The sequence below is a fragment of the Emydura macquarii genome, unplaced genomic scaffold (assembly GCF_026122565.2).
Source record: "Emydura macquarii macquarii isolate MOO-44397 ecotype Brisbane River unplaced genomic scaffold, CSIRO-AGI_Emac_v2 contig_431, whole genome shotgun sequence".
NCBI classification, from domain to species: domain Eukaryota; kingdom Metazoa; phylum Chordata; order Testudines; family Chelidae; genus Emydura; species Emydura macquarii.
Genome location: NW_027130568.1, coordinates 1,525,178 through 1,669,356, shown reverse-complemented (window position 1 = coordinate 1,669,356; position 144,179 = coordinate 1,525,178). Strand labels below are relative to the sequence as shown.

At 38.4% G+C, this 144,179-nt stretch overlaps 1 protein-coding gene and 1 long non-coding RNA gene across 6 annotated transcripts; one reads left to right on the top strand and one right to left on the bottom strand.

The window, feature by feature from the left end:
* Positions 1-38,053: 38,053 nt before the first annotated feature.
* On the bottom strand, positions 38,054-123,809 carry CDH7 (cadherin 7). Of its 5 annotated transcripts, none has more exons than XM_067537476.1 (12): positions 123,543-123,809; positions 86,554-86,848; positions 79,772-79,891; positions 76,554-76,721; positions 75,045-75,232; positions 56,608-56,861; positions 51,994-52,134; positions 51,628-51,652; positions 50,916-51,023; positions 49,210-49,327; positions 46,041-46,292; positions 38,054-38,846 (listed from the first exon to the last, which is right to left on the bottom strand). In XM_067537476.1, exons 1-12 carry the CDS (start codon positions 123,750-123,752, stop codon positions 38,353-38,355), a joined length of 2,373 nt encoding a protein of 790 aa, XP_067393577.1. In that variant the 5' UTR covers positions 123,753-123,809; the 3' UTR covers positions 38,054-38,352. The 5 variants fall into 5 exon arrangements, with proteins under 5 accessions (XP_067393577.1, XP_067393579.1, XP_067393576.1 ...); XM_067537478.1 differs by lacking the exon at positions 51,628-51,652 and having other exon boundaries at positions 50,916-51,037; positions 51,998-52,134; positions 123,543-123,621; positions 123,661-123,809; XM_067537475.1 differs by lacking the exon at positions 51,628-51,652 and having other exon boundaries at positions 50,916-51,037; positions 51,998-52,134.
* On the top strand, positions 58,789-63,956 carry LOC137146291 (uncharacterized). Its single transcript, XR_010917901.1, has 2 exons — positions 58,789-58,853; positions 63,810-63,956. It is a non-coding gene; the product is annotated as an uncharacterized lncRNA (long non-coding RNA).
* Positions 123,810-144,179: the final 20,370 nt, after the last annotated feature.

The following is a 144,179-nucleotide window of genomic DNA, read 5'->3' as shown; positions in this document are numbered from 1 at the left end:
TATGAATCAAATCTCTTTATGGATACTGAAACATTCATACCCACATACTGTACTTCCATAACACAACCTAACCTCATGCCCATGTATGAAAGAGAACCCCAGTTGTCTTACAGAAAATATGTAAATGCTTTGCACTCATGCTGCAGGCATAATGCAAACATACCAATCTGCTTCCAGCAATTTTATTGGATGGATCTTTGTCTGCAGATTGGCAAATCTACTTTATTTTTTTGCATATGGTATTCACTCTTTTGCTGACAAAGTGGTAAAGAAAATGAAATCTTTCAATAGTTTCTCAGTAAGGATTTATTTTACTATAGATCTAATGAAAGTGTCTCATTTAAAAAAATGCTACTTCGTTGTCAAGGGTAACATTCTCTCTCTGTTTCCCGTACGTTATAATGGACTATCTTAAATGATTTTGCATGTTCTAAAATGTACCCAGGCTTTGTAATGGACATCAAGACCCCAATGGTAGTATTGTTGAAAAAAATCTTGGGATGAATATTACTCCAGATTCAGAGGCTTAGCATGGGGTTATTCAAAAATCCATTGTTGATCCACTACTCCTCACACTAACTCAATCATACGTAATGTAATTCACATTGTGGTTTGGAACTCAGTTGCATCATATGAGTATTATGCCACTTATAAGATGTTGTAGATGTGGGGAAAAGACACAGGACCTTATATTATCCTGACATGACTCTTTTGAAGTTACTATTGTGAGACTAAATTCTATCGGTTCACTATGTCTTAGAATAAAGACAAAGAATGCTAATAAATCAGATTTTCTTTATATTCTGTGTGTAGAGACACACCATTGGCAAACACAGTTTGTCCATTCTCTAAGCCAAAGTAAAAAGACATACTTCTTAAGAGATGCAATGGCTGTCAAAAGAATAATTTTGAAAAACTGGAAATCCAAGTCATCACTCTAAAGGGCCAGATCCTCAACCAGACCGAGACCATTTTATCCCAACTGGGGATATAACTTATGTTTTAGAAAGGATACATACTTCATTAAATATTGTTATATATGAGAAGCCAGAACAAAGAAGTTTTCTATAGTCTGGTCGTTCTAGAACACAGACCTTGTCTATGTATTTTTCTGTATAATACCTACCACACTTCTCACAGAAGAAATTAAAGTAACATTCCTGTGCAGTGGGCAAAGACAAGGTCTGTGCACCATAGAATCATAGAAGATGGAAGGGACCTAAGGAGGTCATCTAGTCCAACCCCCTGCTCAAAGTAGGACCAACCCCAACTAAATCATCCCAGCCAAGGCTTTGTCAAGCTGCACCTTAAAAACCTCTAAGGATGGAGATTCCACCACCTCTCTAAGTAACCCATTCCAATGCTTCACCACCCTCCTAGTGAAAAACTTTTTTCCTCATATCCAACCTAGACCTCCCTCACTGCAACTTGAAGCCATTGATCCTTGTTCTGTCATCTGCTACCACTGAGAACAGCCTAGCTCAATCCTCCCTGGAATCCCCCTTCAGGTAGTTCAAGGCCACTATCAAATCCCCCCTCACTCTACTCTTCTGCACACTAAACAAGCCTAGTTCCCTCAGCCTCTTCTCATAAGTCATGTGCTCCAGCCCCCTAATCATTTTTGTTGCCCTCCACTGGACTCTTTCCAATTTGTCCACATACTTTCTGTATTGGGGGACCCAAAACTGGACATGGTACTCCTTATGTAACCTCACCAGTGCCGAATAGAGGGGAATAATCACTTTCCTCAATCTGCAATGTTCCTGTTAATGCAGCCCAATATGCCATTAGACTTCTTGACAGTAAAGGCACACTCTTGACTCAAATCCAGCATCTTGTTCACTGTAACCCTCAGGTCCTTCTCTGCAGAACTGCTGGCTAGCCAGTCGGTCTCCAGTATGTAGCAATGCATTGGATTCTTCCGTCCTTAGTGCAGGACTCTGCACTTATCATTGTTGAACCTCATCAGATTTCAATCCTATAATTTGTCTAGGTCACGCTGTATCCTATCCCTGCCCTCCACTGTATCTACCACTCCCCCCAGTTTAGTGTCATCTACAGACTTGCTGAGGGTGCAATCCACTCCATCCTCCAGATCATTAATGAAGATGTTGAACAAAACTGGCTCCAGCACTGACCTCTGGGGCACTCTGCTTGTTACCAGCTGCCAACTAGACATCAAGCCGTTGACCATTACCTATTGAGCCCAATGATCTAACCAGCTTTTTATCCACCTTATAGTCCATTCATCCAACCCATACTTCTTTAATTTGCTGTAAGTCTGTGTCCTTGCTTACCTGGGTGGTGCATTAGTGTCTTTCTGGATCTCTAGTCCACTGTTAAATTTAATCTTACATAAGTAAAAATGATGAAGAAAGAAATAAAAATTAACTTTGGCCCTATTAATTAATTAAATTGATGAAGTTGCATCCTACTTATCCTCCATATACATGTGGGTGAGTTGTGTCAAAGTCTAAAGATGAAGATTTATACACACACACAAAATTTAACATACTTCTCTCTCTCTTTATCTTTTGAATGGCAAAGTCTGATGATAAAGTATTAGCTCGCTGACATTAAACAACTATGAAATATCTTCATTAGATGATCTATTGTTTGCATTTTATAGCTGCACTGAGTAAGAATATTCAATACAATATAAAAGTATTTTATTTAGCATATAATAAAATATTAATTATAAAAATAAATACAATGTCCTCTTTAGTGTGCTGATGCTTCTCAATCGAAAATACATTCTCTTTAATTGATTACTACTTCAAGGCTTGATTCCAGACTTCATCCTTTGCCTGTGTTCTGAACTACCTTTTTTATAGCTGGTGATGTTAAAGTTATTAGCATGACGCTGACAGAGATGTTGACGTGGTGTTTGAACCAAAAGTTTTTGAATTATTAACAAAATTATAAGGGCAGAATCAGATGATCCAATGGAAGCTGAGATCTTAAAAATACCAGTAACTGAAATTAAATTTTAATGAGGTCCAGAGTAACACTGAAATGCATCATTTCATTTGTCATTAACCTTCTTGGTATGCTGGTCTGATGTTTTTAACTTCTTAAAACAGGTACCTTTTAATGACAAAGGCAATGATTGTACCATTTAAAATGGTCATGCTTAACAGAAACATGGCAGGGGAATGAAAAATCAATGGGGGCTAAATATGAAGGAATATAGAAGGTTTACAGGAGATCACTGAGGACAGAAAGAGGGAGGAGGAGGAGTTTGGAGATACATGAGATTGGACTCCTTGGAAGAACTGTTTGTGGGGTAGAATAAACTACTAAAATTAATGATAATAAAAGAATTAATGATCTATTTCTGCGAGGGGCTGAGCATCCTCAGCTCCTGAAGTTCTATATAAAAGACCTGTCTAGTAGTAATGTAGGCATGAACATGATGTGGTAAAGTGAGCTCAAAGCTGGGCACTGAGATGTCCCGAATTTTAACCATGGTTTTCCTCCTGCTTGTCTGTGATCCTTGGGTGAGTTATTAAGTCTCCAATACATCAAGGTAATTTAAGCACGACTCACTTTAAAGCATGTGAGTAGACCTGTTTGTCACATTTCATTTCACTGGGTTTAGAGAGACTAAAGAGAGAAATGGTGGATGCTTCCTTCGTTGTAAGGGAGCCTCTGCTATTCCTTCACACAAGGGCCAGATGCACACTACCATGTGTGCCATCAATCCCAGAGGCAGCTCATTGCTTAATACTTGACATCAAAAGGCTGCCCTAACTTGATGTTGGTCTGTCTCCAAACTTTCACAGATTATCATCTTGTATTCATTCTGTCCTTTTGGATGGAGCCCCTTAGGATGGGCACTCCTTCCCTTATCCCCTCCCCTCCCACCATTTTCTGACACATTTGCCACCATCTGTCTTCTTTCTGTCCATTTGCACTCTTGAGTCTTCTTTTTTGTGTTTTCATTTTTTTATTCTTTCTTTCCCCTCCACCATTTTCCTTTATCACATATTATTATTTTGTGACAGTCTTCCCCCAATCCTCTTGGAAGATTATTTTACAGTCCATTACTAAGACAATTTTGTTCAACCTACACTTTTATTTTCTCAGTTTCATTCCATAATTCCAAGTTACATTCCTTTGGACCACCATAAACATTTGCTCTCTTTCCTTATCATTTACATACTTCACCATCTTTCAGATGGAGTTGGGGACCTTAATTACTCAAAAAGGATAGTTACATTAATTTGATATTTTTAGAACAGATGGGATTCAGAGGGGCTCTCAGTATTTACACATAGATTAGTTATCTGATGAAATGAGTGATCAAAAAGTAGCAATGGGAACAATTAGTAAAAAGAAACAAGTTTGCAATAGAGTTAGGTACAATATTTGGAAGAGAAATTTTTGTGTTGAATAACTGCTAACTCCAGGGAAGTAATCCAAAAAAGATGTGCTTTCTGCCTTTCTTATCTCCTAAAACCTCCTATACACCTATGTGATAATGATGGCTGACTTAATTGCTTGAAGTTTCAGTGTCTAACTGAGGTCAGAACTTCTGTGCCTTGCATTAGTTTATTTATATAATGATTTAAAAGGTCTTTGTAAAGGTGATTTTCCAGACTCATTAAATATTTTAAAATGAAGGGATTTAGAAAGTTAGCAACATTTGTATGAGCTCAGAATCAAACAATTTACTACTTGGGGATCAGAAGCCAATTAAAGTCATAGAAGAAGGAAAACTACTAAACAAAAAAAGGTTAAGAGATACTTATTTATTAGGGAAAAACTGGATAGATGACAATCATTAATGGCCATTGGTTCTGTTTGGTTAGTCATTATAAACCAAATCATACAAAATAAGCCCAACAAAAATACATGGCCTGTTGTCAACCAAGCTTCAGACTCTGAGGACACCCATTTTAGTGCTTACTGTTCGTGCTTTTCTTCAATGGATACTTAAATTAATATTATTTGCTGTAAATTTCTGGACACTGACCCCCTTCATGAATCTTCTCCATATACACTGAAAGCTGTTAATTGCTTGACAAGAACGTGTGTCTATTTTACGTTATTGTTGCAGGCTATTAATATTAAACAGGTTGTCTGAAATGTTTTGGAGGAGACTCAACAGTTTCAAAATGGTGAATGTTTATAAAGTATATATAAAATATACATATATGAAATGTCTAGTGTTGGATTAACATACAGGAACAAGAGACCCGTGCATTTGGCTCCAACTCCTGGAGTTATGTGTTTATATCAGACTAAGGTTTCTTTTAGAAAAATAAAGTTTCTAACATTCATGGCTGCAAAGAAAAGCTTTAGAAAGTGAACTGCCTTTGACATCTGTTTGAGACTTCAGACAGTCTCCAACTGAGGAAGGCACAACAGCCTTTATATCCAGGGAGGAATCCACACCCATGATCAAGAGCAAAACAGGGCCAGCTACAACTCTGGGGATACCACTTTGGTGTTATTTGTGGGCCCTGCTTTCTCTCCTTCCACGGAACCATGCTGTGCTCAGGTAATGATGGTGGGAACCCACACAATCCTCTGTTTGAGTGAGTGGGGACTGTGTCCTCCTTGAAAGGCAGGAAGCACCGGTGTGATAGGAAAGGAATCCCTAGCCTGCCCGAAAGAGGAGCACTGGTAAGCCACTTACAAATTTAGCATATAGATCTTGCCAAAATCCTCCCAACCATGGGAAAGGCAGGCTAGAGCATGGGCAGAGAGGCTGTGGGAGGGCGGATGCATCGGGCTCCATATTTCTTTCATCCATTTCTGATGATTTTCTTGCTTTGTATGAAAAGAACTTTTCAGTGATATTAGCTATCTAAGTGGCAATAAATCAGATGCCTTTAATGCCTGTTTAAAATTGAATATGTTTAGGTATGTCATTTTTTATAATAATCGAATATGCTTAATATACTTTATAGCTATCCAGAAAGGGTGACTTATTAAAAGGTGCACTCAAAATTAATACCTATCAATGGGTAAATTCAGGACCATATCTGATTATATACTGTACTTGTCCATGCAAGAGGCCAGGCAATGACAGCCATCCCTTCCCCGTATCCCCTTTGATGGGAACCCCTTTCATCTCATCTTCTACCTGGTCTCCAAATGTGGATACATTTATTGATGCTTACATGATGAAAGTGGAAATGCACCTATATACATGTTTCAAAGATTCTCATATTTGCATGCCACCTTGACACACATTAATATCTTGATTTGCCCAACTGTTAGAATTTGCCCCTGCTGATGTCAATATGAACAGTAGGTTTTCTTGTAGGGTTTACATTATTTACATTGTTTGTGCAGGTCTTTGCACCTGCCCACTGCAGGCACAAGTATGTGCATGGACATGTACAGTACATGGTCATGTAAAAGAAAGTGCCCTTGAAATGTACACTTGAGGAAACAGTCAGAGGAACTGGAACCTGAAGAGAAAGAGCAAAATCCAAGATTTTAATGTTAGGTTCCTAAATGGATATTTAGTTGACTAAATGAATGGCCTCATTTTCACCAGTGCTGAAAACCCATCAGCTCTCACTCACTTTATTGTTGGGTGTAGGGAGGGAAGTGTCATGATCCAGTCACTCTTTGCCTCTCAAAACCCCAATACTCTTCTTGAACCAAGGGCAGATGTTATTTCAGCATAGGCATCAGCTTTCTTAGCTCTACACCTGCTGGGGGAATTGTTCCTTGCTGGGGATATCCCATGCAGGGAAGTTAGAGGAGATTTCCATTTCCCTTGTATCTCATGAATGAAGTGGATCAGGACAGAGAGTCTGCTCCATAAAGTAATCTAGTTTATTTTGTTTATATATATTTCTCTTGAAAAACAAGTGGTATGTGGTGAGGTTTTGGGGATTTGTTTGTTTGCTTGCTTGTTTCTTCCCATTTACAATAATTTTTATCCACTTTTCAGAAGTGTCTCAAAAGACAGAGGATTCTCTGAAAAGTTGTAGGATAATTTAGAACTTAAAACCTGTGGTGGTTTATCCCATCCTTGGAGATAAACCTGAATGGTAGAGACAACATTAAAAGGTTAAGAAAACAGTAAGAGCAAGAGAAAGATAAACAAGAGTTAATAGGAGCTCAAAATATGGTGCACAATCTACTGTTTGAATTGCTTCCCTAGTTATAGCATCTTTAAAGCATGAAGTTCCCATCTCTGACATAGAGAGAAAACACTAGAAAATCAATAGCTCATTATGAAAATGGTTGGGATGTCAGTTAGCTTCCCAAAGGAAGATTCTTTACAACAAAAGATCTTGTAAAGGAAAGCTTCCCCTGTCCCCATTAACTGATGAAATGGAGGTAACTGTTAGCAAAGCAGTAACGAAAGCAGAAGGGTCAAAGGATGAAACAGCGAGAAAATAGATACTATCATTACTGGAGAAGTGGAGTGAAAAAAAAACACTAAATTTTATCTGTCTCCACTTTTCACAGTGAAACTTTTTTTTCTTCATTGTTTTGGGGAAAGGAACACTCACAATGCAGAGAAATATAGCAGATGTGAAAGTCTGTAAAACTGCCGGTGAACTTTGAAACTCTCAGAGTAGCCCTCCTTATTATGGGCCTGATCAAAAGCCCACTGAGCTCCATAGAAAGGATCTCGTTGACTTCATAGAATATTGAACCATGCTTTAGGGACTAAATTCAACACTGATATAAACAAGCACAATTGCAGTGCAGATGTGCTTGTGCCAGTGGTGAATCTGGCTCTAGCTCTCTGAAAGAAACATGGCAAGAAAATGCTCTTCAAATGTTTTTTATTATTATTTTATTATTATATTTATTATTATTTTATTATACTATTATTCTTATAATTCATTTCTATATTAAGTTTTGCAAAGGGCCATCTCTGTGTGCCCAAGAACCCCTAATGCTCACTGGTATGAGGGGTACTGGAATGTCCTGATTCTGGTTCACCAAAGAATGTCATGTGAAGTCTCAAATGAAAGCCAGGATCGTCCTGCTCATTAATATGATTGTGAAATGTTTGTACAGATAAAATATAAAATCTGCTATATAAATTAAGTATCTGTTTTTTCTATCAAATCCGGTACCTGGTAACTTTCACCTGAATTCTGATTTTATTATGAACCTGCTGTTCTCTGGAGTTCACCAAGTTTCAGTGAAACTCACTGAAATTTGGTGAATTTAGGGGTAACATTCCAACCAGGGAATTAGTATATAGTTTTGCCTCCTCATCACTATCCAGCTACCATTTTAAAGGATTATTCATAAGATGACATTAGATAGTAGGTCACTGAGCTACCTGAATGAGATGGGGAAAATCAAATGGGCAAGCTAATTCCCTTTGAAAAGTAGCCTCTAAACCTAAGATAAGGTCTTCATCATCCTTGTTGAACCCCAAATTCAAAGTAGATATTAGTGGGTGTAAAGCTGTGGGAACTGAAACAAAGATCCACTAAACCTGCACCAACCAAAAGATCTGGTATGATCTATCTTTTTATTAATGTAAATTATAATAACACAAAAATACAAAATCCTCACACTGAAGTTATAATTAGAGTGTTCAGGAGCTCAGATGCTACAGTGATGAGTGTGTTATAAAAACCTATATAGAATAGAACAGAAACTGTGCAAAAAAACACCCACTTTATTTCTTCCTATGAGCTCCAACATTATTTGGCGTTGGGTCTTAGTCGAAGCTGCTTCTACTGTGTTGGTCATGAGTCATAGGCACCACACTTGTGGCCTCACCTAAGAACCAGTTTAGGCAAGGATCCAACAATTGGGGTGAGAGAGAAAGGAAAGGAGGCAAATGAGCTAAGAAGAATCAAGGAAGGAAAGAAAGAGGAGAAAACAGGAGGACATGGGCAGGCTAAAATGTTGAGAGGGGCTGAAATACACCTGTAGAAAATCAGGCCATTGGTTTTCACATGGCTGGAAAACCCACGGGTAGAAAGGAGGGTGGACTTAATGTGGAGATGGTTTGATTATATAGGGAGAAGATTGAACCAGGAATAGTTACAGTGTACATGTGGCTGGTGGGTCCAAGAAACTGGTACCCAACTCCCTATATGATTCTTGTGTAATGGTTGCCATATTGACCAACACCAGGGATTCAACAGGGGACCTCCACAACTAATAGTGTTAATTCCTACAGTTTGAGCTAAAGATACAGTGCTCTTTAGCCACTGCTACAACAGACTCGTGTTATCTGTAGATCAGGTACAGAGTGTGACTGTAACACACACTCAACAGTGGGTTATACTTGCACTTTACCTAAAAATGTATAAGGCTAGCTCTGACCTTTATTGTACAATAAGAAGGCTTGTGTCATACATTGAGGTCTTGCAACATTGAAAACTATGCTGACTAAAAAAAAAGAAGCACCTGTTAATGTGACTGTAGCTAGCACTGTATATTTAAGAGGTAGGAGACTCCCAGTATATCAACAGGTGGAAAGAAAAGACACTGATTCAAAATGAAGTTCAGCAAATAAATAAACAGAAATAATAGGATTGGGGCAAAGTTTACATAAGGGAAGACCAGATGAGACAGAAATATCCAAGAGAGAAAATTATCTTGCTGCGATCTGAAAAATGAAGGCACACAGGCTAAGATGTTGTTAAAGAGCATTACATATTATTTGGCTAACACAAGTATAACATTAACGTTAGTGACTAAGGGAAATACTGACTATAGAAGAGCTTTGAGAAATGTGACATCACCCTCTTCTAGTAACATACTGGCCTAGACCCAGATTAGCTGGACACATAAAGAGAGGTTATAAATTACACCTGGTCAAAATTTTTCAATCAAAAGTACTCAATGGAAAACGTTTTTTGCATCAAATGTTGATTTTCATCTAAATTTTTCATATCTCCATTGAAAACCCCAAAACTTCAAAACAAAACAAAAAAAATAGATTTCAATTTTTCGCAACTGAGAAGTTTTGGTTTTTTGGTTGCTGAAAAGAGAAAATGCTGCAGGGAGCAGGTTAATGGGGTGAGCAGCTGACAGCAGCTTTTCACCAGGTGGAGCAGATAACAATAGCACTAACAATAGAGTTTCTGTGGGCATTTGGCCTAAGAGAAGAGTGGTTAGTTTGTGCTGTGGAGGTGTAGATGTCATTTTTGAGTGATTTTGTTCTAGCGGGTGGTCTTGTTTTAGTGTTTGCAGGGAATTCAGGCTCTGGTGCTGTCATGCTGGAAGACCAGGTACCAGCTCATGCCCAGACCCTCGGCCTCACTGAATACTGACAAATGCACAGCTGGAAACCAATCTGGCTCACCTGTGGGTTAGCAGAGTTGCATTAGATATTAGTATTATAAGAATGTGTTTAGTGTTTAGACTTTACAGAATGCTTGTAGAATGCTGCATGTATTAATGCTACATATAATATCTGTATCCAATGCTATGAGGTAATAGTTAATTTGATAACTGTAAAATGTCTGTTCTAAAACTCTGTAAGTCAGGAAAATATACTTCACCTAATGCAAAATTCTGGATTCCTACCCATCAAGAAGGACTAAGCAAGAGATTCCCATGCTGCTTGGCTTGGGTTAGCCCCAAAGGACATAAAAGCTTGCTTATTATAGCAGCTTCTATTACCTTTTGAATTTAAGTCTGTATCTCATTTGTGTGTGTGTGCTTACCTGCTTTAACCTTGTAAATAATTACCTTACTTCTGTATCCTAATTAATAAACCTTTAGTTAGTTTATTAGAGGATTGGCTACAAGTGTTGTCTTTGGTGTGAGATCTAAGGTGCAGATTGACTTGGGGGTAAGTCAGGGAGTAACCTGACTATTTTGTGATCTTTGGTGTAAGGTGACTATCTATCATAGAGTCAAGCTTGTCTGGTTGGCAAGATAGAGCAGAATGCCCAAGGGGACTGTCTGGGACTCCATATTAAGGCTGTATAGTGCCTGAGAAGTTTACATTTGTTACTTGCTCAGTGAAATCTAAGTATAAGTCTCACAACCAGTTTAGGGTTTGTGGTTTGCTTCTTAACAGTCTGCCCTGAGATCGCTATTCTCTCTTGTGAGACACTCCAAACAGCATGACATTAGGCATAGTCTTGGCAGGATTCACATGCCACAGGTCAATTGGATTTATAGATCATAACCCAGTGCTGTTAAAAGTTTAAATTTGATATTGAGAGTTTTTAAAGGTTAAAGAATAGACACGATGAGTGGATTACAGTCAGATGATGGTTTTGAGACAAAAGACCTTGAAAAGTTATATAAGGAGAGGGGACTGTCCCATAAAAAGCCCCAGATCAGGAATTGAAAGCTTTGCTCATAGGTTCTGACTAGGCCTCCAAGAATCCTCCAGCCCCAGATGCTGCAGCAGAACTGGCCTGATTGCTGTACTGGGCAGCCCAGGAAGAATGTGAGCATGAGAGAATGATGGGGGAGCTGTGGATCTGGGAGATCAGGCACCCAAGCAGCAGACAAAGCTAAGGGGGAGGGTAAAGAGGGGCCCACCAAAGACTCATGCAACAACTAGAAGCTGAGGAAAGGGCACAGCAGAAACAGATGGGAGCTCATGCATTGCAGCTAAAGCACTGGAGCAGCAAAAGAAGTTTCCTCGGACAGTGAGTACACCCCTACCCCACAGCACCAGGCAATGGAATAAAGTTCACCTAATTTATAAGGAGACTGACTGCATAGAGTTCCTGTCCACCTTTGAGACATTGTGTAAGACCCACAAAATCCCAGGGGATGAGTGGATGTCTATCCTTTTGAGCAGATTAATTGGGAAGGCAAGATACGTTTTTAATAATGGAGGAGGCTGACGCTATTGTGCAAAAGAAATTCAAAAAATGTGGTGAAAAGATTTAAGGTTACCCCTGAGTCCTATCAACTGAAGTCTAGAAATCTCAATATGTTTGACATTATCACTCATGTTGAATATGTGTAATTTCAAGAGAAAATAGATAATGGAGGAACAATTGTTATGGGTAGTTACAGATGAGGTAAAGGCAGCCATCTACGACAAAAAGCTTTCCATAGTTTTGGAGGCTGCAGAAATAGCTGATGAATGTTGAATCAAGGGTTCATGAGTGGATGCAAATCCCAGAGGAAGAGAAATGCCCCTGTTCCTCAGGTTAAGAGGGTTTTAAAACTCCCTATCTTAAGGGAAGGCAACTAGGTTGCCATCACTGTGAGGCTCCCAGTCATATAAAACTAAATTTCCCAAAACTTAAGGTAACCCCACAATCCCCACCCACAGCCCCCAATGTGAGTGCCACTATCATGGTCTTAGAGGCAGCAGTAGAGAAGGTGCAGGACTCAATCAACTATGTTAGGACTGAGTCTTGGGAAGGTAGTGAAGAATTTATTAAGAATTCTAAGTTAAAAGGCATAGATTGTAAGGGCTGGCAGGACAGAGCATCCTAAGTCACTTAGGTCAAGGAAAGTTTGGTAAGGGAAGAAGACAAACTCCCTGGTAAGAGTTTACATTTATTAGTTTGGCTGAATTCTCTGCAACTGTGACCCTGTCTACACTTACCTCCGAGATTCGGCAGCAGTCGACGGGAATTACGCAAGCTACGCAAAAAACTTGCGTAACTCTCATCGACTTCTCTGCTTCTCTTCTGTGAGCAGTCTTCACTGCACTGTGCCAACGGGAATCGCGTTCCTGTCGACGCAGCACTACGCCACTTGTGAAGGTGCTCTTAGTACGTCGATTTCTGGATCGACTGAGCAAGTCTTCACTGACCGCTCAGTTGATCCAGAGAAATCGATCTAATGGAGGCAACTTTGCAGCCGTCAGTGTAGCCATAGCCTGTGTCTCTAGCTAAGGTTGATCTCAAATGGCAGGATTGTTAAGGACATGTTATTGTGGGTATCAGAAACCTACTTCCTGCTGATATTTTAATAGGCAATAATATTTTAACCCTGTCTAAGCTGGTTAATGTCATTACCCGCAACCAGAAAGAGTATGGATCTAATTCACCTGCTTTGTCTGTAGAGAGCAAGGAGAGCTGCAAGGGAAAGGAAAATGCCCTCAGTCCTTTGTCAGCTGAGAGTAGCAATTTGTCTTCAGAGAAGGGATGGGAAAATTCCACTGTTTTGCCAGAGTCTGCTCTGAACTAAAATGAGATTCAAAAGGAGTTTATTGATTTTCAACAGGCTGATCCTTCCCTGGACCAAAAAAGGGTTGCATCTCAGAATAATACCCCAGTTGGGGAAGAATAGGATACATTTTTTCTTTAAGAAGGTTTGCTGTATAAAGAGGCTCCCATAGTGAAAAAGAGATGACCTGGTGAACTTTGCAGGCAATTGGGCCTAATAAATACAAAACAGAGTTACTGAAGTTAGCTCATGATTGCCCATTTGCTAGACACTTAGGAGTAGAGAAAAGCTGTGACAAGCTTAAACAGAATTTCTCTTGGCCTCACATGTTTGAGACAGTACAAAATTGTCATAAGAATTGTGAGTTACGTCAGAAATGTAAGAGATTAAAGGGACACGGCAAGGCACCTTTGCAGCCATTGCCCATCATCAAGGAGGTGTTTGACAGAGTGTCTATAGCTATTGTAGGGCCAATCACAAATCCTTACAGGAACGGAAAGAAATATATACCTTGTTGTGGTGGATTCTGCCACCAGGTATCCTGAAGCCACAGTTCTATCTAATATAGAAGCTGAGACTGTGGATACAGCTTTATTCATCATTTTTAGTAGAATAGATTATCCCAGGGAAATCTTGTCAGACGCGGTGCAAATTTCATGTCTGTAGTTATGGGAGTTGTGTGGAATGAGGTACCTAAAGGCCACCTCCTATCATGCAGAAACTAATGGTCTGATGGAAAGATTTCATGGGACTGTGAGGGGGTATACAAACCCCACGCTTGGCAACAAGGGCAGCCTTGCTCTGCCACACCTGTAGGAAATGTACCAACTGAAGGAGGAATTAAAAGGTAGGGGAACAGCTCACTTGGTGACAGACCATGGAAGAGAGCAGACTGAAACTTGCAGCTCCAGCTTAGCTGAATGAAAGGCAGAATCTCTTCCTAAAAAACTGCTCAAGGTCTCTCCTTGAAGAAAGGGAGGACCTGCTATAGAGACAGCCTGAGAGAGAAGCATTCTTGTCTCCATATTATATGAACTGCGGGGGGTTGTTTGTTTGTTTGGACTACTTAGGGCTGATCTGGCCAGGAGGGTGGGCCACACCACAGGAGGAATCTCCCACGCTACACACAACTGACAGAAAATGCCTTACCCAGATGGTGACCTTAGGTCAATTGCAGGCGAGTGATTGGAAGTGGCCCAGGGAGAGACAGATGTAAGTGGCCCCTTTCTGTCAAATCACTGATAACCCTCACAGGGCCCTGGGTTGGAACCTGGTGGAGTGGGGGGGCCTGGGCTCCCCTACCAACAAGCCCCCTGCATGTCATGGGTCTAAGATCCTGCCCACTGGATGACACTCCCCTACCAACCACCCCCTGAACAAGGACCATCACAGAGACATTCAAAACTATGTTGAAGATATGTTACCAGGACAGAGAATGGCTGGGATATGTTACTCCCTTATTTGTTATTCACATATAGCAATGATCCTCAAGAATCTATTAGCTTTGCCTCCTCTGATCTCCTCTATGGGAGACATGTGATTTTATAGAAGGCCCTTGGGAGGATAGTGCAGAGAAGACAGGACAATATGTAGGGGATTATGTCATTTGTTTTAAGGAGAATTTGCAGGCTATGATGGATTTAGCACAGCAAAACTTTGAAAGGAGTCAGGTGGTTCAAAAAGCTTGGTACAAGAGACGTTCTGGAGAAACATCTTTTGAACTGGTATTAGTGTTGATTCCCGTGAGAAGAACAAAATGCCAGATTGTTGGGAAGGACTTTTTGAGGTGATAGAAAGAATGAATGAGGTCACTCATGATGTAAGGAAGCCCCATGGCAGGGGAGCTGTGCAGACAGTACATGTTAATAATTGAAAGCTTACCATGAAAGGGAGATAGCAGTGAATATGATTTGTTGTGCTGATGAAGGACTATTTACTGTCAATTTAATTGATTTGTTCAGCGAGTGTAAGTAGGAAGTTTACACTTGTTACTTGGCTGGTGAAATCTAAGTATATAGCTCACAACCAGGTTGGGGTTTGTGCCCTGTTTCTTAACATTGCCCTGAGGCTGATATTCTTCCTTGTGAGCCACTCCAGACAATGGTGTACTTGGTTCCCTCCTGGTTTCTGTCTGTGATACACAATAGTTTAGTCTCCTGAAGGCTATAATACTTTGGCCTAATTCTGGTTGTTGGACATGGTGGGTGGTATTTAGTGGCCTGTGCTATGCAGGAAGTCAGACTGGATGATCTAGTGGTTCCTTCTGACCTTAAATTTTGTGACAATAGAAAGGATGACCTGCACTGGATGTGATTTTGCCAGATAGTTCCCAGATACGTTACTTAATAAAGTTGCAGTCTAGCTGAATCACGTGCCTGGTTTCTTTCTTTCTTCAGTTCTCAAGATAACATCACCTCACAGCGTCAGGGTTTTCTTTTTCCTGCTGGCCCAGACAAAGTTCCTACACCACTTAGTCTCTTTTAAAGGAGTACCTCCATGTGCACCCCTCCTTTCCAAGCTCTGGGATGACTGGTAGGTCACAAGGATTTTGGTTCCCATACAGAACGGAAGTGTTTATAAGCCCTTCCTCCAGCCCCAGGTGTGAGCTATCCCTCTCCCCTCCCTTGGGATAAGAGTAGTAGTGAGAAACTGCTCTGAAGATAGATTGAGAGTGGGAGAGGAAACAGAAGTAGAGAAAACTGAAGGGACTAATGAAAGGTCATAAGTAAGTGTCTGAGCCAGGAATAGAACACAGTTTTCCTAATTCATAGTTCAGTGCCCTATCCACTGGGCATACTTCCTCCTGGATTTATTACAACACAGTCATACCATTTTTACACTGGCGCACATGAGAGGAGATTCGGGCCTAATAATGTCATTTGCTCCAGGAACAACAAATATAATAAGAATGAAAAGTGGATCACTGACACTGTTAGCCCTGAATCCATAGCTTATTTTCAATCTGTACATGAGCTGACTGCAAATGTAATGTCAAAATTAAACAGACTCCAGTGGGAACAAGAAGGTGGGAGTGAGTTACTTAATGATTTTAAATTAATTTTAATTGCTGACATTTTCAATGGTAGTTTAGCATCCTGAATTCTCCCTTTCGCCCTTTCCTGATGACATTGGGACTTCTGCCAATTTTTTATTGCTTTGGGTTCCCCCAGTGCTTTTTTAAAATGAAGAGTTTTAACAGGTGAAAAGTTTAAAATCCATTTTAGTTGAGTGACTACACAGAAACAGGTGAATAGTTTAAACCTTAACCCTTTATTCAATGCGGGGAGCAGGGGGTGGGGGTGGGAATGGGATGTTACATCAGCAGGAAGCTGCAATCCATCTTGCAGGATTTTTGTAGGCATATTATATATAGTAGCTCCAGCTGCATGGAGAAAAGTATGCAAATGCTATATAAAAAGACTTCAGAACCATTAGGATTAACAAATCAGAAACAGTTTTTCTAACATAAAAAGTTTTTTGCTGGTCGTTGGGTTGGTGGATTTCGGGGTGGGTGGGTCAAAAAGAGCACAAATTTTAAAGTAAATCTTATTAGACAAGATGGGAAAATATCCAACACCGCAACAAGCAGCTGGCACTGATGATATAACAGCATGCAGCTTTTTAGATACTATAATCCATTTATAGGTAGATACATTTTCAGATGAGTGTTTCTTAAGCAGCTGCTTGAAAACATTTTTAAAACTCCCTAAAGTTGTCACTGGATTGCTCCCAGACGCTCTGTGTTGATGCTGACACTCTACTGACACTCTGCTTTTCCCTGAATCCACAATGCGTTAATTATTGACAACATTTTCTTGACAGGTGACCAGAAAAGCCAACACCCTTTCAAAGTTAACAATGGTATTTTATGACAAGGGTGGTGGTGTTTTTTAAAAAAATAATTGAAATGCCCCACCTACCTGTTCTTCATTGGTGTACGTGTTCTGTGCTAGATGTGCGGCTTCACATCACTGACGTGCTGCTTTATGCCAGCATTATCATGATTGGGCCCAATATGCTGATCAGTTATGTGACTATGTAAATTAGCCAGACTGGTCAGAAACTCTACAGGTCTGCTCATTTCCTATCAAGATAGCCCATACTACAACCAGAGCTCTATGTAGCTCTCAAAGTCAAAACCACAGAACGCTTCCATTGCTGGTTAGTGAAAATATGAGCGTCTTATACTGTTTCTGATGGGCTATATTCATAGGGATTAAAAAAAAACATTGGGATTCCTGTAACTTTGGTATTTTAACAGTTAACAAATATTTCTACAGAAGTTCTATATTTGTGGGAAATGGTCATATATCATCTGTAGATAAAAGCACAACTGGATAATTATGAGGCATCAGTTTTGTATAAATATAGAAATTTGGTGATTATCACTGTTGTGCCATAGTAATAAGCGTTGCTGGGGCATGCTGCTGCTGTTGCTTCTGTTTCTTTGACTGTTAACCTAAACTCAGACTTAAAAGTCCCTACCATCTCATCTGCATCTTTAAGAACATAAGAATGGCCATACTGGGTCAGCCCAAAGGTCCATCTAGCCCATTATCCTGTCTTCCACCCGTGGCCAATGCCATGTGCTTCAGAGGGAAACTTAGGGACACCACAGCTCCATTCCCCAACTAATGATCAGTGACATGATCAAATGCCCATTGAAGTCAATATAATAACTTTCACTGACTCTGAATCAGGCACCAGGCCTGCTGCTGAGTCATGTAATCAAGCCACCACAGGGGCTAAACAAAAAGCAGGAATTAAAAACAGCAAGATTCTCAGAGCTGGCCAATGAACAAAAAATTATGAATCACAGTTAAGATGTCACTAGAGAACTCAGCTTAGTAGCTGTTAGCTTATAGCAGTTACGTATTACTTTTATTTATTGTTTTAAAAAGAGAGAGGGGAAAAAAAGAAGGAAAAACAATCATTAATAGCAATTTTAAACTAATGTTCAGTATGGAAATGAACAGTGATATTAACTATATGGTGACCAGCCTCCCAATAGTGAGATGATCAAAATTATTTTGAAAATGAGACTTTAAATTTAAACAGCTTGTTGTTAATATTCCAAACTGCTGCCTACTCATTAATTTGTGCAGTTTTCACTCACACTCCACTTGCAGTTTATAAAATACACAGTGAAGAAGACTTATAATAAAGCTATTGGACACCATAGGGAATGTATTATACAGGCTTTTTGTTTTTTTAAATAAAACCGAACTGAATTAAATATTTCTTTGTATTTCACTTGTTGTGGACTTCCTACACTAACACCAGGACAATAATTCTTTGATTCATTTATTCAGCACATGTTGAACTATTTTATTAGGGGCTGATTTGCATTTGCCTGTTCTGCAGATGTACAAAGATAGGATGGCACAAAACACACCTCCCAGATACACCATTTGTAATCTGACAACTGCATAGCTAAAATCAGAGGCTGCTCTCTCTTTGCATCTCTTGGAACACACGATACCTCAAAAGTTGCCAGGAGGACTCCCCGACACTGCCTCTCTTCACTGGCCATGGGGCTATCTATGCGGGTGCAGCAGTGAGAGTATTCCACCCTGGGTAGAGTTCTGTCTCTTTGCAAACTACAAAAGCATAACTGAATTCTAGATTCATATTTTTAATTATTAAACAATTTATAGAGATCCACCAGACCTCTCCCTCATGTGCACTAGGAGGGCATAGACACATCACTTCCCATTCACTCCACATAATTCCCCAACCTGGAGCTCTGTAGGGAGCTGGCTCTGCAAGGTGTCAGAGACAGAACTCGACTGGGTGGTGGTGTATTGTCCTCCTTCTCCTTCTCCTCTCCCCCCGCCCCCACCCCCCAATACATCCTTTTGGGTGTTGATGCTTTTTAGAGAAATATTAATTCCTGCTAAATCCCATCTGTATTTTTACAGCATAGGTACAGGAGTTTTAGGGTGCAAAAGGGGCCACTGAGACTTAGCCGAAGCTCAAGGCCACAGCACAGCACCCCCCGTCCCTCCCTTCCCCCCGGCCTCTGTGGACTGAACAAAAAATTAAAGACAATCTCAGGAAGTGTGGTGCTGCTTTTTGTTTCAGTGTGTTCACAAATTACTTCAGAGTTGTAAGTATTTCAAATTGGTCAGATGGTGATGGCTGAACAAATACAAGGGAACTCTGAACCCTTTATGGTGCTATGATGAAAGTTGACCCTTGAGTGCAAAAAGCAACACAGCACTGGTCATCTCTGAAATGTGGCATGTTGATGATTGCAGTGACTGGAGAGTTAGGCCCAGATCTTCAGCTATGGCCAAGGCACACAAAGCTGGGATGGGTGGAGGAGAGACTTTTGGCAATATGAAGGCTCCTCTAAATTATGCCATCTACCAACTACCTCCAACAACTGATATAACTGGAGATCAACTGAGCATGGGGATAACCAAGCCATGCCCTCTTTTTCTTGAGCAATACTTCCTAGAAGGGCACCAGTTTAGTAGCAGCCACAGCAGCTTTGTGCTCTCTGAGAATTCCTTTACACCACAACTGTCCTCCTATGAGCCGCTACAGTGTCTTCAGGGCCATAGTCTGTCAGGGGTGAAATACACATTATGGATGATTGATTAGCTGCATTTGAATGCTATGGCTCAGAGCAAACAGCCTTTGGCTGAAGGTCCTATTTGAATTTACGAAAGAAGATTATGAGTAAGAATGAGAAACAAACAGTCAGTCATGTCCATAAAAGCCTTGTCTGGGAATATTTCACCATGTACAAGAATAATCCTACAAAGGCTGTTTAAATTACAAAACCGCAATCTCTCATGATAAAGCAGCCTCAGGGTATATGACAAATTAACTAAATTAGGTGCAGCAAGATATACAAAAAGACTATCTGAAAGATTAACAAGGAAATATTGCATATTCACTGCATATGTTGTTGGATTTTTTAAGTTCACCGGCACTTTGAAGGACATGCTAATAGGCACACTAGAGAATCCTGAAAGTAATAACATTATAGTTTTCTAAATTAGTGCATATTTAAAATCGATTTCCGCAGAGACAATTATATGACATTTGATAACGATACGTTATGCAATATATTTGCAAATAGCTTTTAATGCATTGGTAACCTAGTAGAAGATTTTACACAATTTGAATATTTATTATAATTATTCACTTTCATACATATTATTTGATGAATATTATTGCATTGAACAGAAAGTGGAGATCTATGGAAACAGCGTTTTTTCATCCTTGTCTTAGTTTTTGCCCCAAAACATCAATGTCTTCATGGGCCCGATTCGTCCATTATTTTATGTAATCATTTATACCTGTGCAAAGAGAAGTCAATGACTACAAAGTAGAATGGTAGAATTTTACACTTACTTTGCACAAATATAAATGACTGCACAAGGTAAAAGGCTGTGGTGAAGTCTACACTACAGGTGTGTTAGCAGCACAGCTATGGTGCCATAGTTATGCCACTGTAATCCCATCATGTGGATTTAGACTACAGAGACTGAAGGGGTTTTTCATTTCTGTAGGAACTCCATTTCCCCAAGTGATGGTAGCTAGGTCAGTAGAAGCATTTTCCATTGACCTAGCTGCATTTTTACACCTCTGAGAACTGTTGCTTTGTCAGCCTAAGTTTCAAGTATAGATCACATCTTAGACACACGGCCTCCTGAGGTTTGTTCACAACTAGAGTCCTGTTCCTAGGCTATTGCTCAGTTTTGCAAAAGCACAGGATTTACAAAATGGGTTTACAGACAAGCACTTCAGAATTGTTAGACAAAAGAGCTCCAGGCGAATCTCACCTGGCTTGCCTTTCTTCTCAGTCCCCCTTTTTTTTGTACTGGTTTCTGATGACTTATTGTAGCTTAGAACATACAGAAAGAAAAAAGAGATGAAGATGGTCAGAAGATGGATGGTTTACCATTCATTCTCTGGGCTTATATTGAGAGGGAAAAGTGCATGGTATTTATATAAATGTCTATATGACTAAAAAAAGATAAACTAAAATAGAAAAAGATGAACTAAAATAGAAATATTGTGGATATGACTGTCATTCTGCATTGAATCATCCCTTGAAAGTTACACCTCCTTTTGGGAATGACAGTTCAGAGCAGCACATTCTGTTACCTCGAAAACAGCAGTGGCAGCATATGCATATTTAGATAGAAGGTATTTCATTTCCTGCACATTTCTAACTAATACAGTATTTACTTTTGTTTAAGTTCTGAACATAGTCAGTCCTTCACTACCACAGCTGCTCCTTAATATGCTTCAGTCTACCCTCTGTTGCCATGTGAGCAATTTTTATTTTTTACTGATTCACATGCACAAGCCCAGCTGCATCTTTCTTAAATCCGAATGTTTCACAGGAGAAAGATTAAAATAAATTATTAACATGTTTAGACCCAGAAAGGTAAATACCATTCATCATTGCCATGACAAGTCAACTAAGGACAGGTCTGCAGAGTGGGGTAACGTGGTCTATGGGGGTGTGATTTCTAAAGAACACTAACATCCTGTGCGTTAATTGGTCCACATAGATGCTGCTGGCGTGCACTAAAGGTTCCCTGCTGTGCTTTAACATATTACTGTTTGAAAAAGTGCTATGTTAAAGCATATATTTAGTGCACACCAGCAAGGTCCACCCAGACCAATGGATATGCAGCACATTAGTGGCCTTTAGAAATCACATCCCTATAGAGTGCACTACCCCACCGTGTAGACAAGCTCTAATAAAATCATACAAGGCTAACTTCATTTCCTCTTATTTCATGTCAACACTAAGCAGTAGGGTATTTGTCTACAAGAAAAATGTTTGGCTGAAAAGAGGGGAAAAGGAGTGAGGAATCTTGGGTTCTAATTTATGGTTCTGCAATGAATTGCCCTGTGACCTTTGGCATGTCATTCAAACATTTAACATTCCCCAGGCTCTACTATGGGAATCAGGCACTAATATTTACCTTACTGGGTTTAGGGAAGCTTGCAAAATGCTTTGAAATGCTCAGAAATAAAGCTCACTATAAATGTATAATATTATGATTCTTATTATTCTCATACTTATATTAGCCTTTCCCTAATGAAGGGAAACAATTAAATTATGGATTTAAAAAACATCATGATCAGCTATCAGAGAAGTAGTTCTATTATTCTAAGGCATTATCTTTTCCCCTTTCCTTAGATGAATGGCTTCACTCACAATAAATTATTCTTTTTAAAAAAAATTATTATGTACAAATTACTGAACACTGGCTCAAAGTCGAAAATACAGAAATGAAGCAAATAAAGACAGAATAATTTCCCAGACTACCATTCCTGTCAGAATATATCAGGAAAAGACATAAAATAAAAAACCAAGGGTCTCTGGAGCAAAATGAATACACACCTATATAGACTTTCTTATACTGGCACATCAAAAAGCCATGGAGAAAAACAATACAAAAATTTAAAAAAAAAAACAATTTAAATGGATTCCAACTCCACATATCTCCTCTCCAACTCCATCAATACCAACATTCAGATCCACATTTCCTCTTTCCGCACTCTCAGTCCATCAATTTTTTTCCCCCTGTAGATCCTCTGCACTTGCTTTCACTGCTGCTTGCCTGCCCTCCTAGAGCACTGTTTCCCAGGGAGGAGGAGAGGTGCTGGAGTTATGCCCATCACTGCCGCATAATACTGCCTTCTCGATCTGAGCTCTGTCTCCCCATTTCTCTTCAACATCGCCAATTCCACAATGAGATATGGAGCAGGAGTAAGTATAGCTGAGAAGCAGAGAGCCCTATGCAAAGCTGTGAAAAGAAAAATTCTGCCAGGTGACTATCTTTTGCTTACCAGCTTCAGGCAGAAATTGAACAATAACAACAACAACAAAGTTTCTGACAGGCAGCCAGCCAGGAAAGCTGGAGGTAGTGAGAGGTGAGCCAAAGTGTGTGTGAAGACAGAGGAGAAATGCCAGCATCTCTGGCCAAAAGCCAGAAACTTGGCAGGTATGGTTACATGCAGCCCTCAACTAACTGTAACAGCCATAATATTGTTCTTTCCTGTCCTAAACTTTCACACATGTTTCATGGATATGCAAATGAATTTCCCTAGGCAACAAAATAGAATGCAAGGGCCTGATTCTGATCCTAGACCATATTTAAAACAATTTAACTCCATTAACTTCAGCAGAGTTATTCTTACTATACACTTCAGAATTACAAGTAAGACTGGAATCAGGCCCCCAAAGATTTATAGGGACCACATCTAACAGTTCCATGGATATTATCAATATGTTTATATATTATCAGATTATGAACAGCAGAGAAAAGCACTATCTAGCGTTTAAAGCACAAAAATGGGAGTCAGCAAATCCAAGTTCTTTTTTCTATTCTAACAGTGATTTAATGTCCTTGCACAAGTCAGTCAACTTATCTGGTGTTTCAACATCTGGAAAATAAACTCAAGAGCTTTGGAAGTGCTTGACATTTCTGGGATCATCTCTCTCAGTTGTTTAGTTGGCAAGTTGATCAACAAAGCTTATATGTAATGTACACTCATGGCTGAATACATATTGAACATGTGAAGTTGAGGTAAGAATATATTATAAAAACTAGAGAATGCTGGAATTTTATCCAACTGGCATAATATTGTATTTTTTTAAAAAAAAGTGAAATGGGTCCTTGGCATCAATGCTAGTGATGACTTGAGACCTGACTTTGAACATAGCTATCATCCTTAACTTTCAAAACCTCTGGCAGTTGATTAAATATCAGAAGAGGTTTTTATAAGTGACTATAACTTAGCATGAAGTGTCTTAGCCTACTCAGTAATTATCCTTTACTTGTTTTTGTGTAGCTCATGAAAGATGCTGAATTTATCATCCTGTAGCATCTTAAGTCTTATGTTGTTCTTCCTCATCAGGGGCTAGAACAAATTTCTGTCCACCAACACGACTCAAAAATGAGCTGGAGGGAATAGTTCTAGGGCCAAGAAGATAGTTTAGTGTCTGTCTCAATTCAATACTCTCCCTCTATGCTGAGACTGTCTACAAGGGTACTAGTTTCAGGGTCAAGTTGTAACGTGGACACTTGTCCTCTATGAACTGGACTCATATAACAAACTCATTTCACACAGGCCACACAATAACCACCAGAGAATAATGTAGTTCAGATACTACTGACCAGAGCTCCATTCAAACGAGCATTTTACTATCCCAGGGAAAGTGTTCTTAGTTTATTACTATTGTCCTGAGTCATAACCTCCCTTTTTGCCTATTAATCATTTTTTTACACAAAGCACAACAATTTTTCAAAAGCTTTTAGGACACAAAGATGGGAAGAAAGGCAAGAGTAGATTGGGGTGTATTTTTTAAAAATCTTGTCTCAATCTTCCACTTGGCTAAGGGCCAAATTTTTACCTCAGTTATACCACGTGCAACCCATGTGTGTAAATCTCTGAGGAATTTGGTTCTAAAGAACCTTAGGAGAATGCGGCACTTCCAGAGGCACTGATCAAAGGGCCTGGTACTGCAGTCTAATTTTGCAGCCCAAGGATTTTGTTCTTGTGTTAGTGAGTGCACCTGGTACAGTTTAACCTTTATAAGGCTGAGCGTCTGTACAATAAAATCAATTTATTAGGAAAAAAGTGAAGAGGAATGAAGAGATGGAAAAACAGAGGGAAGGGTGAAGGCGTGCAAGAGCAAAGTAAGTCTAAGAAATCATGTGACTAGCTATTTATTTTCAAACTGCCGAGGTGGCAACCCTATAAAATACTGATGGACTACTACAATGATTGACCTCTAAATTGTCGTCAACATTACACTGTATATTTATACCTATTTTAGAGTTGGAAGAAGGTTGGATTTATTTGCCTGTAGAGTACAGTTTATATTCTCTGTGTCCTGTGCTCAGTTTTACATTTTCTAAAGTGCACTAAATTTAATACCTCCTGGTTAACAGCTCTCTGATGAATACAGTCAGTTGTAAACAAGACATCCTGTTTCTGGGCTGGTTAGGGTTGCGGCCTCATATTCTAACATCATGTCACCCTGTATATTACTCATGGTTCTGCCTGTTGGCTGTAAATAACGTCACTCTGGCTACTAAAATAATATGTATAAAATACTTAATTTGCTTTGTATCTTTGCTTTGTATCTTTGTATCAATGTAAAATTGAGCAAGAATAAAAACACTCATGTATTACAACAACAGGGAAAAAAAAGAAACAAAAATAAACCCACACCACCACATGGGATGGTTGCCAAGAGATTATAACCAGACATCATACACTTCTAAACCTAGCCAGCTCATTATTCTTCTAAACCAGAAAGATAGTTTGATGCGAAAATTGGCTCCCGTTGAGTGTCAAAGCGAGTAGATTTATAAAAACTGCAAATAAGAAAGAGAGAAGCTGTGTTATTTGACCTACCATGTATCTCCTCATGCAGCAGCTGGAAAAGGGAAGCAAGGCAACTGAAAAATAATTAGAAATCATAAAAGCATCCTATGTAAGCAACCAAAGATTCCCAAGTAAGATCAAGGGAGGGTCTTCAAAAAAATTTTAGCTTATGTGGCTTTAGTGGGAATTGTTCAGCTGAAAACTCATGCAAAGCTTTGGACATATCAGGATAAAAGGCTGATATGATCTGTTTCACTATAATAACATAATATGAAAAGGTGAAGGTTGCATATGGCCTCCTTTCGTTCTACAGCCAGATCTCCTCAGACTGAGAATCTTGTCACGTTTAATAGACTAAGATTAAGAATTAGATTTAGTCAATATGTGATTGGGAGCGCTCTAGGGATTCTAGGAGATACAGGTGTTGGCTGTTCAGTGGGTGGTGACACTCTCCCTTCTGAGTCAGTTGAACAATTGCCCCAGCACAGAAATAAAGAATGGCATTGCAATATGGAGGATATGATCTGTTGGTTGAGATATAAAACAAGAATTTATCCACTTGCGGTCATTAAAAATCCTACTGGATTTTGTGAAAGAGAAGGGTTGTTAATTCCCTGTGTCCTAAACTCAATTCCCCTTGCATTTTCATTTGGGAAATTATTTTCTATAGATCAGAGCTCATAATAGGAAAATTCTTTTCAAATCTGAATGAATATCCATAAAGACAGGTTTTCTATCGACAGTATTTCCAATGCTTTTGAGTTCTCTTTCAACCAATATCTGAGTGCTTTGGCTTCACGAGCAGGAATCCTCATGAGAAGCAATTTTTTTAACTTGAATATTTCCCCAAAAGTGTATATTTGACTGTAAAATACAAAATTTGCAACATTTGCTTTATTGGCCAATTACATATATTGTCAAAGCAGGGAACAGAAAGAATAAAGCAGAAATGGTTTTATAACTGATCATTATGTGAACTTACCCTAGGTGTCTTAGCTGATTGAACTATTTTCCTTAGAATTATAACATTTAAATCAGTGTTTCCCAAAGTATGGGCCATGTTCTCTTTAAGAGTGAGATGTGAAGGAGTAGATAGGGTGGGGGCATGCAACAACAGCAGCATAAGTTTCCCCCATGCTGCCTGCTAACATGACTTGTCTGCAGAGGGTACAGTTCATTTTTCTGAAGAGGCTCAGCTTTCAAAATTTTGGGAATTGCTGATTTAAATGACTGCAAGAAGGATAAGATTATTTTTTTCTGATGCAGTTGCCCGTCCCGTATCTTTAATTTATTCCTCTCTAAGTTGAATTCAACCTTGGGCTTACAAAAATATTTCTGAAGTGCAAATATTTTGCTTTTGGAATGGTTTATAAAAAGTGTCAGATACTACCAACAAAACCATGAAACAAAACATACACACAAAAGAAGCGAAGGAGGATACACTCAAACCCTCCCCCAGTCATACAGGAAGATACATCTTCATTCATCAGTTTAGATCACCCCTCTCTCCCTGAATATTGGGCTCTATTTATCCATATACTCAACGTATTTTTTTTTTCAGCAACAAAGTATAAACTCTTCCTTCAAACTGCTTGTACCAGGAGGGATAGGACCAGCCAACTCTGTTCAATTATCAGGCCCCGCTGGGAAAGGATCAGATTGATCCCTAAAAAGGGCTGATAGAACTCGGTGAAAGCAAGAGCTGGGGGAAGGGGCTGGACTTGGCTTGACTTGGCTTGGCTTGGCGTGACTTGACTTCACTTCTGTAGTACGATTTGAAGCAGGGGTCTGGGCTGGCCTGGCCTTGTCTCCTTTCAACACAAAGAGGCAAGAGGTAAAAGCTCTGGGAGCTGTAGCCAGTGTGGATAGAGGAACTGCTTTGTTTTGATGTTTTCTCTAAATGTGATGTTTAAAGAATAAAACTGAACCCTGGGACAAGGACCTGAAAGACTGAATCCAACTGGGCTGGGTGGGCAGACAGGCTAGTGGCATATGGTGACCTTTATACTTCTGAGGGCCAAGTGGTGTTGATTTCTTGGTTCTGGACTTGAGAAAGCTCTTGAAAGGGAAAACAAATCAGTAGTTATCCCAGCCTCTCACCTTTCCCATCTGAAAGACTATGGGACATGGGCTATAACAAGGCTAAAGGGGAGCTGTTTTGCAGGAATTTGTTGAAATAGTGAAAGCATCTCCTTGCTTCCTGTTATTTGTTTTTCCTGCTACGCCCCTTTTAATGTAAGTTACATTAGTTTTGAATGTACCCTGAATACCAGATCAGTTCAAGCTATGCACCTTTGCCATTTACACACATTTGCTGCCCTCTACCCAACTTTTAAATTATACGTCAGCTGAATTTGACCCTGCAACTGCTTACTCCAGCCTTATACTAGTGCTGAATTTTACCCATTATTCTGTACAGTGGCTTCAGCTAAAAAATTGACAAACGTGTTAGTTGGAGGTATAAAGCCATGGTATTTGATATGTTCTAATTCTAAATAGAACAACACTAACTCTTATACATAACTTTCTATCTTTCTATCTGGATATATTTATATCTAGATCTGGACGTGGAAGGCACAGAAGGGGGGGTCTTGCCCAAGATCCCACAGCAGGTCAGTGGCAGTGCTGAGACTAGAGCTCAGCTTTCCTGACTCCAAGCCCAGTGTCTTGACCATGTTATTAATGACTATTTATTTATTTATTTGTATGGCTGTAGTGCCTAGAGGCCCCAGCCATGGACCAGGACTCTATTGTACTAGGCACCATACAAACACAGAACAAAAGAATGTTCCTTGCCCCAACGAACATACAATCTGAATATAAAACAAAATGCAATAGGTGGATACAGATAGATGGGGAGAGGTTGTGAAGGGCCTTCCAAGTGAAGACAAGCAGCTTATGTTTGATGCAATAGAGAAGGGGGAGCCAGTGGAGGGTTGCAAAATGAAAGGTCAAAGCGATGAACTAGGGAAATGATCTTTTCAGAAGTATTCTGAATGGGTATGAGAAGGGCAAGAATGCATTTGTCAAGGCCAGATAAAAAGATGTTGCAGTAACCGAGACATGAGATAATAAAAGCGTGGATAAGAGTTTTAGCTGTGTGGATGCAGAGGAAAGGCCTTATCTTACAACTGATATACAGAAAGAATTGACAAGATTTAGACAGAACCACACATTGCCTCAATGCATTAAAAATAACTACAGATACACATTTATGTGTGTATAGAAATCCTGGAACAGTCACAGTAGTCACCTTCACCTGCAAATGTTGGGCCAGGTACTCAGCTGCTGTAAATCTGTGTAGCTTGACTGAAATCAATGAAGTTTGCTGATATACACCCGTTGAGGACATGATCCATTCATTATGTTGTGAATCTTGGTGGGCTTAACGACCTTTATTGACGCACTGTATTAAACATTTCTTACCTACTACATTTTATTATTGTTTTCTAAAATGTCCATGACTGCAATTTCTTTGTCTATGTCCTTCTAATCCATCATCACAGTGCAGTGAACCATCCCCCTTTCATTGTGAGCCTGATAACTTTTCCCACTATAGCATCATTTAGTACTATAAAAGAACTCATCTTCCACCCTCAAAGGGTTCTTTACAATGCTGTTCAACTAATCATCCAATTGAAGCAATGCTCTTAGGGCCAGATTTTGCCCTGGGATATAGATGTGCACTGCTGCCATTAAAGTCAACCCCTTACCTCCAATTCCATATGAACCTATTTTCCACCATCAAGGAAAATGGAAATCTTAAGGCTTCTGCCTATATCAGGTTTTTGCCATGACATTGCAGCACTTTGATTTTGGATTCCTCACCAAGTCGAGTGCTAGTTATTGAATAAAAGTTTTTTCGAACAAGTGATACAGCATCTGGCTCAGAATGTCTAGTTTAAACTTTGGCTTCTAATGATTGGTATTGGTATTTGGTTCTAATCCCTTTGGTATTTGGGTTCTGGGTTGAAATATACATTTGTTAAATCCTTGTGAAAAACACTGATATGACATAAGAAATGGATTATGGTTTATTCATCTATTTTTCATGATTAATTATTCACCATTATTAATTTTAATTTTTATATTTTTGTTTTCTTGTAGGGTAATTGTCCCTATTGGAAATATGAGCATTTCTTTTCTGTTTAACCAGTTTGCCAAGGTCACACAATAGTGAGGAGGAAGAAACTGTTACGTCCCTTCCCTTATTCCCAAACTTTAACTGTGTTGCCTGCTTATTCTATATTCACCCTATACACATGTTCACTGCAAGGGAGAATGAATGAATAAGTACCCAAAGAAGTAAAATGATATCTAGGAAAAACTTCAGTCATATTATGTCTTAAGGGACAACAGGAATTAGACAAAAAGGAAACAGACACACACATCTTTCCACTAATCTATTTAGTTCACATGAGAGGAAGCAATTGTTAATCTCATACATTGCATGAATCCTTGAAATGTCCTTGGATGTACTGTATACCATCAGAAGAAGGACACCTTTTCATCCCTATAGGTCTTTGTTGTATGTCAGTCAAACACTGCTAGGAATTGAAGGGAAAAAAACAAAACAAAACATTGACAGACATGAAGCTATTCCCAAGTAAAAATATTTAAAAAAATGCATTTCTTCTGAGATCTTCATTCACAGATAAGGATCAGTGTGGGTAAATACCCACTGAGAAGACTTTGTTGCTTATGGGAATTTCATACTTCTTATTAGGTTTGCTATCTGGTATCTTTCCTATTATTATCCATTATTAAGACGAAGATTTTACTCCATAGGACAAATTTAATTTTCCCTTGGGAGAGTTTTACTCATGCAACACTGCTTCCTTTTTGTCACTGGCTCCATTTTAAAGCAATGAAAGCATCAAGACAAATCGGTCTCCGTCCTCCTCCCCTCCCCTCCTTTTATTTATTTCATTTAATTTTATCTCATTTATTTATTAGAATAAAAATGACAATTAAGTGAGCCCCAAACATAGAAAGGGGCAGATTGTGATGCTCTTGAAAAGTAGCTTACCCCACAGGAAGTCCCACTGAAGTCAATGGAATTGCCTTGTATTACTCAGTGCAAGCAAGGATATCAGAATATGTCCCTAAATGATCTCTTACAGTATCTCAAGGCATGTTTTCTTGATTTTAGAAAACACCTAACTGTTATTTTCCCAGGAGGTATTGTACATCATGCAAAAATATAAACCTCTTGCAACACAATTCATATTTAGTGTGCACAGAGATATCAATCTTCAGAAATGACCTGTGAGAGCAAGTGCATTGTCTGTAACAGCAAGGTTAAGTGCACTCTGTTGAAAGCAACTAGATTATGCCATTAAAAATATCCTCGTAAGATAGGTGTAGTACCATAAAATATGTGGATGGTGCTTGGTGGGTGGCAAGACAAGGAAAGGTGACTCCTAACAAAAGAGGAAAGGGAATAAAAGAGATGATTGAAAGCAAAGAGCATCAATCCTGACCAACTATCCTTTCTTCTGCCACTTTCAATGGTCATTTTATCACTCTCCTTTTACTGCCCTTCACTTAGGGTGATTTCACCCTGCATCTTTTGTGTGTCTTTATGAATATTTCGTTCTTCATACCACCACCTCATCAATGTGATATTATTTTTCGGGTAGTAATGTGGGTTTTTTTCTACTAAGGAAATAAAAAGACTTAAAAATTCAGACTGTCCAGTCTTGTCAGACTTGAATGCTCTAATGTGGCTTGACTGCCTAGTTTAACATCACACTTATGCCTAATTGATAAGTAGTTAGTCTCAGTAAGACCAAAAGCTCTCAGTGTATTGGGGAGTACTGAGGCAAAGCGTTAATTAAAGGAAAGAAATAAATGTCAGTATACATAGGGCATTATGCACTTGTGCTGGTTCAGTTTTATTTTACATCTTTTTTTCCCCTTCTTTCTGCACAAAGATAAAGTGATTGCCATAAATGATAGTGAAGAAACCATGTTACAGGTAATGAACCTCAAAAAATTCTAAGATTTAGTTTTGCTAAACCCCTAAAAGTTATTAATAAACTAGTAGAAAATGATTATCTGTTCTGAAGGTGAAATATCAGATTCAGAATTCCCTATGATTGGTGATGTTAATGACAGCTTAACTTTAGGGAATGATCAGTATAACACCTTGTTATCCAATGCTCATTTGTGTACAGTTCTTTTTCTCCACCCCCTGAGATCAGAGAGGAAGCGCTTTTCCTCTTATTTCAAGAAAAGGAAGGATGGTCCTTGTGGTTAAGGAACAAGACTAGGATTGAGAATTTCAATTTTGGTTCTGCCACAGAATTAGTATTCCACTTTAGGTACTCTGTGCCTCCCTTCTCCATCAATAAAATAGGATTAACACTTATGTCCCTAGTAGAGATATTGTAAGAATAAATTCATTAATGTTTATGAGGCAGATAAGTATACAGAGAAGCTATGCTGACTAATGATCTTCTCTGTTCAGGAACCTGCAGAGGAGAGGTAGGGGCTGGGTTGGTTTTTCTCTTTCCTTCATCCTTGAAGTTGGGAGAAGTGAGGGGTTCAGCACCTTACAAACTGTTGAGTCTTGTAACTAAGGAGAGCCAGGAGCTGTCTGGCAATTAGCACTGCACTTTTTGGAAGGATGATGGGTTCAAACCAAATCCCAGTTGCTTCTTCCTACTTAAAATTCTCTTGTAACTTAAATTGTGGGGCATTAATGTAATGTGTAATAGAATGTGTAATAGGGTGTGTAATAGAATGGCTAAATCATTCCATCTCAGAGGGACTTCACTGTCTTGGTGGGTAAAGTGAACTACTCCCTGTGTTCTTAGTTTGAGACTACAGCAAGCATGCAACAACAGAAATGGACTATAAATCTCATGGGAATAGGAGTTCTGGAAATATTTCCAACACTTCCTGAATTAATCTGTTTGAAAAATATTATAAACATACCTGATTTCCCTGTCAAAGCCACACTTAGCATTTTGGGATGGGCCTGAGAAACAATCACCAACAAATGTAAATGATTACTCTTCACTGCTATCACACCATTACACATACAGATGGCCTATGGATTTAGGAAAGATTCTTTGAGCTGATTCTTTAGGATATGACTCTCTAATGAGTCATCTTACATTAAAAAAAAAGTCTATGGAATGGTTCAATGCACATTTAATTGCATAGAGATGTGTTTTCCCCACTGGAATCTAAGGAGAATAAAGATAAGATGCATAATGATATGTTATTGACTTCCAGTTCTTATCTGTATATACAGATTAAGAAATATTTTCAATATAGTTTACTTGACAGCAAATGTTCCAATGATCTGAGAGTTTATAGACAGCAATGTCTATGTTTACAATGTTAAATTGGGGTATGGTATGGTATCTCCAACCTTCTCTTCAGTTCAGGAATTCAATTTACAAAGAGGAAGTGCAGAAGCACAAGCCCTCCATGTATCATTACTACTTGTTGTTAGGGCTGCTGGAGCAAACAGTCAAGATGTTAGTCAAATTGACAACAGGATTTCACTTGATAGAGGTACTTTGCACTTGTTCTTTCTTGTGATTTCCACATACTTCTTTTGTTGCAAATCTTCATCATAATTAGGTAACTTGATTTCTTCAGGCAATACTTGTCTATTTGTTTTTTGATAGTAACAATATGATCTAAGGGTTCACAGATTTGATATAACTCCTTAAAGGTATTTTTAAATGCCTCACTCATCTTGTAGAAAATTATTCTCTAGCCAGCCAAAACATAATTTAAATGATGACATTTGTACTTAGCCATCTTGCTTTATTACATACACTAGGTTGACAAACCTTTCTCAGACAGTAAGTTCAGCCCTTAGAGGATATTCTAGATAAGGTACATTCCTGTTTTGTGCTCTGATTCTTGGAGAACACAATGGCAATTAGCCATTTTTAAAACCATGTTTGTGAACAGTGTTCTATGTTTCCTCCTGTACGTGTGATGGATCTGAGTTGGACATAGTTGTTATGCTACACCAATCTATGTGTTGGCATGGACAATGTGGGAGGGAATGTGAGGTCATGGCCAGGGTTCTGGACTAAGACTCAGCAGACCTGCGTTCTGTACCTGGCTTTGCCACTGACTTTCCTCATCTGTAAAATGGGGATGATGATGTTTCACTCTATTGTAAAGCACTTTGAGTTTGATGGATGAAAAAGTGCTATATTACAGTTAGGTATCATTTATTTGTGCTACGTATGTCAGCTACCTGTGCTGATGTGAATGTGAAGCTGTTTAACATTCCTTAGGTCAGTATAACTATGTACAGATTTTTGAAATGAACATAGGCCTTCATGGGGAATTGTTCTATAAAAAATCAGCCATGTGATCAGCTACAACAATGAATTTGCTGATAGATTTGCTGGAAACCAGAGTCAACAGCATTCTGTGTTCTCATTTCAGCTCTGAAATGTTCTTTCAAGTCCATACAACTGTATGGTTTGAAGAGTATTTGCTTTTCATGATGACCCTGTCAGAAAATACCACTTGACTTTGTGTCATCCAGTGGTGGGTACTCTGGAAAAATAGGTGATTGATATTTAGTATTGCACAACATGGTTTTACTCAGAGTATCTACATGAAAAGATTATGGGAAACATTTTTATATCGACAAGTATGCATACACAGAAAATCAATACGGAAAAGTAATTTAGAAGAGAAAGATTGATTCATGAGAGAAATTCTTAAAGAAAAAGACTTAAACATTGAAAAGTACAAAAAACAGAAGCAATAATATCTTTGATCCTTTATAATCTGTTTTTTTGTCACCGCCTCATGTCTCGATATCTGGTATGAGTACTGGAGTGATCACATCAGTCCATCTAACAGGATCACTTATTTCAAGAAGGACTGAGATCTATATTCAATATTAATGCTGTGCAGCAGGTGAGGTCACTTCATCCCCTTATAAATGTAAGCAGGGAAAACAGAAAGATTCCTAGATGGCTTTGCAAGTATGTCTGGTGCAAATCCTATTTTGTGTCATCCAAAATCGGCTTCAACAATGACTTTATACTGTTTCACTTCACCATAATTGGAAGCCAGTTCCAGCTATTAATTTTATTCTTCTGGCATTAAGAAATATAGGGTCAAGTTACTCACTCCATTACATCAGTTTTACACCAGAGTAACTCCTTTGATGACAGTGGATGTACACATTCGTACCAGAATGAAGAGTCCGGCCCATAATCTCACCTGAGTGTGATAGTTTTACCTAGACTTTGTCAGTCATCCTGCTGTAAAGGCCTCAGGGAATCTCAGCTAGACTTGTCACTCCATTGTAACTTGATGGGAAAAGGAAGGAGTAAATTTTAATTATGGGTGGCAGATAGTGTAGTTGTTTGCTATTCTGCCAAAAGAGGACATCAGCGGACAGCTAGTTGGAAATTTTCAATTTTTTAAGAAAACTTTGTAAAAAATTGTGAAGGAAGGTCTGTTCAAAAGAGCTCTTTAGGAGTGTTCTGTTGTCCTTCTGGGATACACAAAAAAAGAAGATACACTGTTTACTTTTGCCCCATTTCAAAAAAGCTCTATTGGAATTGGAAAAGGTACAGGGAGGGGCAGCAAAAATGATTAGGGGTATGGAATATCTTTGGTACGAGGAGAGACTAAAAAGACTGGGACTGTTCAGATTTAAAAAGATATGACTAAGCCGGGGATATGACAGAGGTCTATAAAATTACAAATGGTATGGAGAAAATGAATAAGGAAGTGTTATTTGTCCCTTCACATAACACAAGAATCAGGATTTACACAATTAATTTAATAGGCAGCTGGTTAAAAAAAAAAAGTAAATACTTCTTCACACAATGCACAGTCAACCTATGGAATTCATTGCCATGGGCTGTTGTGAAGGCCAGAAGTATAATTGAGCTCCAAAATAATTAGATAACTTTATGGAAGATAGGTTCATCAATGGCTAGTTAACCAAGATGGTTAGGGATGAAACCCCATGTTCCGGGTGCCTTCAACTTCCAACTGCCAGAAGTTGGGACTGGATGTCAGGGGTGGATCACTCAAAATTGCCCTGTTGTTTTCATTCCCTCTGAAGCATCTGGCTCTGGCCACTGTCAGATGATGGAATACTGGGCTAGATGGACCACTAGTCTGACTCAATTTAGCCATTCTTAGGTTCTAATATTTAATCAGCCACTTAATCTCGAATAAATCTTTCAACATCAGGTCCCATAACAAATCCCCACACCCCCAACTAAAGAATTTTAATCCAGTGAAAATCTATGAAACACTGTAATTATGATAAACTGTGAAGAGTCCTTTTAAAAATTGCATTATATGTACTATAGCAACATCTGTCAGCAAATATGAGGGTTTTTCTTAATATAATGTTTTTATACCCAGCAGACAAATGTATAAGGTGTAACAACAGAGTTGTAGGATCATCTTCAAATTGTGTAATGGAAAATGTATACCTGCAAGAATTTTCAATGCATTAAATAAAGTGGAACAGATTTCTTCCCATAGCAAACACAAGTCAAAGCTGACACATTTTTATGAGAAAGACGATACACTTTGTTTTTATAAATATAAAACAGGTAAAAAGCAAGGCAGTTGTGCTGTTCACTTAAATCATACAGAAATCTCCTTTGAGTGATACGTGCTAAAATCAGCACTTTTGACTTCATAATCCAAATGCATGAATTATTTTATCTTCCTACCAACAAGGAGATTATTATAAAATTGTTCTCTCAGCATCTTGCTGATTTAACACCTACATAACTCTTGCAGCATATCTTACTTTTATTGAACTGCATACGCTTGATACTTTTTTTCCACTTTCTTTTATTGAAAATCTTACATACGTGACTAAAAGTCATGGGTAATATCTTTCAGTTCCATTACAAAATCGGTCATCTATCTGTCTATATATATCTATATATAGAGATTTAATACAACTAGAAGCAAATCTATTGAATCATGAAATAATGATTGTCTACAAAAATGTTACCCAACTGTGTTGCAGTTGATCAAAAGTTATGTTTTTAATGAGGCTGAAGGCCACTTTCACATAGTTAATTGATAATGTGGGGTTGCAAGAATTACAAAGCCTTAAGGATATTCCCCCCCGCACCCCATTCAATCCATACTTTAGGATTTCACTTCAAGGGTCCTCTTTTCAGAAAGAAGCACTTTCAGAGTGAGCATCATCCTCTAGCTGCATACTTAGGCCCTGACCCTTCAACACTTATGCATGCCTCTGAAGTCCTAGTGAAGTCAAGTCATTGGAATTTAACTAATAAATAATGTTTCCAAGATCAGGGCCTTATTTAGGAACTCATCTACAAAGTCTTTAAAAAGAAAAAATTGAAAGAATATTAAAAGAAAACATTATTACTTGAATATATGCCTTATTATCTAATACTAGATCAGGAAAGATGAAGTATAAATATTGTCAGAATTATAAAAAAAATTGTCTTATTAAAAGAAACCCAACTTCAAAATTGTACAGTATTTGAACCTACTGCAATTGTCCTATTTTGGCACTCCTGAATCAGTGTAGAAATTTTGTATTGTGAAGTTAATCTGCTGGGGAAAATATTTATGTGAGTCAGGATCTAAAGATGGATTCTGGAGTTTATAGCATTACATTGCTTAACATATGAAAGAAATTTTAAACAGTCTTTTACTGTGATTCATTAACAGCAAAAGAGAAGGGGAGAAAAAAGCAGGGTCTTTAAACTCTTCCAAGCGTATAGGACATGTGACCTTGAAAACTAAATCTCACAGTAAAGACACTCCCAACTACCTCTGAGTCTTCTTTCGAAAATGCAATGTACAAATATTTTATTCAAATGTCTCAGACATGGTAATGGCTCAGAAGAATGACTGCGTGTCCTTGTAGCTGTGCTCCTTTCTGAGAGATGAATGGCGGGCTCGATTGCTTTACTGTAATTTCTCCATTTCCATGCTTCATTTCCTTCATGTATCTGAGACTGGAGAAAAATCAGCATGTTCGGACGAGTCTAATACCATGAGGCAGTAAAATGGACCTGAATTTAGCGGAGACTGGAGCTCCAAAATAAATATAACACTATATGTCAAATTTAAAAAAAAAAAAAAAAAAAAAGATAAATTCTCCTGTACAAATCAGAAGAGATAATAACAAATAACAAATAGACAGCAACTTTTTGCGTACCTACACAGGCATCACAAGACTGTTTTCAACTTTAAGAATCCCTTTTCATATTTTTATTTTATGTGTTTTGTAAATTATTTTAGTAAGGTGATGACAAATGTTGTAGATTTTCTTAGCATGGTTCGCTATTATTTTTGTTTGTTTTGATAACCTAAGTATTTACAACGATTTCTGATTAAATAGCTCTTTTAACCACACGGACACCAACAAAAATATTCTGCTGCATTTGGTTTGTTTGTTTGTTTTTTGTCTTTTTTTTTCTGAGCCAACAAGCTGCATGCAACATTGTAAATAAAATTTGCGAAAAGATTTTTTATCATTAAAGTACAATGTCTTATAAGACTGTTTTGAATGGAATATTGTGTTTGTTTGTTTGTTTCCTCTTCCTCTTATCCCTTATTAGAGACTTTACAATCTAGACATGGCAATACTGTGAAGGCATCTACAGGGTATCATTGGCTCATTGAAGTCACAGTGCACTAAATACTCTTAGAAGTTAGTTGCCTCTGCAGGTATATGAGGGTTGCTATCTATTTGGATATGGCTGAGCATCTCATTTTATTGAAAATACCATCAAATGCTCAGATCTGTGTGGTCAGTGCAGTCCCTAGGACAAGTCTAATGAAAATATGCTTCACCAAGGCAAAAAAAACCTAAAAGGTTAAAAATGGAGAAATATTTACAACTTGCCTTAGTCCAGTTGTTGAGTTTTTTGTTTTTCTTCAGTGCATTTACATAGAAATGTTCCAAGGCTATGAGTACAAGCTGTCGGGTCCAGTTCCATACATATCCGCAAGTCGTTTAAAACGAGGCCCCCAGTCACTGAGGTAATCGTAATTCTGATCAGAGTTTGAGCTGATGGAATCTAAAGAGCTGAGTGACTCAGCCACTGAGCCATTTCCCTCAAATGCATATGTCTGCAAGGAATCATATGGTGGAGCACAGGGATCCACATCAGCCTCTTTTAGTCTCTCCCAGATAAATTCCCTAAAGATGACATTATCTGGGATACTTTTAAAAGTCGGTCTGCTCAAGAACTGAATCTCAGGAGTCACATCCCTTCTGGTCTTCGTGTCTCGGATGATGTTAAGGTTTCTCAAGGCAGCCATGTCAAAAGCCTCTGTGTCTTCTTCTCCACCTCCCTCATCATCATATCTGACTATGTTTTCCCTGATATCTCTCTCCTCATCAAAAATGAGTGGCTCTTTTTTCCGCCGTTTCATGGTGACAATCAGCAAGACCAGCACTGGAACACAAAAGACCAAAGTTTTAGAAATGCTGAAGTTTGAATTTATCCTCCACTCAGATCTTTCCCAGTAGTGGAACAATTCCTCAGTGTACACCATACAGATCTTTTACTTACCCAGGGAATACAAGGTCCACATCATACAGTTAGGTTTCAAATCACTATTAGGTTCTAAAGTGGCTTTTAAACAAAGACCTTTTAGACATTACAGAATCTATTTCCACAGCCATTCTGACTTAGTGTGGGATACAGCATTAAAGATAAAGACATTATCTGCTAAACATAAATTTAAGAGGCAGTTCAGGCTGAATATTACAATCTTACTGTCATGAAATAAAAAAGAGACCTTTTTCTGAACTCCTAATTGCCCAAGTGGTAAAAGCACATTCATAAAGATACTGCATGGAGTTTAACAGCCATAGTTTGGGAAGTGACTGTATTAAAGTATGTTGCCATAGGTTCTCTGGTGAAATATCTGTTCCTTGATTGGGAAACTCTGAGTTGTTAAGTAATGTCTAATATAAGACTGTTCTAGTTCAAGGATTAAAAGCATCTCTATATTAGACTGCACCTTGCTTTAGTGTGCAAAGTACTATAGTTGGTGCCTGTGAATTATGTCTGATGAGAAAGGCTAAGGCAGCTTGCATTTATTAGATCAACCCGTAAAGCTAATGATTTAAAAAATTCTGATAATTCAGGTTTCTATTCTTCATCTTAAAAGTCAAGACTAATTTGTAAAGACTTAGCCAAAGAACAAGGAGGAGAGTCCCTTAAGGCATATAATATACTGGCAGACATTTACATTTTAAATACGTTGTTGGTAAACAAACAGGAACTATTCATAAACATAACTTGGAGGACTAATGTGAATACTACGTTCATGTCTGAGACTTGACAGTGTTACTCATTACCCTGAAAATGATTATTTTATTTTAACATTGAAGCATCTGAATAACTTTGATGGAATTAGTGGGAGCTATATATGTGCTCAGAGAGGAGAACTGTATGCTTAAGGTTGTAAAAATCACAAGACATTCAGTGGTAAAGTTGCCCTTCTACCCTATCTCATAGCTTTGTGCCTTGGTTATATTCTTAAACTCTCCTAAGAATATGTTTTTGTAAAAAACACATGATCCAGGGTTATATCCTTCCCCTCACACTACTCACATACTTTTGCTTCTTGCTACACATATTTCCTGAAGGGAAAAGTTCCTGAAAACTAGTTTAAATCAGTTTTGGTTTAAAAGAACTCAGTTTTCCTTTGGGCTGATTCTTTGCATGCCATGATTCTTCATGGACTGAAGTTTTGTTTTGGAATGCAAAACACTGAATATAAGTTTTATATTTATAAATCCAAGTACAACCAGACATATAGTGGTAGCAGGGCAAACAACAATAATAAAAGTAGCTGAACTGAGGTACTACATAATAAAATATAAAGTAGACACCATTAACTCAAATTCATATTATGGTCATTAAGTGCATAAATAACTACCTTGGGCTCCTCCCCAACCACTTGAACTGTCCCCAGGTATTCTCATGTGTGACATCAATGTAGTACATAACGCAGGATTGTCATCCTCATAAGAATTTCATTTTAGGGAGGTATTTTCTACAAAGGTGGTTCCTAAGCAACTTAAAGACAGTCAGACTCCTTTTCTGTTTAGAAGTAACACACCATCCTTCTTATGTAGCTTTTCCAGCCCAGTGTCAAATTGGCGCAGAGCACCAGATTTCTAAGAAAGGTCTCAGCAGCTCTTTCCTGGGCACCTTGTATGCCTTCTAAAAGTAAGACTGAAACAAGTTTTCTTCCTGAAGATTTTTCTTTTTGACGAACATAGTAAGCAATAAATTGTTTTCCATGCAATAGCTACAAGGCACACATCTAATTATCCTTCTATTAGCAGATGCCTTGTGATTGTGAATTATTGCTGCATCAGCCTATACTTTTTCCATGATATCTACTGGCACAAGAAAGGTTTATACAGTATATTGAGAAGGCATTTGTTTGGGGCACACTATTCTGAGCCACATTTACATAAGCAGTTTGAAAAATTAGGATTTTGACCTTTAAAAGGGATTTAGAGTAGTTTCCAAACATTTTTGTATTAGGAGAATATATGTTTTGTTGTAAATTACAGTGTGGTGAACATAATATGTGCATTATATAAATAATATAGAGACAATGGTTGCATTTCCCTCTAAACAGGTTTTCTTACTAAAAGTGATATTTTTAAATGAAAGACAAATAATGCTATCAGCGATAAATATGTGATTTAATTTAAGATCATGATGGACAGAACTAGGGGTTTTCTCCATCTTTTAGTCTTCTTTTATAATTTTTTACCATATCAGTGTGACAATTTTTATTGCCATGTAACAAGCAGCTAGTCCTTGCCTTTACTCAAGTGTAAATGTGTTTTCACACTCCTGTCATGCTGAGCAGACTTCATTTTGAGATTTAAATACCTGCTAATAAGTGAAAAATAGGAAACTTAGTAGATATGCCTGCCTAGAGGCACAATAAAAATCAAGATAAAATGAATGTTTTATGTGGTATGCCTTGTACATCCCACTCTTGCTTGAAGCCAAGAAAAATATGAAGTCTTTCAAAAGGTTAAACATTTTAGCATTTAGATGGCTTTAAGAGATTATTAATTTCTAACTACTCCAGCAGCTATGAACAATAATGTTTAACCTCTAAAAGAACAAAGCTTTAGCTGCACTGCAGGAACCATGGAGATTATTACAGGCCAAAACCAAACATCTGTGGTATCTAAAGTAATCACGTCTGATTTTAAAGGTAGTCTATTTCCCATTATGTCCTATTTCTTTTCCCATGTTCATCACAGAAGCAGCGACCAAGGCAGTAAAGAGTGCCTGACTGAATGTCTAGAAAAGCTAAGTTTATAGATTGTACAATGAAAATAAAAGTATAGTACAAGCATTAGGTACATATATTAACTCTAAACAACACAACCATACTGATAAGAACATGAATGGCAAAGTCACTCATGGCTATATTTAGAAAGCAATGCAACTAATAATAATTGTTACAAACAACTAATCCATGAATAACTAAGGGCTGGATCTACACTCAGCTTTTGAACCAATTTAACTAAATTGGTAGAAAAAACAATTTAGTTAAATTGTTACAATGCCTTTATGTGGGTGCATTCATAAAGATATACATTCATTTATACTAGCACAGCTTGTTTGGATAAATTTGTCAAAAGCAGCAGATATTAACATCTTTCTATCACTGCAACCATAGTAAGGGTCTTACGCATTTACCTTAATCTGTTTCTGAACCAATATAATTCAGTCAGTGCAAAAACTGTATATATACCAACCACAAGTACATTCCTGTTTCAGTCACTGCCTCCCAAAGCTATTTTGCAATGTGTGTAAATTTGAAGTTTTCACTTACCTTAGTAGGCTGTCATCCAGCTTGTCTCCCTGTCTCTGTATTTGATCTAGACTTTCATTTTGTTCTCAAGGCAATTGCTGCATCATTGTAAAGATGTAATAATAGCTCACAGACAACCCAGAGGAGAGGACCACAAATAGGGCTAAAGAATACCATGCAGCTAATACCCACAGATTGTCATTGTCATACAATATCCCCTTAAGCATGTTATCTAATATAGCAATAAGCCACATCAGGTTTTAAATTAGTAAGCTATTGGCTGTGTTATGAGTCCTGAAGCTAAAGGCTGGGTACCTTCAGCAATCTAAGAAATGCCTCAATAGCCTACTGATTCATACACTATCTCATGGCTAGTGCAATTAGATAGATTTTATGATTAATGCAGATTGGGGCTAGGAGATCTGTTTCCAGCTCTGCACAAACTTCCTGTATGGGCATGGAAACCCATTCAATCGATTTCAGAAGTGCTTTCCGGTTGACATGATTAATCCACCTCCCGAAAGTGTAAGTCTGTGTCGACCAGAGATGCCCTTTGGTCGACACAGTGAAGTGAAGATGCCATGGTATGCAATGTAAGTAAGTTGATGGCAGATACGCAAGCTACTTTAGGTAGCTTGCATATCTCCCGTCAACCGCTGGCGGCAGTGTAGACCAGACCTTAGTTATGTGTTACTATGCATACAAATACTTCTTTTTTGTGAGGTTTTACATATACATATAATGAAACAGTAGTTACACACTATGTTAAATGCTTATTATAAAAACAATCATTATTGCATCTGTGAGATGTTAACTGAAAAATAAATTACATTGAATGAAATTACCACACAATTTTCAAAGGAATTAAGGTTTCGTCTCTTATTTCTTAAAAGAATTATGTACAGTATAAAGTGAAGGACACCCAGCCTTATACTTTTCATATGCTCTTTGTAGCATAAATTACAAGCATATTTTTAGTTGAAAATAACAGCCCCACTGCAGAGTTGATACTGTGCAGTTTTTCTAAGTAATTGACTGAGTATTGGAAATGTCTGATGGAACAGACTTTAGAATTCAGTCTTCATGAGTCAAATAAGTGAAGGGAGAAAACCTTTGGCAAACTTTAGTTCAATTTAGTTCAATATCTATTTTACTTTAGAAAAACGTGGAATGCAGTATACTTGTTATATTTATTTACTAAAAATTATTAACACTTTTAAATTAAATTCTCTGATTAAACTTGGGTCCAGTTGAGAAAACCTTTACTCGCATCAGGAATCCCAGAATACTCACAGGACTAAGGGCTACTTGTGAGGGAGAGGTGTGCCGTTTCAGGCCCCTCTTAGGGCATGTGATACTAAACTTAAAATGAAAGAGCTGGGTGACTGAAGATAAAAGTCAGGATGTCTGTATTTAAATTATTTATGCAAAGCTCACCACTTCATCCCCTCCAGTTTGCAGCTATAGCTCTGGCATTCACACAGGACTACCTCTTCAAAACCAGCTGTCTAACATGCACCTGCAGATTTGCATGTAAGCATCCAAAGGTGACTTTGTAGGCAGAAAGTGGTAACTGACTCAGCACATGCAAACGTCCATTTGGACAAGCAAAAGTGAGCTTTGTGTGCACACTTGGATGGCCAGTTTTGAAAGCCCACAAAAGGTAGAGAATGTCAGCTCTTTTGATACCTAACATCAACAGCCAGGCAACATGGCAGACACATTCGTCATATGGTGCAGAACAAATTATTTACATAATATGTTCTGAGATCCTCTCCTCTTCTCTTTGCCAATCAACTGTTCAACTAAATGCTTGTGAACAGTCTCAAAGTGATGAGAAGGAGTACTTCAGTGCTATGAGTTATCTGCTGCATTCCAATCTCATTGCACTGAGTAGAATAAACAAGTTACTACCTGGTAATTTGACAGATAACAGATTGGGTCACTACTGAATGATTTCCCTGAGAAACACAGTCTCCTGTTTAAGAAACACATACACACTGAACAATCCTGTGAAACCGTGGTAGATTTTTACAGGCGTTTGAAAAAAAAACTGTCTCGTTTACTTATGTGCCAGAAATGATGGCATGTCAGTGTTGGGTGAAGTGGTTTTCTATAAGTACAGCATTTGTATTTCTGTAAAGGAGTTTGGGCCAGATCCAAAGTTGTGCAAACTTGCATCATTCTGTCGACTTCAACCAACGTCAATTTATACCCTTAGGATCTGGTCCTTCGTCACTGATCCGTGTGTATGTGGGATAGGGCACGTGTTCAGGAACTTTCATTAGTCTTGCTGATGATCAGGCCATTGACAATTTTTTCCATATGGCTCCATTCCATTTTAACTTTTCATACTGTGCTTAAGGATTGAAGGAGCAATTTAGGCACAGCAAAATGAGTAAAGAGGAAATTTGAAAGCTACCTGCTTTGCCTGTCACAACTTTAAAACACCAGAAAAAGGAAACACTACAACTTGTGTACAACCACTGCACACATTGACTGGATTCTATATGCTGTTGTTGTTTTACTGTTCCATTAACAGTGATCCAGGCAGCCTCTCTGTTAGGTTTCAGCCTGTCCAGAGGGCAGTGCAGAGTATCAGAAGTTGTCATGCCTCAGGGAGGCACAAGGTATTCTTTGGGGAGGTGTGGCTTGTTCTCCAACAGTGCACCTAATCCATTTTGCAGACTGCTGCTGGGAAGGAGAGGCATCCCTGCAGTTGACTGCACTTAGAGACTTCAAGTGTTGTAGACCAAGAAGGGCACATTGTTGGATCCGGTTGTTGTGCACACAGTGGAGGAAACTACAGTAAAAGCCTATTGGTTGGAATCACCTAAACTGTTTGTGTATTTTAGCTACCTCAGTGGCTATGATACAGAACTGTGGACATTACAATATCCCCATGCCTTTTGGGATGATATGCACACCTAGAGAATTCATACGAGCCTTGATCCAGCAAAGCACTTAAGCATGTGCTCAGCTGGAGCCTCAAGCAACACAGGGACTCTGTGCAGGATTCTTGTGCAGTAAAAGGATGAAGGAGGCTCCTTGGTTCCCTTTTCTACTCCACAATCTTGAGTTTTTAATACTGTCATTGCCTAGTGTCAATATCACTTCAGTCTCCACAGGGAAGTGAGAAATTCTGATCCAACTAAGCGTCTTGTGTGATTTCACAAATTTCAAATTAGGTTTCCTCCCTCCCTTACATAGTTTTAGTTTTGCCTCGGAATGTAAAAATCCAGCTGTGCTAACAGCTGCACGTATGACAAAGGAACATGCAAATGCCACTCAATTAAATGTGCTAATTCTCATTAGGGAATTAATCTGTAACATTTGCTGTATGTCTTTTGATTTTTGCAAATCAATAAATATTATAAATGAATTATATATTTAAAAGAAATAAACTGTTGGTTATAGATTAGCATATTATATATGCAGTAAGTAATGTGAACACTAATAACTGTGTTATGTTAAGCAAGAGAGATGCTTCCATAAATTCACCTGCACTGTCTATCTATAACTATTGTATCAGATGCAACTGATATTATTGCTTCTACCGTTACTTTGTATATACTACAGGTAGCAAATTACCTTTGACTTAATTTACCTAAATTTGAATTGCCAAACTAAATGGCTTTGTCAGGCTCATATTATAAAATGCCTCTGTTGCTGCATTATTAGGTTTTCTTGTCTAAAGAAAAATGAGGGTAAACAAGGTGAGCCAGTTTTTGTTGTTGTTACTACTGTACTTTGGATGGAAAATGAACAAAACACCAAGGACATACCTAATAATGTCAGGACACAAGCAAGTATTGCTATAAGTGCGCCAGTGCTAAGTCCTGCAGGTAAGATGTATGCCTCTGCATTGCATGTTTGGGCTATGCCGTCTGCATCACAGTCACACACTCTGATAGTGAGGGTATTGGTGCTACTAAGTGAAGGAGAGCCACTGTCCACAATGTATATTGGCAAGTAGAAAACAGACTGTTCCTGTCTCCGGAATCCATTTCTCCTGGTTAGCACTGATGCAGTGTTGTCTAGAGAAAGAAAAAGAGAAGTGTAAGACACAGAATTTCTAGAGAATAGTCCACAGGTAAAAATTCATTTTTTTCTGTCTGAAAGACTAAGTTTTATATTATTTTATTAACTTTTATTCTCTGGCCATGCACTATAAGGAGCTGTAATGATGTGATCTGCTAGAGATTCCAGTTCTAGCTCATACAAAAACCATTCAGGCTTCCATTTACCAGTAAGGCTTATGCTGTAATTGTGGAGGCCTATACACTTTAATCACACTGACAGTGCCACATTCCTGAAGCAAAATCCCAGATGGGGGCACTGTAAATGAGATGAAAAATTTTGTGCTTCACTTGTTACCTTAAGTAGCTATACAGTATATATCAACATGCACTTCAGTTCTCATTTTACAGGCTTTATTTCCCCACCTAAACGTTCATTGATATATTAATGGAAGTTAGATTCACACAGGAACAGGAGAAAAGGAGAATAAGCCTCTGAAAGCCACATTTTCATAACATGGGTCACTGTGTATGACTGCCAAAAAAAACTCTGGCAACCACACACACAAACACACACTTGTGTGTACAAACATGCATTGGGTGTTCATATCCGGTAACAGCACATCTAATTATTTATTTGCATGCACAAAGACCCATTTGTGTGCACAAATAATGGAAGAATCTGAACACATAATGGGAGCATGCACATGTTTGCAGGCTCACCCAGTGTATAGGAGTTTAAATTTGAACTAGAAATGACAATTAGATTAGATATTCAAGGTCACACGTGAGCTCCTCGAAATGGTGCACCTAGTGGCTTACAGACATATGGCAATGGAGCCAATCAGTTCAAGATCCATAATCACATATCAGATATCTTTTCATAAGAAAACAAAAAGCTCTATAGTCTCTAGTGATAATAAAATAGTAGAATAGCTGAGATTTAATTAACAGCTCACAACCACCTAAAGACAGGTTTTAAAAGCTTTATTAAGGTGCTTAAATAGATATGACTGTCACAACTGATTTGTAATGTTTAGTACTGTGGTTTAAGAGATATAAATAATAATTTTGCCTCCTGGGAAAGACAGTGGGAAATGACTATTTGCTGACGGCTCCTAACTGCACTTAACAAATGAATGGATGATAAAGAATCAAACCTGTATATTTGGTAGGTATTGCAATTTTAAGGTATTTTTATTAAATGTGTTAAAAATATATTAAAACAATTGAATACTAGATTAATGATTTCTTTTGTCACTTATTCTTCCCCATTTTGAAGTTTCAGAAGTTCAGAAAAACACAGAATTATTTTATTGTTCCTAATATAAAAGACACTAAAATGAACATTTTGTGACCTGTACACACTTGTACCCATGCTTAACTGAATTCAACTGAATGCTGAATTCAAGAAGACCACCAGCATACTTAATCTTAAGCATATGCTTAAGTGCTTTGCTGAACTGGAGCATAAAGACCCAAATATTCCAAGTGTGATGAACAAAAGTGTATGTGTTTGTGCAAATCCTGTCATGTAGAGCTTATTGCCCCTCTGTGGCACAGATGGAAAAGTACATATACACTTTTGCACACACTCATACTTTCTAATGAGAAATTATTTCTGAGCACAGAAGTCTTGTATATAAAAGGTTAACTAATCAAAAAGGGGCAACTTCTACCTTACTTAAACTTCTGCTGACTTTATTGCTGTGGCATGGAGTGTATTGATCTAGACTGTATGTTCTTTGGAGCAGAGACTGTCTTTTTATAATGTTTGCTACAGTGCCTAGCACACCTGGGTCTCAGATGCCTGCCTAGTGTCTCACAGGGCTAATGTGTTCTTAATAACATTAATAATAATAAATGCATTTGAGTCTTTAGGTCATAATCTAGAAAATCACTTTAGTATATTAATTACTTGCTTACTTGACTTCACTGTTTTGCTCATATGAGTAAAGTTAAGCACAGTGATAATTGCAGAATGTGACAACAAAGTGGGGACAGCTGAATTCGACTCTTTATCAACAGACTGATTTTTTTGTATTGTTATCCAGGAAAGAGACTTAATTTCACGTCATATTTATTTTGTATTCTTGTTTTTATTCAGGACAAAAGGTGGTCAAAGTGTAGATATAGTTTGAAAAACGGTCCATAAAATAATTCCTTTTAACTCAACGTATAAATAATCATTTATTTTATTAACAAGAGCAAGTTTTTACTCCATTTAGCATTGCAGAGCAAATAGACTCCCATCTAACTGCTGCATTGTTCTATTTGCTTCTATTTGCATCAACCATTAGCTAAGCAGACTGACAATGTCCAGCTACCATTCATATACAGCAACTAATAAGAATGCCAATTAGGAGTGTGTTCTCATCTCTTCACCAGTGGGAATGTGATACCAATGATGGTCCTTCATGTAGATCTTTGGGGAAATACAGTCCTATGCATGTAAATATTGTAGGTAGCCTTAAAAATGAGCACTCAGCTTCAGTTGCTGATGTAGTTGTTGAAAAGGTGCTTTTTTTCAAAGGAATGCTCATTTTGCCATGCGTTTTAGGGCTTTTTTCTTTATGCCTCAAGTTATATTAATAAAACATGAGGCCCAGGACATTTTTCAGTCACTGCCCCCAAGGTAAAATCTTGGATAAATACTTATAAATACAGGGGGAGAAAGTGAAAAAAAGACTCTTGGGGGAAAAAAAAAGATTTGAAACCCCTCTGTTTAGCTCCAAGCTTAAAATGATTTAAACAATAGCTTTTTCCTCTTGACAGATAATCTATAGATAAAAATTACTTTGGGGGCTGATTGCTCTTTAATTAATGTCCTCACTGGTATGGAAGTTCACCCAGATGATAATCATCACGTGTCTGAAAAAAGGGTGGCAGTCAGTCAGTGCTCACCTAAGGCACCCAACCACATTTATATTCTTACCTTTGTTGTCCTGCAGGGTAAAGTTTTGGTTATTTGCTGCTTCTGCTGTCAAACTGAAGTAGAACTGGTGACCACTGGGTGGGTCATCTTTATCAACAGCACTGATTTTCTGGATTACCTGAAAAGAGAGAGTTATTTTGAAGTTATATTAGGTTTTATATTTTATATAATACAAAGAAGTATATACGCACATACGCAATGCCCATGGTCAAGTGATAAATCACATTTATCATGCACCTTCAGCCACTTCACTTGCATTCTGCCCACTACTAATATCTTGTTCTAACAATCAAACCTCCGAAGCAATTTTAGACACCATTGACTTTCCTGTCCCATCTCCCCGCTGAAAATGGTGCAAGATAAATACTTTTCCTTTTCTTCTCCTACCTCAAACTGGCTTGAAGTACTATATGGCCAATATTCATCCAGGGACAGGTTAAGAGCTAATATATCACCACTCATTAAGGCTAGAAATACGAGTATTATAGTTGGAAAAGGGACTCTTTATGGATGAAAATAACAGTGGATGTAATCTGGCACTATAGAGAGACAGACAAGGCACTCACAGTTATTTGTGGGTGCAATTAATGTCACATTGTGTCTGCAAACCACAGGTTGAACGGTAACGGCCAGATTTTAGAGTTCATTTTAGGGTGAATACAACAGAATTGAGAATTAATTTAATCAACATTTTCTGAAACTTAACAGCAAACCATGTAACATACTAGACTCGTGTCTTTGTTGTTTATAATTTGTGAGTTAGTGGCCATGAGTATCTGGATTAATTGATTAGAACCAGGGACAGTATGGTCAGATAATCTTATGCAATTTGGCCAGTCCATCTCGCTTACAAGACCGCCTGCTGTTCCAGTTCTAGGTTACTCTTGAGCAAAGGCTGCTAATCATGTTAATTTCTGTTGTCATTTTAAATTTTGTTGTAATTTTAAAAAATGGACAGTGATGTCTTCCATGAAAGAGGGGGAAGGCTGAAACTCTGGGAGAAAGCACAGAGTTTAAATCCTCCATGCAGAAGGCCATTACAAATGCATGGGTGCTGTGAATTTCAGGGTGAAACTGTCTCCAATTTCCTAAGGGGCAGAGATGTTGTAGCTATGTGAAAGGATCTCTGTGGGTCTGATTTTCAGAGGTACCAAGAGCAAACACCTCCAGCTGAAGTCAACAGAAACAAGGGGTGCTCAGAACCTCCAAAAATCAGGCCTTGTGAGAGCAACCTTTTACAGGTTCTAAACAAGACGCTCATAGTGGGTAATGTGGCCCTGAGACTCCTTTTTCCTAACTCAGCCACACTTACTTCACCCACATTTTAGTTTTAGGAGTGCTATAGGATATAGGACTCAATTACGCGTAGTGCTGTGCACTCTCACTTCCTAGTGAGATCAGTGGGTATTAAGGGTGCTCATCACTGCTCAGAATCAAGCTCGCATAGCATAATTTTGCAATGTAGGGACATCTGGAGCCTTTAACAGGCTTACACTACTTCTGCACATCTAATTTTTATTTTTGCACCTTTTTCACTGTGGCCAGTATGATGGAGTTTTTAGGCTTTGTTTAATATTTGTTTAGGCTGCACAGCAATTCTAGGTATCATTTGTACTGCAATATGTTTTATCTTAAAGTTGCCGTAGTTTCAAAAGAAATTACTGCCTAACCAATACAAATAAACATCTAGAAATATCACTCTGCACCTGGCCAGGTTGAGCATTTTCACAGACAGTGGTCTCGTACTCCATGGCAAACTCGGGGGCATTGTCGTTGATGTCAAGGATAGTGATGGCCACATATCCTCTCCCAATCTGTGCTGGGTTCTCTGTGACAAACAAACAAACAAAGACTCTTGACAAGTTATTTTCTGGATCAATATGCTTTCCATTGCATACACCTGTCAAAAATAATTAAAATACTTCCTAGAAACATAGTGAAAAATAAACCGTATGGTAAAAATCCTGGCTCTTTTTCACACAATGGGAGTTTTGCCATTTACTTCAGTGGGGTTGTATTTCATTGTAGGGGTCAAATTCAAAATCCAGTGTATAAACCTCAGGAGCAAAATGTCCCTGGAGGGGTGGGAATGAGGTGACATAAAAACCGTGCCACCTCCTGTGGCCCACAGCGAATCAACATGGTGTGGCTTGGGAGTCCATGACAAAATTTATGGCTTCCCTATAACTGTGGGAAGCGTAAGAGAAGTACCATCTACCCACCCAAGGGAATCCCCCTGCAATTCCCTTATTATTATAAGTTAATCTAGCTCTAGGAAGTTTAGCACCTTTATTCGCAGACATGGTGTAATTCCTCTCAAACCTGAATTACATCCCCAAATTAAAATAATCATGGATTTCATCAATACCACCTCTGCTCATCACTACCCCTTAGCATATTCATTGGTAAAGTGGTTACTGGATTTCTGGGCTGTCTATGCTGTCTACTGAGGTCAAACCAGGACAATTACTAATCTGTGGCAAAAGGGATATTTCACAGTAAACTGATGATCATACAGTTGAGAGGACATGTGTCCCAATGAATAAAACACCTGTCTGCAACGAGATAGGTCTAAATGATTGCACAAGGTGTGAGGCAGAGTAGGTGATTAGATAGATAGATAGATACCTTATTTACAAAACATAGTCCTCATCACATAATCTACAGTAAGATCATGTACATAGGGGTGAATTTTCATATTTGTATTCAATGCCATCAAGTAATTATTATAACTAAACCTTAAGCTTTATGTTCATTCTGTTTATAAAACATTTAAATTGTAACTTACGACTCTCCATAGCCAGGACAGTGATGTTATGAACAGCATTAGTTTCTCTATCCAAAGACTTGGCAGTTGTAATGACTCCACTGTTGGCATCAATATTGAAATATCTCTCCAGGTCTGTGTTTCGATCTATTGAGTACCTAGGTGAAAGATTGAAAAAAACTTTTGATTTATGTTCAGCTATAGTTTATTAAAATGTTTCATTGATTTCTCACTAGATAGAAAGAACACTCATTGTTTCCCCCTTTTGGGTTTCTTTTTGTCCAATATCTCTGGGTTTTCCTGGAAGAAACAGAACTATATATGCAGCCTCTTGATGATGCAAATGAACTGTGCTGACAGATGCTGGCTCTGTTCCCGCACACAATGCCTTCTTAAGTGAGGTTACAGGTATTTCCTTAGCTTTTCTTACTTTCCTTCTTATGGCAACCTTTCATTTATTCATGGAGTAGCATATTCCTGAATCCAACCTAAAGTGAATCACAACTGGAAGCTTGCCACATGGCTGTATCAAATTCATGCAGCTCCCAGCAGAGCTGGCAGTGAGAGGAACAGAACTTTTATCACTAGTGGAAGATCCCCTGTTTTACCCTGTGCTACTATGATGGGGAAAAATACTTGGAGTAGGTCAGTGGAATTCATGTTCAACTGCCAGCTCCTCATGTTTTATTGTCATTAGACAAACACATTGAGCTTCTTGGCTTAACATATTGTGTGTTAGGAAGGGGAAGACAATTCATCAACAAATAGAAGACAGCACAGAGGAAAGGGGGAACCTGTCCATGGCTCCATTGTTTACTTTTCCTCTGAAAATGAGAGATGGGATTATGCAGTTTTAGAGTTACTAACAATGACTTCTTGACACACCATTCTTTCTTACTAATCAATGGGAGTTAAAGAATCATAATCGGATCAAATGTTATAATTACCGTCATAACAATGCAACTACTGCACTTTTGGTATACTACTAATCAAACCTTTTAAAAATGTGGAAGGGTGGAATTACAGTAGATACCTCAAAGAGATCACTTCCCAGTTATAATGGCCATATACCATTCGCACTATATTGTACTATACCAGTTTGTACTGTGCTGTACTACATTGCTTTTATCTGTCCCTTTAGATTGCAAGTTGTCTGGAGCAGATACTTGTTATACAGTTGGTGTTGCTTTACTGTGCTATACTATGTACTGAGGGTGCTATATCAACAGAAGCACTAATGAAAACTTTTTGGCTTTCATCATTTAGAGCTTTCCCTCTCTCATCAGCAAACACTCCTTTTTATTTAATTGTATTTTCTGTTTTTTCTATTTCAGTTTTTTTCTTTTCTCCATGACAGAACTGCTGAGTATTTGGTCAACTGTGCTCTTCAAGCGTTTCATAGCTGGCATATTATCCCTACAGACTATGCTGTATCTGTCACCTTTGCAATGAAGTCAGCTTGCCCTGCAGCTGGGATTCAGTCCCTTGCCAAACCTCAGGTTTTCCAATTATTAATACTATCACTGTGAAGTCTGATGAGCCAAAGACATACAGTTTTAATAATGACGGATTACATAAATTGCAATACATATGGGTAGAACAAGAAGAAACACAAGATTTTATAGATTCTGAAAAAGAAATGTCTCCTAACACTTACTTACAAGTATTGTATCCATACTCAAATTCTAAAAATGTATTTTGGTATGACTGAATCTTTTAGTTACTTACTATCAATTGAATTTGAAAATTAGTTTGGCAGGTCCTTTGTCAAAGCTAATTCAAATCTCAATAATTCTCATTTCCTTGTGAGATAACCCTTGCTTTTCTTATCACATCCTCTATTTTTCTTAGGTGTCTAGATTTAGAAGTGTCTAATTTTATAATCATAATATCCCACCCAAAATGTCAAGATGTATGTTTCCAGTCAATTCAGTTCTTTACTCAATATCAATTTTCGTTCTTAGAACATATATTGTTGAAATAATAATTTAAAATTCCTACATAGATAAAAAAAATAATATAGATATAAAGTCTCTTTTACGCTTTCCCAATCCTGTGAGAGTCTGGTCCCTTATGTAAATTATGCCAGACTCAGGACAGCCCTAATTTATATCAATGGTTCCCCAAGGCATGGTTCTGGCAGCCAGGGATTACCATGGCATTGGCACACCTTGGCTATTCCCTGCATGGAGTTGTGTGAATAACTGATTTTTTGCTTCACTTGTCATTCTGAAAAACTGAAAAAAAAAATGGTTTGGGGTCAACTCGAAAACAATTTTTTTTAGAAAATTTCCAAATACTGAAAAATCAAAAAATAAAATTTCATTTCCATTTTGAGCACTATTTAAATATTTCTATTTAAAAATAAAACTGAAGGAAATTTCAAAAAGGGAAAGTAATTTTTTTTGACACAAACAATTTGGTGAAACTGACACGAATTTGTGAATCATTTTGATGTTGTTGAATCTGCATTTTTTGCTGAAAAATTTTGGCCTGCTCTACCCCTGAGTCCTACTTAACCTTGGGATGCCCTTCAGCCCAGGGAATCATCAAGATGCCAATTAAGCTGGTTTTATGGCTGTTTGTGCTGCTGGAGTGGTGCAAACTGATGAAAGCAGGATAAAGAACTTGACTCTCACCTTTATACAAGAAACAAGAGTACATTGAGGAAGGACTGTGTGTAGATAGCAGTTGGAACTAACACTAACCCATGCAGTTCTGCTAAAACCAGATTTCATAAACCATGTGCTAACAACACTGCCAGAAAACACTGCTGTGGCAGAGAGAGCTCCGTGAAGATAAATTTCACAAGTAAATCCATGCCAACTCATCCATCCAGCACTTGTTTATACATGATAGGGAGCAGCTATTTTGAATCCGTTGCTAATATATGTTGAGAAAAAGAGAGAACACCTACATCACTTCTTCAAGTGAGATACATGCTTTATTTTGACCTGTTAGGGTTGCTGATTTGTAAGTGACAAAGCCAAAACACAGTGGCAAAATCACCTTTAATAAGTGTAACTAAAAATTAGATAGCAGAAAAAGCAAAGTACTTAATTAGCACCATATAAGGATTCCAGAGTGTACACCAAATGAATAATATTAACAATAATAACACTTAATAACAACATTCACTTAAATAAATTGCCCTGTTTTCCAAGGATTTCAAACAGGTTAGAATTTCTGTGAGACAGAAGTATTACATTAAACTTTTCTTTATATTGTCCATATCCTGTGGATATCATTATGCCATCTACTATTAACACCTATACAGTACTTACAAAAGAATTACAGTCACCTGGCTGTGTTTTTACTTATGTGATCATTTTCTGTCACTGTCCGTCTCTCCCCACACAACCACAAACATAAAATTCACTCTCTATATGTGGCTCCTAGTCACAGGTTCATAGCACTTGTATCCCAACCATGATATTATGAAGAAATGGTAGATTCTCCACATATACATGCTCAGAGAAGGAGGGGGGGAGGTGAAAGCCTGCAACAGATTTTTCATTCACTCCCCTGAAGAAGGGAAATGTGGCCACATCTTTCCATTTGGTGATAGCAGATATTTGACCCCAATGAGACCAGTAAAAGGCACATAGCCAATGTATCTGAGCCATCTTATCTATCCTGTTTAGAAACAACATTATACTTACAATAACCCCCTACTGAGTCATTATCACCAACATGCAACCAGATGTGTTTCTTGACTCTGCCCGTTTCTATTTTACATGGACAATTCACACTGTGGTGACAACATGGGAGAATAGTTTAAATTGTTTGTGGAACCTTAGCTCCAAGTTTCTGAACTATAATATTAAAATGTTTTTGTTATTAGTATTACTCATTTATATTACTGTACAATATAAGTTATTTATAAGGTTCTTTTCATTTAAGGGCTACTGGTAGGATTATCAAAAGCACCTAAGGCTGAAAAGGACTCTTGCTCCTAAATTCTTCTGAAAATCCTATTCTTTATTTATTTACATCCTTAAGTTTATCTTAAAAATGATTTTTGCCTAGTAAATATACAAAACGTGAAATGTGTACACGTAATATATAATTAATCAATAATTATATTATTTCAGTAGCTGAATAATAAAGCTGAAATAATGCAGACAAACAAATACATATCTTTCAAACAAATAACTATAAAGATATCATTTGCTAAACAAATGAACCTCCAGTTTGTACTACTTATGAACAGAAACTCTACAACATACACATCATCAATGCATTCAGAATATGCTTCACTTCTTTTTTGCACATAGTTTTCATTGTAATAGGTTTGGCATAATTGATTTAATAGGGACATAAACTATGGTTTTGTGAATTTCTCCTAACTGCTGCAGAATAATGACCTTGGATAATCAAGTGATTTTTGTTTCAGAATTCTGCAAATATATATATTTTTAAAGAGATTTATATAAATTGTTTCATCAAAGCTATTGCAGCAAAGGAGTCAATATAAGCAAACTTTTCAAACAGCACAGATTTATGCTGCAAGGGGAAAAAAACGAAATAATCCCTTCCAGTAAAATGAATAATCCTGCAATATAGGGAACCAAAATGACATCAAAGGACAACATACATATATACATATATAAAAGAAGCCTTATAATTACCTAACAGGACTGTTCAAGACATCAGGGTCATGGGCTGCAACTGTTCCAATGATGGTGCCAACCTTTGCTGCTTCAGACACCACCATGGAATACAAACGGGAGGTAAACACAGGGGGCTCATCCACATCCTCCACAATTATCTTCACAGTTGTCATATCACTAAAGGGTCCCAGACTTTGAAAGCGAGGGTCAACATGCTTATTTGCTGCTTCTATCCTCAGTGTATAGCTTGTCTTCGCTTCAAAATCCAGCTCCTATAAAGAGAAAGTTACTGGAAATTTAATTACCAATTAAATAGATGGTGCAGCAAAGCTTTTTCATTTACAAATGTCAGTGTGTATATAAAGAACTTTGCCATTAGTATCCAGGCAGCACTTTTGACTGGCAGATCATAGCAAACTACTGATTTTTAGCTTTCTCCTTTCACTATTCACAGTGTCTCCTACAGTCTAATCCAAGGTATTTTTTATTGACCATAAGGCTGCCAATGAAATGCTAAGGTTATTTTCCATTAGTGCATTAATTTAGTAGTTATAAAACTACATGCAATTGCCAAAGGAAAGCACAAAAGTTTTAGGAAAAGCCAGTGCTGCTTAACCAAAATGGAATGATAGTATATACTGAAAAACTAAACTTTACCATTGGTTTTAATGAATCCTTGTTGTAGCATATAAAGGCAAATTAGATGAACTGTATGAAGGGGATTTTCAAAAATGCCCTGCATTGGCCTAACCTGCTCCTACAGAAGCTGATGGGAATTAGGCTAATGATTATTATTTTTGAAAATCCCTCTCAACAGATGAAATCTCCTTGATTTCCCAGGGCTAGAATTTCACTCAAAGTTTTTAATGTGTGTGAATACTTCATTTTGTGTTATGAGTATTTACCATCAATATAATATCATCATATAATTTCCTTTTTACTGCACTATCTAGGGGTACACTTTTGGCAGAGGGGTTACTTGTTAGAAATTTTTATTTGAAAGACTACAACAGTTGGACAGAATTTTGATACAGTCTTTGGAGGATACTGATCAATGGGATACTCCAAATGCACTAGCAGTTTGGATACAGAACACTGCAGGAAATCAGCATCACACAGTACTGTCTGCATCATAGCATATTGCATCTGGATGTAGCTCAGAGAACATTTGATCAGGACTATTTATCAAACATTTTATGCAAAAATTGCTTCCCTTGGTTTTGCCTTATCCACTATATAAATATGTTTCCCCCAGACAGTTAATATTATATTAGAAGTCAATAAGAAACACATAGCACTCAATGTTCCAGACCCAATAATCTTTTCTGGAACATAAATATATGATTTAAAGAGTTGTCCCCATGAAACTAGAGAACAAATTTTACTGAAGTTGAGATGGCATCCTGCTGCAACAGAAGTCCCTGAAAGAAAGAAGTGAATTAATATCAGTGTTGTGCTCATACTCTATAATGTAATGTCTCTGGCTTCTGTGATGGTCTGAGCCTGATGGAGTCAGGATGCATTGAGTGCCTAGCTACCTTTTACATTACAGAAATATTCATTTGTAGATAGCAATGATGGGACTGAAGCCTTGCTAAGTCTGCAGGTTGGTTAATCAGCTACACTTTCAAAGTAAATTCACGAGACTATAACATACTTATAGAAAAACGGTAGGATTGAACAGATACTGGAAAAATTGTTAGCTTCTGAAATGCCTTGCCACAATAACCTGCTAATATCTGCAAAACATCTTCATACACATTTGGAGGAGTATTTATAGGAATTGTTAGCCAAATCAGAGCCAAAAAACAAATCTGGAACCTGCATATACTGTGGGCCAAGCTCTCCTCTCAGTTACACTGGGACATATCCAAAGAAAGTCTATCAAAATCAATGGAGTTTACTTAGATTTTACAATACAACTTTTTACAGTTTGTATTGTGGTATAGCAAGGGCAGTAGGAGAGCACATGACAGGAGGTATGTAATCCCCAGAATGATCAGGGCTTTATTCCCTGCAGACCAGTAGAGGGCAATTAGAAGCAGCTGAGGCCAATTAAGGCCCAGCCAGGTGCCTGATAAAAGCCCACTGCTCCAGAGAAATGGCACAAGCTGGAGAAAGTTGCTGTGCTGAGCTGAGCTGAGCTGAGCTGAGCTGAGCTGAGCTGAGCTGAGCTGAGCTGAGCTGAGCTGAGCTGAGCTGAGCTGAGCTGAGCTGTCAGGAGTATAGTGGAAGTGTGGAAGAGCAGAGAAGTCCCAAGAGAGGTACTGAGCCTAGGAGAGGGGGGAACCTGCCCCTGGCCAGACTGAAACACTACCCCAGGCACAGGGGCCTGGGTCAGGAAGCCCAGTTTGGGGCAACAAGGAAATAGGGCCTGAGAGGCCAGAAGGACTGAGGGGAAAAGTAGCTCAGGGGAAAAAGACTGCAGCTGCGCATACAGTGCCAGCAGCTCACAGCTGCTACTCATAGGGCCCCTGGGCTGGGACCCGGAGAAGCGGGTGGGCCTGGGTCCCCACCCCCCTCCCCAGGGGAGACGGGGTGATGGGTGACTCCCTGGCCCACTATGAGAAGTGAAGTGTGAGACCCAGTAGAGGGAAGCCGGCCATCTGCCACAGTATATATACTTGCATAAATAAGAGGAGGATTTGGCCCATTGTGTTCAAAAGGAGATGAATGTTTATAAATTCCATGTTGAAGTTCACTGCTTTGCTGAATAGGGATGGACTTACATATGTGCTTTAAATTATGCACGTTTAATGAACCAGGACCTAAAGAATTCAAAAATTATGTTTGAGACAGTCATTGTGAGCAATGCAAGTATTAAAATAAAGCAAATTCTCTTGATCTACTGTAACTTTGATACATGAGCAGACTGTTTTTAATTTTTATTACAGAAACAAGTACAGTTATTCTGAATCTCAAGTTCCTTTTGGTTTTACATCTGAAATACAATAATCTGAGGTATCTACATCTGTCAGCCATTAAGTATCAGTACGCATGGTGATAGCATGATATAGCATGGTAGGGATGGTGATATGTATGGTAATAGTGTATCTAAGAGATGTTCCAGAAACATGTCAAGGAAGCAATTGACATAATATGCTGCGCATCAGGCTCACTGAGAGAAAAAGAAACGTGCAATGTATTAAGGCTATTCTTATTTTCGAGCACAACTACCCATACAAGTGAAATAAATTAGGCTACAAACAATGTCATAGAGGTGAGGGAGAAAACAGATTTGCTGAAGATGAAAATCTGATATGGTTTAAGTAAAGCAAAGGCAAAGCACACACAAATTCTGTAACTAAGTACCTGAATTCGGTGGTACTCTGCTGTGGCAATGGCAGCTTCATTTTAAATCAGAAAAAGGAGGTTTTTAATGAGCTAGCTGTACAAATGAATAATACAGTTAGTACAGTAGCCCCTCTTCTGTATATTTTGATATTAATTCCAGTTTAATGTGTACTGTCCTGACCTCTTCAAACTGCTACTGGTGATGTTACTGACAATGTTTAACTCAGGCTTAATATACAGTTATCAGGAAATTCAGTGGCAGTCAACAGGAGTTATGCAAGCTACACAGAGTAGCTTGAGTAATTCCCATTGACTTCCTAACTTCCCTTTAGCACACCATCTCCACTGTGCTGCATCAATGGGAAATGTGTTCCTGTTGATGCAGTGCTACTCCTTTTGAGGAGGTGGTTATTTGAATGGACTTCTGGATCTACTGAGTGGGTCTTCACTGCCGCTCAATCGATCCACATAGATCGATCTGACGGCGACGAATTTGCCGCCGTCAGTGTGTACATACCCTGAATCACAAACATTATCTTGGGGGGAACCGGAGCTTGGGGCAGCTGTGCAGAAGTGTGACACACTCAGGGATTTTAGAATAAGTACATAAGTTGCATACCTCTACTACAATGTTCAGCAATGAAACAGTTAACATTATTGCTATTTAACTTAAGATTTCAGAGTTTAAAAACCATAAAGATGAATATGGCAGCTCCCACCCTTCAGAGCTAGTGTTTTAGGTTATCTGAAGACTTAGGAAAACGTGAATCCATTGGTTTGTACTTGCTTCACATTTTCAAGGCTATGTTCACAATCATGAAGCCAGAAACACAACTTCAAAAGCCAAAGAAAAGCTTTTAATCTGGAGCATATATTTGTAGGAGCACTGTGATCATCTATTCTGATCTCCTCATAACACGGACCATACAACTTCCCTGTGTTAATTCCTTCTTCAAGTATAATAATATTGCAAGAACTAAAGCATATCTTTTAGAAAAGAAACCCAGTCCTGATTTAAAATATCCAGTTATAGAAAATAATCACAAACCTTGATTTAAAAAAATGTGCCTTCTTTCTAGTCTGAATTTATTTAACTTCAACTTCCAGTCACTGGTTCTTGTTACTCCTTTGTCTGCTAGATTGAGAAACCCTCTGTTACAATTCTAGGGTTAGCTGAACTTCTGCTGCCTCTGTGATCTGCTCAAGGGCTCCCCTTCATGCTTCCAGCCATCACCTCTCTATGGGTGGGAACTCTCTTTCCCCTTTCTCCAACTAGGGATTCACTGTGCTTATCCCAGCAAGTCTGATCATAGGGTATGTCTACACTGAGAGTGGCAAATTTGCTACCGTCAGATTGATTTATCCAGATCGATTGAGCAGAAGTGAAGACCCGCTCAATCGATTCGGAAGTCGATTTAACAAAACCACTTCCCCAAAAAGCGTAGCACTGCGTCAATGGGTATGCATTTCCCATCAGCACAGTGCAGTGGAGATGGCACAATAAGAGAAGTTAGGAAGTTGACGGGAGTTACGAAAGCTACTCTGCGTAGCTTGCATAACTACCGTTGACTGCTGCTGAATTTCGCCGGCAGTGTAGACCAAGCCTTAATCCAGCGCCTGCCATTCTGCTCTCTCTAAGTGACCAGCCAGATTTCAGAGCACAGTATCTATTTATGAAAAAATAATTACAGAGAAAATATATCATAAACAAGAATCTGTCTACACCTATAGTACCTTACCAGATATTACCCATCTCCCACTTGGAGTTCGTGGTAAGTATGCATTCCTTTAAACCCTTCCAGAAGGGTTCTGCCCTCTGGGTTACAAATACGTGTCAATCTGAGGATCAAGTGAGAGTCACAGACAATTCAGGCTGACCCTTTATACACAAAGCCCTTTCTTTGACTCCTGGAAATGAGTATATGCAATTACCCCCAGGGTTGGTACTACTTTGGAGTTGTTTACCTGTCCTGAGATTTGTTGTAATTCCATTCCACTTACTTTAATTCCTGGAGGAGGCTTCATAACCCTCTTCCCTCCATGGAGCTAGTATAGAATTCCTATCTCACAAATGTTTATGAATATTCCCTGTGATAGGATCTGGTATATCTCAACGTAACAGTCTTTTGAAGTTTCCATGTTCCCAACATCTCACATATATCACACACACCCTTATCAAATTTCTGTTCTTCATGCAAGTACTCCAAGAAAGTCACATCTTTACCTTCTTTGTTAAGCTAAATACAGTGAACTCCTTGAGTCATTCATTATAAGGCATGTTTTCCTATTTAAATATTCTCTAAGCTCTTCTCTAAACCATCTCCAATCTTTCAATATCCTTCTTAAAAGTGAGGACACCAGAACTGGACATGGTGTTCCAGTAGCAATCACAACGTCGCAGTGTCAAATACAGAGGTAATTTAACGTCTTACTCTATAATTCTGCAACAAGCTATGCATTCTGTGGGTGAAATCCTGGCCCTATTGGAATCAGTGGCAAAACTTCCATTGACTCCAATAGGCCAGGTTTTCACCCTGTGTCAAATTCTGTTGCTGCAGAATTAAGTAATCCACAGGGCCATGTTATAAACTAGAAACACTGGACACAAAATTTATGAGTTTCTTTTTGTATATTTCTTTGTATACTATTGTTAACACCTATTGTTAACACTCTGCTGGATGGCACTGGTAACAGTTTTTTTTTGTTTTTTTTGTTTTTTGTTTTTAAACACATGAGTTTTATGTTTCAAAACTCCTTGATTTTAGAATTGGTTTATGTTGTTTATATAATTTAAACAGTGGTTTATGTTGAAGTAAGATGTTTTAGAGTGCAGGAGAACCTCCTCACACATGTGGAAATATATTATCAGGATGCAGAGTAAAATATCTTTTTTATTAGCTATTAGTGACCAGCCTAACATCAATGTCAAAGTCAGCACTCAGAAAAAAAGATTAAGAAGTAATTCCAGTTTAATGTAAATGTGTACACAGTACAATATATCTCAACAGATAAACTCTGCAAAGCCTAATTGAAATAGAGCAGGGCACAAGTTAAAAAAAACTATGATTCAAAGGTCAATATTTACAGGTATTCCTGCCATTATGTGTTGTTCATAAAAATGATTTAATTAAAATTTCTGGTAAGTTTATTAATTAAAATACATCAGGGCCTTTGGTTTGCTGACCAGATGTTAATATTTATTTGGCACACTGACACATACCTTTAATTTTTTAAATTTTTTTATTGGTCTCTTTTTCTAAAGGCAGAAATGGACCTTTCTTTTAGACTAATTCAGGGGTGCTAGAGAATGCAATGTGAAACAGTAAAGGGTTAATAAAATATATATTTATAAGAGAGAGGTATTTCATTATTGAGAAGGATGGTTGAATAAGCTCAGGTATCCACAATGTATATGCAGTTTACATATGTTTTACAACCCTGCTTATTAGGGTATCTTGTTTCCAAAAGGTCAGTGAGACTGCAGTACTGAGACATTCAATTTTCCTAATAGTTTCCTAAACCTACAGGGAACCTTGCTAAAGAAATATGGTCAAAAACCTTTTAAAATACATCTTTGATGGAAAAATGCATTTAGTAACAGAGTAGACTTTGTTCACAGAAATAATTATACATTTTTAAGAAAGAAATTGGGCTTGTAAGTAATTGCTGTGAATTGCCAGTCCTCGAAGGTGTTGGGCACCTCCTATGAGATGCTGGAAGCCTTCAACTCTCAAAGAAATCAGTGGTTACTATGGTAACTAAGCACACTGTACAGCATGTTCACCACTAGACCTGGCCAGAAAAGGGCTTTTCCCTCTTGTGAAAAATTTAGAATTTTGGGGGAAAAAATTATCCCAAATCAAGAGGAAAAGTCAAATACTCAAAATTTTTCACAGGAGGAAAATTTTTAAAAATTTTTGTTTCAGGAGAACTGCAACAAAATATTTCAGCTTGCTGGCCAGCCTAACTCCCTGCCTGGTTTGCATCAAAAGTTTCAACAAAATCAACACCTTCCCATGGATAATTCAGTTCCATCGAATCAGCATTTTTGACTGACTTAGCAGCTCTGCTCACTACCCTTTATGATTAGAATCTTATTTTTCAAAACTGATCGCTGATATCAAGAAGTGGAAAGGGAAAAGGATACATTTGTGGAAGAGAAGTGGTGACTGCAGAAAACAGCTCAAGTCTGTCTAGAATTACAGTTCTTCATGACTCCATCTTCTCCGGAGCCCCCGTTGACTAAAATATTTAAATTCACACATTCTAAATGAATAGGACTGAAGTACATGCTGAAAATCACTGCTTTAGGGTATGACTCAAAGTCCATAGAAATTAAAGGAAGGAATCCCATTGAATACAATGGATTTTGGATCAGGCCATTGCTGAACAGAGACGGGCTAACTCATGTGAATAAATTAAATGTGTGCAAGTGTTTTGTTGAACTGGGGTCCAGATCTCTGCAGAAAGAAACAGATGAATCATTGGTTTCATAGGAGAAAGAAAAATCATGCAGTATGTAATCCCCCTGATACCTCTGCAGGTACAAGATCAGGAAGTCTGGGGTGTGCTTTACCTCCTGAGATTCTGAGTCATTCTGCCAATGTGGGTCTCTCTGATGAACTCATGTCTCACCCCCACTGATGATATGGATTAGTCAAATTGCTACTCTAATGGTGGTACCTCCTGGGAAATTATGGATGATCCACCCTACCCCTGGATACTACCTTCATAAATAAGTATACAATTCTCAAATTACCAAGCAACTCCAATAAGCTTTACAGAAACAATAGAAATTATAAATTACAAAAAATGCCAGAAACAAGTTATACTAAATAAATATATATGGATACGGCTAGATTTTTTTAAATATATACATAGGCACTGTAGAGGATACCATAAATCTTTCTTTTTTTTTTTTTTGGTCACTTAACACAACCACTCAAAGTCTCACTGATTCTAGTTGTTAAGTCAACTGACATGTCAGTTCCAAGTCCAGGTACAACTGTAGATGCTACAGGCACTATGGTCCAGTGTGTATCTTGTCTGTGGGATCTGATGATCCGCAGAGCAATCTAGATCTCAGTTTTTCAGCTCCAAGGGATGGTCTCAACAAGTGTTTCTCAACCTTTTAGGTAGCAGGTATCCCCTAACATCTGAAAATTTTAATAAGTACCCCCAACACTCAATTTTCCACTCTGAGAAATATAATCTTTTTCCCCTTTACAGCTGGACAACTGTATTTCTCATAAATCAGGAGAGTTCTGAGTTCTGCAGTGCTGTGTGGCTATGGCAGATCACAAAAACCCCTGCTGTTTCTCCCCTCCCTCCTCCTCCCCTTCCTCCATATAGGAGCAAAGGTCAACGCCAGCCAATCACTATGGCCTGATGGTGGGGTCACGTGGTGTTCTCCTCACATTGGTGGGAACTTGTGAGGTAAGAGCAGGCACTAGCAGCCCACAGTGGATAGCAGAGCTCCCCATAGCCGTACCTAAGGGGTGTGGGCCTGGGGCAAATCATACCGTGTGGGCCCCTCTTAAGATTTTTATACTGGTAAAATCTGGGGCTGTCATAGTTGTCAATTTCACTGCTCAACTAGTCCGTCTCCAGGACTGGGCAAGCTGCTGGACTCTTCACCTGGCTTTCTGGGCACCGGGCTTTGAGCTGGGGAGGGGAGGGGAGCTGCCACCTGGGCAAGTTGCAGGCAGCTGCCACCTGGCTATCAGCCCAGGAGGTGGGTGACTGCCACCTGCTCTGAGCTAGGGTGGAGGAGGCTTCCGTGCAGGCTGGGACCCGGGGATGTGGACAGGCAGCTGCTGCCCATCTTCAAGCCAGGACACAGGAGGCTGTATCTCGGCTCAGAGTCAGGGCACAGGTAGCAGCCACCCAGCTGTGAGCGCAGGTTCCCAGGGGACTGAGGCGGCTGCTGGACTGAGGCGGCTGCTGCCTCCCTCCCAGCTGGGAGCCGGGACCGGGCAGGAAGCGGGCGGCTGCCACCTGGCTCCCCCAAAAGTCAGCAGCTGCCGCCCACCTCCCTTCACTGGGTTTTTTGCTGCATTCCCCCTGGCTGTGTCTCGTGTAACCCCAGGGATACATGTACTACAGGTTGAGAAACTATGGTCTAAACCCTCCTCACGCTGGGGTGACAAGCTTAGCTCTAAGCTTTCTACTTTGCCTCCTGGTAGGCTGTGGCAGCTGAGGTAGCCAGCTGTACTGTCCATCGGGCAGTAACTCCATTCACAATGCTGTGGCACACCCTGTGGGAACCTAACTTGCTGGAGTTTCCCAACTGAGGATTGGGACAATTGGAAAAAAAACACAACAGTCAATCTGTGATAGGGGCTGGATGCTCCCTTCCTCTCTGATTCTCTCCACCACACCCTCCCTTTCTCTCTCTCTCTCATTTCGTTTTCAAAAGGAGGGGCTACCTCCTCTCTCCCAGGCATCTGGTCTCTGGGGTAAAGACCAGTTAGAGCTCACCTCTTTCAGGACATCTGGGATTCCTGCATTAGTTCCTTCCCTCCAGCCTCCGCTCTGTTTAAGGGACGGTTGCCAGGCAACTGGGTAGCAACCCTTCTGGGATGCAATCTTCAGCCCTGGCCAGGCCCAGGTAAGTTTCACAGGCCCGTTTATGGTGAGGGGGTTGACGAATGGGGATTACAACTATATTCCAGATTTATTTCAGTAGTATAATCCAGTATACTATAGTATATTACAAACTATTTAGCTACTGACATTTCCCGCCTATCTTAGATCACAACTCAAAAAAAGGACTCGAATGCATTTTCCACATGCTCGTATAATACATAAATAAAAAGATCTATCTTTTAGCACTTGATCTTTCTTTTAGCACTTCTTAAATTGCTCATGCTCCTAATAGAAATAGTGGAATTTGCCAGCAAAAGTTATTTCTGTGAAGAATATTTTCTTGATTAAAGAAAAAAAAAATCCTTAAAAAAAAACTAACTGACTGATCTTTTTTGCTAAAATACAATCCAGTAGTTTACTCAGGGAAACAATGTGAACTCACTCCAGATATTTATACACTGCAAAACAATCAGCAATTTTTCAACATTGGAGAAAATATGATTGTTTACTGAATTTAAGTTAGCTATCGGAAAATGATGAGAACAGAATTTCAAACCCATTGTCAAGCCAGTTACTAGGATAGCTAATTCAGTCAGATTGTAGTTTACTGTTAGCACAGGACCTGATCTTACAAATACTTTCTAGAAAAAGTAATGCTCAATACTAAGTAAAATTCAATCCTGAACAGAGGCCCAGCACAGGGATTTCTACTCTACTGTGAGTAGCGCCACTCAGACGTCAACGGAACTACTCACAGTAGAGATTAATATGATCCTTGTGTTTCAGGCAATGTCTAGGGTTCAATTCCTGACTATCACAAACTTCCTGTCTAACATTGGCAAGTCACTTAATATCCCTGTTCCTCAATTCCCCATCTGTAATATGAGTCATAATAACTCTAGTATGGGTATTATAGAGGAATAATAATATTGTCTGCCTTATCTTTTTAGATTATAAAGTCTTTGGAACAGAGATTGTCTCTTAGGATGTGTGTCCAGAAAAATGGCATCCTAATAAGAAGATGAAGCAGCAGCCGAAGGAAGCATTTGTAGGATCAAGCCCTAAGAGTTTGATCCTGCCATAGGATATACTTCCCAAACTCTCATGAATAGTACATCTGTGCCATCTATGGCAGGCTTTAAGGCAGAAAATCAAGCTATACACTTTAGGTAATCTGGAAGGATGGAGAACCCTTTCTCAGTTAGGATGTTATCTGATATAAGCAATAGATATTATTACTGACCTGGAAGAAACATGTTAAAAAAAAAAAAGGTTAACTTTCAATATAGAAAATGAGGAAGATACTGCACATTATAGACACTAATGAAAGACAGAAAAAGTACACTGGAAAGATCTGCAGGTTTTGGGTTTTTTTTCTCTTTCAATCTAATTAGCATTGATGCTTATTTTATACAGAACGTCATTTAACTGGCCTTCAGATTATCCCCTCATTACTGCATGCTATAACAGAAGGACAGTTTCCAATAAAAGAACACCAAGCCAACAGCTTACAAATCACTACATCAGTGTTGAAGGTTAAAAGGACAATGTATACTTTAGTTCTTTCTTCAGTACAGTGAATAGAGCTTGACAGCTTCATTAATATCCGTGCATTAGTGTGATCTGATTAGATCCTGTACAGGCACTATTCATCTTGTCTTTTTTTTTTTTTTTTATTATTTCTTTTTTGGAGTAAAGATTTTGTCCTGTCTGAAGAAAATTACAAAACAAGTCATCCATATCACAGAAGCTGGATATTCAGTTATCCTTCACACAGTAAGCCCATTTTTGTAATGCTCATTTTTTACTGTATGGTAACTTTGTAATAATGTACTTTACAGAGGTGAAAATCCCATTTTTAAGCCCAGTTGAGGTCTCATATTGAAAACCACAGTACATCAAACAAATGCACATTATATCTCAAAGGAACCAAGGAAGGCTCAAGTTCTTACATTGTAAACTCTGATACAGAATTGAAAGCAATTTTTCTAGCTGGAAAAAATGGAATGTTAACACTCAAAGACTCACTTGTAAAAACCCTATTTTTATAATTGCCAATTTTACTCATAAACTAGCTCAGTTTTTAAAATAATTAGAGCTCTGCAAATCTGCAGATATCCGCTTTATATCTGCACACCATTTTTTGCGGATGGTGGATTGAATGCAGATCTCAAAGGCGGGGAACTCACAGCCTTTGACGCTGCTTCCCCAGCTTTGAGATCTGAGGGTTGGGGGCTCCCTCTGTCGGCCCTGATCAGCTGTTCAGGCAGAGCTCCCCCTGACGGCTACCAAGCAGCTGTTCGGGTGGGCTCCCGCTAACCGTGGCCGATCAGCTGTTTGCCAGCTGCCTGGAGGGGCTGGCCCCTGAACAGCTGATAAGCAGTGGCAGCTGCAGTGGGGCTGGCCACCAAACAGATGATTGGGAGGCCCAGAGCTGTGGTTGCATGCAGGTGTGGATGACCTAGAAGATAGAGATTGAGAATGGCAGGTTGGATGTCAATTGATTCTGGCAGATGCGGATCGGATGCGGATCCACTTTTTTGTACCTCCACAGGGTTCTAAAAATAATCCCTTAACATATATATATATAAAATCACTTATTTTCAATTTTTTTCATCTAAGATTCAAATTGTGTTGTGATATTTGTAATGGGGTTGTGTATGAGAGGAAAATGAAAACAAATTGAACAGTAGCTCTCTCTATAAAGGGAAGCTTGCTTCTTGGTACTTGTTACTAGACAAAAATCAGGATTGGTCATCTTCCAGCTGCTTTTCAGGATCTTGCATTGCATTAAAGGGCTGTTCCAAAGCCAATTGAAGTCTATCCATTGATTTCAAAGGGCTTTGGATCAGGCTCTATCACTTTGAAGGACTTAAGTTAAATATAATAACATTAAATTAAATTAAATTATATTAAAATTAAATAAATATGTACAATCTACCTATTACTACCATTACGACTTTAAAAGCCATTTATTTGACAAGACTTCTGGGGAAGGCAAAATTTTAGGTGGAATGCAATGGATATAAGAGACTTTGTTATCTATCAGCTAGCTCGTATGATCATTTTCTTAATGCACTGTGGTGTGGGGAGATATTTTTGTGATTGTAAGTTTGACTGTTGCCTAAAAGGTGTACAGACACTCTTCTTATATTTTAAATTAAAAAAAAACCAACTAAATAAAACTTCAATCAGTACACATGATTCTCTTCTCCACCCATTATCTTTAGGTCCAAATGCGTAAAAATGCATAAGGTCTGTACAAAATTGTGTGTACGCTTTTTCACACAGAAAGAGAAGCATGCTCAAAACACCTATGTGTACATAAGTCAGGATTATGCAAGCAGCCAGTGCATATTTGTTTTGCAATTGTCCAAACACAATTCTATACAGACACTTCAAAAAAGTAGGTGTCATTTATGGTGACTGGGGGGGGGGGGGGTAATAATTAATCAAGCCATGATTCCACTTCCAAATATTCTATTTCAACTTCAGATTTGCTTCTGGAGAGAAGAATGTGACATAACGTCTACAATTATTCTTCCCTTTAAAATGCTGCTAACGTGAGTGTATATGTAATTTCTATGAGTCCTTATAAAATAAAATATTAATAGCTAAATGTTGATAAGGCTCATTCAAGAACTATAAAATCGAGCAATAGAAGGGGACAGTCATAGTCATGCTGTGTGTGTCAATTGTGTAACTGCTACAATCATACTCCCTTCATTGTCCTTTCAGCTCACTTTTTCAGCAAATTAAACCCACCATGTCAACAGAGTCATGCTCTTTTTTAAAAATAAAATTAACTTGGAGCATTCATATTTTTAAAAGATGACAAAAAGGTTGGGGAAACCAAGACAAAGAATAATAGGCCAAATTTTAAAACTCCATGCACCACTATTAAGTACAGTGGGCACATTTTCTTGTGAGTGGTGACTCCATGTTATACATCTCTGTAAATTTTTAAAGCTTTAGAAAAAGTTTCCTATCAATCTTAGTTACTCATGCCTCACCATCTTGAAAACATGTACCCTCACAACACCCGTGAGCTAAGGAAGAAATATTGTCCCCACTGTAGAGATGGAGAACTGAGGCTAGCTATTTACTAAGGGTGAGAAAAATAGAACTTGAGGCTAGAGGACATGTAAAGTAGGAAAAACTTTCCTTCCATTTGCAGCAGCCAGGCCAGTAGTGAAGAATTAGTGTTACAGACTTGCCCTTACAGAGGTCAGTCAGGAAATTTTGTACACAGAAGAAGGGACAATAAAACTAAGATCCCTTTTTCTCCCTTTTTTTGCTTTGTTTGGTGGGAGGGGCACGGGGGGGGGGGGAGAATCATGGTGGAAAGAGTAAGGGGTTCCAAACTGATCAGATAACTACTAGCCAGGAGTTGATATGAAAGGTAGACACGCTAGGACAGCACCCTGCTACTAGTCCCTGAACTTTTCATCCTTCCAGAAGGTGGGGATAGGTGCGGGCTGAGTTTTGTCTGAGGCCATTGCTTCTGGATGTTGGTGTTGTCTTCTGACTCATACACATCTGGTAAAGTTTTCAAGTCCTGACTGCAGGTAGTTAATGAAAACTGACATGCTAGGAACAATGTATCAATTTATTCGTATGTGTGTTTCTATATATAAGTAGGATAAAATATTCCCACATACAAACAAAGCAGGCATGGTTAGGTAGGAACAGATTAGTAATTCAAATGCATAATACGTGCCATGTTAGAGAGAAGAGGTTTTGTTTGTTGGTTGGTTGGATTTTTTAAAATTCCAGTAGCAAAGTAAATGGTTCATTTCTATTATTATTATACTATTAGTTGTTAGATTAAATCTGGTCAAAAGCAAATTTCCCATTGATTACAATGTGTCTAAGATTTCACCCATTATTATTATTTAAGCCTCAACAGAGTACTCTGCTTTTAAAAGACATGACTCTTATCCCAAGGAACTATCTCCAATATCCAAAGAAAATAAAAACAATTGATATCTGTGACATGACCTTGAAACAAATTTAAATATCAGATACTCCTCTTCTTTCAGTCCTGGTGTCCAATCTTAGCTGATCGGGCATGGAGTTGGGTAAGGCATCACAAGTACATACACACAATCATAAAATGATATCATAAGTCCTACCTCTTCCTTTATGATGAAGTTCATCAACTGAGGGGAGGTCCTTTCAAAACTTTCAGGGAAAGGAGTGCTACAGAGTCTCTACTGGTCTACATGCAAGACTTCTACATGGCCATGCATAGCAATCCTGCCTAAGATATCCCTGGTCAAGTCCTGCTCTTTACTGTGTTGCCAGGGCACAGTAGGAATAAGATGTAGTGAACCTATGCTCAGGAGAAGGCAAAGCTACTGTCACCACAGGCAAATATTGCACAAACAACGCTTCATCGAACAGCTATTTTGTGGCTAAGAGTCCAGGCAGCGACTGCGCATTGTCATCAGGCACGAGGCAGCATCAGTACAGCATTCTCAGTAGCATGTCCTCCCAGGTCCTGTCATGGCAGCATGAACCATGAGAACAGCACAGATCCACTTTTCTTCCCTGGGCATCTCTCACCATTAAAAGATTTAATCCGAAATCGGCCTATATGGCTAAATTGAGTCTCTAGTTATATCTGCGCCACCCCACTGAATTGAGCAGGATTGAAAAAGTGTAAATGAAAAGGTAGAATATGCCCCACAAAGCTTATTTTTGATTAATAATGTATTGGATACCTTAGAGTACATCTATAAAGACTACAACTCTTTGTCTTGGAGCATGTGCCCCTAAGATGCAGAGAAGAGATGTGTTCAAAAATGTGCATGGGAGGAAAACAACTTTCTAAAACCCTCCCAACTTCAATCTCAACCTCAGCAAAGACAATACCCATATTAAATGAGCAAGATCTATTAGATACAAATAATCTCACAGAACAGCCAACTATAAACTAGCTTCCTAGTCTTAATATCAGGATCCCTGTGTCTTGCCATTTCCAAACATCTGCCCAGCTCTTTCCTTAATAGTTTATTTTATATTATACTATTTACATCTTTTGCTGATTTGGGTCATTTCTTTCATTTTCCCATTCAGTCTTGATATACACAAGTTCTGCTTTATTTCCTAATATCCCTAAATCTTATTTCTTCTAATAATGTTGATATCTTACTTTTTAGGAAAACTCATCTTTGTTTGTTTTAACTAATGATTCTATAAGCTCTGTGTATAATTTATAATTAAGCAAACCCTTGACTTTTAGCAATGGGACCAAATTTTTAATTATCTCTAAATTTGTGCCCTATTAAAACCAGAATGTAAAATACATCATTTGCATGTGAAAATCAAGTAGTAGGAAGCCAAATATTAACCAGAGAGCTTAGTGTAACTGTGCTCCTATATTTACTCTAACATCAAGTGGTCCTTTGCATGCCCATTTGCCTGATTTGCACAAATGATTGTAGTAACTATGTTCAAAAGCAAAGGCACACAGTTACACATGCATTTTTGTACATTGAACGCAAGCCTTCATTTTCAAAAGTGTTCCCCATGATATCTAATTGCTTGATGTATGTGTACACATGATATCTGCACACACAAACAGATAAATGTATTAAAATATGGGCAAAAAGTTTGGAGGCTAGGTTGAGGCTTCTTTGAAATTTTGTTCCTTAGTATCTACTCTGATTTCTGGGAAGAAGGCAATGAATTACACACACTTGTGTAGAATACTTCCTGCGGTTGGTAGCACAGCATCATTTCTAGGTAGGTTCCAAGTTACAGACTTATGCTCATTTCCCTTACTCTTCTGTGCAGAGCTCAGACATCTTACCATGCTGTGACACCCTCTGGCTAATAGAGATGTGAGCTAGCATGTTTGTCATTATAGTTGAAATCCAGTATAGCTGCATACAGTAGCAGTAACTGAATCGTGTATAAATGTACTGCAGAGAAAGGGAATTGGGAAATGAAATCCTAACCCCCAGCCTGGGGTCAGTCCTGGAGTCCTCCACTGCCAGTCCTCCTCCTCACTCAGTTTGTCTGCAATGGGATATGCAAGCTTAGCAAGGAGGCTTTTCAACTGTGCATAAGCAATGCACAGACACCCCTACATACCCACTCCACAATGAGTTCCCTCATGCAACTCCAATGTGGAGCTTATTTACTACAGAGGGTCTTGGGCTGGCCCTACGCATCAAGGGTAGATTTTACTGTGTGAGGGTATTGCAGATGAGGCCAGGCTGCTAAAAGCAGGAAAATGGATGGGATCCTGCAAGCACCCCATAAGAGGAAAAAAAGTCTGACTTCCCCATGTTAAAAGATTACAATATTTCAGAGTCACGATTTGTTGGCTCAAGAAAGGTTTCAAAATGATTAAAAGAATGGAGTAGTAGAATGAGTCAAAATTTGGTAACTTTGTTTCATGAAAATTCTGGTTAACAACATTAAAAACAAAACAAAAACAAAACAAAAAAAAACATTCAGGCCAAATTTTCAGCACTGAAAAGGGTAAGTCAACACCTCATAATAAATATGAGATAATAATAATAATGAATGGCAGTTATTTACCCCATTCTGCACAGCACTGAAATTGAGAGCCTCAGAGTCTAAGTTCCATGCCTACAGGTTCATAGAAAAATTAAAACATATGCATCAGCTCCTGACTTGGATCATAAGAGACCCCAGACTGATTCAATATTGTTCAGTGTGACACTGACAAATGTTCTCCCTCTAGGACAGACATAATTCTTCCAGCACTGTACTTGGAGACATTAAATGAGCAAGCTGAAGAAGCCACACTGAATTTGGCTGCTGAACAAAGAAAAGACTAACTTTTCACTAGCTGTATTTCAAATATGTGCTAAGTAGAAACCAATACAGTATTCAAGAGGTGTGCTTGATCGCTTCTGCCTTGAAAGAGGAGATCTGCAAGTCATGTAGAAGTGTTAGGAGCTGATATTTTTGGGAAACTAAACACCCTCGCATTGTTCTGACTTCAGGGAAGTTCAGCAGCTCTCAGGAGGTACTCAGTCCCTTCACAGGATGAGACAGTACATTGCAATATTATGCAGATATGACCTCTTCAGAATAAAAAAAAATTGAAGAATTTCCCACAGGATGGAAATTCTGGATCTTACACAACTCTAATCGTGAATTCAGGCCCCTAAAAATTATGAGAATGACTTTAAAAATCATGAGATTTTAGAAGTAATAAACTTGGGTCCTTTTTATTTGTCTTCTGGCTTTTGAGCCTGGGTGCCCACAGGTCACCTTTTCTCTGCAATCTTGAGTACTGGAAACCTAATAGTTTATAAATGAAAGCTGAGATTCTCAGATAAGTCTATAGGTGCTGGGACTTTAAAAAAAAACCACACCAAAGATCATAGGACTCATAAAATCATAAGAGTTTTCAGTACAAATGATGTTTAGGCATTTTCTAAAAACTGAAATCAAAATGAGATCTGCTAACACGACCTTCCAATAGCAGGTGAGGATCCTCCCTGTCTTAACCATACAATGTCATTCTTACACCTTCCACATTGGTCTTGTTCCATCACAAATAATAAAAAAAAAAGAGTCAGTGTTACCTTCTGAATAGTAATGATTCCCTCCTGTGTATCTTTGTCAACAGAAATTTTGAAAACTCCCAGGCCATCACCGTCCACAATCTTATATTCCATTTCAGCATTGGGTCCCACATCAGCATCTGCAGCTTTTATTCTGGCCACCACTGAAGCCACAGGCAAGGACTCTGGGACATTATACTGATATGACCCTGTGAAATTCAAAACAGTCATTGAACCAGGGGTCATTAACTTGACAACTTTGTTGAGGGTACCACGAAAAAGTCTTAGTTAAAAATAGAACAATTGCTCTTTCAGGTGAAAGACAGTGAGCATCATTTCTCCATCCTCCACTATCTCCCACTAGGTTTGTGGGATTGTTTAGAAAGGGATGCAGAAGCATCTCTCCAAATTAAGGTGTGAAGTAATGAGATGAACTGTTGCTAAAATGTTTCAGGAGAACAAGATTTTTTTTTAAATATATTTCCTATAGTTCAAAGAAAAAAAGGAGAAGTCAAAAGGATGAGTATTAGCCCTTATTTTTATGACTGTACATTTTGAGGAAGCAGTGCCCATACTTAACATGGCTGGATCTTGAGATGTACTCAGTTTCTGACTCTTTACTAATAAGTGCGTCTCCCTATCCCTTGAAAATTCCAACCTTGTAGTACAAGTAGAAAATGATATACGATGTAGCTAGAAGAGATTTCTGAGTGTAGTGTGCAGCCAGTACCATTTGTGCCACTAGAAAAAGATTCACTGTTGTTCTATTAATACCACAAACAGTTGGAGGCAGGAAATCTAATTCTCCTCTTTTTTAAATATTTGTTTTTCATATACACTTGAGAAGAGGCCAGATCGGACATGAATACATTCTGCACATTATTTTAATTTCCAATAGCAATGACTTTACAAGAAAGACCATTGGAAGAAAGAAAGAAAAGACGTGAGATAAAATGTAATTTATAAACAGGGTGCCTCAAATTTGGTAATATACTTGTTTCTTTCCTCTTCTTGCTTAAGTCAAGCACCTTGGTCAAAGTAAGTAAATTGAGGGCAGATGGTTTTCTGGTTCTTCTGAGATTGATTTCTTATGAAACACTGAGTCTCTGCACAAGGAAAATCAAGCTGAATTTCCGAAGGAATTTGAAGTGTATGCAAGCAAGTAAAAAATATGCACCTTGAAATCCAAGAACTAAATGCTGCACTATATAGCTTTTATCTTTCCATTAAGAGGGAAAAAGCAAAAGACATTAATACATGTACATAATGTGCTTTGCTTTGCTTTGCTTAAACTGATATAAAAATATTTATTAGTGGAAAACAAGATAGATTTTTGCAATATAATATTAACTCTACTAATGACATAACCTAGCTCTGATATAACATTTTTATCCATAGATCTCAAAACACTTTAAAGAGGAGGTGTATGATAAAGAGGAGAGTATGATAAGCTCTGTTTTACACAGGGTATGTAATGTACAGAATGCACGAACATTTAGAAATGGCAGCAATTATCACAAAATAACTCACTGCGTGGAAAGCGTGGTGGGTTATCATTGACATCGGTAAGGGTGACAGTTACAGATGTGGTCCCGGATAGTCCACCATTTTGTCCAACCATATCCTTTGCTTGAATAACAAGTAAATACTGGTCTTTGGCCTCCCTGTCCATGTTTGGAAGGGCAGTCTTAATAATACCTAGAGAACAACAAAATGCACAATGTCATTGGTTGCATTTGTAATTGGTAAATCTATTGATGTAAACAATATGTTTGCCTTAAAGAAATAGTGTAGTAATGAAACACAATGATGACTGGTCCAGTATTTCCATGTCTACAATATATTGTAAAATACAATAGTGAAGGTGCTTGTTAGGTTGATATAGAACAGCAACACATCTATGGATGTGTCTTTCTTATTGTGAAATTAGTGATCAAGAAAAGTAGTTTCTTTATTCATAGAAAAACGTTTACATAAACATCAACCATGCAGTGCAAGTTTCCACTAATTGTGCCAGTGTGCTTGAAGCTTGGTCTGAAATAACGAACTCTGGGTCAGTTTCCATACCCATTCAATCCTTTGCATCTCTGCTGAGAGTGCCAAGAAGGCGGGTAATTAGTGTCAATTTTATTATGGCACCTTTTCACTAGGAACTGAACTGAACCCACAAACTCATTTGAAAGTGGCCACCAAACAATGCTGTCATAATGTAACAATTTTCAACCAATGTTACCATAGGCTAAAGGTTCTTTCTTTCATAGGATTTTATACTGCCACCCATTAATGTAGTATGAGAGCCTTCTACATAAAATCAATAGGAATATATAAGTCCCTAGTGAACTTCATGGAGTCCCTGGCATGCCTACATTTTTGGGTTCCTCAGCACTCCAGTCTCTCATCTACCTTCATTTCCCCACTATTTTGGGGCTATGGAGAAAGAGGTATTTGTTATTGGTTTTCAAGATTCCAATCTGAGAGAACAATTTAACAAATGTCTTGAAATTGTCATTGACCAAATGGTTTCTTAGTATTATTAATCTCATATCCCACTAATTCATTCAAATGAAGCTATTTTGTATTAGTTACTATTTACTTAAACAATGGCACTCCATGTTATGAGGTGGCTTTGATATATTAACTGAAATATTCTAATATCTGAAACAATATTATATATATATATACATAAATAAATTATATATCTATCTATATCTAGATATTTATTTATTTGGTCATCTACCTACAATTTGTAATTATAGTTGGAAATTAAAAAAAACAGCAAAAATATCCAGTGCTTCACCCATTCTGCTTTGTTGATATGTATCAGATAAATAAATATTCCTTCTCAAACTATGATGACTTTATGAATATTTAATGCTCGGTACATGTTACAGCTGCTAGCTTTGATTTCCAGAGAAGCAGGCATTTACTCTACCAGTGCTTAGCGTCACCAACAAAGGAAACTAACAACCGAAATAAAGGAAAGGCGCACTGGAGCCCATATCTCTTCATCTATTTGTCAAATGCTTAGTTACATTGTATTTATTTTCTCTTCTTTTGAATGCAGGGCTCTCCATTAATCTTCTCTGTGCTGAAATATTTGCTTTACAAATAGATTTCATGGTACTATATTACACAAATTTGTGGAAAAAATGAATACTGAATTCTACAACATATTCCTTGTAATTGTTTTTAAATGCTCTGATTTGCTTGTTTTTCTATAATTTATAGCTACAGTCACAACTCTTCCAATGCTAGACATCCTTTCAGGGAGATAGTTATTATGTACGTAGAGGTCTGTGGCATCACAGCTAATAAAACAAACACAAATATTTCAGTCTCATTCTTCAAAGATATTGATTGAGCAGAAGTTATCATGACATTGTCTCAGAGGCTGGTCTACACACATTTTTGGTTCCAATATATCAATTTAGAAACAGATATAGCTGAAGTGGCACAAAATCCCTAATGTGAATGCAGTTATACAAGAATATAGCACATTTCCATAAATTCAGGAATTGTTAAAGATTTGGAGAAAGGACGGCCATATGGTTAATGCTCTCCACTGGGACTCAGAAGAGTTAAATTCCCAGCACTCCCACAGACTTTTTATGTTACCTAGGGTAAACCACCTTATCTTTTTCTGCCTCAGTTTGTGCCAATTGTAAAAAAGCCATAATAACACTTCCTTATTTCAGTGTTATGAGGGTAAATTCACTAATGCCTGCCAAGTACTCAGATGCTACATTGATGGGGGCCAGATAAATACTTAAAGAGACAAGGCAAAAGTTACTAATTTTCTCTTCATAAGAATTGATGCTCTAGAATGAGTAATGTTCACAAACTTCAGGAAGACTATAAGGATGCTTGCACCATGATTTGGCTGCAAAAGTTCATAAATTCCTGTGAAACATATAGAAAATTGTTTTAAAAAATATATTTCTTCTTGGTAGTGGTTGAAAAAAAGTGACAGTCGACTATGAGAATTCAAAAACACAATACCTTGTTTTTAGCCCTGGTCAAAGAAAAAGAAATATTTTCCATTAAAATTTTTCAATGAAATTAAAAACAAATTGTTTGAAATGTCTCACAAATTTTCATTTTCATTTCCTGAGGAGAAAAGCATTTAAAAATGGGAGAAAAAAAGGAATAAAAACACAGGAATGAGAGTGGTACAAAAATCAGGCAAAGAGGCAGGTCTTATCTGTATGCCTTGTACAGCATACCATCAATGCTTACATTAAAATAATAATGATAACAATAACAGCAGCTATGCTGCCGAGAGTTATGCACATCTGAGATCATCTAGAGACAATCCAGAGATGTTCCAAATTTCAAAGGAGCTATATAGGCCCTGCCCCACAGAGATATGGAAACTGGTTGAGCCCCACAATGAAGTATTTTGCAATAAAGGGAAGATTAGAAAGCTGGTCATACAGAATAGGAATCTTGGTAAGCCTGATGAGGACTGGTATGTATAGGGGCAATGGACAAGGAAGCTGGTGAGATCACAGCAAGAGACAAGACAGATATAAATATTTTCAAATGATTATATGTTTCCAATATATGCTGTTAATTTACAAACTGAACATGTTCTTGAAATATGAAAATACAGGTGCTAAAACCAAAATTTGTTTTCTAACAACAGATTGCACTAGCAAGTAATCTTTTATGAGTTTAAAACAAATGTGGTAAAAACTGTATCTCAGCATTACTGTGGATTTACCTGCGGGGGAACATGAGAAAGTTACCTGTCTTTGGCTCCACCGAAAAGTAAGGTTGTCCTTGCAGAATACTGTAAACCACTCTGGCACTGTTGCCATAAGTAGGGTCATCTGCATCAGTAGCTGTTACTTGAACCACAGAAGTTCCTGTAAAATGTTTAAGATACTACTTTAGTTACATTTTCCACAGTTCTGAATTAACATAAATACAACAAAATATACTTATAAACAAAATTATGTTTTTTCCAGCTCTCTGCTTCCTCATTATATTGCTACTTGCCCACACTACATTTCCACACTGATGCCCCTCAGAATGTTAGGTCACCTTTCTAAATTATTACTACAGGTTACTAGGATACAAGTTCATAATGTCAGTACAAATTAACTGTTTCCCCTTTAAAACCTCCTCATCAAATATATTATAAGAACAGGATCTTATTGAATATTTTAATATTTTGCCTTTACAGTTATCTTTTATTCTGAGGAAAGAACTGACTTGGCAGTTTTTATGATGTAAGGGCTTTGGTAGTCTTCAGGATAGGTACACCATGGTAAATGAAAGTGAGAACCACCCCATACTGCCCCATGAATGTAGATCAGCTAAGATGCAGTGGGACCACATTTAGGTGTCAGAGGGACATTCATTCTCCGTGACCACTTAATGTTTGCCCTCACTGATAAGAGTACCAGTAAAGGAATGCTTTAGTGCCCACTGTGGTAGTAATTTGATATGTAAACACTTGTCCATTGAGAAATGGGATGAGACCACTAACTCATTATCATTTATGGCAACAATTCTAGATATGCCCCCCACACCACCACCGCCCTCCTTTGTCTGGGGCCAACTGAGGAAAGAAAATCTTTGGTCCCTTTAAGGATTTCCTCTTCTCATTTTCCTCTCCTCCCTGTGGGCCTTCAGCCTCTTCATTGGCTTGGAGAAGGGAGGCTGATTGGACGGAAGGATTCAGGAGAAGCCCATTGGCTCCCATGCACTTGAGGGGAGGGTTGATAAACCATTTCCTTTTGTCAAATTTCCTTTGTCGTTCTGCATCTGGGACCAACAGCTCCCACCCTGCCCCTCTTTGGGATTAGAGCAGGAATGGGTTTCTGTGCCATGGTGTGGGCATCAGGCTAGTCAACTTTTGGGAGCTGGGAAAGAATTTTTCCCTCACTGCCAGATTAGACAGGACAGGGTGGGTTTTTCTCACCTTCCTCTCATCAACCTAAGGACCTGGCAGGTAATTAAGACCTTTGACTCAGTACTTCAGTCTGGTTTTACAGATTGATCTACAATGAAAGCTAATGCAGAGGTCTAGTTCAACTCTTCTAGAATCCCTAACTTTTGAGTGTATGAATATTGTAACCATTATTCAATATTCTGTGCTCCTTGTGAATGCCAGGCTTAATATGTTGGACTCTACCAGGTCTCTAGGCATTGCCAATGGAGTTTACAAGGTCTGCCAAAGTTGCCAACAATGCTTACAAGATCCGCAGACAGTAAGGTCTTTGTTCACTGCTTATGGTTCTTTCAAGGTCTGCAGACAAATATCTGCAAGGAAATAAGTTCTGCAGCCACAACAGAGGGAGCTTGTAAATTCTGCAAACTTAACTGTGCTTGTGTACTTTCAAACTCCAATGACAAAGCCAACTGAGCTTCTAAACTTCATGAGAGGAATAAACCAGGGACTTATTAAATTATGAAACAATTGTTTGGTGCACCTAGTTCTTTTCTGGAGTGAAGATGAGCCCTTTCATACAAATATCTCCTGCAGAAAACTTTCTAGATAGGAAATCTTCATATAGAAATCTTTCTACCATGTGTTTTTCTGAGCAGATTTTCTATAAAGGACTTTTTACAAAAGAAATGTTATGTGCAACCTAGTTATTTATATATATAATATTTAGCATATAGAAGCCTTTGTGTAGCAAATATTCAACATGAAATTACCTCAAATAGAAAGTTTTCTAAAGTTTTGTACATACAATTACCCCTGGCAGGAAGATGTTTTCTATGGGAAGTACATGAAGGGTTGGAGAGTACGTACTTGTATCTTTCAGAAAATGCAGAAAGTGACCCAGAGCCCTGTTATTCTTGCTTCTGGGTCTCTCAAGGAGTAGAAGAGACCCCCAAATAATTTAAAACAGCAGTGCAAAGAAATGGAAGTAATACTTAGAAGTTTTACTTTATTTTGAAAGAGAGAAAGAAAGAAAAAGAAAGAAAGAAGGAGTTACCAAAAATTATTAAGATAGATTTAAGGTCAAAAACCTATATTGCTTAGAAAAAAATATAATAGATTGTTTTATAGAAGTTACAATTCAAAACCAAAACTTTTATATAAAGTTCCAGATGGGTAGCCGTGTTAGTCTGTATACAGCAAAAACAATGAGAGTCCTGTAGCACCTTAAAGACTAACAAATTTCTGCAGGCATAAGCTTTCGTGGGCTGCAACCCACTTCGTCAGATGCATCTAACTCATTGTTAGTCTTTAAGGTGCTACAGAACTCTCGTTGTTTTTACTTTTATATAAGAAAATTGGAAGTCAAGTTTCCTACCCCAACTTTAAAGATGCATATTACTCCTGACCACTTTTCCTCTTACAATATTCAAATATGTGACATAGAACCTCACTATTCCATGGACAATTCTACATTCTGGCTTGTTAAGTGTGAACCTACCTACTACTTATAGGCACAGACCCAAATCCTTTCTGCCTTCCAGGTATGAAGTAAGTATGCTACATCTTTAAATTTATACTCCACATACAAACCACACCTTGTTCCCGTCTGTCACCACAAATGAACTGGGAACCCCAGTGAATCTCATTCACTATCCCAACATTAGTTAGAGACCCCAAACTCTGGGTACAAGCAAAAGATTAATCTGCACCAAAGCCATCTACATATCTGGGCTGTGGATCCCATAGCAAAATACACATCCCCACAATGTCTTAAAAATCCCCTATACTGATACAGCCAAAGATCGCGGTGCAACTCTGTACTTGCCAAGGAGGTATCTTCCTTTTCTTTCAGCTGTGGATCTCACCACAATTATCCATGCCTTCATCACTTCCAGAAAGTGCATCGAGTGCTGAATGAGGCAGTGTGCATCTGATTGATTTCCAGTGGAAGTTTAAGGTGTTGTTTTTGATCTCTAAAGCCCTAAATGATTTGAGTCCATGGGACACTGGTAATCTGTAATAAGCTGAAGCACCTGACCTAACTACTCCTTTATTTAAAAAGTTGGGGGATAGGAGCAGGACATTTGGAGAGAAGGACTCTTGGCTTTCGAACTTATTCCCACTTTGATTCACCAGAGCCCAGATTTGGTGCAGTGCAGGGACATGCTGCAAAAGGTCACCAGTTCTCCCAGTCTATTCGTGTTAGTAAAAGGCTGCTTGAGGTTAACTGGTTGTTGCAGAGGAGCTTATTTGACATTAGGACGCTTTAAAAAGCTGGTGTTTGTAGGTTTTTAAAGGTTTTATGTATCTTGAGAATGGTGGTGGTGTTTTGAGGCAGGGGTGTTAAAGGAGGTTGTGCAGGGAATATTGGGGAGAACATTGTTTTAGGGCTGTTGTGTGCCATTAAGGAAAACCTGTTTTTAGTGACTGGCTATGCTTGTTAAAGGTTTGCAGAGTTTACCAGTAGGCACAGTAACAAATTAAAAATAAATAAGTATAGTAAGTCATCATACAATGAAAGCCCATACCATTATACATCATATATGTAACAGTACAGACTTAAGTTTCTTTTATGTGGCAATGGTGAGTAAGTGAAGATTTGGCAGGGAACAGAGACAGAATTAAGGTATATGTAGAAATCTTAATTTTCAGTATACTTACTTTTGAAGCACTTAGGGCCAGATTTTCAAGAGTTCTGCACCTCCACACTTTTAGGTGCCTACATGGGAGCTTTTGCATACTTTTGAAATTCCAGTCTATATCATTAGATCCATTTGTAAAGGGTTTTATTTTTTTGCTTGAAATATAACATTCTGTTACATTTTTAAAATAAAATAAGTGAAATGCATTGTCGCTCATAACTCTATCCATAATATAACATTTTCATTTTCTCTGACATTCCTATAGGCCATACATTTGGTTGTTGTTTTTTTTTGTTGTTGTTTTTTTCCTGGATAAATTTGCAAGTCATCAAGTTGTACCCTGTCCAATTTTTTCATAAAAGGTCCAATCCAAAGCCCACTGAAGGAAAGACTCTGATTGGCTTCAACAGACCTCAGATAAGGTCCTAAAATACTTGAGAAATGCAATGTAGAATCATCAAGTTTGCATAATAATCCTATTTTGGAGTGAAGTATTATAGTTCTCATGGTTTTATAGTTAATTTTGGTTTATAAACCTGTGATTTTTTTCATTCTTTTTCATATTCAGTTAAGAAATCCTTGTCATGGATATAATTTTAGACAAAATAGAAGAGAGATACTTTGTTTCCCCTTAATATTTTATGAATGCTGTAGATATTTAATTAGAAATTATGTACTATGAATAAACTATGAATCAATGTGACTATGTAAAATAAATGCCACATAAGGACTTCATGCTACTAAATCCTTAATCCAATATTAATGCATTCTTCAGTATTACTACAGTGCAAATTCTGAAGATGTTTAAAATGTATTATTCTAGGAATCTCAAAGAAGGTGCAATTCAGTCCCAAGTAGAGGTGAACACAAGGCCTACGCACTACTCATGTGCCACTTAAACCGTATTTTGAGAATTTAAGTAGGAGTTGAATGGTGCTGATCTCAGCATATGCTTTGTACTGATCTCTTGCTCAGAGAAGAATTTCACCCAGTCATTTATGTTGGTGAAGAAGCAAAGCAATATGTGAAAGTAGCTCACATTAAACAATAGTGTGTATGTTCCCTGCCATATATAATAACACTAGTGTGGGTTGCTAGCAAATGTCAAACGAGTCAGGTGCACAATCCAATTTCAATTGAACACACCAAAAGATTGTTTTCTAAAAACCTCACTTACAGCGTGGCACTTACCCACTGACACCTAACGATATAAATCAATGTAGGAAAAGGCAGAAGTTACACCAGGAGGAAAGATGGAGTTACTGTTCTTCAGAGTGAGAGATAAAGAAGTTAGATACTTTAAAACCGTACTTCCTGCTGCACTCTGGATAAATTCACTTAATCCAACGCTTTAAGAATGATACAGATTTAGTACAAAGATGACAGAAAACAGTGATGCTGCAGTAACACTGGCTTAATCCTGGGAAAGGCCACTTAGTCCAAAACATCAGTGTTTTGGCTTCTTTGTACTGAATATATTGCTCTCAAAGTGTTGGATTATTTGTTCTTAAAAGTCTTAAATTATCTGAATTATCTTCTTTTTTCTCCAAAGTGCAGAAGGAAACAGCTTTCAGAAGTATCTCACCATTTCATCTTGCCCCCTGATACTTTCCAAGAACACTGATCTTCATCTTTCCTTCAAATGTTACTTCCGCTGTTCCTACACTGACGTAGCGTGAAATGACCATGGACAAATGCAAAATATCAACTGAGGGATCATATCTGTACTTGCTGCTCAGTAAAATCAAAAGGCACTAGCAACATTCTATTTATATTCTCTCCACTCATATTTTGCGTTTCAAGTGTTTCCTTTATTTTTTAATAGTGACTAATGATTTCAGCAGAGCCCTACGCAACAGCGATTTTTTCCCCTCTCTCTCCAGGTCTCGTTCTGGAACAGTTACATAGGGTTTGACAACATACAAAGTGAAAATGGAAAAAAACGCATTCACATCGTTAGTGCAAGTCTGTCTGTGGACATTATTTCAGATTGAATGTCCCATTTTGATAGAACTTAAATCAGTAAAAAAATCAACCAGTTAAATTGATGGAGGGCACTCTAATTCTGAAAGAAAACTGTCCAAACACAGTATCACTGAAATAACTAAAGTTTCGAATTACAACAGTTTTTGGAGGCTTTTTGTTTTTGTTTGTTTTTGTTTGTTTGTTTTGGGGCATTTTTTCCATTCCGGTTTGTGTATAGACAAGCCATTCACTCGGAACAAAACTCTCTGTAAGTGAGCCAGCTTCTGGACCAGATTCTCAGCTGGTGTAAATCAGCATAGCTCTGCTGAAGTCAATAGAATATTGCCAATTTGCACCTATTAAGGAGCTGGTCCTTTAAAATGACTAGATAATGGATCTGAATTTTAAACCTCCAGAGTGCCTCATTCACATTACTACCTTCCAGTAGAATACCTGAACTGCTTGCAAGGCTTCACTTTCTAATTCCAATAGAGGCAACCTCAAAATTCTTTTAAGTCAGGCTAAATTCTGCTCTTGGGTCCATGCACGTAGTTCCCTCCGGGCAGAATTTGGCCATTACAAATGAGGTACAGTTATAACACACCAATATAAGCAACACATATCAAATACTTTATGTATTAGATGATTTTTTAAGGAATTTGTTCATAATGGAGTTGATGTATACAAAAGGATATATTATCACCTCTCTGTGCCAAAGCGTAGGTGTGAAACTTTCTGTTGTTAATGAGAAATATAAAACAAAGGTTCTGGGCACTGAAATGAGAAATACACCATAAAATGCCTGTCTAAATCCCTATATTGCTATTTTAGTTTCTCAACATTTTTGAAAGAGTAAATATTTTGTCAAGCCTGATTTTCCAGTCAAGCCTGCAAACATCCAATTGTTGCAGGTGGCTCATAGATAATTAAATAGCTTGGTGTGATACAGGAAAAAATAATGAAATTTTTAAAAAGATAATAAGAACAGATTTCCCAAGACATGAACAATGTATTCTCTACTTACCCACAGGAGACATCTCAGGAACCCCAGGAGTGTAAGGACCATCCAGAAATTTTGGTTCATTGTCATTGATGTCCTGAATCTTAATGACGAATTCCGACTCTGGTTCCACGGGTTTATTAGTCAGCCTATCTAGTGCTTGTGCTCGGAGCGTATAGTAGGCCTGCTCTTCCCGATCCAGCCTCTTTGTAGCATGAATATCCCCCGTGTTCTCATCAATAATGAAAATGGAACTTGCCCCTTCGCCTGACAAGATGTATTTGATAGAGCCATCTCCTTTATCAACATCAGAGTGAAGCTGGTGAAAAATTGATGAGAGATGAGATTAACTTACAGGAGAGTCAGTGATATGGAGATATGTAAAAATAATTCTTATGTCATGCAGCAGTACATGAAATTGTATTGTTTCTGGGAGGATAAGCTGAATGTTTATTGTGTATGGCACGTGAAAGACTATTAGATTCTGTCAGCTTGCTCTTGCAAGCAAGACAATGTCTTTCCTTTTTATATAATCTCACTTTCAAAAGGATTTTATGTCATTTCAAAACAATAGTAGCTTTATGCTGTATTTATGTTCTATAATGCTGTCTGTTCTTATATAGATGTAACCATTTTGTTGCTATCTATACCTGTCCTATAGTATGTGTGTGATTTTGGAACAAAGTTACTATCAACTAAATCTCAAGCATTCTTTCTTTCCTTTTGGGTACCCTAGGTCAGCTAAAGATGATTTTCCCAGTGTTCACATATTCTGGGAGAATCAGAATAGATTTGAGAATCAAGGGATCTTGCTCTGCTACTAACACATTGTGTGGCCTTGAACCAGTCACTTCGCTTCTCTGTCTCAGTTTCCTCATATATAAAATGGGGATAACCCTTACTGGCCTGCAAAGAGTTGCGCTAGTGCTAGAAATGATCATTTCATTGAGATCAAGATGAAGTTCACAAAATTCCATCCATAACATGACCAAAATGCTATTTTGTAATATAAATAGCAGAGGCGAAGATGAGTAAAAACCTGGAAAATAGTCACACAATTCTATGCTGCAGGAATGGTATCAGTGTATTCAGTATACATCATCTAAAGCCTGTCCTAAAATACAGGAACACTACCCAATCTTCATCTACATAGATAGTAAGAGCACTCTATGCTAGCATTGCATTTCGTGGCTGGAATGAACTCTGTTCCACACAGATATGTCAAGAGATGCCTTTATATAACGTCAGGAACTTCACAGCATGAATATCAAAGTGTAATTATCCTGGGACAGAATAAAGGTACTGGAACCAATACGTGCACAGATTCATTTCCCATTATATCTATATAGCAGGTGTAGACAGGGGAACGTAGGTCCTCCTCAGTCCTGACCATGCCAGCTATCCTCATTACTTGTGCATGTTCCCACAGTTTCTTTACCTTTTTTGTGCCCTCAGAGACCCACTTTCATATTCCAGCATTTGAAATGTTTTCGAATACTGATTAGGACAGTAATAGATCTGGGTAATCAAGTGAGAGAGCAAATAAAACATCCCCAACTCCCTCCTCCTTAATAAAGCCCCAACCAAACAAAAAACACTTCCATAGGGAAGAAGTGAAAACAGTAGTCATTTGCACTTTAGTACATCTTGTTTCCTTAAAAGATGGTGTTACTTGAAGACAATGACAAAGATGTTCAAATAGTTTGCTTCTCTTAACTCCCTTAGAACGTCTTTCACTCCATATCAAACTCAGACTGAGCCTGTTTGTACTTTACTGTCATCATTATCATTCTTTCTATCACCAATATATTTTTTTTCTCAGCTGGGAGTAGCACTAGGATTGTAATCACTGCCAGAATTCACTGGCAGAAAATTGCTGTCTGAGTCAGAACTTAATACAATTGCAAAAGACCTGTGTCATTTCAGTAGTGAAAAATAGGAGACCAATTTTGAATTTTTCAGATGGATAAAGAGCTACCTATTACTTATACATTACCTAGCTATATCCTCTGGATATCTACTACTTATGCAGTTGCAGCATGCTTCTTTTACCAATCTTAATAGATGGAGTCTTTTTGTGGATAACTGGTACTCGGTGGACTGAAAGAGTGATCAGCAATGGGCTTTGATACTTTGAAATTCAGGCTGTGGGTGAAGTTCAGGCTGCACATTTTGTTTTATTAAAATTACAGAATATTTTGCTTTGCTAAACCTTTAAAAGAAGAGTGTCCCATGCTCAACTAACTGCAGGACCACTCCTTGCTTACTTACTGCTAGGGAAAACCCTATATCACCAAAGATGGCAAGGTGGTGCTCTCATTCTATACAGAACACCCTACAGAATTTGTTTAAACACTTTTTTTTTTTTTGGAGTATTTTAGTACTGGCATGAGAAAAATGAAAGTTCCATGCAAGGAAACAATGTAAAAAATTCAACTACACTGAAAGGCCCCAGAGCCATGTTGTCTGGAAAAAGGATACATCAGCTTGTTTTAGGTCTCTTCAGTGTAAGTCTACTAGTAAGATGGAGGGAGTATCTCACTTTGTGGACTGAGCACAGGACTTAGACCCAGGTGTTCTGGGCTCTGCCTCCATGTCTGCCACTGACTATTAATGTGACTGTGGACTTTTCACACTCTCAGTTATTTAGTTTCCCCATCTGAAAGTAAATTATATTTACTCATGTCATAGCGTAAAGCTTTGTAAAGCTTAATAAATGCCTGCAAAGCACTTTGAAACACTTGGAAGGGCTAAATATTGTTACTTGGCCCCTGTAACTGACCTAGGTTGATCCATGGGGATTAATGTGCAGAAGGACATGTTGCCACCTCTGCAGCACTCTTTGCCAACCGTTTTTCAGGAAAACCTGACTCTGGAACTCTACGTGGAAGAGCTCCAGAGAGTTTTTGCAACTCAGATTGGGTGTAGGGGAGAGTAACATTGCTCTGTGGCACTTCCCACAACAGGCCCTCCACTCCACTTGTGATTTCCTACACAGAAATCCGGAGGGACCTATGACAGAAGCCTAAAAGGGGGCCCCACTAGTAGCAGTACAAATAAGCTATGATTTCAGGGGAGAGAGGATCCAGTTGAGCTACATGAATGATTCATGTATCTGCAGAGAGGGGATCCCAGAGATCCAAAGTGTTTGGAAGTTTTTCCCACTCCCACTCTGGAGTTCCCCTAACTCATCATCTTTCATGCACTGTAAATCCAGTGATCTTCACCTCAGAGAGATCTCCAACCACACCAGCCACAGACTCCTTTGCAAGGGGTCACAGTTAGGAGGGAATGGTCTTCATTACTTTCTCTAAACATAAACTTTTTTCCAAGGATTTTGGATCTCTTCATTTAATGAAAGAACTGCATGTCCTGTCCCCCCAATTCCCAATGCCTCCATGAAAACCCACCGTTAGTCAATCTCCCACATTAGCTAAACCCCTCCCTCCCCACATGCCTGGGGCTCTAGATCACCCTATTCCTATCTTCAAAGATGTGTTGAATGGGGCCAGATGCCTCTCAGCTGAGCCCCAGGCACATCTACTATTAGGTTTTGTAGGTTCTCCAGTTTAATATTCCCTGGCATGAACTGTGCACAAGAGCTCATGAGAACTAACAGTGGAGGCACCAGGCTCTAGGAGAGAAAACTCAGAATGAATTCTTAACAGTAGGAAGATGTTGCTATAATCAGGAAGATTCAGTGAGAACTAACAAACCTAGAAAGCCAGGGTCATGTTCTCCTCACTCCCAGCAAGCTATCTGCAGATGTTTGCTAGTTATCTGAACTAAAGACACACATTTTTAGGTTTATTTATCACTAACAAAACAACAAAGTAAAAGAAGAGGTTAGAGGCAAAAAGGCATCCTTTAAAAAGTGGAAGTTAAATCCTACTGAGGAAAATAGAAAGGAGCATAAACTCTGGCAAGTGAAGTGTAAAAATATAATTAGGATGGCCAAAAAAGAATTTGAAAAACAGCTAGCCAAAGACTCAAAAAGTCACAGCAAAGTATGTTTTAAGTACATCAGAAGCAGGAAGCCTGCTAAACAAACAGTGGGGCCACTGGACGATCAAGATGCTAAAGGAGCATTCAAGAAGTATATAGCCATTTTGAGGAAACAAAATGAATTCTTTGCATCAGTCTTCACAGCTGAGAATGTGAGAGAGATTCCCAAACCTGAGAGATTCCCAAACCATTCTTTTAAAGTGACAAATCTGAGGAACTGTCCCAGATTGAGGTATCATTAGGGGAGGTTTTGAAACAAATTGGTACATGAAACACTAAAAGTCACCAGGAGCAGATGGTATTCACCCAAGAGTTCTGAAAGAACTCAAATGTGAAATTGCAGAACTACTAACTGTGGTTTGTAACCTATCATTTAAATCAGCTTCTGCACCAGATGACTGGAGGATAACTAATTTTTTTAAAACTCTCCAGTGACTATCTTGGCAATTACGGGCCGGTAGGCCTAACTTCAGTATCAGGAACATTGGTTGAAACTATAGTAAAGATCAGATAGATGAACACGATTTGTTGGGGGAAAAGTCAACATGTTTTATTTAAAGGGAAATCATGCCTCACCAATCTACTAGAATTCTTTCAGGGGTCAACAAGCATGTGGCCAGGCATGATCCAGTGGATATAGTGTACCTAGATTTTCAGATAGCCTTTGGCAAGGTCCCTCACCAAAGGCTCTTAAGCAAAGTAAGCTGTCATGGTATAAGAGGGAAGGTCTTCTCCTGGATAAGGAACTGGTTAAAAGATAGGAAACAAAGAGTAGGAATAAATGGTCAGTTTCCAGAATGGAGAGCGGTAAATAGTGGTGTTCCCCAGGAGTCTGTACTAGGACCAGTAGTGTTCAACATATTCATAAATGATCTAGAAAAAGGGGTAAATAGTGAGGAGGCAAAATTTGCAGAGGATACCAAACTATTCAAGATAGTTAAGTGCAAAGCAGAATGCGAAGAGTTACAAAGAACTCTCACAAAACTGGGTGACTAGACAACAAAATGGCAGATGAAATTCATTGTTGATAAATGCAAAGTAATGATCCCAACTATACATATGAAATGATGGGGTCAAAATTACCTGTTACCACTCAAGAACAAAATCTTGGCATCATTGTGAATAGTTCTCTGAAAACATCCACTCAATGTTCAATGGCAGTAAAAAAAGCAAACAGAATGTTGGGAATCATTAGGAAAGGGATAGATAATAAGACAGAAAATATCATTTTGCCACTATATAAATCCATGGTACTCCTATATCTTGAATATTGCATACAGATCTGGCCACCCCATCTCAAAAAAGATATATTAGAATTGGAAAAGGTACAGAAAAGGGCAACAAAATTATTAGGGGTATGGAACAGCTTCCATATGAGGAGAGATTAATAAGACTGGAACTTATTATCTTGGAAAAGAGACAACTAAGGGGGGGATGTGAGAGAGGTGTGTAAAATCATGACTGGTGTGGAGAAAGAATTTACTCCTTCTCATAACACAGGAACCAGGGGTCATCAGATGAAATGAATAGGCAGCAGGTTTTAAAGAAACATAAGAAATTATTTCTTTACAAAATACACAGTCAACCTGTGGAACTCTTTGCCAGAGGATGTTGTGAAAGTCAAAACTATAACAGGGTTAAAAAAAGAACTAGATAAGTTCATGGAGGATAGGTCCATCAATGGTTATTAGCCAGGATGGGCAGGGATGCAAAACCAATTGTCCTTAGCCTCTGTTTGCCAGAAGCTGGGACTGGATGACAGGGGATGGATCACATGTTCTGTTCATTCCCTCTGGCATTGGCCACTGTCGGAAGACGGGATACTGGGCTAGATGGACCATTGGTCTGACCCAGTATGGCCGTACTTATGTCATGCTCTAATGACAATTTATATTTACTGTGGGCGTGAAACTATAGGTTGCTGAGTCATTAATTCCCTCTGAAATCTACAGGAATAAAGGCCATGTTGAGTTCACAGGTTCAAGCCCTAAAAAACACCACTTTAATATTCTTGAATGTGTGTGTGAGAGAGATACAGTCAATTCTTTAGATATTGATCAGCAAACACTACTTCCCTAATCAAGACAATGAATCAAATTTTGGCCTCAGTTACACCCTGGGGCCCTGCTGAACTTGCAGAGCTAAAGCTGAGGGTACAGTCTGGCCCACTGTGTTTGTATTTATTTAGTTAGGACAACAGTTATTCAGGGTCCAACAAATGACTAGTCCATTTCCTTCAGATTCTCTGTTTTCAACCATCTTGTAGGTAGCAATTCACAGAGCCAATGATAACGTCATTTTGCATTACTTAGCACTATGGTATGCTGATGTAGTATCTCATGTAGAGCTGGAAATCTCTTTCCATCAATAAGTATGGATACCGGTGAACTGGAGGCAATTTGCCTGTCCAGCAAGGCTCTCCCTGACTTCTGGAGGTGTGGCTTGTTATTTCCCTGATATTAGATCTCCCAAAGCAGGTAGAATGCTAATTTTCCTGCCTTCCTCTTTTTAACATTAGATGCATTTTAAATCTGTATCTGCAGCTGTTCCTCATGGTGACAGGATTGTTAATAGCTGCTTTTTCATTGCAAGGTCCAGAGATGTCAGGCCTGGGGCACGGTGGAAAAGAGAGAGACAGAAAGAACATGAGATGCTGCAGGCTTTCCACCACCAAAAGGATCATAAAGGCTGTGATGAGAAAGAGAGAGACAGAAAGAGTATGAGAAGCTGCAGCATTCAGAGATTCAGACATATCAGGCTTAGAAACAAATATAGATACTTATTCTCAGCACAAATGAAAAAGTCTCTTGAAGAAGAGTCAACACACTCCTCCCCTTTTCTATCCCATTATGAAAAGAATGAGAAAGGGATGGGGGACAAAGGAAAGCTCCTCATGGCTGCTTCCTCATCCATAGTTCTCTGTGCTGTGTTGACACAAATGCACCTTCCCTCCTGTCTTAACACTAAAACTGAGCAAGGAGGATGGGGAAATAGGAGGATGAGGGTTGGGGGAAGTTATGAAGAAAGACAAAATGGTAGAACTCTCTGTTTTGGCTCTACAACCATGGAATCTTCAGGTTTTATGTCCAGGCCACAGTTTGGATGAGCTATATCCTTGGCAGCATCCTTCATACACACTCATCTCACAAAAAAATCTGGAGATGGATTGTGGGGCAAAGGGAACACACTCATGACTACCTGCCGCCATCCCACTGGCAAGACTGAGAAGGGGGTTGGGAGGAAATGCACAGCCACATGCCATAGCTGAAACTAAATGCACTTCTAAAATATTAAATTGTCCAAAGAGGGGATGAAGATAAGGGGAATCGCAAACAAAATTATCTTAGCAAAGACTGCATTTGCCTCCTTTCTTTTCCATCTTAGCCATTGCAATAGACAAGAACATCACAAAGACAGCGCTGTTACTTAAATACTTAATATTTTACTTATTGGATTTGCTATTTTATTTGGATTTTAAGATATAGAGACTTGTACAATATTTGTTATATGGCAGAGTGTTTGAGGATCAAGACTCAGTGAATTGGAATAATTTCAACCTGAGTAAAAGTTTAAATCTGGAATGAAATACAGTCTGTGTAGTGCTAGTGTCAAAGTTAAATTTGATTTGGAGACTTGGCACGTTCCTGCTAAAATCTGTCTGTGTGCTCTCTCTCGCTTTCTGTCTCTCTTAAACCCTCCTCCCCCCCAGCTCACCCATTGACCTTACTGTTCTGAATGGGAGTTCTTGAGTACTGAGCACTTTTGAAAATCTAACCACCTATCATGAATTGCCATTCTGCCTCATCACAAAATCATGTGAAATAGAAATAGATAATTGTAACACAGATAACTGACATCAGCAAAGGCTTGTAATTCACATCATTCACCTCACACCCATGAGCTAGCCATAGTTCTTCTCAACTGATAATGATTTTCTTTTAGAAACCTACTTCCACAGAACACCGAGGAACAACTCCTGGAGGGCAAATGTTTCCTTTTGGGTTTTTGTTGTTGTTGTTGTTATTTTATGTTACACTGCTGTGCAATGCTAGGATCAAAAGGGAAAAACACTATTCTATGTTCTGTTTTTTAGTATAAGAATCAATAAAGAGAAGGGATAACAAAGAAAAAAGCACCAAATATAAATGGATGTTTAAAAATAACTATAATGTTAATAACGGAAGGTTAAGAAAAAAAAACCTATTTTAAACCATGTGCTTTCTAAAAGTTTGGCTTTTGTCATGGTGTCAAAGCTTTCTGTCTCAGCAATGCCATCAGTACTTGAACAGAACCAGTGTTGATAGTTATGCCACAATGGCACTATTCACCAGTCTGACATACTGGCGAGGTGTGTTTTGCTCTGTTGCTTTAGGATCTTCTTGTTGTCATGTAAGAGCAGAAATGGCCAGAGTGAGGAAGTAGCACCACAGTAAACAAACATTCACTCTGTGTAATGCAGGCAGAAACATCACGGCCTACTCAGACCCTGTCCAACCCAGAGGACAGCATCTTCTGGGCACTGGCCTGCAGACACAATGAGGACTAGATGCAGCCTTGAGTATAGGTGGCAGAAGAGGCTCGCATTGGCTTTGCAATGCAGAGACATGGTCAGAGATCCAAGGATAATGGAGAGAACAGAAATATGGGTCAGGAAGGAAAGCAGGAAAGAGATGTGAGAAGAGAAGAGAAGAGATGTGAGAAGAGATGTGAGAAGAGACCATAGGGCATGTATGGGGACAGTGAGAGAAAAGCAGGTGTCAGACATGGGGACAGGAAGGGGTGGGCACATAAGACATGGAGGTCAGAGAGGCAACAGAAGAGGCATGAAGGCACTGAAGCAGAAGAATAAGGAGGGGAAAGATAAAAGGAGAGATGAAAAGTGGAAAGGAATGGAAGGGAAAAATAAAGTGCTATGGAGATCGTAAAAAAGAAAGAAAACAAAAAATAAAGTAGTGAATGGGGCTGATTTGACGTCTAGTGTTCAAGGAAGAATCTCTGGGATAGAAAGGTGGCAGCTCACCAGCATTTTTAATATTTCAACTTCAGCAATGGATATCATATGAATGTTTACAACATTTTCTGCTGATGAAAAAGCACTATGTAATCGTAAATATTTGCTGTAACTACCCTGAGTTTACACAGATACTATATTCTCAAGGGAAAATTGTGTATTAAGAGTTCAATAACATATTAAGAGGCATAGTGAAAGCTGTAGTAAATTTTAAAAGGTTGATAACCAGGTGCTACAGAAAACAGAGAAAAATGTAAGTGACCACACATGCACAGAGCAGTGAAAAGAATTAGAGTATTTTTCAAACTTTAGAGTTCAGGCTCAGATCCTCAGCTGTTCCAAAGCTCTGATCACTACAGCTGAATGGAAAATGGAAGGAAATATGGCTTTAAGCAGCTTTTGTGCTTCACTAGCCTCCCAGGTTGCCATGGGTCACTGCAGCCTCTAGAGAAATTTAGAGCAGCCCAGGGCTGTTCTAAATTTTGCCAGTTTTCAGAGGACCCTCAAGGGCCTCTGTGCTGGCTGATGCTTGCTGCACCATCTCCTGCCCCTGCAGCCCTTTTGATCCAATGGGTAGTCAGAGAGGACGGCATAGTGCTGGCTATGCCGACTCTATGTGAACCAGGAATTTCTCTGTGCCAGATGATTCATTACCGATCCTGTTAGGGCAGCTTTCTGGCCCCTTTATGCTGCTAAAGTCCTTAAAAGGGCTGCAGTTGAGAATAGGTCCTGGACTGTAGAGATAAAAAAATTAATAATTTTATTCATTTCCTCACAGGAAATATAACTGCTATCTTTTGAGGCCAAGATTTGAATTGACAAGAAGACTCGACTGTCCTCCCAATCTGCAGGTTAAGGGTTGAGACATTTTGATGCATGTACTGTCAAAGCCATGCTGTACCTGTTCTGTGAATAGGGAGGACTTCACCCTCCCACACTGCCAAGCCTCCAACTTCCACAAGCATTACGAATTTCCTTATAAAAGACACTCACTTTTTATTTTAACTTGTATATCTTTAAGTAGCAGAAGAGCTTTTATGAAGCACAGAGCCTGTATTTCTTTCCAGATCAGTACAATGTGGTAGTAATATCACACTGTAGCCCATATCAGATTTTTAAACACTCTTGTACCCCACTGAACATTCATTGAACCAACACTAAAATAAAGAAGTCTGGAAGCAAACGCATATGTAGTCCTTGATAAAAATATTTTTCAACCATAATCCATTGAGGAAGTGCCAACATTCTTAAACCTACTCCTCAAAAAATTCAGTTATAATTTAAGTAAATTAAGTAATTTAAAAAGGCTTCTAAATGAAAGACCAAATTCAGATGACAAGATCCCCCTAGGAATATGAGGTACCATCATCTAAGGACTGGGGGTTGAATAATTAATAGGAAAATACTGAAAATCGGATGTGGTAAGAGCAGACAAGTCACACACATTTTCTGTATCATGCACACAACTTTTTTCCACTCAAGCAGTGACACTCAATTAAATATATACATCATATATAATATCATACACACAAATATATACATGTCCTTGTTGAGTCCTCTCAATTCTCTACATCTGCAGATGCTGTAATCCTAAACCGCTGCCTTCCCCCTCCCCAGTTTTAATAAGAGCACTGGATGCCCTGTGGCTGCAAGCAAATGCACAGCAAGTCCATTAAGATTAGTGCAGTTACAAGAAGAGCACAGAAGCAGCTGCTGTTGTAGATGGAGATGAGTGGCATATGTAGTCCATGAGTATTCTTAAGGAGTTTTAATGGGCCATCATCATGGTATGCCACTCCTCAAAATGGTCATTTGTCATTCATGCTCTTAAAAGACAGCTTGGCAGCTCTGAGTGGTAAAAACCATCTGTACACTGTACAACTTCACATGCTAATTGTGAAATATTTAATTTGAAAAAGCAACAATTCTGGACGGTAGCACCACCAAAAGCCCACAGACAACAGCACACTTACATAATGGGAAACGGGCCAGTAAGGAGGGATAACTGTGTGGTTACATACATAGAACCAAATTTTGCCCTCACTGATATACATGCAACTCCACTGAAGTCAATCAGGTTTTAATTTAGAACAGAGCAAATAATTTACATTTGAACAATGAATTGGCTGAATTTAGCCCTTTTTCCTGTTCAGAAATTACCTATACACTGCCGTGTTTACAAACCTGTTCGTTATTCAATTTGTTTCCTACAAACATTTTATTCATTGATAGCACTGTGTTTACTGTGAATATTCCTTCAAACACTCAGTATTACTATTTCAATATTCAAATTGTGTAATTGGCCAGCTAAGTTCTATGGTGTTGTTTCTTCTATCTGACCTAACTAATAAAAACTACTTATTTTTCTACTCAAATCAGATTTCATTTTGTGATCAAACAAATCTCAGTGAGCACTATTCACTTTGCTCATACAAATGCTTACGAAAACAAATGAAATGTGAGAAAATGCTTCAAGCACAATTCTACTTAAATGTTGCTGAATAATTATTCTCACTATCTGGAGAAGGCAAATTTAGACCTTTGAATTTACTTCCGATGTCAAGATAGAGTCTAACCTCTCTTCCAAAATGCCACAGGTTTTATTGCATGTTCCATGTCTACTCACGATGCACCATGCTTCCTGATATTATTTACTAAACCAATGTATTTACTAGTCCAGTGACTTGATTTATGTTGTTGCCAGGAAGCACTGAAGCTGTAAAACAAAAATCTCTAACAGCCACCTACTCTCTGTTTCAGCTTTCTAATCAAATTGTGTAAGGCTCTACTCTCCCTGTATTCCACATGCATAACTCCTATGAAAGTGAACGGGCATTAGAAATGCAGTGTAACAAATGAATAGCATAGACCCCAAACCTACCAGGCACTCCCTGTAGAAGGACCCTTGTGTTTGCACAGAGCCCCACTGACTTCAGTGGGTCAGCCCACATGGAGCAGCTTGCAGGATTAGGATGTTAGTGGCACAGCTAGAAGTCTTAAATGCATTTGACAGGGTTAAACTATTTGCCCCAAACTATTTCCCCAAAACATGTCAAACAAATCCCATCTCCCAGCTCTACTCCCACACTTGGAAACCATCTGGAAGCACTAGCTATCATAATGTAAATAGAGACTAAATTTGCAAGAGTAAACTCCGTTCCAAAAACTGCATGGTTTTATTGCATTATGTAAGTCATTTATTTTTTATAGTGTTTGCAGAATATTGGAGGAAAAGTGTTTTTTTTTCCCTTTTATTTTATTAATTATTTAATGTTTAAAGTGCTCAGATTTGTTTTTGCCATTACAAAATTCTGTTCTGTACTTTGTGGAGGGGGGAAATCTATACTGTACATGCAAGTGCAAATGATTAGTTTTTTTTAAATCCTGCCCACTGCTTTTAGGAATACATACAAGGAAATTAAAAAAGCAGATCTACCTATTTCAAAGCTATTTCTGCCACAACATTTGCCCTTCTAGATAGCCATGATATCTGAAACCTGAATAAAACACCCAGAAGTCACGGGTATGTAAGAGGGTATATTTTTGCCATCAATATTTTTGAAGCATTTAGACAACAAGGAAAGAAAGACTTCAGAAGTAGAGACAACAGTAGCAGCACTCACTATCTACAGCATTTTTATGTAAGTAATTGCAGAGTGCATAGATAAGTGTACCCGTTTGAATGGCCATGCCTATAATATCTAATTTAGAAATAAAAAAATAATTTGGCATTAAACAAAGTCATATGTACAAACAAATATGTACACATATTAAATCTAAATGTATTTATAGAGTATAAACTGTATAAACTGTATTACATAAACTCTACATAGTCTTTTTTGATCTACAGTTTAGAGAGATTATTCTATTTCAGTTTGAACTATCCAAAATAGCTTGCAGCACTTCTTGATTGACAATGATTTCCTCATCGGAATCTGCTTTTGAAGAACATTTATCCATTAATGCAGAGAAATAGATTCCTGGAAGGTGCATGGGGTTTTTTTGGTTTTGTTTTAGTATTGTGTCCCTTTACTGACATTTTCTTTGCTATTGAAAGTTTAATGTTACTGAAAAGCCTCTTGTAATATTACACTGCACATCAGTGGGACAGAGAACTGATGAAACCCGAAGAGGATGGATGAAAAATGGTAAAGCGAGTAAATGTAAAGCAGTCAAAGTGATTACTGTGATTAATAGTCTCTGTAGAAGTCTATAAAGTACTGGACTCAAGAGACGGATCTTGATGTCCTTGTGGATAGTTCTCTGAAAACATCCACTCAATGTCCAGCGGCAGTCAAAAAAGCTAACAGAATGTTGGGAATCATTAGGAAGGGGATAGATAATAAGACAGAAAATATTGTATTGCCTCTTTAAAAATCCATGGTACGTCCACATCTTGAACACTGCGTGCAGATCTGGTCGCTCCATCTCAAAAAAGATGCACTGGAATTGGAAAAAGTACAGAAAAGGGCAACTAAAATTATTAGGAGTATGGAAAAGCTTCCATATAAAGAGAGATTACTAAAACTGGGACTTTTCATCTTGGGAAAGAGACAACTAAGGGGCAATATGATAGAGCTCTATAAAATTATGACTAGTGTGGAGAAAGTAAACAAGGAAGTATTATTTACTCCTTCTCATAACACAAAACCACAAAATCTTTCACCAAATGAAATGACTAGGCAGCAGGTTTAAAACGAAAAAAAGTAAATATTTCTTCACACATGGATCAGTAAATCTGAGGAACTCCTTTCCAGAGGATGTTGTGAAGGTCAAGACTATAAAGAACTAGATAAGTTCATGGAGAATAGGTCCATCAATAGTTAATAGCCAGGGTAGGCAGGAATAGCTGTTTACCAGAGGCTGGGAATGAGTGACGGGATGGATCACTTGATTATTACTTTTTCTATTCATTCCTCTGAAGCATCTAGAATTGTCCTCTGTCGCAAAACACCGGGCTAGATGGACCATTGGTCTGACCCAGTATGACCGTTCCTATGTTCTTATGACTGCAACGTGATCTAATCATTTTAATAATGAAAGATTTAAAATACAGAACAGATGCAATAAACTGGGTCCAAATCTCCACTCTAACCTTTAATTCTCTGAATACAGTTAAAAACTAGTTAAAATCAATCTATTAAACTATTAAAATAAAATAACATTATCATCACTTATCACTCAATAGCTCTCTCTTTTTGCTTTCCACCCCACTCATAACACACATGTATCAAGACATCTTGCTCAGTTCAGGTTGTTTTGCTTAAAAGACAAATTACTATAATTAATTTTTATAAAGCACCATATATTTGTATGAGTGATCTGAGCTGAACAATGAACAAGTCCTTGCCCAGACAAGCTTACAGTAAGTTACAGTCAGTGCAGCACTGTATAGTAAAAGGAAACATATGGTTATTCTTAGAATGTTCCACAAACTAGATTTAGGAGGGTTGCTCATATACTGTATTTATTTATTTAAAGGGTGATCTTTGTCCAGGACCCACTGAACACATTTGCTCTATTTTATTCCTATGAGCATTCTCACTAAATTCAATGGGACTACTAACCGATTTAAAATTAAGCATGAAATTAAGTGCTTTCTTGGATCAGAGACTTCATGTACGCATAATAGGTGACTATCCCATGCTTATGGCACATGCTTGAAAAAAAGCAAGAAGTTGAGAGTGGGCAAAGAAATTGAAGGAAGAGAGTAACAGAGAAGCATGGGTAAAGGGCTTTAGCATGGGTTAATTACTTTACAAAAGAGGGGGCCAATGAATATCTATAGCATACCATAGAAACACTTTTCTGAATATGAGTAACATATGAGACCAGTGCATAACTCAGTTTCTTATATTAGTGAACCTCACAATTTAATTATGCTCTCTTAGTCACTGGTACTGTGTTTTAGTGCCAGTGCTGGGTAAGTCCATTAAAAAAATATAACAGCAAAATCCAAATCACTGATCATTGTTGCCCATTTCATTTAATACTCTTGCTTTCAGCTAATATTTTTTTAGGGTGGATGGTGGTTCTTCACTGCTAGTGGATTGATTGATGTTCACTCATAACACTTTCTGGGTGTTTTCCACCAGCCACCACCCGGATTTGCTTGTTGTTGCAGTACAATACAGATTTCTGTAGAGCAGACCACTGGATGGAAGGATAGATGAGATATCCCTTTACACAGTCAGGAAGTTATGGGTAAGATAGTACAATTTCATTTAATCTTTTCTCGTCTTATTCATTTGTATTTATACTGATTTTCCACATTCTCTTCTTTCCCAAGATTTTTTGTTTGTTTGTTTGGTCAACCATTGCCCAAACTTTAAACTCACTAACAAGAGCGAAGTAATTTAATCCAATATTACATCAGGCCAAATCTGTTTCAGTAAGGCTCGGGTAGATTTCCTGAATCAATTTGTGAAGGTTCAACACACTCTTAAAACTCCCATTGAAGTCAATGGATCGTAAGCATATATTTAAAATTAAGCACGTGTAAGTGATCTGATCTGGGGTCTTAATGTGCATGAAAAGCCAGAGTGTTTTAATGAACAGAAAGGTGTTGACAAGAGGGAAGCACTGCACAGACTAACTGCAAGAAGAAAAATTAAAAGTCGAAGAGATTCTATTACATACATTCATAGTGTAACTGTTCAGTATTCAGGACAAGCTGAAGTATTGCATGGACAGTAAATATGGATGTTTCAGACTCTGTCTTAAATTGTTCAGATCATTTAAAGTGATCTCCAGTGAATAAGTGCTTTAAATGGTTTGGTTCTCAAATTTTTCTTAACATTAACATTTGCTGGTCTACTGGGACTTCTGGATATAACCACATTGGTCTCTGGGTAGTGATTTGCATTTTGAAAGGCTTTTACTTTTACTATAGGAGACTGGGGGTAGTGAAGGGGGGAAGGGGAGAATTCTTTCATTCCATGTGTTTTGTCTTGTTCTCTGTTTCAGAAAACCTTTTTGAAGAATGCACAGTACTTCCAAATACAAAGACAAACCACCTGCCTGTGGCATGGATGGGCAATATCAGTGCTTATAGTACCTGTTGACTTCAGTAAGAGTTGGATTGGGCTTATGGTGAACTGTGTAATGCCAATCTAGTCGTTGTAGGGACAGCATTTTTTTTTCTCCTTCCTATTCCTGTGAGTATACAGAGTGTTAAATAAATCTAATCTCATCGCACTCCTATGCTATCAGTACACCTTGTTTCCTTAAAAGAGCCCCCTGTAGCATTTAACATGATCATCTGAAGACATTAATTGACTTTAAAATCAAAGATCACTTTGTGTATATATAAACTTTTCTGACCTAGATCATTAATACCAGAAAAATGACATGATTTTTAATCTATTCTTTTTATCTGTGCCATTGTCTCCGTGTTCCTTGTAAATTAGCCAACACTGTTAATTGCCAGTGATATAATGGATTTATGTTCAATTTACGACCAAATGGTAAGAAATTAGTGAAATGGCTTGTGCTGCTTTACTCTGGATATGTGGAGTTGCTGAATTTACATTAAATTTCAAATTGTGTAATGTCTGTGCTAATCCTGAAAGCTGTCTGGATTCTACTGGAAATGTTCAAAGTTTCAGTTCAGAAGCTCATTTGTGATGGTTCCACTATTCCACGTGTCACTGGAAACTTCGGAATTACATAAATACTTATCTGAATATCTGATACAAATGTTTCTTTTTACCATAACGAAAGATTTTCCATAGTATAAGCAATTTCAATGGACAGACTCCCAAACAAAACTGATGAAATGTGAATACTCTTATCTAATCATCGGTTTCATATTTTTTATCCCTCTGAATGAACTCTGGCTGGATAAGAATAGAAGAAATGATAGTGCACTCCCACTATACCAAGCACTCCATGTATTTTAAAGATTGTGATCATTATGAAGATAGAAGAGTTATTTACATTTAGTTATTTCATTAACTGCACACTAAATCAGTTTATTTTAAATTTCCTCCCATCTACATCAACTCTATTAAATTTACTGTTCCTTGCATTCCTGTGATACTTCTTCATTGTGTATATCACCAACCATTTCCTAAAGAAAACTTTTATTACAGTGTCTGAGCACTTCTTTTTAAAACCTGAATCCTGAAAGTGTTATTTTGGAAGATTAGAGTTTAAATCAGTTTTATACTTGCCCCCAGCGTTCAAGACTGATCTTTTCTAAGTTTCACTTGACACAGCATGTAAACTTCTCCACCAGATTGTCTGAGCACTCTCAAAGCTTAATTGATCCAATTTGCATGTCTCATCCTAGCAGGATTGTGTATCATTTCTATCCTCTTGGACTAAGTGATCACAATCTAATCATTTTGTATACAAAGCACATGGAACGTTTCCAAGTCCTTTGCTATCCCCTTCCATGCACCCATGTTAAAGCTTTCTAATTCTACAAGCAATCTGATCTTCCAGTACTTTTACAGGATTATTGTCTCATTGATTGGCCTTCTGTCACCAATTATAGTACGTTAAAACCAATGTATTTTTTTGTACACAAAACATTTTTACTTTGTCTAACACCTTGTTGTAGGCTTCTTTAGAACAGGTGTTTTACTTAACACACTATACATGTTAGTTAACCCTATCTAAGGGGCTAGTCCCTATAGGGCCAGATCTTCTGGTGTAAATCATCATAGTGCCATTGACTTCAATAGATATATGTCAATTTACACCAACTGAAAATCCATCCCTATATTTGTAGGGAGGAAAATAATCTATCGTTTTCCCATTGCTCCCAATCCTGTACCTGTTTTTCTCCCAGTTTATAATTTCCAAAGAAAAATAAGTTATCTTCAAACCTTTGTTAAATATCTTTCAAATGTTAAGTATGCTTTTGCATATTTTTGTTTATTATTTCTTCACTTACCTAAGCGTAGTTTGTCCCACTTTCTCCCTACCTAAAATGAGCATGCTACAGTAACCCTCCTTAAACAAAAAGGTGATCTATTCAGAAATTGCATTACCTATGAATTAATGAAATCTAGCTTGCTAAAATAAAACAAACAAATAAATAAATAATCCCTTTAAAAAAAAAATCTGAAGCACACTGGACAAATTAATGAAGACCAAGGATGAATAAACTTCAAACATAATTAAAACCAAGCACTAGAACTAAATGGAAAATTCTATTTGATCAGTTCAATTATAAACTCAGGGTTTGATCTTAATTTCCCCTATGGCCCCAACCACCTTTACCAAAATTCTATTTTAAAAAACGAGCATGATGCCCTTTTTTCTTGATGTCCTCTGCACTCAGTTTTCTTACCTGGTGTCCCTCCCCCAGGATCTATATGCAATTAGCTGCATTCCTGCACTAGTAGGCTGCTGTTTTGGGATGGGGTTCCCTAGGCGCACACTCAGGGTGTAGGCCTTTTACCTGGAACCCCCTCTGCATGTTGGAACCTGCTGTCCAGCTGCCTTGTCTCTCTGGGTGCAGTGCTGAACTGTCAAATTCCTGGTACTTAAACACACCTCCCTGCCAAAACTCCACCCCAAAGGTGTGAAGCTTTTGGTTTACAGTTTAAGGTTATGTCTACACTTAAATATACATGTAACCTTAATCACGCAAAGCACAGGAGAGTACAGATCATACAAAACTGCAATATCCCTCACTTTCTAGCTCATCCTTCCCTTGTGACTCCTGGGGGGGAACCACTGGAGTCCAGGAAGGCAGGCAAACAAGATGACTCCTCCTCCTGGAGGCTATAGCTAGTCTCTCTCCCTCATGGAGCCCCTTCCCAGCTTCTGTGACCTTGCTCTCTCCTGCCGCGCACTTAAGGTGGCCAGTCATGTGTTCCCAAAATACTGGACATTCTGGTACTTCTGGGAATGGTGTGACCCTGCCCCCACTAGCTTGACTCTGCCCCCACTGGCGTGACCTCGCACACACAGTACGTATGAGGGCACGCCACATGGAAGATGCCATTTTGAAGAACGTGCCACTCTGCTCTGCCAGTGTGACTTTGCACACAAGAAGTATGTAAGGTCAGGCTGGCGGCTGCAAAGCTCTCACTCTTCAAAATGGTATCTGATGCCGGACAAACCCACATTCAGTTTTGTCTCACTACTGACCAGGAGACAAACCACCCAAGAAGAGGACTGTCTGGTTTAAAACCAGACGAATGGCCTGCCTACCCACACTTTCTCTTCCTGTCTGCTCCTCCTGTTCCTTTGTGGCTAGCTGTTTAAATCCGACTGGCTTCCTTTGTTCTGTCTTTGGGGGTAACTTTCCACTGCTACTGCCTTCCCCCCCTCCCTTCAGAGGAGTTAAGCTAGTTTTCTAAGGATGCAGTTCATCTGTTGTTCAAGTTTCTGATGTATGTGTGCTACAAGACTTTTCAACAGGGATGGACATATAGGCGTTCATGAAACAGCAGTTTTTCATTATGCAACTTCACAATATGAATCTGAATTCAAAAGCCATACAGATATAGCCCCCATTCATCACACTGAGCTGGATGTATAAGTAGGTAAGGAGCAAGAAGAGGCTACTCAAATGCCATTTTTTGCCTTGGGCAACAACAGAGGAGTACTAGTCTAGTAACAGTGCTGTGGAAGGCCTTGAGTCTATGCAAAAGGAAAATGATAGGTTTGGACAGAGGGTAAATATTTGGATGAAATGTCAAAAACAAAAATGCCATAAATTAAATATTGTCCTGGCCAAACAACTGATTCAATGAGCCCTACCACTTTAAAACAAATGTAATGAAAAAAATATTCAGAGAAAAAGAGGGTTGCTCTTAACGTGTTGTATGACGGGTTAAAAATGGCATTGTGAGAATCTGTATTTGTATTTATTTTCTTTCAGTGATTTTCATATCAAATGGCCTCATTGGACAAGTAAAAAGCAAACCTTGCCACTTTAACCTAGTCTTGAAAAGCTGAGTTCTACCATTCTCATGCATAATCACTAGAAATAAAAGTTCTGCAAGTTTACCACGAAAAACTCTGATTTTCAAATTCTGCCCTCATTAAATGTGTAATCACATTGCCAGCAACTGGATTACACAGGAGTAACTTACAGGAACCTCCTAAAAAATTCTGTAGATGATATACACATACACACACACTAGAAGCCAGCTAACTCCCTCTCAGGGGCTCAGCAGGGCTAACAGAAGAAAAAAGCAGGAAAAAAAATCATTTTTTGTCACCAAAGAAAGCAGATATGACTCTCATAGAAAGCTGATTTGTTGTGTAAGCAGGCACCATTTTACACAGTCACTGTTCAGAATAAAATCATACTTTAAGCAAAATAATATATGGAAATATACAAGAGGCCGCTGAAACATTCTAAAAGGACATCTCAGAATTAAAGGTATGAACTTCCTCTCCTTAATGATCAATATCAAATCAATCAATATCCATCAGATGAGCTGAATTATATGTGCTAGTTAATTATTATTAGTAATAGTAGCAGTATGACTTATTTGTATTATGGTAGTGCCTTGAGTCTTCAACATGGACTTGTACCCCATTGTGCTAGATGCTGTACAAGCACAGAACAAAAAGATGATCCCAGCCCCAAGAAGTTCACAATCTCTGAATTGCACCATCTCTTTGTTCACAGTTCAATAAACTTTTCAACAGATGTTAGGAAACAAACATGGACAAACATATTTTTTCCCAAGACTCTGTAAAACTTTGTGAGTCAAAATAATATATCCTGAGATTTATGAATGCCAATCTTCTAAAAATCTCTGCTAAAATATCATTTTTCCTTTGTCACATATCATTAAAGAATCTCTTACTCTTTTGTACTGGAAAAATCTATCCAATCCTATGTGATATAAACAACTACAGTACCTCCATTGCCACCAACTACACTAATGGCATAGTTTGGTTTTGTCACTGGATTAGGAAAATGTTGAACTCATTGCCCATCATCAATTATACTCACACTTCCAACAGAACAATCTAATCTTTGGAAAAACAGACTGGTGGCAGCCCATTACTCTCTACAACCGTTCTCCTTGAGTTCACGGAGCACATCTGTTCAGTCATGGATAAAGGGCTATTTACAGGTCCTATAATATTGGACTCAAATAAAACTTTTAATACTGCTAATCACTCCCCTTTTTATTACAGCTTTATTCTTCTGATCTTAATGATCATGCCATAATTTGCTCCACATCGTATCTTGCTAATCGTTCTGTAAAGTAATTTTCCAGGGAAGTGAATCTAAGCTACAACTGTTAATTCTTAATACTGTGGTGCAATTATTTCTGTTTTCTCTTTATGGATTAAGATTTTCACTTTTATATGAAATTAACGAGAATGTAACTCACTGATGAGTGTGTCTGAAAGGTCTCCCTTTGTGCCCAAACCACAGACGGTATAAATATGTCATAGCCACTGCCAAAGAATGTCGATTTTTCAGCTCAAACTATCGAGATTCATGTTTTTAACTCTGGAAGTCACTGATTCAATCCATGGTGCATCAGGCAAAATGACAGCCTTCATAAGAGGACAATGGGATCTGATTTAGTTCATCACCCTCTTTCCGTTTATTTTTTATTCAGTAAAATTAGAAAAAGTCCTGAATTAACAGGCTTGGAGACTGAAGCCTTGACTCGGACAGTTATTGCAGAAGCTGTGACAGTGTACTTTCTTGCATTGGTATATAATAATACTGCCTATTATTAATAATAATAAACAATTAGGAACTAATAAAGATCATGTACAGATAACTATTTTGATAAAAAGTGGAAGCAGAAATGTTTGGAAAACTTGATCATACAATAAATAAATCACCTGATCTAGATTATATGCTTCATAGAAGCATTAAGAATAATAATGAATAGAATTAGTTGCAACTTGTCGAAGTTTGATAATTAAAAAGGATTTAGATTATTTTTATTATTTTTATTGTTACATTGATAGCAGAAAACTCATTGACATTATAAGAAAAGCAAATTTATTGATTTAAAAAAATAAAAACAGAAAAAAGAATAGACATCCCGATAGTGACCAACCTGTAAGTCAAATTTTCGCACCTTGTACAATAATGGAACCTATTTTAAAATTGAAAATCCCTAAACTTCTAGAAGATGATGGAAACAAAACTCCAACAGAAAGGGTTTAGAAAGAACATTTATGTTAATCAAGAAACAATTGGTTTTTTTTTTCCCCGTTGGACAAAATTATTAAATTAATTGTGGGTAAGTACTATATGTAATTTTGATTTCACATAGTGAGTAGCGGTACATTGACAGCAGCATGATTGGTGCTGCCAGATCAGTTCAGTGGGATAGATTGAGTGGAAGTGGAGACCTGCTCAATAGATCAGGAAGTCGACTGTGTTAATCCACCTCTGCAAAAAGAGTAACACTGCGTCAACTGGAGGGCATTTCTAGTCAGCGCAGTGTAGTGGGGATGGCATGGTAATCAGAAGTTAGGAAGTTGACGGGAGCTACTCTTGCGTATGTCCCATTGACTGCCGCCGAATTTCACCGGCAGTGTAGATTAGAGTATTTCAGAAAAAAACTAACCGTGAACTTATCATGATCAGTGGAACTGGAGTTAGAGGGCCCAAGTTCCCTGGAGAAACTGTTATTGATGGGACACCATTGGAAAATGAAACACAGGGAGGTTTGCTGGAAGCAACTCAGCTGTATGGACAGAGAAGTCCACAGGGTTTAATAAAGTTCCACTTGTTCAACATAACCTGCATTCAGCTTCATTGTTTATGAAAGAAACATGATGGCAGCATCTGAGCTGTGAGTTCTCTGAAGTACAGTAGTTGGCAACATGAGCCATGGAACTTGGTTGGAAGCTCCCTTAACCCCTGGATTTTGAATACAGCCTAGCAATAGATCCAGTAGAAAGAGGAATTTGAGATGCTCATACAAATGGTCATGCAGACAAACGCTTGCTATAATCCATCTTGCATACAAACTCACTCACATAGATTGAAAACCAATGGAAGGACCTTAAGCAAAATGTATTGATTAATGGCAAAGTATCAACTTGGAGGAAGATATCTGTTGAGATACTGAAAAGAATCAGTGTGAGCTCTCAGGCTTCTAATTCACTTAGGTGTTTTTAAGAATTTTAGCTAAATCCCATATTCAAAGCAACAGCTACTTAGGAGCCTAAGTCCCGTTAAAATTCAATTAAATTTAGACTACTGAGTCACTTAGGGATCTCTAAAAATGTTATTGTTGGTTTTATTAAACATTTACAGGATCTGAAAGAGGATACAAGCAGTATATTCATAAAACTGACTAATAATAAATTAATGGGAGCTGAAAAAAACAATAAAGCCAAGAAATAATACAGACAGACCTAAAGAGTTTCTAATACATTAAAATGAAATTCATCTTGGAAAAATGCAAAGTAATAGTGAATGAAAACCATATTGCACTAAACAGCACTATTTGAGTGTTCATAAGGGCCTTGAGTTTGTAGGTTGGGATATCATTGACCTGGTTTGCTGAGATTGTCTAGCAGCAAACTGGAATTGAGGTAATAATCAAGTGGACGCCGAGTGTTATCTCCAGCTCACCTCTGATAACTTTCTGAGAAAGGTCTGACTCTGAGAAATTTCAATGTGCAATATATACAGCGCATTGAAGTAGAAACAAACAAACAAAAACAAACCCCCCAAACTATGATAAGAAATACTTTCAGGTAGGGGGAAATAAAGGAGATGAGTATACTGGGGCAAAAAGATTAGAAAGGAAAAGATAACAGGCTATAAAACAATCAATTTATCCATTAACAGCTTCCAAAACCCAGCCATTTGCTCCCTTAGGTCCGTGAGGCTTCTGCATGTGATCCTAATGGTCCAGCTAGTACATTTGTGCTAAAATAAAAAAATGTAGAGCTCCCTTATCTTTGGGCCATTGCTGGTGTACAGCTGGTCTGGAAAATGCAGCCAATGGATCAAGAGCAACTTTTATACCATTTTCAGGAATCCATGTCAAATTATAACACATTGAAGTGCTTCTTGAAGTCACATAGGCCAACACAGTGTTCCTGTGCTTAAAATCCAGGGGTTTTAAATCCAATACAAATAAAAATCTAATACCCAGCCTGTGCTTTCCCCAAGGGTTCTCTGACTACCTAAACCATGATCAGAGGGGCATCCCTCTAGATGGTGATGTAAATGGACATCTCAGGAATTCTAGCTAGCTAGACAATCCACAGCAGGCAGACTGAACTGTAGAGCCCGTTGTAGTCTTTGCTTTTGTTTTTGTTTTTCCCTCCAAGAAAGTAACCCATGATCTCCTCCTTTTCCATATTTGCTCTCTCACATTCAGTATTGCATTGGCTCTTGAAAAGAGAGAGGAACAATTGATTACAAGAACTACTGCTTCCATTGTCAGAGAAAACTTTGTAGTGTTGCAATGGACTTCACTCTCTCAAGAGCACTGGCCAATATAATGCAGATGTTGCACCCTGAAGGGATGACTCAGGAGGAGCACATTGCATTCAATAGGGGAAAAAAACCTAAAAGTCAGCTATGCTTTATGACATCCATCCAGCAGTGGTAGTGGACATGAGTTTGCAATATAACATGGTATAAAAAGTGGCAAGCAACTTTTGAGTTGTAAAATCTGAATAAATAATGGAGCCGGAATTCTGCAGCTCTTGTTTAACTGAAGCTATAATACTGTGTTCACTTCTGGGCTTTTCATTACCAGGAAGAGATTGAAAAATTGGAGAGAGTGAAAAAAAGAGCAATAAAAAATGATCAGAGGGCTGGAGGGTTGACTAATGAGGAAAAATGACAAGAGTGAAATATACATATTGCTTCACCAAACAACAGCTAAGTGGTGGTGGGAATGGGGCATAACAGTCTACAGATATTTGAAGAATATAAACACCTACTAGTGAGAGGAATTGTTTAATGGTTTTCAAATAAACACCACACAATATCACAGCTCTGTAACTTAAAAAGGAAACATAAAAATGTGTACAACAATTTCAAGAAATTTTATACTATGTAAAGTAAGCAATTTTATATGGAAAACCATTTAAAACTATCTACTCATTTATGGTATCCCATGTATGCTGCTGTGGCATATCTAGGTAATGGGCATGTGATTCCCAGACTGTGATTGAAGATTGTTGTAGAATCACAAGCTAAAATGATATTAACAGATCACTCATGTAACCTTATAGAAAAAAGCTTAACTGGCTTTGATTTACTGGCAGACAGGAACTCCAAATTAATACCTCAGTGTGAAATATTTTAAGAGCTTATCCTTCTTGTACTGTATCTAAGGCAACATCTATTGAATCTAAGTCCATTGCACCCAGAGGTGTAATTTGCATCTTGTGTAGACATAAGTAGGTTAGCTTTCACCAAGCTAGCTCACTAAAAATAGCAGTGAAGACAGCAGTGAAGACACAGTGGTGCAGGATTCAGAATGGCCTAGCAACACGAATACGTACACAGATAGTGGGCTAGCAACACAGGCTAGGCCGTATGTACACAGGCTAGGCCGGCTTGCATGACGCATGCCACCTCTTGCACTATTGATAATTTTAGCATCCTAGCTAGAACAAATCTAGCACACAAGCTAGCAAATTACACTCCTGGCTGCAATGTAGACATAGCTTAAGAATCAGACTTGTTCTTAATTTTCCAATGCATTTCACAGAGACACAACCACCCGTGGGCTTGAAACTCCTTTCACTCACACCAGTTTTACACCAGTGTAACTCATTAGCTCCATTAACTTCAATGCAGTTGCTCCTGATTTCCACAGATGTGAGAGGAGAATGAGTAGTCCATGAGTCTCCAGTTCATTTTAGGGAAAGACAGAAACCCAGAACATCACTTAACAAATGTAGGACTCAATTCATTTCTCTCAGTCCACAAAAAAAAGGGTAGGATTTTGGTCCAGATATTCTTTTCCTGCTCCTAAAATGTATCCTGTTCAACCATAGGAAACTCTGTCAAGCACTAATATTAAACTGAAGTCTATCTAGAACACAGGATTTGGGAAATTAAGGCAAGCTTTTTACACTGCTAAACTGTGGAATATATTGCCACCTGTTGTCCAGCAATTCTCAGCACTCTTTATTTAATAAAGTGTAGAGTCAAATCATGAGGCTAGATTTAAAAAAAATGGGATAAATAATTTTATGGCCAAAAGTAACATTGGTAATTATACATGTACGTATTACAAATTACTGTACTGTACTTTTATCTGAGTGATTTCCTATTCCACAAGTATTGTTTGTCTTCCTATGTATTTTAGGATTATTTATCACCATACATATACAAAGACAAGGTCTCTGCCACAAGGATACAGTCTTTCAAAACACTGTTGAGCACTGGAACTATTCAAAGAAGCACATACAATCTCATCTCTAAATATCTGGATGATTGAATCTTGAATATACACTATTATTTAACTCATATGTATTTTCCGATTTTGGTTGCCCAGGCCATTTTACCACATGTTCCTTCAATATTCACAGTTGGTCTTCCGCATCAGTTTTTCCTAAACTCAAATGAGTTATGCTAAATGATTGTACAAAATAAATGTTAAGCAAGTGTGGTGTTGTTTTGTTTTGTTTTGAACTGGAACAAAAAGCCTTTGGTAGGCAAGATGGATGTTTTCTTTAAAATCAAGAAATATAAAGGGAAATGTATTTAATTTTTTTTGCACTTGAAAAAATATTTACCCTAAGATAAAAATCCATAGATAAAAGAGTGTTAAAAATTTTATGAGTTTTAATTATCATTCATTCTCCTGTCAATGTTTTGGGGCAAAATAAAATATGCATTTTATGTCATTATAACCTGCTAGCCCTTTATAAGCTATAGCTTAGTATCAGCATATTTATGCAGTATATTTCTGTCCAAAGCAAAAGGTACATTAAAAATACTGATGCTAATTTGAATTAACTGGATGTTTCCTTTTTTTCTCATATGAAAGTATTGAAAAATATTTCCAATATATTACAGGACATATTGCTGCTCTTTTAAATTGGAAGAATTGTAAATAGAAGATTTCCAGCTACAGTAGTAAATTGATCTGTAAAATTATAAAAGTTAATACTACCCACCAACCAGAACATAACATAAAGAATATGTAAGCAATTACGGCCCTGTCTTACTTCTACTAAAATCAATGGGAGTTAGGCCATTGACTTCAGTGAGAGCAAAAGATAGGCTTTTTTCTCTTAATAAAAAGTTGTTACGGTGTTTTTTGTTTTTTTTTTTAATTTTGTTGTCCCACTCCAGACAGCATGGATGAATGAAACAAAAGTAAATGTATCTTCTGATGTTCCATTTCATGTAATACAAAACAAACAGCAAAATATATCATCTGTTTTAGGACAAAAAACATTGAAATTTAAAGGAACATAGACTTTAACCTATACTGACAAATATAAATCAGCTGTAGTGTTCCTGAAGTAAAACACATGTGGTGTTGTGTAGCTGATACAATATAACTACTTTGAAGAACTTAGTTATTATTGTGTGCCAGCTAGGAGTGAGTGATGAGATACAGTTAGGGATTTCGCTTTATATTCCATTATATGCATGCATATAAATGTTTATAAAATATTTTTTAACTGGAACATAGAACCTCCTATGCCCCAATTCCCTATTCAGATGTAGTTGGCAATGGAAAACATACAGGCTTTCTTCATCCATCCAGCCCCATTGAAAACTAGAGCAGAAGGAGACCTTCTTTAACTTTCACTGTTGGAGGAAGCTGGAACTTACGTGATGGCCACTATCTTGGCTGCCACATTCAGGACTGAATCAGAGATCTCCAAAGCTAAAAGCATCACCTTACATAGCTTGCACTAAAGACCCATTCCTCTCTAATTGGGGCTTTATGGACACATATCCTCTGCAGATTAGACCCAGAGGACCTGTAACACAGACTCACCAGTGGGTTTCGCTTGTACCAGTGGGGGATCAGGCAAAACAGAGCTCAGCTCCACCACACCTCCACCCATCCCTGACATGCCCCCAGTCTGTACTCAATGCACGCTCTATTCCCAAGTATTTAGAAGGCAGTGGATGTACATTTACATCAGTGGAGGTTCCCCCTACACAGGGGAAATGCAATGTTTAAATTCACTTGGCTGTGCACTCAGAGCAAACTTTGAGCACTTAATCTTTAAAACTAGAACATAAAGGATTTCCAAGTGTCTTTAAATAAGTCATAAATGCTCTTTTTAACAAAGAGGGAAAGTTCATATAGAAAAAAGACCCACATACAGTCACACATACTCTTAAGAGTAACATTTGTTTGTACTGGATCTTCACATTAGAAACATTTTGTCAAGTCACTAGAATTATGGAAGGAACAAAGGGTTGTGACAAGAAGGCAAGGCTGTTATTTAGCAACTGGAGAAAACAGAATGTAGAAGAGACATGGCACAAGCACTACAATGCAAGTAATTGCTTATAGCACAGCAATAGATTCATCAGCACTTTACGGTTGTGAGAGATGAAAAACACTAAAGACCTGGAATGAAAGCCTGATGGGTCTGTAGATAGACATTTGTGTCAAATGCTTCAGGAAGGTTTGGCGAAAGATGTCAAAGTGAGAAAAAAGATTGCACAGAAGAGATGCACTACGCTAGCAGATTGTAAAAGAATCAGACTTGATAGGCATATATTTCAGATATCACCTCACATAGGGCTTCATCCAAAACCCATTAAAATCAATAGAAAGACTCCCATTGCCTTCTCTGGGCTTTGGATAAGACCTATGGACAGCTATCTAGCTAGGCACTGGCATGGAGCACAATGGTGTCCAAACATACATCCTGACTAGGGTTGCCAACTCTCCAGGATTGTCCTGGAATTAAAGATTATGTCATGTGTTGAAACCTCCAGGAATATGTCCAACCAAAACTGACAGCCCTAATCCTGACCTGTTGTTGACCACAAATGAGACAAAGATCTTAAAGGCAGGGCACACAGTTATCAGTGCATGAAGTTTAAAATGATATAGGATTCATTTTTTAAGGATAAATTACATTACCAATAACATCCATTTTATGGTTCTGCATTTCAGATGTCAGTAATTTGCCAGAATAAAATTGTATGACACAGAGAAAACTGGACAATAAGTAACGGTCAAGAGCTATGGGTACAGAACTAAACAACAAGCTCAGGAAGTGAAAAGGTGGGGAAATGCTAGCGCAAGGCAGGAGGAAAGGAAAGCAAGTAAAGTGGCTAAAAAAGGTAAGCTGAAGCAGCAGGAGTTTGACTGTCATCAAAATTTTAAATCTGCTCATGTCCTCATATAGAAAAGGCATTTTCTGATAACTAGGCAAGCATGCATGAGACTTGCATCTACGGTAGATCACTGCAAAATTACCTTTTACTTTTCTATATTGTTAGAGAAGCTCTTTAAATATAGTTTAAAATAACTTCCAGAAGAAATGTCAAGCATAGTGCTAGAGGTGGAGGCTACTGGCCAATCAAAATGCAAAACTGCTATTAAAGGATTATCTAAATAGCATGACTGTGTAATAGAAGAAAAGGCTCAGGTGAAGGCAACTTAACATACTGATGACATCACCACTTCTATAAACCTTTCCCTTCCACTATACCTCACATTAATTGTCAGTGTTGTATCTTATGCTAAAAGATCAAAAAAGGTACACTGTTCATTTCCTAGTTCAGTAGCTATTCCCATTAGCTGTCTCAACCACACTATCTTTTCTAATAATTAAATTAGGTCTAAATTGTCCCTGGCCCTTGTGTGGGTGCAAGAGTGAAAGCATAAGGAATCTTTTTCCCATTAAGTCCCCTGAAAAAAGAGCAATCATATTATCTATGCTCAAGGGATTGCAGAGACTACTGCCTCCTCTTGAATCTTGGGAGCACAACCCACCCACAAGGTGGTGGAAAGGAAATGAGGCATGGACCATGCCACAACTCACCACACAAACCCATTCAGCTGGTCAGGAACACAGAGGGGAGCTTGCTATACCAGCCATTAGAATAGTGCAGTCCCCTTGTATTCCCTACAGCTCACAGATTTCCCCATGAGTAGTGTGGCAGTGCAAAGTCCCTAAGAGAGATGTGCTGAGCTATCTAAGTAGAGTTTAGATTAATTTTGTTTCTCATTGTTTCAAACAGCGGCAGCACTTGCAGTGCAATATCACTGACATGAATGGTGGTGTCCCATTTTACTTAAGGGATCAACTGTTATCACTCTGTATTATATGAAGCAATAAAGAGCTCCTGAGACTGATAAATTTGAGAAGCACAATAGAGTTGTTTTATTAATCTCTGGAACAGTTTACTGTGAATATAAAAAGCAATAAAGCTTATACCTATTATGCATCAGAAAAAGGCATAGAAAAGAAAAACTTGTAAATATACATATTTTCCTTCATGTGAGTTTGAAATCACTGTGCTGCTACTTTTTCCATACTTCCCAGAAAGATGTTAGAAATACAGCTAGGAAATATAGTGCAAGAACCCACAAAGCGTTTGGGAGCCCAGATGTAACTGGTCAAAACTTGGCATTTGCTTGCAGTTTCAGAGTTTCATTTGAGAATTTGTCCCACAGTGTTAATAACAAATTATTTGGTATAATTTCTAATAATTGGTGAAGAGCCAATATTTGTAGTAAAAGGTCTTCAGCTTTTCTACACTACTTTCTCACTGAAGAAGTCTCCTCAACTTTTCAGGAGCTGGTGTCCCATCATATTTGTGTGAGGTAGACTTCAAGGCCAACATTTTCAAAGTGCCCTAAGTAGGGCAGCCAAAAATTAAGTCACACAAAATAAATGTCCACTCCTGAAAATGGTGAGCTAAGCTCTATGGGGTAGCTCTGTGTTGCTTTCATGTTCTGCACAGTGTGCTGTATGTTTTTGGCACAATATTAATAATGCATCTGAATATCATCCCTCCTTCATCAGGCACCCATCTCCTAGCTTTATAGGGAGGGGAAAGAAATTTCCTGTACCCTAATAAATCTCCTCTCTTGGCCTCAAGGAGAAAGGGAAGGAGAGTGCACTCTCCCCAGTAACCCTCTTTCCCAGGCCTGACAGGACTGGGGGGAAAAATGCTACCCTCTCCCACCTGGTCACATAGAAAAGAGAGCAGACATTTGGGTCATGCCATTCCCACCCAGAGAATCCCCTTCCCAAATGGCACAGTGCATGTATATACACTCTCTTAAATGTACTAGCCCTCTGGGCGGTGGGCTAATAGTCTTCTACCCAATCATTAGTCCACAGGATTCTGCCATGTTTCAGTCACAGAGAAGAGGCCTTTAGCAGCGTTTCCTAGACACAGTGCAGAATATAAGGGAAGAGATGTGGCTTGCTTACCTGGCTCCAAATAAGAGCATTTAATAAATGTAGAGTATGAGTTTTTTGCCCAGTCTCCCTTCCCAAAAATTGTAGATAGGGTAAGTGGGCCAGCTGGCCACCCCATTAAAAAAAAAATAGGATGAAGGAGGGGAACAGGTGATTGTCACCTGAACATGTCAGTAGAGGAGATGGGAGGAGGAGGAGGATAGAATGACACAGGACTACACATCAAAAGAAACAGTGAATTGCATAAGAGCTCAGGGACTAATGGATAAAAACTATTTAACACCATCTCATCCATGGAGCTCTCCACAGGCCAGTTGTACGATCAGGCCCTCGTTTTTTAGTGTTTTGGAGAAGGAAACCTGTCTATCTGTGTGTTTGTACAGCGCCTAGCACAACAAGCCTCTGATCTTGATTGGGACTTTAGGGCACTACTGCAATATAAATTAATAATAATAATTCCTTTTATACATCTTGGCCCACACTTGAAAATTATGTCCAGCATGTCTTTTTAACTTCAAGTAGTTAAGAGGAAGCACCAAGAGGCATCTAATGAATAAGGAAGATGGGGCTGAAAGCCAGCAAGTCCTTAGTTCTAACTCTATCTCTGATACACTCTAACGGAATAGCCTTGGACAAATCATTTAACCTCTCTTTCTCAGTTTCTGTAAAATGCCACTTAAACATCCACAGGTATTTTTCTTTTTTTCATTTTGCTCATTCATTCATATTGGCCTTGTGTTTTGTTTGCAGAATCCTTCAGATCCTATTGAGATTGTATTAAACAATATTGATCTTATTAAGGGTATAGCACAGAACTGAGATGGACAGCATGCTCCCAATTTTGGAAGACTTTAAAATCCAGATCTGATTGGATCTGATTTTTGCAGCTAGTGCCTCTCTTTAGACAAACCCTGATGAAATCAGTGAAGCCAGAAGTCAGACTGTAAACCAGTACTCTCCTGTTTAGTTCACAGTCTTCCTCTGTTTTCCTGACTTGCTTATGTATTTGTTTGTTTGTTTGTTTGCTTAGACAGGCAAAAAATGGAAGAGGTTCTGGCTGAATGAGATCTGGTGTCATTGCAATGCCTCACAATGCTCTTGAGGAGCCTGAAATTCTTATCAGCATTCTATCCAAAAAACTAAATTAAGAGAACATTAGGGTTACATGGTTAAGCAATCAAGAAAATAGAAAATTCCCAAGTTATGGTTGCACGCACAATTTTAACTCTGCCCCCCGATGCGTATGTGTTTCCACACAGATTTTAATTACATGATCACTTACTGGTTCTCAAATAATACAGTATAATAGCATGCAATTTTTCTAAGGCTTTAGACACACATCCATAGAATTGTTTAGTACTGTGCACTACTATTTGTATGCCAAACAGACTTCATTAAAGTCATTTATATGGAAAATACACAGTAAGGCATTTTTACTCAAAATAGTGCAGGGTAATAGTAAACATTTGCCAACAAATATAAGCCCCCTAAGTTTCCAGATAAATTAGCTTCAGAGTTGACTGGCTTATCCCCTAAATTTAACCTTTGGAGTGCATTTGTGTTCAACTTGATTTCCTAGGTTTGCTAAATAATTTCTTATTCTGTTTGACTGGCTAAATAATTAACTGCTTCATCTTCTGAATTGTACCTGAGGTATGCTGTGCTGATAGATGGAAAGAAATTGTACCATATATGGCTAAGCACCTGATCCTATTAGGTGTTAAGCACATCCTAGGAGGCATTGAGCATTATGCAGGATTTAGCCCTTGTGATGGGGTGTCCACCCCACCCAAGGCCTGAAGTACTAACAATTCTATGCAAGCATGTCTAGAGTTCTAGAAAAATTGTATGCTATTGTATTATTTGCGAGCCAGTCTGTGATCATGTAATTAAAGTCTGTGTGGAAACCCATATGCACCAGTGGGGCAGAGTTAAAATTAACCTATAGGCTGCACTGGAGCAAAAATGCACCAGGTAGTGCTCAGGCTTAATTTGCCGATGAAGTCCAGCTGGGGGAGGAGCTGGGCCTGGTTTATAAAGACAGGAAGCTGGCCACAGAAAGTGGCTGCAAGCAGGTAGTCAGCCATCACTCCCTGGGAGAAGGAAGGTGTTTGGGACTACAGTCTCAGGTAGCCTGTAGTTACTCCTGGAGGGAGGGAGTTTGAGCTGATAAACCCAGAGGCTGGGGGAAGCCAGAAGTTAGAGTTGAGAAGTAGGAAGATGTAGGAAGGAATCCAGGGGAAGAGCAACATGATCAGGGAGTGAGCAGACCACTGTTGCTAGAGAGAGGGACCCTGGACTGAAGTACAGGGTTGGCCCAGGTTCTCCTATCAGCCATGGGAGAGGTGGAACAATCAGGGCAGCATATGAAAAGTCTGCCTGAGTCTGTTGGTAAGGAAAAACTTTGATATCCCAGAAGGGGAAGACCATAGTGACCTAGCTGGAGGGCCACCCCATGAAGACAGAGTACCTTGAGCTGCAGGGAGTGTGAGAGACAAGGCGGCATCAGAGCTGAGTGGAGCTAATCCCCAGATGCAGCCACAGGAAGGTGCCCTAGTTGTGTGTAGATGCCCATGTGACAGCCCTAAACTATTGAAATTCAAACCTTGGAGAGAAGAGAACATACATAAAAAGGCTAAGAAGTCAGAGGAGAATGAGACCCTAATAGTTTTAAACTGATGTAACTCCCCCAGAAATAGTGATGTTATTCTGGTTTAAACCATTTTGAGAGAAGAAGCAGGCCATTTCATATAAAACTCCTCCAGCAATAGTGAAGTTACCCCTGGCTTACACCAAGGTGAGAGAAGCAGCCACTGTTTCATATAAAAGTATAATGAACCATTATGGCACTGAAAATTGTTCAAGGATACAAAAATGAAATATTACAAAATATTCCATATATGCATCTAAAGTCTAGAAAGACTGTATGATATTATATTGTTTGAAACAATATTATGGGTAAAATCCTGGCCCTACTGAAGTCAAGGGGAATTTGACCACTGACTTCACTGGAGCTAGAGATTTCACCTTATGTGATCATGTAACTGATGTGTCAAAATGCACACAAACAAGAGAACAAAGTTAATGTTAAGCATGCATTTAACTTTGGCATTGTGTGACTTTGCATGATTTCCCATGCAACCCTAACATTGTCCTTTAATTGTCCACTGTTTTTTAAACTGAAATATCTAAGGCTTCTTAAATAAAATGAGAGGAAAAATATTCCATAATGTGGGTCTATTTGTCTAAATGTTATTGAAGCATTTTATCCCACACACTTTCTGAGGGCTGCAGGAAGGTGTTTTGTCCTGTGCAGTTAGAGCTGGACTGGCACCTTGCAATGCATCTTGAACAAGGGGCAATGCATACCTGAGCTGTCCCAAAAGCAGAGCAAGCTGGAATGTGACTGATTTGGGGGAAGTAAGCTATCCCAGCACAGCTTACTTCCCTTTCTCCTCAAGCATTGGGGTGGAAGGCTCATCCCAATCACTACTCCCACCTGTCCACGCACTATCCATCTGCATGGATGCGGGAGCACCAGCACAATGGTAGCTATTCACTCAACAATGCTACTATCCATCATACAGTAGTCCATACAGGAAGTAACTCCTTGCATTCCTTCACTCCCCTGGGTGGAAGCACTGAGACCTATAAAAAATCCTGTGACCATTATGAGCTGTGCATCTTATTTTATAAGATGCATAGCCAGGAGTATGTTTTCAGTAAAGCACTGTCCCTTTTGCAGGTGCAAATTTATGCCTACATTTTCTGCATCTGCAAAATGATTGTCTGGTGCAAATATGAGTTCTTCTACCAGCAAATCATTTTGTGGATGAAAAAGAAAAATAGGAAGCATAAAATTGCACCTAGAAACAGAGAGCTCACCTTCAATAAATATCTCACTGTATGGCAGAAGCGTAGCCAGAACTGATTTTTTGGCAGGGCCTGTGGTTGACATGGGTGGGCACAAGCCTTGTGTCACAAGCGAAACACAGGCTGATAAAAATGTGGGATGAATTGCTTAAAATCTGATCCAGTGGCCTGCTTTCAAAGTGGGTGGGCTGTGGCCCACCCAGGCCCACCTGTAGCTACGCCACTGCTGTACAGCTAAATTAGCCATGCACGTGTAGTGTGGACTTCTTTACCTGTGCATGGTATAATGAGAACTCCATGCAAAATGTATTAAACATGAGCAAAATGCAAATTGCAATGGATCAAATCAAAACCAACTTTCACTAAATAACTATGTATTTCTCAAACAGGGCTATTTCCAAGCCAAACTTCAACTTTCTACCATCAGTCAAAAGTAGCTGAACATTTAAACAGACCTACACCTTCAGACAGAGATCAAGCTGGAACAATTTCAATCCCAAAGGCTGAAACCCATAAATGACTGAAAATAGGGTGTCAGAATGGAATCTCTTACATAATCTTAAATATAGCAGGCCTTTTTATGACTCCTATAATAAAAAATAACTGGAATCTGATCATTTCATCATCTCTGACCCTACAACATCTTTATGAGCTCAATTGTGCAAGGTGCTCAGTGCAGCACTTAAACATATGCATAATTTTAAGTATATGAACAGTCCTTCATTTGATATCATTGGGACTACGCATGTGGTTAAAGCATGACCACAAGGATCAAAGTGTGAGGACTCAACTTTTCACACACTTACAGCATGAGTAATTTTGACATCAGTGTGATGGATCACATAAATAAAATTTCTCAGTGTTTGCATTAGTAGACTCCAAATTATTTTCTCTGGAACCTCGATCTTCTTATCTACTTTCTGTAAACTTTTATAATTTTGCCAGAAATAATTTACTTTACTGTATGTTACGTTTGCTATAAATTAGCCAAGAAATTCTCTACTTTTATTAATTTGTAGTTATTTCTTAATAAGCAATTAGATAGTAAAATGGGAGAAAAATGTTTCTTTCAATGAACAGTTACCAGAGATATTCAATAAAACCTAAGCATTTCTCATTTGGAAAGTTACTGATGGAGCCATATTACATGCCTACACAAAACAGAATAAACAGGCCCAGCTTCACAGCTGTGCTCAGTATGCACTGCGTGCATCTAAAGGGGCTTGAAAAGAGCCATTTGGGACACCCTGATGCTGAAGGTTGTTTTATACTGACCCAACACCCCCTTTAGTGTAGTCCAGTATTTGGGTTGCGTTAAACTATACTGGCCAGCTACACCGCCAAAGTATCAGTATGACAGTCAAGGAATGCCAGAGCGCAGCAACATTCCAGATACTCCCTCATTTTCCTAGCCATCATCCACAATCTGCCATTCTGCCCTTTCCCTATTGTCTTCAGTGATGCAGACCCAGGTCTTAAGGCTTATCAATACAGGGCAGAAACTCTGTTTTTTGTTTGCCTTTTTTCTTACTTCTTGTAAAGGATCAGGTACAGTTAACGTTGCTATATAGCTACATAACAAATAAATGTCATATTATGTGTAATGAGCATCTGTTAACTTTATATTAATAATTAAATATCATATTTGTGATAACAATGGTAAAATGCATAGGTTATCCTAATTCTTTAAATAAATAGCTAAAGCTGGTTTCCATCCTGGCCTACTCGTAACCAAGCCAATAGAATGACAATTCCTGGTCACACTGTATAAATGCATCAAGAAAACAAGCATCTGCAGTTTCCAAATGCTGATCAAATCCCCTACCTTTCCTACATAGAGAGGGTCTGTACCCATGTATTCCTCCAGCACAAAGAATTGATTCCACACCCAGCTGCGCTTGGTTCTCGACCTTCCTGATTGAAAGTAGGGCTTTGATCGGGACCTTGAGAGCTCTGCTTGATTCATCCCAGAAAGACACAGGAAAAGAGCTATTATCTGCAAAAAATGGCAGAACTCCACTTTGCCCAACTTCATCTTTTTTTCCCCTGTGTAAGAAAAAACCTTGATAAGGGAGCGGGTGCAATTCCAGTTGGCTCCGTAGCTCTAGCCTCCAGCAGGGTGTCAGCTGGGAGTCCAGAGATAATAATTTGTGGAGGGTTTGATTGGAAGAGGTCAGCACTGTTGAATAGCCGTCACCAGAGAAATGGTATAATAGGTACCTATCAGGGGAAAAGACAAGAACTGTTGTCAGGAAGTTAAAAAACATACACATCGCTTTCAGCTTTCACTTGCTGCATCTTATACTTTACTAAAACTTTTCTCTTCGTTGTTAGTAGTATTAACAGACTTTAGCTTATACAATAATACTTTGACATTCTAGATTGTCTTCCTTTGATTATATTAATCTTACTGCTTGATCTGTATCTTAATCACAAAATCATACAAAGTTTTATATTTATCTGATGAACGTTCTCTTGATTTATGCAATTTTGTGATACAAACACCACAGTCTTTTCTCTTTCCTTCTCTGTCTAATTATTTTACATTTACTAGCTTTGATTTTTCTTCCCCCCCTTTGCTACAGCTAATTTTACTTGTCATTATTAGGACATAAGAACAAAGCATCTAACAGCAGTGATTCATACCAGTGGATAGGACATATGTTAGCTTAAATCTTTTCCATCTAACAGGAAAGTGAAATAAAGTAGTATAAGGTGACTCAGAACAACTTGATTGATTCTGAGTCACAGTAGACCAGATGTTTTGATGTGTTCTGATTTGAATCTGATCAGCTAAAAAGCCAGGAGTTTCCCCATTCATTTATTTCCCATTAAAAATCTAAGTGTCAGGTATGATATGAAGCATGTTACACAACTATATCTATCTTCAAAAAGGTCAGAAAATAATTTGATTTTATATGTTCAATGCAATGTCAGTGTGAGGCTGAGAGATTCCTACAAAGTAACACAGACAAACATTTTCTCATAGAATATCTTCTCTCTCTCTCACTTTCAAAATTCTGGCTACTAAGGAGCTGGCAGAATTTACTAGGAAAGATGACCAATCCTGACTAAATGCCTCAAAATGGCATGGTAAATTTGTCAAAATATGAATTTAAATCAATCAATCTGATACACTCTCTTTCCTCCTGCATTTATTAAAGTTGTTTTGATCTAGCAAAAATATATATAATGTATAAAAGCAAGGTGATTATTTTCCCCAAAATCTTTAACATAAATAATTAAATAAAAATAAAGAGTTCTTTGAGAGGGCCAAAAGTAGGTCTGAAATTGTGGAGATGTTATGTGACTGTTTAAACTCTATGTAAGCAATATTTCTTCTTTCAGTGAAGATTTCCGCTCCTTGTCAGGCCAACGTGTTCAGGCGTCAAGATGCATTAGAAAAGTGTCAAATATAAAAGGGCAAATGAGGATGATGTTAAAACGGTTACCAAGTAATTCATACAGAGGGAAATACTGTCATCTAGGAAGCCCTGGAAGAAAAAAAAGTTAATATTTTGCATGTTCTACTTAACCGAGTAGACTAGCCATTACACAGAATATATATTAAATGCTTTAAGTAAATTCTTTTATTGCTAGCCATCTTTATTAGAACTGAATGAAATACAGTTTCTGATAGTTGTTCACAGTATCCAGAGCTTTATTTTAGATGTGCAATTTCTATATATCTCCCAAAGGTAGCTAGAGGGCAAAAAACCAAAACAAATAAAAAGCCCTTCTGATTACAGAGTGTATTTAATGCCTTTTTATAGTAATCCCTTATGAGTACTGCCTTGCAACAGAAAGGCTCTACTTAGAGACCGGTGGGATAAACCACAAACCCACTAAACATGTTCACTAAGCAGCAGCAATTTGAAAGCTCTATATGTAAAGAGCTAGTGACTTGCTACAGGCACAGTGAAGAAAATAAGCAACTTCTTACCTGATAACCCTGATTTCTAAATGCTACAATTCTGAGGCACCTCTGCAACATGGAAGATTCCCTTTGCAGTGGGACTAACATAAAGGTGCCAGTTTCAGCAAACTGGTTTATGGATTATTTATTATATGTTTGATTATTTCTGAATAGACATAGCTCAACTTTGGTAAGACATAGTCTGATTAAAAAAACAGAACCAGCAAAAATAAAAATATGAGAATACAGAAGAGGATTTGTTTTCTGGCTGAATGACATGTTCCTCACCCCACCACTCAGTTCATTTAAGAGATGGTTCTCCAGAGAAGTGCTGTTCATACCAGAAATTGTAAATACACCCTTTAAGTACCAACTCAACATCTCTGTTTCACCAAGTTAGCTACCAACATCTGATATTTCAAAGAGGCAGCACACTGATATTTAACGGATATAAAAATATTAAATGGATTTTCATAAAAAATGTCAGTAAAACACTTACAGTGTGTTTGAGGCTCTCTACTAAGCATTCTTGCTCTGAACAGACATTTAAAACCTAGAATTCCAGTAACCTTTATCTTGAACATTTTCTGATCTCCGTTCTTTTACATCTGAAGGAAAGTATGAAAACCACCATATGGAGTGCAATCCTTGTGGTCCCTAGCCACACACCACAGCATGAAACTGAAAGCACACCCAAAATACTAGCCGAAATATAGTCCGTATGCTAGACAGCACAATCTGATGAAGAGCAGAATATACAATAATCAAGAATTTTGGAAGAAATAATTTTTTATTGATTCTCAAATAGTTTTATCACACAGTTTCATTGTTCCAATTATTTTTATTCAGATAAGTGTTGATGCTCTTTTACCAAGTGGATATTTATTCCCTTTGCCATTAATTTGATCTGAACTAATTTTAGGGTGTTCTTTTTTAGTCCTTCCAACATGTTTAATATTTCAAATTGATAATTCCTTTAAAAAAAATCAATATTCAGTGCATAATATTTTTTGCTTCCTGGCAGAAGAGATAATTATTTATTAAAATGTATTTCACTCTCTCTCTCTCATTAATATTTCTCTATGTATGCAAAGATATACAATACAGTATATACATATATATCATATCTTATATTCTCTCACTGTATATAAACTAATATATGTATGGGGAACAACTGTGTTTTCAGGATCATCTGCTGCATCTACATGGAATATTATCACTTTGATGGAGCCAAAAGGTAAACTGCAAGGTACCAAAAGGTACATCCTGCCAAGACATAAATGTAGACTTCTGTGTTTCATTTGAGCCAACTAAAATTGAAAGCATTGTATGGAATGCAGCTCTGTCCTCTGATTTAAGTGTCATTTGTGTCATCTGCTGTTGCAGGATTGGGTACCAAAAGAAAAAGAAACTGATTCTCAATTATTATCTATTCTGTTTTAGAAGTTCTTGTTTTGAATAAGGTTGTTCACTCGCTGTTCAGGATGCAAGTGATTAAAGGAGGCATTATTTGGAAATGCACCTGATGTAAGTTAAACATCTAAGCATCTAATTGCACCTTCAGATCAGGTAGTCAGACATTCAAATGATGTTCGTTTTGTCCACACAAGATTTGGGGTGCAAACCTGTGTCCTCAAATTGTGGGTGCAGAAAAGGAGGTCAGTTTTTAACTGTCAGGATGTAAAATAATTTGGGATTGAATATGTTTTTAAAACACTGCAGTTCATCTTCAATGAGAGCTCATCTCTGTAATTTACTTCCTACAAAGCTCTCTGGTCTGCCAATAGTGCCGTACATTAGTGAAAACAATCGAACTGTAATCTAAGGGGTATATTCTGTGATCGGGGTCTTTAATACTTCTGATTGCTACTGGAGGATATCACAAGGGCTCTAATGCGTACTGTATGCAATGAGCCTCAAGAATCAGAAAAATCCATAAGGAGTGACTATTGAACATTTACCATATCTTGTTTTCATTCTTACACAGACATTTAGCTGATTGATCTGTAAAACATCATGTTTTAGCTGGGTGACCTGTAAAACCACATGTCTAAAGGAATCTTGCTATTGAGAAGATTTTATCTGCTATTTGGAAATTGAACTGCATTTGAGCTAAACTCTACAAGCCAAGGAGTTTCAGTGAACACTTTTACACGGAAGAAATTATATGCTTTTTTTTTGCCAGCACAATCTGCTAGTGTCAGAGTGAATATTCTGCCTTGTTTCAGAAAGTCAATCCTGACTTGAAGAAAAGAGCCAAATCATGGGTCCTCCACTATAAACTGGCAAAACCCATTAACTTCAAGGCAACAAGGCCAATTTACACCAGCTAATGATCTGGCCCGATATTTTGTTTCAGTCGCTAATGTCTGTACAAGTAATACAACTTTTTCTTGTTGTTCATGGTTAGTGGTGAGCCATATTTCTTTCTCTCACCTTTTCCAGGTAGCCAGGTGTAACTTCCTCCTTTCCCTGTTTTCCCCAAACCTCAAGGTCCTTTGATAGAAGGTTCTTGGTTCCTCCCACCATCTCCCATTTTGCAGAAAAAAATCTAGCTCATTGTTCTCATAGGCCTCCACTCACACACTGCTACTGCTGTTACAATGCCAGTTTTGTCCATTAACCATGTTGTTCCCCTATTCACCTACTCAGCCCGACCCCAACTTTCCTGCCTTTCACACCCCAATACTGCTAGCCTGGGAAATGATCATCGGAAATCTTTTCCAATCCTACTTTTCTTCACATGTGAAGTCTCCCAGCCAGTTCATGACAATTTATTTGTGTTTAACTGAAGAGTTTTACCACTTCTATCCCCTTCTCCTTCCCCACATCTATTATCCTTTCTTTAAATGGCTTTAACTTCTCAATATCATGGCAATACCCAGAAATTAACCCTGATTTTCACTGTCTCTGGAAACACCCCTGAAGTGGGACCTAGAAAATACTACCCAGTAAATGATGCCTTAGTTGGGTCAGTAGTGCAAAGTTATCCCTTAATTTTCTCACTGCACCTCAGTCACTCAATAAAGTAACACCCTCTGTGTTGAGATAATTCTGCAATTGACTGTTGCCACTGGAACACGAACCATGATCCCTTGACAGCAGAGGAATCAGCAGGTTAGCCCCTCGATAGCTGAGCTACTACATCTGAAATATTTATGTTTTGACATTCTGTTTTACAATGCCAGTTGGAAATGGTGTCACTTTTCTGTGAAAAATAAAATTCCCCTTTTAGTAACTGAAGGCTCAGAAGCGTGTCACACATGGCTTTCCTATCACAGGAGTCTCTTTTTTTAAAGTAACATTAAATCTATGCTTGTTTAGACAACAATGGGTTAAGATATGAGAACAAATCTAGATAATTATAGTTTAGATTGCAACTGCTGGCTCTTACCTTTCTTCTCAAAAGAGGAGGGTTCCCTTGAGCAAGTGAGCCTTTACAAGTCAAGCCAGCATGATCAAACCCATTAACTCCCTGTGCCAGATGACATTACAACTACAGACCACCACCTCCTGCTGCTAACTGGCCTAAATATTCACATGGGAGTACTGTAAATGGAGTGCATATCCTGTAGTCTGCATCTGGTTATCAAACAAGAAACTAACACTGCTCCAAACATATGGCACTGTTACACAAAACTAGCTCCAGTACCCTCTGACTCAGGTGAAGGGACTTGGCAAGGCAACAGAAAAACAATAGGCAGACTGTAATAAATGACACCGTTTCACATAATGCACACAGAAAACAAAGTGACTGTTAGTCAGTCTTCCATGGTACTCTGGAGTTGATTATGTGACAGTACATGGCTGAAATGCTATATTTTTAAAGCAGACTTTTAAAAAGGTGTCATTTTCTCCATATGAAAGTTCTTTGTAGCCTCCCCACCTTGTTATATTAAATTATATATATTTAAGTTGTTGAAAAGGATTATGCTAACTTGATCAGTGATGTAGATATCTGAAAATAAATGTTAATAGTATGTTTACAGTTGTGACTATACAGCACAAAGTTATATTTCAGAAATGGTCTTTAGTTTGATTTTTGCATTTTCTGTTATTTTGTAGAATGTCATACAATACCTACAGGAAGAAATTATTGTGTGGTATTTCCCTGTAGAATCACTACATCCCCAGAGGAGGCACTCCTGTATTACTGCTTATGGCTAAGCCTGGTGTGACAAGCAGGGGCTGAGGGAACCATCATGTATTTTATGCATCCTCCCTCAGCTAGAATTAACTGATCCTTTATTGCCACGAGAAAGTAATACCCAGTGGTGACATGAAAGCAGCATGAACAAATTGTATGTGATCAACTAAGGCAAATTAGATAGCTAAGGAATTGGATCCACTGAAAATGACATCGCAATATCAGATTTTGAAATAGCCAGTGAAATGGTAAATGAAAGCTTATTAGCCAACCCTGCACTCATAAACTAGCTCCTAAGTAGCAAATTTAGCCCCAAATCACTTGAAGTTGAAAATACCCAACTCAGAATTTTCTATACACAGAGGACTCAATTTGTGTGTTGAGAACCCTTAAAAATGCTCAGCAGTGCTTGTTTAATAAATCAAGACTTTGACTCAGGATAAAGCAACATGATTTTTTTATATCTATATCTATATTAATGAAGATTTCCTCAAATCTTTAGTACCTGACTGCTAACAAGATTAAACAGAGATATGTACACAACAAACACTTACAAAGTTATAATGTATTGAGCATATATGTGAAGGAAAAACAGAAGCCTACAGTGAAGCTGCATCACTTTCAGTTCATAGGACATTACAGTCAATTGAAGGATAAATTGCAGTTATAGAGATGCTTTACAATTACCCTTTTGTACAGGCGAGTAAAAGCGCTTTGCTATTAAATCAATAAAAGTAGACTTAAAAGAGTTGTGAGGCTGTCAGCTGATTGTTAACACAGTCCTAATGACGATAGCAACCCTTAATTATAATAATATCTCACATTATAAGGGCACAATGCCCTCTGATCAAAATTACAAAGCTTAATGGCTTTTTGCAGGAAAATGCATTACTGATTATTGTTTTTTCTTCACATTAATTGACACGCATTTCCAAGGTATGCAGTATTGTTTAGCCATGTTATTCCCAGGATATTAGAGAGACAAGGTGGATGAGGGTAATATCTTTTATTGGATCAACTTCTGCTAGTGAGAGAGAAAAGCTTTCCAGTTTACAGAGCTCTTGACCTGAAGAAGAGCTCTGTGTAATCTTGAAAGTTTGTCTTTCCAACAGGAATTGGTCCAATAAAAGAACACTTCCAATGTACAGCACTAAATCAGACTATTGACTTCTGATATTTACCTAATATTCTTAGAAGTTTGTGTCTCTTAAATTCTCAACCTAATGACAGTATTTTTTAATATAAAAAGCTGTCAGAGTCAACTCTTAGCTCTTTTTTTGTTCTCCCCTCTGCTGTGGGCTTTGTTTGTTTGTTTAGATCTTTTTTCATCTTTTTCACTGTTCCTTAAAATACAAAAGGTTGCCTAGATTAGATCCCTTGGTAGTTGCAGGCTGAGAGGGCTAGAAGTCTAGACAAGGACTTTCAAAGAGAAGTCACATTTGGGCCCTAAATGAATATTTCAAAGATAATAACAGCACAGTCAAAACATGCTAGTTTTAATGAGGCATGGCCAGACTATTTCTAAACAGTCTAACTTCACTGCTGTCATCTTTTAAACTCTTTTAATGTAGCTGACAGCATGCCAGCATGGTCTTTCTTAACTTTTAGTGCTGTACCCTCAAAAGCCTTATTCTAGGCAGCAACTAAAGTAGGTTATAGTCACAACAACTTTTTTGCTATTAATTTAATCTGTAAATCTTGATATTTCTGTGACCATCATCACTTTACAGACTGGTTACATACTGGTTTTGAAAAAGGAGACTATACCTAGCTATCCTTAATGACCATGCAATAAAATACCATGTGAAGTTAACTTCAAAGCATTTGGCAGAGAGAAAAAAGTATTAGTGATAATAAAGTCTGAGAAAAGTAAATTGTCTACATCTCATTACCAAGATGACGTGCTTCCAAAGATTGTCATTTAAGACAGTTTAGCTATAGGGTTGGGGGCTTGTTTGTTTGTTTATTTTCCCACTTAGGTGAGAATGAATTTATTTTCTGCAAGCTTTATGATTACTCACTTTCATTTGAAAAATGGCAGGGCAGTATGTCTTGTTAGAGGGACTATAAAATATACACTGCTGCTCTTTCAAGTCTCTGCTTTGACTTGAGAAGTTATCAATCAAACAGAAGATTTTTTCTTTGCTATGGAAATGGATTAAAGTATCAAGGTTTCAATTCGCAGAATCAGAAAGCCTCACACCCCCAAAAAATCCCTCCCTGTATAGCCAGGAAGTCAACCCTAACATAACACTGACTCACCTGAAGTACATCATCTATTGAAAACACAGAGGCAAGAATTGATCTTTAGGGAAGAGGGGGAAAAGCCATTTTCTCCAATTATCAACGTGAAGCCTGAAGATCCAGACCATGAAACATTTACCAGCAATGTATGTACTCTATTCTAAGAAAGCAGGACGCGCTTGTGTGTGTATGGATTAGGAGGGGGGTCAGTACCAAACAGCCAAGCACTGCAGAGCTAACCTTACCAGCTGAATACTAATTAAAGAAATAAGCCGTTCTCATTTCCACATTTGCAAACCGTAAAACATTCCTGACATTAGTGGTATCAAAAGGGGTGAAAAATATATATATACTCATGAGATTTCTCGGCCCCACTAATCTTTCATTCTATAGCACTGACGCTGGACTTGGAGTGCAACATAGGGAGCCGCTTTAGTTTTGCATCAGTTAATGAGAAGAAGACTCGCTCTTTCCTAAATATTGCAGAAGTATTCGGTGTTCTGCCTTTTGTCTCCGTGACTTATCTACCGAGGCAGACCGATTGTCTCGCTATTTTCTTTTCGCAATCGTTATTACAATTCCTGACGATTTCTGCTGTCACATCTGGGGTCTGTATTCCTGAAAGCTTTTTCCAAACCACACTGAGCTCTCTCTCTCTCGCTCTCGCTGTCTGCCTGTGTTTCTCTCCCTCTCTCTGCCCGGGCTATTTGCATACAGTCTCTTTCCCAAAGCACAGCTCGGGAGAACGGAACGAAAAGGAAACTTCGGAATGCGTATAACGCCAGCCCCCTCCTGCCTCTGCAGATCACAGTCCTCCGACTTTGGGCTGGGAACGGGTTCGCGAGGGAGAGAACGAGGGGGTGAAAAAGCAGAGCCGGAGCTTCGTGCCTGCAACTCCTCGGGCTGCCCCCCCTCCTTCCCAAAGAAAAACACACGGCGCAGGCAGCCGGCGCTTACCTGCCTCCTCTTCCCCTGGCTCGGCTGCTGCAGGGAAGCTTTTAATCCAAACGGCTGGGCTCGCCGGCGAAGCGCTCGCTGGATGCTCTCAAACACGTGCCCGGGCTGCTGCGCTGGTAGCTCCGCTGTGCAGAACTTGCCCTGCCAGCGGAGTCTCTCCGTGCTTCGGGCAGCTCCAGCGCGGGGGGCTCCCCGCCCGCCAATCACAGGGCGCAGAGAGCCAGGCAGCGCCGGGGGCGGGCGAGGCGGGGGGGGGAGCTCCTCCCGGAACGCGATCCCCCTCCTCGGTCGTCGACCCCCTGCCGTCCCCAGCTCCCCCCCCCCCCCTTCGGCGTAGCGCAGCCCCCTGGGCCGCGGCGAGCGGGGCGGCTGGCTGACAGCAGAGCGCTCCTTCCCGGTGCCGAGCGCAGCTCAGACTGGGTGCGGATCTGGCTGGGGGGAGAGGATGCTCCTGGGGATTGGGGCGGTGGGGGGTGGTTGTCACCGCTCAGCGGCTGGAGCCTGCCGTCACTTCCATGTGAGGAGACGTCCAGAGCCGGCACTGAGACTTTGGGCACCTCCTGGAGACCCACGGGGGGCTACTGGAAAGGAATCCAAAAAAGAGACTGTCCTTCCCCCCACTTGGCAGGCTATCCAGGTGGAGTCCTTTGGCTAAAAATCAAGGGACGGGGGTGGGGCTGGAGCCACTCTCTCGCAGGGTGGGTGAGGTCTTTGCATTTGGAAGCGCGGAGCTGGAGGAGAGAGTTTCAAGATTTTATTTATTTATTTATTTATTTTGGTAAGCTTGTCATGGGAGCCATGATCAATTGAGCTCCTGAGGCATGAAGGCAAAGTCATAAAAACTAATCAGAACTTGCAGCTTTCTTGCTTTATAGTTTTGCCCTTTCAGTCTCCTCCGCCTGCCCGGCTTCCACTTCTCTTTGCTTCTCCCCTTCCTCGCCGGCTCTCGGCTGTAAAACTTCACTTCGGGGGGAGCGGCGCCCCGTGTAAAAGAGGCACCTGAGCAAAGCCGAAGGGGCCTCCTGGCAGACCGCTGCTGGTGCTGCTCGAAGAAGGAGCGGTTTAGGAGACACTAGGGGGACGCTTTATGGTGTTAAGGGATTCTCTCCTTCAAGGGTCTTCTTGGAGGAGGAGGGATAGTCTTGTAAAAGAGTAGAAGAGTGTTGCGGTTTTGACAGCGTAATTACACCGAGCTGCAGCGTCTTGGGTTCAAAGAACTTAAATACAGAGGGAAAGAGTAGATCAGGCTTAGGCTGTCATTGTGATCGTTCTAGGAACCCACAACTGTGGCTGCCTTAGCCTATGAAGTGCAGCTGCCCCTCCTACCCACCGCAGGTTTCAGAAACCAGAAGGGCTTATCACAAAACACATGGTGGAAATAGAAGATTGAGTAAATGGCAACGTTTCAGTGCTGAAGCTGTATGTACCGGAAGGAGAAGGAAGACACACACTCTACATTTCAGAGCTTACAAGATAGTTGACAAAAATATAAGATACGTGACTTACTATATTTGGGTTTAATCTTTGAACGCAGAAGCACAAGTTTCTGTTTCATTTCTAAATTCTTTAACATTTTCCTCCTGCAGTTAAAAAAAAAAAAAAAGAATAATTTAAGTGATATTACCAGGAAGTCAGAACGCTTCCTTATATAAATGGCACAGGGAACAAGCGATGTAGTAAGTGCTGCAAGGTTAACCTTTTCCTCAGATTAAGAATATTTTTAACATAAACTGATTTTAGAACGGTGGATCATATCAAGGGCAACTGTTCCAAATAAGCCTGGGCCAATGTTGTCTTTTGATTTATAGCTTTTTCTTGAAAGCCTTCTCGAACCTTCAAAGAGCAAAGCAATAATGTAGATTTTTTTTTAATTAAATGTTGCTCTTTGATAGATCATACTGTGAAATGTGGCACCACTGATAACTAAATATATTGGGAGTAGATTCATTTGCTTTTTTTAATAGAAGATTATTTTAAATTACTCTGAAAATCAAAATTAGTGCAAATCTCTGGATTTGTTTGCAGTTTTCAATAACTAAAATGCAAACACAAATGTTTTAACAAATGCAAAATGTAACAGTTGCTGTGACAATATGCATGTCTTGTCTTTTTGCTTCATTTTTAGGCATGTGTTTTCTGAAGTCATCCGTCTCGGAGAGACAGGCAACACAGCATTATAGCATTTGTGAATTGAGGGAGAAGTGGTTTAAAGATGTAACTAGAAGCAATCTCCATTCTGTAACCTACATAGCACCTGAGTACCCAGTCATATTCTAATAGGATGAATTCAAGCAAGAAAACCCTGATACATGACTGTACACAGCTATTCAAAATTTGTCCAAGATTACAATAAAGGATTTTTAATGCATCTTTCATGAATAAGGGGAAACAGGGGCATTGGCACTGATCTAAAAAAACCCCAAGGTTCAAGAACAGAATATTGTTTAAATCACTGAATTCAATAAGTTCCTGGGTTTCGCTTCCTGTCACATTGTATGTGATTTAATCAGAATTTTGACCCCTTATCTTTTCTTGCTTAATTTAATAGCCACAACTTCAATGGTGAAAATAACATGTTTAAAAACAATCTTTCATTTTTAAATATGGGACAAGGAGGGGGATGAAACAGTAGGAGGGAACTAGTATAATACATTTTAACTAAAAGCAACAAGCTTTCTCCTGTTGAGACTCAAAGTGTGGGTTTATTAATTATCTGATCATTTTAAACTATCCATGAAACGAGGACTCTTGCCCCTTTATTTTGAGTCCGATATTGATACCACTGAGGCAAAATAGTAATACTCAAGTATTAGCCAAGATAAAGGCTTTCATGTCCAACTTTCAAATAACTATTTCAAAAGTTTCTTTATAGTTTAAAGGGATGCTGTCAAGTATATTGTGCCAAAGGTCTACACTCGGTAAAGCAAAAGGTGTATTAATAAACCTAAATCCCAGTGGAAATAGTTGTATATTTTACAAACATATTGAAAATAGACATTTTTTCTTTTGTGTTATTTTTTACATTCCCACATTGAAATTAAACATATTAAATCAACTGATTTACATGAGAGCAAAATTGAGTCCAGTGACTTCAGAAAGAAAAATGACATTGACTGAACAGACCAGTTTAGTTTCACTGCACAACCTGAATAAAATATAAAATAGTCAATTATTCTCATTCAGTGTTAGCAATCTAGAGCCTTTTTAATAACACAAGCCAATATTTTTTTAAAAAAATACTTTTTTCTTCACTGTCCTGTCAATGAGTTTGTGACAGAGACACAGGCAATATCAAACATATTGACTAGTTGAGTTTGGCTGGCTCTCACACTACTAGTGTTTTTGTATTTCTTTTTACATGTTTTCTTTGGAAATTAGTGATTGTAAGAGGTCTGGGACTGACAGTTCTCAGTTTGTGAGAAAAACAGGTGTGGCCAGAAAGCAGCAACATAAGCTGGATCACCCTATAAATATGCCTTGGCTAAATCATGAGGGAACCATTCCTAGGGGTGAGAAGGTATCTTGGTCACTGTGTCCTTTTGATCTCTATCCTAAGACTGCAAACGGGGATGCTTTTCAAATACCAATTCTAATGATGATTTTTGTGCTGCAGACATTTGTTCTGAACTGAGATCATAAGCTCATTTCACATAGACTCTCAAACAGCCATCAGATGGTAACAACGCTTGGTCATTGCTGCTCAGGGCTGGTTCTGAACTGATGACATAGACATAAAAAGTTCTATACCTCATTACGAGTCCCCTAAGCTGTCCAGTCTCCCAACACACTTTAAAAAGCAATGACTAGATGCTGATAGCTCAGTGATTGGGTAGGCAAAAATAACAGTCATTATGTGTTCAGCAACAGCTTGCACAGTGCCTGGGATATTGGACTATATTACACTCAGAGACATAATGTTAACTTTCCCTTACTATTCCAAAAAGTAGAAGAGACTACAGTTTACATCTCATTTGAAGGATAGCACCTCTAACAACTATAGCATATGGTTTGAAAAAAGCACCAATACAAGTATAAGTACCTCTAGGAAAGCACCCCTCCTATTGCCCAGAAGTGCTCTGAGTATAAATCCAGGTGTGTAACTTTAATTTATGACCTTCTGTCTCAGAAGTGAGATTGTTGTCAATTTCCATATCCATGGTGTTATAGTTATAAATCAAATACAGAACCATGCACTGACTTTCTTCAGACTACAATTATTTCCTTCATTCCCATTTCGCAAAACAGCAAAAAAATACCTCTCAGGACAAGGCAAAAGGTAGCAAAGAACCTAACCTCTATTACTAATATATTCAACATAAGGATGTTCCTGGCCTTTCTGCACTCCTGCAGTTTCCATTAATTCATTACGTATCAATACTAAGTTTTTTGAGGTAGGGATTTTTCTTTCTACCTGTATAAAGGGCCAGATACTCCTGGAAGTATATAAATAAATACCACAGTACATTATGCTGGTTTGAGATATAAGATGTCTTGAGATAAGTCTTCATTGGCTATTTAACTCAACTTTTATGTGTCTTTATACTGTAGTACACATCATGACAATTTTCCAAAGGATCTTCAACCAGACTGCAAGAATGTATGCATGGACCTTCAAAGAGTGAAGGATAGGCAGTTCCATTGACTTCAGTGGGTCTCTGCTGAAGGTTAGCGGTCTGCTGATTGCTTCCTTTTGAGGATCTGGGGTGAAGTAACTCTTTGTGAGCACTAATTGCATTTACACATAGGGTTGACTATCCCTATGGTTAGATAGGGTGTGATATGTCTACAAGACACAATGGATTAGATTCACAATGGAACTTAAGTATGGTGACACTGTGCATTGTCACACCTAACTTTTAATTAGACACCCAGCAAATCACTGGGATTCACAAAACCTGAGTTCAGCACCCAGGCTCCCTATACAATGAACAGGGAGAGGTATGTGCCTCACAATAGGACAGGGCAATGGGAGGCAAAAGGAGGTGCCCAGCCAAGGGGTGTATGCTCAATCTCTTCCCTCTCTCAGAGATAGGCACCTAAATCCAGGCTTCAGGGAGGCATTGCCCTTTGCTTGGGATTCCCAGCTGCAAACTTTCTCTTGGCAATATGTGCTTATACCATTTTATCAAGAAGTCAGAGCAGTGAAGAAGGACCTCCCTCATAACTTTTAGCCCAGGGATTATGGTACTGACCTGGTATGTGTGAGACACCTGAGGAGGACAAGGCATTGGAAGTAAGCTTTTCCACCCCTGGCCCTGGGATATTCTGAAAGGTATGTCCCTCATTCTCTCCTGTTGAAGCTATTTCACTGCAGTAAAAACTTTATAAGCCCACTGGGGAAGGAGGACTGGGTGCTGGGTCACCCACCTCCTAAGCGAGTGCGCTAACCATCAGCCTACTGAGTCTCTCTCTTGCCCTTGCTTCCCTGCCCCCAAAGATTCTCGTTTTATTTATCCAAGGTTCCACCCATTCTCTTTGCCTCTTTCCCCTGCCTTAATAAGATATAAGGAAGGCTAGAAAGTAGCAGCTCTATGGAGCCTGCTCTCCTCACCCCATGCAGGTAGCAGTGGAACAGTGCACTGGTGCAAGAAAGTAAAAGGTATCTTACTCCTTTGTGTTGGTACACAGGATGGGCCATAATCTGTCTTTCAGAAGCACCAGTGTCATACTGCCGGTGCCAGAATGCTGTACTTGCTGGCCCGGAGACTGGTCTAGGATTGTCAGTCCTAGGCTCCTTTGATTTTAAATAGAATTACTACTATTTTCTCTGGTTCACTAGACTTTTCATTACATACATGATATACTACATACATGACAAAGTCTCTGTGGCAAGGACTATCTTTTTTGTCATGTATTTGGGGATAACCACAGTATCACAATACCAATAAATAAGAATAAACACACACATTGATATAGGTATAGGTATATGTAAGTCACTTTAAGATATTCTGTATCATCTCATAGTTTGAAATATTTATCGTCAAAATATACATAACCTATGACATTTACACATATATATGTTATTTATTTAATGATTATGGCATGATTTCAAGAAAAGAAGTTATACACACTGAATAGCAATATACTTTCTTGTAAAGGATTGTTGAGCTCTCCTCTTTGTTTAAACCTTTATCTTTATATCTACACATCCTTATTGCTAATCTATGACATTGATTGAAACTATTGGAATGCTTTTGAGGAGCTTTTTATTTAATGTACCCTATCTTCAAAATAGTAAAATGGATGTAAGAATGGTTTCGTGTATGAATTACACATACATTCTCAGTCCTTAGGCCAACTAAAAAATAGGTGCTTTTTGAGTAGCAAATGCCTGCAGGAGTATAATATACCCACTAGTTACTCAGCTATTTCATCTGTCATTTTTATGAAGATGTATCATGGTTGGACTGAGCAAAATTGTCTGTGAAAAGTAACGTGGAAAAAAGATCAGGTAACTGCTTCTAAGTGTTGGCTAAAATTAATGCTTATTGCAATTATTTTTGAAGGGGGCAAAGGAGGGATATATAGGTGAAAGTGGACACAAAATCACAAATACTTTAAAAAATAATGTCAGTCATAGCAAGTGTTAAAACATTGCAGTTCAATCATTAGTTTAAAAGTTAAATTAATGAGAACATTAAAAATTAGCAGATGTGAAACAATGTTAAGAAAAAATTCCTTCATACTTCTTGCCAAGTATGTTTAAGATTTGGGCTGTCAAACACCCTTTAGTTAGGAGAATAAAAGCAAAAAGGGGAAAATATAGCTGTTTTTCAATGCTATAAGCCCAGTGAGTTCGGTAATTGGCTGAAGATTTGTTTTCTGACAATTTTTCAGAAAAGGGAGGGAGGGAAGAAAAAAAGTGTTTTTCCCAAAGCATTCTGACAGACACCCATAAAAAAAGACCCAACTGTGTGTGTTGGGAAACATGTCCAAATGCTTCTCTATTTGAGGCTTTTTTCCTTTCAGTAAAATGTCAGTACCTCTTTGAAAAGATATTGTCCACAGCCAAGACCCTCCTGAAAGGCAACAGATGTTGCTAAGATTGTACTCAGTCTGTCCTCTATCCTGTTTTATTTCTAAAAGGGAGAAAGAGAGAAAGAAAGAAGAAAACTTGCTTTAAATCACTGGACCATTTTGTATTTCAGCAAATCTGTTTGCACATGCTCGACTGGTCTAGTAGAAAAGGCTGAGCCTTTAGCATTCAGCCTGAGGTCAGTCCTAATGCTCTGTTCAGTGGTCCACACTCTTTTCACATGGAGCAGCTGCCTCTGATTGCTAGAACAAATTGAGGTGATTCAGGCCACCAGCAGGGCAACAGTATAACTTCTATTCACTAGAAAAGGAGGGAAAGTCTTAGAACAGGACCAACTGGGGCTGCCCACAATAAACCGTAGGATTAGATTTGATACACTCAATATTAAGACATGCTCCTGTTGAAAAGTAAGCCATAATGACATAATCTACAAGACAGTTACATGGAGGAGAACAGGGGGGGAAATGGAGTTTAAACATTTATTAAGTTACACCTAATTATTTCATGTGCGAACATTTCAAATAGAAATGCTAATGATTCAGGTTAAGGAAACAAAATGCTTGTTGGTTACCACTTGGAAGAATATTCTAGGATATAAGTGTTGAATGTATGATCTAAGATCAATTTCCTCCCATAGTATCATTAGAACCTTGCCTGCAATTGCTCTAAATGATATCAGAGATCTTTTTTTTAAGTGGTAAACCACCAATTCACACCAACTTATTAGTCTGTTTCAGTGCTTGGAAACAGCATGCTACATAATTGCTACACAAAGGAAATGTAACATAAGACAAATGCCGAGGATTTGGTATTTTCCACTTTTAAAACTCTTTCTAATCTACCAAATGAGACAACAACACAAAGTAGGCATTAGCGGGGAAAGATGAAGGTATGACTCTGCTTAGTGCAGCCAAGCTCCTGCAGTTACTCACTTCAGTCCCAGATTTCTCAGATCCCACTGTTTTCTGCCATGCTAAGGATCAGACCAACAATTCTCTGAGACTGAGGCCAAACAAAACAATCCACTAATGCATTAAGCCACAAGGCCACCTATTTACCACTTGAAAAGGAAGTGTTCTTTGATGGCTCCCGAAGGAAAGTGAAATCTGTACTGATACATGCGTAATTTCACCAGCTTGGTTCAAAAGAAGTGGGTTGAGGTTGTGTCTCACATTAATTCACAAAGATGTAAATTTAAGCCCAAGTAAAATGGGAATTACACTTCAGTCTCTGTACTCAAACAGAATGGCTAGGCATAAAAATTGGTCTTTGAAGTACAGTTGTACATGAAGTAGGGTAGTAAACTGAGGAAGAAAGAAGATGGGATCTCACTATTCATCACTTAGGCTATGTCTACACTGACGGCGGCAAAGTTGCCACCATCAGACCGACCTTTCTGGATTGATTGAGCGGTCAGTGAAGACCCGTCAATCAATCCAGAAGTCAATGCTGTAAAACCAACCTCTCAGGTGACGTAGTGCTGCATCAATGGGAATGCAGTTCCCATCAGCACAATGCAGTGAAGACGCCGTGCAGAAGGGAAGTATAGCAGTTGACGGGAGTTATGCAAGCTACTCTGCGTAGTTTGCATAACTCCCATTGACTGCTGCCAAATCACCAGGTAAATGTAGACCAGGGCTTAGATAGTACAGAAGCCAGAGCTAGGTGGAAAATAAGTATATTGATTCAGGAAGTCTGAGATGGTGTCTAGAATGGTATGTTGGTATCTGGTGCCATGTAACCTCTGAGGAGGTTTGACCCCCCTGGAATAGCAGACAGAGAAATCCGATTTAAACCCTGATTTGACTTCATTAGGCTAGGGCTTAATTTGGCCCTGCAATTTCTAGAAGGATGTTGTGTATTCAAACAGGCCTTTAAAACAAAAGCTAGAAAAAGTGTGTTTCCTGGGGCTGAGTGCTTTTTATTTAAGATAAACTTTCTTCATCACGTTTGTCACAACAAAAGTCACCTCCTCTATGAGGCGTTGGAATGCAATAGGTTCCTACAGTGTTCATTGTTACAAGAACTGTTTTGTGGTGATGCTTCTGAAAACTCAGATAGTTACATTACATAGCCATAGTAAGAATGGATACTAGAACTGATAAAATGTAAAGAGGACTTAATGTAAATGAGAATCAGGTCCAAATACTTTAACATTGGCCACCATTTTAAGGTCCCTTTATGTTCCTAGATCCTTGGTGTAAACTGGATAATCAGGCCCAGAGTGTGTGTACTAAGGACATTTAAGACTATGTGTCTCATCCCCTGGTTGCTTAATATCCTCTTGTGCAAGACTTTTAAAAAACCTCTTTAAAGTCACAATCTCCCCAAGATATTTTACATGTTGATATTGAATAGGAATGGAGAAGATATAGAACCTCATCAAATTCCATAAGTGAGCACTCTTGAAATGGAGTTAGGGCCTTCTGGCAGGAAGGATCAGAGCCAGTTCATTATATTTCTGCCTTTGCATACCAGAACTCTATAGCATATAAGTAGCACTGCATGACTGACAGTGTCAAACACTACTGAGAAAACCATTTTGTTTTGATAATATTTTGATTTCAACTCTTTTAAACTTTTGTTTTACTGTAAATTAACTTAAATTTTGAAACAAAAAGTCATTTTGACATGAAAAAACAGAACTTTTTAATTTCGAAACTGTGATGTTAAAATGTACCCAGGTAGTCAAATTTGAAAAGGAAGGAAAAAAAAAACCCTCGCACAGCTTCTTTTTCCATCTAGTTGTGGCCAGGAGTATTTGTTCTATGCTGTCTGTCTTGGACTTGGTCATCATACATTTTCATACAACATGTGATTAAACTATGGAACTTATTGTCAAAGGATGTCATTGAGGCAAAGAACATAGGGATTGGATATTTATATGAATATCAATGACACCCAGAGTTATAATCAATGACAACAGCAGTTATGGGAGGGATATTAAATCTTATGCTTCAGTGCTTAAGCAAATCTCTAATTTTTAGAGACCAGGATGAGATCTATGTGTAGGACAGATCTGCGTACTGTGGGGTTCTTACACTGTCCTCTGAAACATTCTGTATTGGCCACTGTTAGAGACAGGATATTTGATAAGGTAGATCCTGGATCTGATCCAGTATGGCAATTCCTATGTTTCTGTCTAACATAGGAGGATACAGTAGTCACAGAGATAACTGGAACCCATGGACGGCAGTGTTTTTATTGTTCCCCAAGGACCATTGTAGAACCCCACATCCAAAGCTCTTTCATTCAGACTCTGTATAAGAATCACTCATTGAACAATGTAAAAGAATATGTTGTGAATCTGGAAACCAACTGGAGGAGATGAATAATAATAATAATAACAATAACAATAATGTAAATATGTCACTTATGTAGCACTATACTTCTTCAAAGTGCTTTACCAACATGAACTAATTAATACTTATAAAATACTCTACAGAGATGAGAAACTAAATATATATTATACTGTATCTTTCTCATGTGAATTACCCTTAACTTCTTTTGCTTTAGCAGATAAAACAAATCAGAATTAACAATTTTCTTACAAAGCACAACTACATGTCTTCAACTTCCTTCCTGATGGAATAATATCACTGACATCCAGGAATAAAAAGATTTTATTGATGTTGAATTTAAATCTTTCTTTTTCTAGAAGCCGACAGGTATATTCAGTCTCTTCAATCTGACACTAAACATCTTTAGTTTTTCTCTCATGAGAGTGCTTTACGATGCTCTTAGATGGTCTGATGTAGGGTTCCCTCAATCTCTTCTGTTGACATTGTTTCACTGTGGATAAATAAGGAAAGAGTGATTGGGCCTGAGAGAGAAAGTGAAAATGACGCTGTAGTTCAGTGGTTAAGGCACTTAGCTGGGAGGTGGAAGACCTTGGTCCAGGCCCCCTGCTCCAATGGCTCTTGAATTAGCTATATATAGTGGAACAGCTTCAAAAGGAAAGACTGAGTGAGCCCCCACATTAGTATATTGCATAGCTCAATTGTTAGAGCACTCACCTGGGATGTGGAAGACCCAGTTTATATTCCACTGCAAGGGAGAGAAGGGATTTGAACAAGGGTTTCTCTTCTTCCTTTCCGGGTTCTGGAAGCAGATTTCTCTCTGAAAGAGAAACCAGTGACATGGATTCTGGGTATTTCCTTAG

Excerpts from the sequence above, each read along its gene's own strand:
- CDH7 (XM_067537476.1), bottom strand. The coding sequence starts at position 123,752 with ATGAAGTTGGGCAAAGTGGAGTTCTGCCATTTTTTGCAGATAATAGCT. Across the intron at positions 86,849-123,542 it reads ACCCTCTCTATGTAGGAAAG|CTTCACTCTGATGTTGATAA; the intron begins GTAGGGGATTTG and ends ATTTTTCACCAG. Across the intron at positions 46,293-49,209 it reads TACCCTGCAGGACAACAAAG|ACAACACTGCATCAGTGCTA; the intron begins GTAAGAATATAA and ends TTCTTTCTCTAG.